General features: G+C 37.1%; 3 protein-coding genes and 1 pseudogene across 3 annotated transcripts; 2 read left to right on the top strand and 2 right to left on the bottom strand.

Annotated features, from left to right (window-relative positions):
- Nucleotides 1–24,146: 24,146 nt before the first annotated feature.
- Nucleotides 24,147–24,518, bottom strand: LOC131875231 (uncharacterized). The gene has a single exon (XM_059219299.1). The coding sequence runs from the start codon at nt 24,516–24,518 to the stop codon at nt 24,147–24,149; it is 372 nt and encodes a 123-aa protein (XP_059075282.1).
- A 16,632-nt stretch (nt 24,519–41,150) lies between these two features.
- Nucleotides 41,151–42,634, bottom strand: LOC131040318 (uncharacterized). The gene is made up of 3 exons (XM_057973210.2): nt 42,465–42,634; nt 41,628–42,345; nt 41,151–41,543 (listed from the first exon to the last, which is right to left on the bottom strand). Exons 1-3 carry the CDS (start codon nt 42,632–42,634, stop codon nt 41,151–41,153), a joined length of 1,281 nt encoding a protein of 426 aa, XP_057829193.2.
- A 1,607-nt stretch (nt 42,635–44,241) lies between these two features.
- On the top strand, nt 44,242–94,203 carry LOC131040305 (hypersensitive-induced response protein 4). The gene is made up of 5 exons (XM_057973192.2): nt 44,242–44,613; nt 92,155–92,275; nt 92,368–92,459; nt 93,137–93,233; nt 93,504–94,203. Exons 1-5 carry the CDS (start codon nt 44,425–44,427, stop codon nt 93,887–93,889), a joined length of 885 nt encoding a protein of 294 aa, XP_057829175.1. The 5' UTR covers nt 44,242–44,424; the 3' UTR covers nt 93,890–94,203.
- Nucleotides 57,826–62,086, top strand: LOC131040303 (photosystem I P700 chlorophyll a apoprotein A2-like; annotated as a pseudogene).
- Nucleotides 94,204–144,179: the final 49,976 nt, after the last annotated feature.

Genomic DNA, 144,179 nt, shown 5'->3' with positions numbered 1-144,179 from the left:
AAAGATATATTGAAATGAGGTTGAAGTTTTTAAATAAAAAAGAATTTAAGTGGTGACACACACATGAGGTCATAATTTATTTGAAAATTGCTTATTTTCTCAATATCTTAATTGAGCACATTGGTGTAGGAGAAATAAGAAGATTTTAGAAAAGAAATTTAAAATTTAAAATATTAAAGAATAAATATTATATTTAGCAAATATATGACATGGGAGTTACAAAATTATTCTATGACAAGAATAATTCTATTCATGGCATTTTTATGACAAAGGAGTTACAAAATGTATTTTTGGAGGAGAATTCAAATTCAAATTTTGAATGCATGGTCAAATGTAACCCCCACTATGACAACAATCATTTTTGCATGAAATTAATTTAGAAATTGTTTATTTTCTCAATATGCTATTTAGCACATGTTGTAGGAGGAAATGAGAAGGTTCTAGAAGAGAATTTCAAATTCAATTTTTGCATGTAACCCCCACTATGAAAATTAATCATTTTGCATGAAATTATTTGGGAAAAGAATATGGAAATCAATTAATTTCTTTTGTAGTGGGAAAATGACTCTCTTTTCTATATATTGAATTCTAAATTTTTGAAAAAGGGAGTTCATTGTTTTGTTTTGTTTTGTTTTTTATGATAAAGTAGTCTTGAAATTCTTATGAATTTATTTTCAATACCATGTTAGTTGTAGGAGAAATTTTGTAGATGTGTTGCAAGATTTTGGAGAAGATCATTACCAAGATTCAAGGAGGAATTGAAGGAGGTCAACAAGGTTCTTCATTCAAATCCAGGTTCCCCTCTTGCATATTAATTGTTTGTTTTTTCTTTTCAAAGAAAATCTTCTTCTCGCCTCTTTCAGAATTTTGCACATAAGAAAGTTTATATTTTATTTTTATTTTTTTAAAAGAAATCTCTTTTATCCATTTTAGATTTTTGCAAGGAAATCTTTTTTAGTTTTTGTTGATTAATTTAATCAAATACATGTAATAAATTGCTTTTCTATCCAAAAAAGAAAAGAAAAAATCTTCTTTTTTATTCTGCATGTAGGAAATAAATTGGTTAAATGATTTCTTTCAAAATATGCATATACAAATTCAAATATTGTTTAATCTTTTATCTTTTCCTCAATCAACTTTCTTTATTTTACAAAAAATCAGATTTTTTTTAGAATGGAATATATATATTAGAATAACTTGAACAAAAACAAATCTATTGCCAAAGTAATCTAAAATCAGAATAAAGAAAACAAAAATAGAAATATATTCATCTCTGTGTATGTTAGATAAATACCCATCTCTGTGGATTTTAGGAAAATATTCATGTCTGAGGATTTTAGGAAAACATTCATCTCTGTGCATTATAGAAAAAAAAAATCATCTATGTACTTTTTAGAAACATATTCATCTCTTTGGATTTTTAGAAAAAAAAATATTATTCCCTGTGCAAGTATGAAATCTAAAAAAAAGAAGAAGTAAATCTTGTCTTGATTAACAAATTAGTAAATTTCCCTTCAAATATATATTATATAAGCATATATATCAAATTTATTTAAAATCGTATTAAATTTATGTTCTAAATTTGTTTGTAGATTTAAGTTTATTTTTAAAAAAAATTAGTTTATTTATTTAAGATTACATAAATATAATTATTATATTATTAAAAGATTTTGAGTTAATTACCAATTATTTAAAAAAAACATATATATATTGAGTTAGGGATTGTTTTATTAAAATTGAATTATACTTTAGAGTTTGTAATTAAATTTTATGTGTTATTCAAATCATTGAAAAATTATATATATTCTAAGTTGTTTAGGTAATTGAAATTTATTTGTATCATTAAAATAAGTAGTTCAAATTTATTTTTATTTTATTTTTTTATCTTAATTTAAAATTAAAAAATATTGTAGAATATTGAAAGTTATTTTGAATGATTAAAATCAATAAGCTTATAGTTCTTTGAAATTTAATTATGCACTTGGTGATTAAAAAAATCATTTAGGATTAGTTTATAATTATAAATTTTAATAATTGAAAATAAATCAAATTTAGTGATGGATTTATTTATTGAGGTCTATTTAATGAAAAATGGTTTTATTTTTTGATATCTATATAAAAAGGATTAATGAGACCTATTTATAATCTAACCTTATTAAAATTAATGGAAATATGTTTAAAATATCATCTCTAAGTTTTAGGAATTAGATTCTTAAAATATAAAGGAAAATTTAAGCGAAAAGAGTCTAACCCATATTAATGGATACCTTATTGGAGTTTTATTATGGAGAATTAAGTTGCAAATTTGAACTCTTTTTAAATTCTAAAGAGTTAGTATCTCCTCAATGATGGGAAAAGAGTCGCTTGGGTTTTGAAAAGATAAATATTGCATAAGGCAAAAGGATCAATTAACACTTAAGAATTTCAATAGATAATCGAGCATTAAGAGATCTATCATCTTGAATTAATCCTTCTTAGGATGTAGATATAATAGTTAAATCTTCTTATTAAACAAATTAGTTTGACCGAGGAAAAACAAAGCAAAGGAAAATGTTATTGCACCAATGATACACTTATTCCATAGTTTTGGATCTTTTCATCAAATAATTAAATCCTAATAGTAAGTGGGTTCCCTCAAGACATTCAATACATTTCAAATATTTAAGTTCGTTAATTATTAGATTTCAAAACTATCTTTTGTATATTTCAATTAGTACAAGTATCAAAGGTTAAAGAAATTTACCTAGCAAGTAACTATGTTTAGATTCATAGTAACCCTTTTAGGTATTTCAACAATATGAGTTAATGTTAGACAAAGTTTTGCCTCAATTCAAAAAGTTGATTTTTTGATTTGTTTCTTTATTAGATTCCAAGATATGAGTATATAAGACATTGAGAATAGTCACTTCTTTTAATAGTTAAAAACATTTACCTTCTAGCTAAAAGAAACATAAGACTAGTAAAAAGGAAAAGTTACACTTAATAATACAAGTAATTAGTAAGGATAAATTTAATTAACGTTAAATTTAGAGGTAAATTGCATAGTTAAATATTCATATGGCAATAGTATTAATTAGGATGCAGAGTGAGTTTATTCAAAACCGAAATTGTTTTAGCAAATGAGTTTCAAGAAACCTATTTCGTGATCACTTGGAAAATTAAATAACAACTCTAATTGAGGGTAATTTAAGGCGCAAAAATTAGCTCCCTTTAAAGTATTTGAAATTGATAAAGTTATTATTTGTAGAATGTATCCAACGATAAAGTTAACGTTACTTCAAGTGGAAGGAGTAATTAGTTATCACTTTATAATCTTGCAAAGGTATTAGTTCAAAAGTAACTTGAAGTTTATTGATTAGAATTGTTTATTAGGAGACTTAGTATTATTTACTTGGTTAACTAGCAAGTGTTTACACTCTTGTCTAATCTCTTTTTCAAACAATTAGTAACTAAGAACAATGTGGTTAATTTGAAGCTTATTGTTGAATAGTTGTTTCCTTTTCCCTTCAACAAGTGAGTATTAATTCATTTCCAAAGTATAATTCTTTGATAATTTGAATTCTATTTCAAGCAATTTAATACCTTTCAAGTATTAGGATTCAAATTTAAAGTAGTATTATCATTTGTAGATGAAATTTGTATTACTTCATATGGAAGAATTAGTTGGGATTATTATTAAGTACTTTTCACTTCAAACAAGTAGGTGTTAAAATTCATTTCCAAATTCTTGCTATTCAATCATTTAATTTTCTTTCAAGCAAACCAGTACTAGGATTCATACTTATTGTGTAATGGTTTGTCCAAAATAATTATATCTTGCAAGTAATTCAAATCATTTTCATAAGTTATCTTTGAAAGTATCATGGTTTCCAAGCAATTAGTAATTTCATGTATTTAGTTCAAGTTTTAAAATTTTTAATTATCATAACTTTCCTTCAGAGAAAATACTTTTCCAAGTAGTCGCTTTGTTTATGTTCCTTTCAATTAAGTAAAATTCATACTTCAGTTTTTAAATTCAAGCGATAATTCCTTGTATATAATAGTTCTTTTTCATAATTGTATTGGTATATTGCTTCATTTAAGATTCATGAATTCAAAGTTAAATTCCTAGTTAGATAACTAAACAAGAGGAGTTGAAACCAAAAATTAGCGGTGTTCGGTATCTATGGTGCCTCTAGGTCACACTTACGGGTAATGTCATCGTGTTGAACTACTGTACTTAACACCTAATAAAGCTGCAATAATGGCGTCTATGGCACCATCCCTCTAAATCGCCAGGGAGAAATAAGGGTCATTTGGAAGTTAAAATCCAAGGGGCGGGTAATCCCCCTTGGATCGATAATCTAAAAAGATTAATTTTTAAATGAATTTACATCCGATCAGTTGAACTTTAGATAACCCCATTAGGGTTTGGATGTTTGTGAAGATCTTGGAAATTTATTTTATCTTGATGCAATTCAACGGATGATAACGGATTAAGGGTGACATATTTAATAGAAAATAGGACTTAGTTGTTTTAGGACATAAGCAAAAGGCCACCTTAAGCCTTTTTGCTATAGAGCTACCATCATGGGTAGCAACCGTAGAGAAACTATCTAGGACATTGACCCTAGAAAGGGTTGCGTACCCACCAAATAGTTTACATTAAACCATGGTTAGAAACCAGAACTACATACTTTACGCCTTGATCCCGTGCCGAAATGGGTATGTAGGCAGTCTAGGGACAGAGTTGTCCCTTGTACTCAGGTGTTCGGGGATGGGGATTAGGATTTGGTTTTGGGTGATTAGTTGGTTCTTGAAGTTCCTTGGTCTTTTAATCAAATGGTGCAAACAATAATTGAAATGTTAAAATTAATTCAATGCATACTCAGAAGGAATCCTGTATGGATTCGCTTGACTTCCCGAGGCTTTAGGTCGAGTTCCGAGGCGGAACTCAATCTTGTTTATGTAATTATTTTTATACTCCTAAGGACGATGACCTCGGTGCACTCCTAGTAGGGGAGTGTAGTATTTAGAGAGTGGATCGGGACCTAGATGGTCCTGATGAGTCTAAAGTCTCTAGCCAGGGCATATCCTATTCTTATGAATAAATGCCTACCCCATTTGGGTAGATGCCTATCCCGGATTGGATAGATGAAACCTCTTGTCTCGTATGGACAGATGCCTAACTTGTATGGTTAGATGCCTAACCCGTATGGTTAGATGCCTAGTCTCGTATGGATAGATGCCTAACTCATATGGTTAGATGCCCATCTCGGTTGGATGGATGCCTATCTCATTTGGATAGATGTGCCTATATGTGATTGAATAAAAAATAAATAAGAATAAGTAAGAATAAGAAATCAATATTTTTATATATTAAAAAAAAATCAGTTGAGTTTTTGGATTAATAGTAAGTGGGTTATTACACGCTTAAAGACTTCCTTTGTACTTGGCCAACCTCGGCTAAACCATCCAAATGGAGCATTCTATGGGTAGTGAGTCCACCTATGTTGATTTGGCATATTTGGAAGGAGAGAAACCATTGAATTTTTAATGAAGAGGATTTGGAAGTTGATGTTCTCATTTCAAAAATCAAATTTGCCATTGAAGAAGTGATTAAAGTTAAAACTCTCGGTCGAACTTTCAAATCGTACTCAAAATGGGATATGGCAATGGAAAATATCTAGTTACTGCCAATGCATAGTGAATATAAATTCTTTGACACAAAATCTTGTAGGAGAAATATTAAGTGGAATCCTCCTCCTGAGTTTTTGAAGATGAATTTCAATGGGGCTTGCAGAGGGAATCCGGGTGTGTCCGGATTTGGAGCAATCATCAAAGATGAATTTGGCGAAATGTTGGGGGCAAAATTTGGTCCGATGGGAGTATCGACTAACAACATTGCCGAAGTTACTGCTCTTGAGGCAGGCCTTGAATGGTGTGTAGAGAAGGGGGCTCAGAAGGTATTGATTAAAGGAGACTCTCAGGTTATTCTCAATGGTATTGCTAATCAACAATTTTCGGACTAGAAACTAAATTGTTGGATTCTGAGGATTCAACATCTAATCGGTCACATGTCTGACTGTTCTTTTACTCATTCATATCGAGAAGGTAATTTGGCTGCAGACTACTTGGCCAATATGGGAATTAGCAGTTCATGTCCCAAGCAGTTGTCTGAGACAGATGAAATTCCAGACGCTCTGGTGTAGATTTTGAATCGGGAGAAATTATCAATCCCTAGGATAGGGATTGGATAGACTTAATACCTGGTCTTGCGTGTTCGGGATAAAAGCTGAGCTCGAGGGTCTTTCATGTGGTGAGAAATGACAAGTACACTATGACAATCACCTATTCTTGCTTAGACTGCAGAAGAAGATTTGTCTAGATTTTTTTGGGCATAAATCTCGATTCCGCCTCCAGACAAGCTATTCTATGAAGAATGGAGGATAGAAGGGTTGTATCTGAAGTTGTATTTTGCAAAGACTGGTCTGGTTTTGTCGAAGTTTTTTTTGTTTTGAATCATGGTGCATCATTTTGGTTTGAGCTGCATGTGTCGAGAGGAGACTTTGGTAGTGCAGTGCAATCAATTATTTGACATCGATGTAGATGGACATGCAACAATTGTGGCGATTATCATAGAGGTGCTCAGTGGAGATAGACATTGGTGTGATGGATTCATCTACGAGACCATCCTCTGCATGTTAGTGGATACTCTCCCTTCCAAGGAGGCATGTATAGAGAAAATGGATGGGTTTGTCTGGGAAGTTGATGCCAATGTTGTTGGCAATGCAGTCATGGAACTGGAGGACAAGTGGGTGAGCATTTTGGGTCCGTTTTTTAACCCCGCGTGCTTCCTTTCTGATGTAGAAGTTTCAGACACCAATGATGAGGCACAAGTTGATGCGAGGGATTTGAGGAAGAAGCAGGAAAACTTCATGGGCAACGCTTGGGACGCATTTCGAGCAGGGGCCTCCTCAGGAGAATTGGGACCATTCTGAAGGATGATGCAAGGGGAGATGGGATGACTGTCTGCTAACAATATCAAAAAGGTGGCTACTTTGGGTGACCAAATTGCTACAATTCTAAGGCTTGTGTAGTGACATAAGTTGTGATGGATAGTTTTTTTGGTTTTGTTTTTGTTTTTACAGTTTGGGTCATATCCTTTTGTGGACCGGTGCATATGTAATCCATCTTTTATCAATATAGGGCACTATCCCCATTCTAGATAGCACTTTTATATACATATATATGTATATGTATATGTATATGTATATGTATATGTATATGTATATGTATATGTATATGTATATGTATATGTATATGTACATGTATTTATATTTATATACATATGTATGTATATGTATATGTATATATATACATACATATACATTATCTATAAAGCTACTTCCTTCCTTCCCGCACATATTCTATACGTAACATGCCCAAGCAGGGTGGGGCGGATTATAGCGGGTCCCTATATATGTATATACATATATATGTATATGTATATGTATATGTATACATATACCTATATGTATGTATATACATATATGTATGTATATACATATAGGTATATGTATACATATACATATACATACATATATGTATGTATATACATATAGGTATATGTATACATATACATATACATATACATATACATACATATATGTATGTATATACATATAGGTATATGTATACATATACATATACATACACACACACACACACACACACACACACACACACACACACACACACACACACATACACATACACATATATACACATACACATACACATACACATACACATACATACATATATATAATGTATACATATATATGTATATATGTGTGTGTGTGTGTATATGTGTGTGTATGTGTATGTGTATGTGTATGTGTATGTGTATGTGTATGTGTATGTGTATGTGTATGTGTATGCGTATGCGTATGTGTATGTGTATGTGTATGTGTATGCAGATACACACATATGTACATATATACATATATACATGTACACACACACACATATATCTGTGTGTGTGTGTGTGTCACAACCCTCTCACTTAGAATATTAAAAAAAAATATTTGATTAATTTTGGATAAGGTTGGAATTGATCAATTATTTATTTGTAATAAATTAAAAATTAACTAATAAATAAAAAAACTCAAAATTAATAAATGCATTAAATTAAATAATAAACTTGATTAAATATAACAATGACTAATACATATAAAACTAATTGTACTAAGAAACCATATATATAAATTATCTTACAACTTCAAAATCTATAAATTAGGAAGATATTGTATGCATTGGAGACACTTTTTCGAGAAGATGTTATTGAAATTTCATTTTATGAATTAATTATAGTTTAGAAGAAGTTTGTGAGAGTTTTGTTAGAGATCTTTGATGAAATATGAGCTGAATATAGTTGTTACTTTGGAAGGAGATTGCTATTAGAATTGCAAAAGAGAAGGAATTTGGAAGTAGGAGCTTGTTCAACAAAGAACGATTTGATATTTTGTGGATCCAATTCTTGGGTATCTTTGAGGAGGGAATGGTATGGAGAAAGGGTCTACATATTTTCAGGTACATAGAAAGATAAGGCTTCTTTACTTTACATCTTATGATATCCCTCTCATTTTAAACCTAATCAATTAAAGAAGGAAAAAATGAGATCCTAAATTCAAGTGAGCAAGCAATCTGTCTTTCATCAAGTATTGGAGCAGAAGTGAAGTCAAATTTCAGACATTGAAGATAACATCCATGATCTATTTTTTATGAAGACAACATACATGAAACCCTAATTCCTTTGTGAAGGTCAAACAAAACTTCATTGAGGTATATCATTACGGTTTCAATCATTTTTAGTCTTTCCCTCAAAAGGAAAGTATTTTCCTATAGTCTTTTATTACATTTATCAATTCAATTTGATGGTTAATTTCAAAATCAGGATTTGACCTAAGACAAATCCCTATTCCCAACAATTTTCCCTTTCTCTCTATGTGCAAGAACAGGTATAGAGTTGTGCTCGGGAAAATCTACAGATTTCACAGTGATGAATAGGTTTAGTTTTTTATGACAAAAAATTTAGAGGACCATGGCAAATTGATACTACCTGGTCCCGGAAAATCAAGTCAAACTTCTAAGAGCAACTTCTAGACAACTTATATTGCCCAAATCTAGGTCGGTGGCTCCATGTGACATCTGTAGCTTATTATTTCTGTATCATAGAAATTAGGAATCATCAAAGCAAGTAGATCAAAACATTAAACATGATAGCTCAATCATAAGAAAACTCATTGAAATGAACCTAATTCTAAAGCACATTCAATAGAGGTATGGAAACAAAGCATTCAAGAGTAAAATTATGCAAACCAGATGTAGAGTTGAATACTTCTTCCATGCGGCTCCATTGTTGTTCTTTCCTCTTCAATAGTTTTGTGGATCTCACCTACAAGTGCTCACACAATTGAAAGCAAAAAGGCTCAAGAGTACTAGAAACGAAGGTTCGGTAAATTGATAGAAAATTCAGACTTCAAGATTCGAAGGGTTATTAGGGATTAAGGGGTCAAGGGCTTTGATTGAAGAAAATCATCCAATTTATAGAGAAATTGGAGAAAAGGACAAATTAGCATGAAAGAGATTTGAATAGAAATTCAAATCAATAATAGCATATCTATGACAAATTGCTATGCAAAGAGGCTTATGACAATTTTATGACAGATTTTATGACAAATTGCTATGTCAAGACAAATTCTATGACAAATTTCTATGTCAAGACAAGTTCTATGACAAATTGCTATGTCAAGAGTATGACACATGAAGCACACAAATAGGGAGAACTAGAGACAAGATAATTAGGTGGAAATTGCAATTAGGAAATTAGAAAATAGGTGGAATTTAAGAATTAATGAAAATAGGAAATTAGAAATTAGTGAATTAATCAATAATTTTTCATTTATTAATTAATTCACTCACAAAGAGGAATAATTAGCCAATTAAATGAATATTTAATTGTAATGAGAAAACTTAGGATTAATAAATAATTTAGTAATCCTAAAGGAAGAAATGGCAAATTAGGTTAAATGAATAAATCATAAAACCCTAGAAGACGAATTAGAAGTGCGAGGATGAAAATTAGGTCTATAATTGACTTGATCATGATTTGATTTGATAAATGACCAATGCAACAAAATGATTTGATTGATAGATGCGCCAATTGACGAGGAACAATGACAAATTGATCCAAATTGACATAATTGAGACAGATAACGATCGATGACAAATCGGTTGAAAAATGACAAAATTGACAAAATAGATTGCAAGATGACAAGATTAGACATGACCACGGTCGATGACAAATCGATCGCAAGATGACAAGATTGAAGGATTGATGATAAATCGACAAGATTGATAAACCGATCGCCAACTGATAAGATTGAAAATAGGACAAAACCCTAATTAGGATTGACGATGTCCAAAATGATAAGATTGATGATAAAATTGATAAGATTGACAGAAGGACAACGATCGCAAGATTGACAGGATTGATAAGAGGACAAAACCCTAATTAGGATTGATGATGTCCAAATTGATGCAAAATTAGCACGCACATTGATGCAATAAGATAAAATCAATCAAAATCATGACTAGATTATGTTGTCGACAAGACCAAATTTGAGGACGAGGTGACTGAAGAACTGTAGAAGAATGACTCGATGTTCGCAAATGATAAAAACCAAGTGCGTAACATAGGAGAAATGTTAATGTGACGCAAAAACCTAAAATGAGGCAATGCGCAAATGTTAAAGTATGACCTCGCAAGCGTTGACCATTTTTGGGTGTCTACATTTTGCCCCTCTTTGAGACAATGCGATTCTGAGCGTTGTTTCAAAGAACAATAACTAAATGCCCCAGACAACGATAATGACATATGCATGCCCCCTCGAGGAATTGGCCGGAAACATGCAGAAAAGAGGCCAATTGATCGAAAAAAAAATGATAGGGTCGAACGGACTGACAATCGGATATCGGATGCAGGACAGACAAGCAATTTAATGTGCACAAGACCGCGACCAACATAAGATGGAGAAGACACACGTCCATTTATGCAATGACAAAGAGCTATAAATGGGACCAAGAGGGGGAAAATGACTCATTTGCACTAGCTAAAGAGGAGGATTTGTTGCTCTGGACAAGGACACCTGCACATAGATGGCGAACATTCCAACGGCGGATCACCTTGGAGAACGGGTACGCACATTCAGACGATCGGAAGACACAGGAGCAGCGATATGTATCTCAAAACCCATGTTTTTGAGTTCATGAATTTTGATGGCTTACGGGACATTGCGGGACCCACAGGGGACACCAAAATGGTCATCTGCGCTTGTGTCATCTAAACCTGCGCTTGTGTAAGAAGTTCTGTGCTTGTGTAGGAATACACAAGCGCAATTCACCTGACACAAGCGCAATTTATCTTACACAAGCGCAAGAGTTGAAAAATGACTCACTTTTGATTGGAAATGGCATGCAAATGACCTGACAGGGGGGGGAAGGGTAGGATAGGCCAATGTAGATGAAAAACACCCCGATTTGGACATGAAAATGAGGAAATGCAACCCGTAAGAGCAAACCCTAAAACTGACAAAATGATGCCCCGATTGTGATGCAGAGTCGACAATATCCATTGATTGCACGGGAGAATCGACCGGACTGTTTCATGCGACGACATAGACTCAGGAGCACAGAGAGAGACACATTAGCTGGACTGGGATTGGCGAGGAGAGACTGTACTGGAGGACACTATATGAGGGTGCAGTTCCACCGGAGTGGAGAGCACCTTCATATCGGGCACGATCGAGGACAGAGAGCAGGTCACGCTCTCGGAGGACATTGAGCAGCATAGGAGTGGGTGGACCGATGAGACCACCGCAGCCAGGACCAGGACCAGGTACATCATCTGCGAGACATGGCAGGGATGAGGAGGACAGAGGGAGCACCCAGTGACAGAGGCACGTGCTCCATATGACAGACAGTGGACATCATGTAGTTTGCCATTATGTAGTCAGCCTGCGGGTCATACTTAGGACAGACAGTCTGATTTTGTACTCCGATATTATTATGATATGTGATATGATATGCATCGATATGATGGATGCAATATGTTATGACTGATGTAGTGATTTTGCTATGTATGGATGACTTATGTACTGGTTTATGAACATGTATGGATGCATTTTTATGTATTTTTTGATGCATTTATAAAATGAAATGGATAAAATGCTTAATGTAATATGTGATGGAATGCAAATGTACTAACCAGATGGATGTAGGATGCAATATGGTTTTGGATATCGGAGCACTAGACCGAACTGACTAGCTGACCGGACGGAAGAAATGTTAGTAAGAAATGATATAGAGGACAGTGAAAGATGACAAAAAAAATTTGCTTTCAGTAATGCACTTTGTAGGTGAGAACCTTTATTTTTATTTAGCAAAATGGATGCGTAGCATCATGGCATTGAAGGCCAGAGCTGAAATGCAACCCGATTTGCAAAAGACAGACACATCATAGACAAACGACAATCACAATCAAAAAAGAAAAGGATCATGAGCCATCCCGGTTACTCTAAATCACTCAGTGACATCATCGAGCAACATAGGGACATGATCGAAGCCAAAGATAAATCAATAAAAAGAGAAGACTCACAAATTCAAGCCAATCAAACAAACATCTTGATCTTCATTGTCAAAAGTTGAACACGCTGATAGGACGATCATGCTGTCTGGTTTCAGGACATGCGGTACCCCGTCTAAGACAGGACACAGTCTGGTTTCGAGTATACCACACCCTGTATAAGACCCATGATAATAGGAACAAGGACAAATGATTTTGATGCTGATATTCGATTGAGATGACAGTTTTGATCAATTTGAACGTTTGATTTGAGTTGAAAAAGTTCATCTGTTAATGCGTGATTTCAGTTAAAGCACAATGTTTGATTGCAAATTGTTGGACGTATACGCAGTGAGCTGTCGATGCAAAAAGGGAATACTTTATTGCAAAATGTTTGTTTTTGGGAGTTTTATACTTTTTTTTATCTTTTTTCAGGACATTATTCAATTTTTTTTGGAATTTTTTTTAAGGACATTATTTGATTTTTTTTGGAATTTTTTTTCAGGACATTATTTGATTTTTTTTGGAATTTTTTCAGGACATTATTTGATTTTTTTTTTGGAATTTTTTCAGGACATTATTTGATTTTTTTGGAATTTTTTCAGGACATTTTTCAATTTTTTGGAATTTTTTCAGGACATTATTTGATTTTTATGAATTTTGCCCCCAGTGTCTAGCAAGGCAAGGAATATGACAAGTGAATAAATAGGCTTGCTGAAATGTTGGTGGATAGAGGGAAGACAAAGGCCTTTTATTATGGAGACAACGCAGATGCAATTTCCAAGAGCTATTGCGTGATGGGACAAGAGACTAGATATGACAATGTAAGGCAGGAACATGGCATGAGGGACATGTCAAGAGGTTTTTGAAACCATGTTTAAATTTTGCGTCCTTATGTCAGATCAAGATCAAGGAATGAAAAAGAGTGTATGGATAGTGACAAGATATGGATAGGATAAGCAAGACCAAGAATGGATAAGGGACATGGACTGAAGGTTGGGATAGGATACGGGATAGTGGCAGAAAGTTGCAATAAGACAGGGAATATGGATGAAAGGTGTAATAAGCAAATGGATAAATGACCAAAAGCTATGATGGACTAAAAGCTGCAAACAAGATGTGTGATGCTCATGATTATTCTCAGCCTTGTCAAGATCAAAGGTGGAAAGAGGAAACTGGACATAAGGGATGATAGGACAATGGAGGAATATGACATGGTATGATAGGATAATGAAGGGCCATAGGATATGAAGGAAGAGATCTGCCCCCAAGTGTGGTGTGCAAGAAGTTCATAAATTACGCATGACGCCTATTTGCCAGGTTTTCATCACAGTACTTGCCCAAGGCGCCTGTTTGCCAGGTTTTCACCAGTGGACGAATTATTTTTCTTTATTATTTTTTTTTTTCTTTTCACTTTTTTTTTACTTTTTTCTTACTTTTTTTTTTTTTGTATTTTTGACTTTTTCAGAAGAAGATGGACACATGATAGGGGATGGAATAAGGACTCAAGCGTCTTTCTGTTTGGATAGTAGCCTTGAAAAAAAATAGACCATGACCTTTAAAAGTATGCTCAAAGATGTTGGTAGGATAAGGACATGGAAAATGACATGAAACTAAGGCCAGGATTTATGCAAAGGATTGGACCAAAGGGATCGAAGGATGGAAAATATGTATGGGATAATGGATAGGGTGTTGGAAGAATTGGGCTTCAGTGGACGAAAATGTTGGCAATATCGACATTGGCACACACCTTGACGGGTGGTGAATTGATGGAGGAAAGACGTATTTTGGATATTGAGATTTGTATGGAGGAATAGCTTGGGATTTTGGGACATAAGGGCCCAAAATAGATGAAGAAGGTGATGGAGGAATAGACTTGGATGATTTGGATGGAGGAATAGCAATTTTGGATGCCAAGTTGGATGTTTCTTTTTGTGCTTCAAGGAGCTTCTTGGGGATCCACATGGTTTTTGATTTTTCATGCTTTTGTGGTTCCTTGGAGTGCATTGCTTGCACAAGGGATTTAGGAACCCATATATATTTTGAATTTTCTTTATTTTGCTCAGTGGGCCTTTGTGGCCTTTTGGATATTTCTTTTTCTTTATAGATCATATTGCTCTTTGTTTTGACATGTCGATTATATTGGACATGTTGATCTTTGAATACATGTAGATTGCTAGACTTATGATGCTTATACTTGGCATTCAAATTGCTTGGAGGGGAAAAGGAATGCATGGATGGATATGAATGATATGGAGGCATGTGGGATGGATGGAAGGTTCTCCAAGATGTGTGCCTTTGCTGATGTTGCATAGGAGATGGAGGGATATAGGGACCTAGAATGGATGGAAGCGATGATGGGGAAGGTGGACATTTGGATTTTGACTTTGAAGGGATACCAATGCCTTGAGTGTGAGCTCTGTAGCCATTACCATTAAGATCTTCTTTAACATGAAGGGATTCTTGCTTATGGAGATCTACCCCTTTGCCTTTATCAATATCTTGACTTGTAGGAGACTCTTTTCTTTGGGAAGAAGACGCGAGTTCATTATGAGGTGGATATGATATGAGAGAAACAATGAGATCTTGAAGTGGATCGGATTGCACCAAAGTGGAAGAACCCATTGTTAATGTCAGGGGTTCATGAACATCTTGCACTGCCACGTTAGAATCATGAGGGGGATTAGGATCATGACGGGGACTAGGAGTGTGTAGTGGACATGGCTCAATGACAGGCTCTTCAAGAGATGGAATGGGAGAAATAATGGGATCGTCACAAGAAATGCAATCTTGGAGTGGATATGCGGGATTAGGACGTGGAGATGGAGGGACAAGTGGATCTTGTGGAGGATCTGAAGGAATGATTTGATCTTGACAAGGAGGAAGATCATTGGAATCTTCTTTAAAGGTGCTTTGCTCTTGACTTTCAATGGGATCATCGGAAAGGATGGAAGGGATATTTGGAATGTCAATGGGATTTGAAAGGACATTTTGTTCTTGGAATGGAAGGGGATTGTTTGGGATTGGATGAACTAGAATATCTTGATCTTGCTCGGGGAGTGGAATGTCAATAGGACTTTGGATAGGATGTACAAGAATAGGGGAATCATTATGAGTGTCTGGGGAAATGGGATCTTGGTCAACAATTGGATGGGGTGATAAGGTTTCAGGATCTTGATCTTGATTTGCTTTAGGACTCATTTCTTCGTGCTCTAAATTATCCTCTTGACATGAGGTTGGACTTTGGATATGCATGGAGGATTTTGACAAGGAATCAATGCTTTGGCATGAAGGGGATGCACTTTGAACATTTGCGATGGATTCTGGCAAGGAATCAATGCTTGAACATGAGGAAGAGGGACTTCGAATGGGGTCCTCTAAAACAGGTAATGGCAATAAAGTGCATGGTGGCATTGGGTCTTGTATTTCTGAAACATGACAAGGATGTGCATCATGAATTGGATTATCTTGGCAATCAATTATGGATAGCTCTTGGGTAATTGCATCCTTGGGTGTATTGTTTGATAAAGACAATATGGAAGATCCTTGCGGAACTTCTGGAGGTGTAGGGATAGATGCCACTGGAGAGTCAATTTTCTTGCGGGGGGATGAGGCATTGCTAGACATAAGTGTATTATCTTTATCTTCCTCAAAAGACTCACTTAGTCGTTTCCTTAAGAGCATTGCAATAAGGCCACCCTTCTTTTTAGGTTTTGACATGATTGGACTTGGAATTTGAACTTGTTTTTGATTTGATGTCATGTTTTGATATTGGACTTGATGTTGATCAGATTGGTTTGACATGTTTGAAACTTGGGTTGGTGTGTGTTGCAACCTTTGTTTTTGAATGTTTTGTGGCAGTTGTTGACATTGATATGTTGATTGAACTTGAACTTGTTTTTGATTTGATGTCATTTTCTGATATTGAACTAGATGTTGATCGTTTTGGTTTGACATGTTCAAAATTCGGCTTGGTGCATGTTGCAAGTTTTGTTTTTGAATTGGTGATTGTGGTTGTTGACATTGATATTCCACCATTGGTTGAACCATTTGTTGACATTGTATAGTTGGTTGGACATATTGTTGAAATTGAACCATTGGTTGTGTTGGTTGCATATGTTGAACAATTGGTTGTGTCATTGGTTGTGATGGTTGAAAATATGATTGATAGTAAACACCTTGTTCTTGTTGTGGAGGCACATAATGTTGAAATTGATGTTGTCTCCTTTTTTGTAATTGTTTCATCATCTCTATTTGCGAGAGGAGAGCCGGTATGTCTGATCGTTCAAGAAGAGATCTTACATCAATTGGCTCAAAATTTGGATTTTGACCTGGAAATTTTCGAAACATTTTGGACATTTGAGATCTTATCTTCTCACTGTTTATCACTTTTTGCTCTAATATCTCCTTTTCTTGAGCTAGTTTCTCCTCTAGTTTTTGTATTTGAAGACTTGTTTCATCATAAAGAGTTTGATCAATATAGCCTTGTTGTTGGGATGGATATAATTGTGATTGCCTTGGATTAAAATTTGATTGCATTGTCGGTTGATATGTCAAACTTTGTTGCATCATTGGTGCTTGGAACCTTGTTTCAATAGACATGTCACTATGCAAATGCAATATTTTTGGAATTTTTCAAGGATAATATATGATATGCAACTAAATGCAAACTAAATAAATGAAAATGCAACCTATGTTTTTGGTTGTTTTTGAAGATTTTGACAAACTTTTGAATGCAAATCTAAGAGAGACCCTTAGGAAATTGAAATGATGTCTAGACCTCAAAGGACAAAAGGACTTAATTGACAAAGGACAAAATGACAATGTCTCCCCTATATGCTTGGATACTAAGCTAGGTTTGACGAAATGATGTTTGATGATAAAAGGACAAAAGGTTTGATGAGGTCTAGACTTCTTAACAATGACTTAGGGTTTATCAAAGATTTGGATTGCTCAAGTATGACAAGACCTAGCTTTGACACTATATGAAAAGGGATAATTGCTATGATATGATAATGACTTAAGCTTAATGAAGAGACTTAGGGTATGCAATGTATGACAATGGTATGACCTTAATGCAAGAGGACATATGCAAATGGATGACTTTTATTGATATGCAAAAGAGTATAACTTAGATGAAACCTAACCTTGATACTTGACAATGACTTGGCTAAATGCAAACTAGGATGAACCTAAATGTAAGTGACATAAGAGTTGAGACAAGTTTTTGAACAATGTTGGATAACCATGTTGGAAGATGTGCTTTGAACCTTGTTGAATGTTTGTTGGATGAATGTCTCTTGTATTTGATCTTGTGTTATATCAATGTGTTTGTTCTTGAAATGGTATTCAACTTTTGACAATCAAAGAATACAAGATGTTACAACTTAGACTCAAGGCAATCATGCTCATTTCCACATTCCTTAGGGTAGGCAAAGACATTAGGTACTTGAGAGGTAGACTCATTATGGGATTCAAGGAGAATACATAGATGCTTGACCCCACGGGCTCCCCTCCACGGCACTCACTTCTCAGGGCAGCCAAGCATCAGTCCCCATGGAATCTCCCCATGGCGAACTTAGTATCTCTTCCAAGTATCCGAATTTTGTCCTTCTCAAGCAACTAGAAGGGTTTTTGGCCTCTAAAAACAAGGTATGTAGTAAGGATTTCTGTTAAGCATTACTCCTTGATGTCATGCAAGCATGATTGAGACATTAAGCCCATCAAGATACCAAACAAATGTAGTCGCGCAAGCGCGATTTAGACCAAGAGGCCCTACTTAGATGTTGATATGAGAAAGAGTTCAAGGGTCATCACTTCCCAAGTAACTGCAATTCCCACGTAACACTTCCTTCAAAGCTTTCGCTCATCAGGTATTTGTTTATAGTGAGTTAGAATGCCCAGGAATTCTAGCCGTACTCACTTTGGGTCGTTCCCTTCTCACGATTTATCACTTGCTTGCTAAAGCAAAGTGGTCGGGAAGGCAGGCCCTCTAATGGAGATAAACAATCAACAACACAAGTATGGTACCGAAGATCTGGATTTCTGATCACCCTAAGAAGGATGAGAGCATACTCTCCTACTCCAATGTCATACTTAACAATCAAAGCAAACAAATGTTCATTCCCACCTACTTATAAATCACTAAGTGCCTAATTAAAAATCTCAAACACACAATTTGGTTGTTTCTCCAAGGCAACCTGCAAAAACACATGTCAGAAGTTTGATTTGTTGTCTTTGACCATCGAATTTGCATAACACATGTTAGTAGTTTGATTTGTAGTCTTTGCCATGCGTATGCCAAGATCCTGCACAAATAATTAGTACCAAAATCCAAAGCATAGAAAATAGAAAGCAAAAACACCAAAAATTATTTGCATGAATGCATGATTAATTTGCCAAGCTAAATTAATCTAGATGAAGGTTGCATGATTTTGTTTTTTTTCAAAATTTTGACCATTTACAGCAGCATAATTAAAAACGTCATAACTTTCTCAATATTTATCCAAATTACAAACTGTAAAATGATCTGGAAAGATAACAACGTGATCTAATAAACCCAGAAATCGTTTATTTTAATTCTGCACGCATTTTTTTACGTTTTCAATTTATTATGACTGTTTTTTTCTTCGGAGAAAAATCTGCAATTTCTCCACAAAAAAATCTGCAACTTCACAAAACATTCAAAAAGATATTAGATCCAAGCATGTTCACGTCAGGTTCACCAGTTAATGTAGCGTAGAAATTAGGAATCATCAAAGCAAGTAGATCAAAACATTAAACATGATAGCTCAATCATAAGAAAACTCATTGAAATGAACCTAATTCTAAAGCACATTCAATAGAGGTATGGAAACAAAGCATTCAAGAGTAAAATTATGCAAACCAGATGTAGAGTTGAATACTTCTTCCATGCGGCTCCATTGTTGTTCTTTCCTCTTCAATAGTTTTGTGGATCTCACCTACAAGTGCTCACACAATTGAAAGCAAAAAGGCTCAAGAGTACTAGAAACGAAGGTTCGGTAAATTGATAGAAAATTCAGACTTCAAGATTCAAAGGGTTATTAGGGATTAAGGGGTCAAGGGCTTTGATTGAAGAAAATCATCCAATTTATAGAGAAATTGGAGAAAAGGACAAATTAGCATGAAAGAGATTTGAATAGAAATTCAAATCAATAATAGCATATCTATGACAAATTGCTATGCAAAGAGGCTTATGACAATTTTATGACAGATTTTATGACAAATTGCTATGTCAAGACAAATTCTATGACAAATTTCTATGTCAAGACAAGTTCTATGACAAATTGCTATGTCAAGAGTATGACACATGAAGCACACAAATAGGGAGAACTAGAGACAAGATAATTAGGTGGAAATTGCAATTAGGAAATTAGAAAATAGGTGGAATTTAAGAATTAATGAAAATAGGAAATTAGAAATTAGTGAATTAATCAATAATTTTTCATTTATTAATTAATTCACTCACAAAGAGGAATAATTAGCCAATTAAATGAATATTTAATTGTAATGAGAAAACTTAGGATTAATAAATAATTTAGTAATCCTAAAGGAAGAAATGGCAAATTAGGTTAAATGAATAAATCATAAAACCCTAGAAGATGAATTAGAAGTGCGAGGATGAAAATTAGGTCTATAATTGACTTGATCATGATTTGATTTGATAAATGACCAATGCAACAAAATGATTTGATTGATAGATGCGCCAATTGACGAGGAACAATGACAAATTGATCCAAATTGACATAATTGAGACAGATAACGATCGATGACAAATCGGTTGAAAAATGACAAAATTGACAAAATAGATTGCAAGATGACAAGATTAGACATGACCACGGTCGATGACAAATCGATCGCAAGATGACAAGATTGAAGGATTGATGATAAATCGACAAGATTGATAAACCGATCGCCAACTGATAAGATTGAAAATAGGACAAAACCCTAATTAGGATTGACGATGTCCAAAATGATAAGATTGATGATAAAATTGATAAGATTGACAGAAGGACAACGATCGCAAGATTGACAGGATTGATAAGAGGACAAAACCCTAATTAGGATTGATGATGTCCAAATTGATGCAAAATTAGCACGCACATTGATGCAATAAGATAAAATCGATCAAAATCATGACTAGATTATGTTGTCGACAAGACCAAATTTGAGGACGAGGTGACTGAAGAACTGTAGAAGAATGACTCGATGTTCACAAATGATAAAAACCAAGTGCGTAACATAGGAGAAATGTTAATGTGACGCAAAAACCTAAAATGAGGCAATGCGCAAATGTTAAAGTATGACCTCGCAAGCGTTGACCATTTTTGGGTGTCTACAATTTCTATTAGAATACTTCAATTATCACCTATTCTGCCCTAACTGTCAAACAATCAAATCAATTCAACATAGGAAAGAGAAAGGCCCTACCTAACAGAGCCTAGAATTTGATCAGAAACTCAGTCTTCTAAGGCTAGATCTATTAGATTCCTTCTTCGTCTAAATAAAATGGTTAATTAGGTCATTTAGTGGTTTTATTATCTTAATTTACCCCATTACAGTGACCTTGCTTAGTTGTCCCTAGTTAAGCATAAGCCTATTTATGCATCACACTCTAGAGCATTGAGCTTATGACAATTTTTTGCAGTGGTGATAACATTAGACAGATGGGAATTTCAAACAGACGGGAATTTCACAGAGAAATTCTACAGGGAGGAATTTAAAAAAAAAAAAAAAAATTTAAAACAAGAGCAATCAAAATTTACAATTAAGATCATATCTTGAAAATTATTCTAGAAAACTAATTTTACCCTAGAAATTGATATTCGAAAAACTATAACCTAAATTTCTTTTTCCCAATTTTATTTTAAACAGAACAATCAAGACTTAACCAAAAGCAAGCCATGGATTGAAAACTTTTCCAGATAAGTCATTAACCCCCCCCCCCCCCACCCCACCCCCCCCCCCCCAAATTTAATAATCTAAAAATCTGTAACCCCAAATAAACAATAAACAACAAGTTGATTTCCTTCAATTAGGAATGAATTCTACAAGCAATAAAATAAATAAATCAAGAAATCCTACCTCTATACGCTAATTGGAAAATCCAAGAGGTAGAAGCACAATCCTTCCAGCAAGGACTCTTGTTAGATATTATACGTTCATTTTATCTTTACCTTGTGTCATCATGATACTCATTGCATTTGTATGGTTTAATTCTTATACAAAAAAAAATATTCTCATTTTTGTTGTTAGTTTTGTTTATGTCCTCTGGGCCTCATAGCGGGGGTGTTACATTTTATTCTTTACATTGTATAATTTTAGGAGTTTGCAACCAAAACTTGTGCTAAATACATTGGAATGGAAATTTATAGAACATTCATGGTGTAACTTGTTGGCAAAATTCCTTTAAGTATATACTGCATGCTCTACGAACTTTAAGCAACACACAAGTACAATTACATTTATTATTTTACTTTGTTCATATCTTTTATACTACTTTTTTATGTATTGCATATAGCTTTGTTTAATCCCTTACCAATAGATTACCTTTTGTGTAAAGGACACAAGTGACAATGAGTTGGCCTTTAGCCTCTAATCTTGCTCTCACATTGGACACATTCTAGAAGATATATGTGCATTTTAGTTTATTTTATATACAAATCTTCGTTTGTACATTACCTAAATGTCTGTCACTGCCACAACAAGTTGCAAAGTTTGTATAACTTTAAATCCAATTAACAATTAGTTGTCCATTGCTCCTTATTGAACCTTCACTTCAACAAAGCTAATCCTCTTGTCTTATCAATACATTACCTTATGTTCCAAAGAAACAAAGTGACAAACAGGTACCCTTCAACTTCTAGACTTCTTCTATTCATTTGATTCTACAATAGAAAGGTGTGTTTGCTACCTTCTCTATGCACAAACATGCTTGTCTTGCATTTTGTAAATATGATACACTACTGCAACAAGCTACAATATTTTCATAATATTTTAATCTTCTTATTGACATTTTTGTTTACTATTGTGTCATCACTACAACTGATCCTCTTCTCTTATCAATACAATTCCTTCTCTACCAAGAAAGAAAGTGACAATTAGGTGCCCTTCAACTTGTAGTCTTGCTCTTCCATGGACCTGGTTCAACAACATAACTTGGTAAATTTTCCCTCTCATAACTACCAGTTCAAACTTAATTCATTTTATCTACTTTGTTCGCTACATTTTGATTTACCATGCACTAATTCGAAATAATTTTCTCCCTGCCACTACAAGTCTCCCATTGTTGCAAAGGTCCACTACAAAGAACAACTCCACCATGTCGCTTCTACAATAGACATTCATATTTTACAAAATACTTCTTACATTTTTTATTGTTTGTAATCTTGTAATCTTCATCTTTCATTGACCTCATTCTATAATATACAGGTCCATTTTGCACTACCCATCAACTTGTACTCTTGCTCTTTCATTGGTTTGGTTCTACAACATACAAGTCTTTTCGTTCCCTTCTTTATACACAAATCTTCTCTTTCACATTTTGTAAATTTAATACACTGCAGCATCAAGCTACAAAGTTTTTACAATATTTTAATCTTTTTGATGAGATTATTGTTTACTCTTTTGTAGCCAGTGCAACTGATCCTCTTCTCTTTTCAATATATTCCCTTATGTGACAAACAAACAAAGTGACATTGACAATTTCAATATTCCACTAGTCCACACCAACCATCATCCCTCTCATGTTACTGTTAGGGTAATTGGGTATTTACTTGATTAATTAAACAATATTTGTTTAATTCTTTAAGTTCCCTATTATCTTTTTACACTTAAGCTAACATTAGGTGCACAATAATTATTTCTTTTATTAATTATTATGTGCAAGCCTAGGTTTTCCCTTTTAGGGTTTCTTGACCTATTAGAGGTTATTTTACTTTTCTTTGTATCATTATGACACTACACATTTTTTGTGAATATTGAGCTCTCCTCTTTTGAGCATATTTTCCTGTGTTTTTTGTTCTGCAGATTGTTCTTGCTTCATTGCTTCTCCTTGTGACAGATTGTTTTAGCTTGCAGAAGATCTTTAGGCTCCTTAGGTGTTGTGTTTCTCAACTCCAACATGGTATCAGAGCGAAGATCTACAGCCATTCGTTCCTGTTTTTGAGATTTTTTGCATTGGAAGCAGATCTGGGGTTTCAGGCAATTTTTTGTGTGCTTAGGGATAGGCCTTTTTTTCTGAGCATTTTGGGCCTAAACGGACCTCACCATCGTGCTCAGAAGGCCCAGAAACCCCTATAGTCATATAAAATTTGTCCATTTTTTGACGGCTCTGATGCGCAAATCGAGAAAAAATTTCAAAAAATAAAATAAATTTTTTTTGCCTTTTTACGGCATGAAGGCAGATTTTTGATTTTTTTTTAAAATCACAAAAATAAAAAATCCCATTAAAAATAAATTAAAAAAAGAGGGCACGAAAATGCTTTTGGGGTCTCTCGCACGATACCGGACCTGACAGTCTGGCTGCCATACGGCTTGCCGGACCTATCAGTCCGACCCCTACGGCCCTCGCCAGCCACTCTGGCCCTCGCCGACTGCCCTCTGCGGCCCCTTGTAGCCATCGCCGCAGTGCCGGCCTTCTTGCCCTCGTCGCCAACCACCGCCCGGCCCGACCCCCGCCGCCGCTCTCCCCGTCGACAACCGCCACCGCCGCATCGGCATTCCTACCCCCGCCGCGTCGGCCTTCCTGCCCCCGCCCCCAGCCACCGCCTAGCCCGCCCCCTGCCGCCGCTGCTCCTCCCACCAGCTCCACTCCACCCGGGATCACCATCTCCACCCGACCCGACCACCACCACTACCGCCCTCCGACCACCTCCTCCTGCCTTCTCCACTCTCTAGTCTTTTTTGAGAAGGGGTTGGTTTTTTGGGTCTATCTTGCACATCTAGAGTCGGATTTTGGCAAATAAATAGGCGTCAAAAAGCTGGTTCCGAGATGGACGTCATGAAGTTGGATTTTTTTCTCGCATCTGTTGTTTGACTATACTTTTTTCCAGTCAAAGTCGGGCTTCTTTTCTGCACTTTTGGGGCTGTAGAATGGGCAAATGGACTCCGTTTTTCAAAAACGAATAAGTGTTGGAAAGCTCTCAACATGCTCTATTTAGATTTGTGATCTTTTTTCAAAATTTTCATCAGGTACATGATATCAGTTTGAAGTTTTTTTGCTTATGCACTACTTCCTTCTCATCAGTATGTACTAGGGTTTGGGTTTATCTATTGTGGGGGGGTGTTTTTTCTTGCTTTCTATCATTTCTATCAGAAATCACAAACACCAAAACTCTCAAAACAAACAAACCCTTCTGCATCTTCTGTCTAGTCTGAAAGATCACATAATTAAAAAAAACCAACAAGCAGGTGCAGGTGCAGGTACAGAGTTTTCTTCTCATGGTCGATCCGTCAGTTGAGTTGTTGACTTCACACAACTATCACACCTGGAAGCCCCACACCATAAGGCTCCTCAGGGCACGAGGGTTGTGGTCTTGTTTGGATGAGGTTCATCCAGTATTGCAGCATCCTTATGAGCTTCTTCAACACAGGAACAAGATGGATGAGGCTATGGGTTTGCTCTCCTTGCATGTCTCTGACAGTCTTCTATTTCACCTTGATGAGTTGCTCACTCCTCGAGCTATGTGGTTGAAGTTTGAGTCTCTCTTCGGGAGGGTCAATGAGATTCAAGCATTGCAGATTGAGGCAGAGTTGGTTTCTTTGTCACTTGATTCCTTTCCCACCATTGAGGATTTCTTGAACAAGTTCAAGACTACCCGATCTGTTCTTCAGGGATGTGGCAAGATCAAGACAGACAGAAAGTGCATTCATTTGATTCTTTCAAAGCTTCGGGGTCATTTTCAGTTTTTTGCCTCTGCTTTCTACTCCACCATGGATGGCTTGGGTGCTCATTTCACCATGCCTACCTTTGATGTCTTTTGTGAGTGTTTATGTCGTGAGCAGTCTCATCTTTCTCAGCTGGCTATGCCTTTAGGATCCAAGAACAAAGCATTGGCTGCTCAATCCTCTGAGGAGAAACAAAAGCAGAAACCGTAGCCGAAGAAGCCTTCTGCAGGTAGTGAGAATCCCTCCAAGCCTGCTCACAAGTTTGAATCTAAAGCACCATTTCCTCCCAAGCATGGGAAATCTTCACAGTCTGGTGAGTCTTCCTCCAAGACTAAGAAGAAATCAGGAGATACTTGCAGTTTTTGTGGTAAGGAAGGACATCTCGTTTCTCAATGTTGGAAACGTTTAGAGGCATTAGAGGAAGCCATGTAGCAGCATCACATCTCCTCACCTCAGGTATCTTCTCCTTCCACAGGGAAAGGTCATGCTCTCACTGCTCGAGCTTTGACCTATGGGTCCACATGGATACTTGATTCTGGTTCTTCTCACCATATGACTCACGCTCAACAATTGGTTACTTCCCTTGCCTCTTGTGGTACTTCACAGATTGCAGTGGGTGACTCAGTTCAGCTTTTCGTCTTGGGTTTTAGGTTCTGTCTCATTGGATGGGGGTACTCTGTAGGATGTTTTGGTTGTTCCCAACATCTCGATGAACAAACTGTCCATTTATTAGATTTTCCACTCTGGCTCTGGTAAGACAGTTGAGTTCTTACCACATGATGTGGTTATTCGGGACCTCCATGACTTTGATTTGGTTGTGGCTACTGGGAGTGTGGATACTGCATCTCGTTTGTACAGATTTGATGGATTTGAGCCCTTTATGGGTGTTGGTTTGTTTCTTCTGGCACATGCAGATTCAGTGAGTAAGCTTTGGCATGAGCGCTTGGGCCATGTCAATTACAGATATCTTCAGCAGATGAGTACACAGGCACTTATTATTGGGCTCCCACAGATTTCCTGCTTTTAGTAGCTATTCTAGGCTTTAGCTTCTCCCTAAGTCTAGCTTAAGGAGGGGTGTTAGAGTAATTGGGTATTTACTTTATTAATTAAACAATATTTGTTTAATTCTTTAAGTTCCCTATTATCTTTTTACACTTAAGCTAACATTAGGTGCACAATAATTAATTCTTTTATTAATTATTATGTGCAAGCCTAGGTTTTCCCTTTTAGGGTTTTTTGACCTATTAGAAGTTATTTTTCTTTTCTTTGTATCATTATGACACTACACATTTTTTGTGAATATTGAGCTCTCCTCTTTTGAGCATATTTTCCTGTGTTTTTTGTTCTGCAGATTGTTCTTGCTTCATTGCTTCTCCTTGTGACAGATTGTTTTAGCTTGAAAAAGATCTTTAGGCTCCTATGGTGTTGTGTTTCTCAACTCCAACAGTTACGTGAGCAGTTTCCTATTCTCCCCAATTAAATATCTAAAATTTCAAGTATTTGAATACTTATGTCTAGTTTTTCATTGTTTTTATATACATCTCTAAAAATTTACTTTCACTTTGGCATTATTTTGCCATAAAATCACTTTCACATATTCTAATCTTTTCTTTTTTCCCTTTTGTCGTCTGCAGATGCTATTTTGTGTATCTCTCATACACTCAACATTCAGTGGTCTTAACAAAATCTATTGATCTTGCATTTGTTGGAAATAACACTTACTTCAACTCAACTACAATACAAACCATGTTTTTGATTTGCCATTGACACATCTATGTTCAAATGTATTTAACTCACCTTGATGTAATGTCCAAACTAGAAGCATGTAAATTATATGTGTATTACATATGAGCATTGATTTTATGGAATTTCCAAATAAAATCTCTATACATTTCTTTGTATTTGCATATCTCCTTACTTCTATATTCTTACATTTCATTGTCGAATTTAACCATTTCTCTTCCACAATAAGAAATCCATTGATCCAACAAATTCCTATCTGCACAACATTGCATGAAAAATCTCGTACGATTGCTAGTAATATATAATGTTATAGTAAATAATATACTATATAATACATAATATAATTTATACAGTAATAATAATATATTTTTTTTAAAAGAAAGACTACAACTTTAATAAAATTGATGCTACACCTAAAACATCACTTGTGGAAATCTACTCGAAGATATGAAGTAGTAACCATCCTAGAGAACAAACTCTATGTTTTAGAAACTTCTGCTTTTATCGGTGAAGCTTTACTTTATGCCTTGGCAAAGTTAACCTAGTCTTCAAATAGCTTATCTTCAGTCTTAACTTGCTTGTTGGAAGTTGAAGATTGTTGCGAATATGCAGTTTTGTATGCATCATTGTAAGTTCCATCATGAATGGAAATGTTTTGTGTCCTTGATATCAAGTGATCATGTGTTGATTCACTGTAACCATGCATAAACTGGCTAGAACCCAAAGCTTGATGGTTCTAAGAAAATTGTTGCCTCTGATTATGCTTTATTGTAGGAGGGAGAATAATTGTTCTAACATTGCTATCATATATGGGAGCTCCTTGTTGACTATTTACACCTTGTGATGTAATTCGTGATTGTTCCACTTCCCAAGGAGTAAGAGTGATGCAGCCATGGCCCGATGGGTCCTCAAAGAGAACAAACATATCATGCAACAATATTAACACAATGGAAGCAACAACAAAACATAGATAAATTGCAGAATCAGACATTTGCATCATCATATTATCATCATAGAATATCCGATAATCAACCGGTTACCTGCAAGCAAACATGCCCAGATTACAATTCATTTGGACCTCCAGGAGGAAACCGGATTACAATTCCCAAAGACTAGATCTCCTAAACTTCCCCACTACCTCCTAAAGATCACAAATATATATATATATATATATATATATATATATATATATATAGGAATCACCGATATAGACAATAAACTTAGAACTGCTCCGGAACCAGGAAATAGTCACTTCGAAAGAAACAACTCTTCAAAAAAGAATCCATATGAGTTGAGAATCTGGAATGATGCACAATGAAAAGCTTAGAAACCGAAAATTTGATCAGTAATAAAAAATAACCATCTACCGGAACACACCGAATAAAAAAACACAAAAAAACTACTACTGAAACTGAACAAGAACAAAACTAAGGAACTATTTTTTTGGTTGATGCCAGATTTCTCATAGACCGGGGATGCTCCTGCATCAAAGAGGAAGGCTTCCAGGATCCTTTTGTGTTGATGCTTTCAATTGTGGCTGATATAAGAGAGTTGACTGTTGTGGACTAAGAGACTCCTTGCTAGATTTGACCATTGCAAACTGGTCTAGCTTAGGCTGGGGTCCCATGGAGGGAGGCTTCCTAAAAAATAGAGTGCATGCTACAAAGATTTTTTAGAAATTTGTTAAAGCGAGTGGTCCCATGAAATTTGTAGCACAGTTTTGATTAAAAACTTAAGCTCCTAAATTCAAGGAAGTTGGTGGTCCCATTGGCAGCAGTGAAAAATGAAATATTTTTTTTCTATTTTGCTTCTAAAATTTTTGGTGGGACTCATCTCAACTCTTTTTTGATTGCCAAGTGGCAAATAAAATTCCTAAGCTGGTGGGGCAATTTCTAGCCCCACCCCATTTTGACCCCCTCAAAAATGGAGGCCTAAAAAGTAGGAGCTTCTATTTTTTAGGAGGAGATTCCAAATAATCCTATAGCCTGAAAAAAAATCTCCATGGGACCACCTCTTCCTTGAAAATAAAGCTTAAGCCCCCCCATGGGACCCTTGCCTTAAACAACACACACTAAGCATTGATTGCGCTTAGGTGGCTGGTGGGCCCTCTTCAACCATCCCATTTTTCGTTCACCATCTCTATTTCTATTGGCTTTCAAGCTCATGCAATTTTATTTATTTTTTGAATGGTTTTATCCTGTCACCCATATTATGTTCTGTAGCGTCCTAAAATTGCGACACTTGCAATTTCAACTGCATTTCGGTCTTCACGATGGCGACGCAACACGCAACCTGAATGGAGACCCTGAAACTTGCTCACGACACTGAAAACTGCATTTTCTTGCACCCTGGCCTGAACCTCCTTTGCACCCTGCTGTCCCGGGAGGTGGGACCAGAGCGCCCAGCGCCCTGGTCCCTGGGTCCTATTTTGGGCCCGGTCTCCTAAGGGTCTCGGGTCTTTTTGTTTGCAATTTGGAAATTAACTTTCCTGGTCGGCCTAAGGTCGGGAAAATCAGTCTATCAGCCCTAAATGACAAGTATATAAACTACATTTTCTCTCTCATTTGGCATATAATAAGGACATATGTATACAAGCGTGGAAACTATACTCAAACATTCAAGCATTCAAGCATTCAAGCATTCAAGCATTCCTTCTAAGTCTCCATTCAAGGCCAAGTGTTGCATTCAAGTCAAGGATTCAACCATTGAAGAGGAGATCACATACTACATGCTACATACAACATACAACATACAACAACATACAACATCTATACCTTCGCACATAAGGATACAAACATCCTTAGAACAAGGTATTAGTACTTGTTTTACATACATTTACATTTACAGCCCTTGCTCATTTCTTGGTTAATTCCAAAACCGGGGTTTGACCTAAAGGCAAACCCCTAATCCCTAACCCCCCAATCATCTTCGCTTTTCTGTGTGTAGGTTGCAGGTACGCGGCTGAAATTGAAGATCTGGAATCCTTGTGCAGAGACGAACAGATCCCCCTTCATTTTGCGGATTTTTCGGAGGACCGTGGCGCTCGGGCGCCATCGTCCCGACAACTTTTGCTCAAATTTGCAGGACAGCGCCGTATCGACATTTTACTGCTAATTCCAGGTCCGCAGCTTCATCCTATATCCCTATCTCAGTTTATAAGCGAATCTTTGTCACTTTCTATGCATTCCTAGCTCAATTCTTCTATGCACATTCTTTACAAAAGAGGGTAGCCTTGCTTTCTTAACCCTTGAAACACATTTAGCATCCAATCTTGCATTGTGTGGGATTGGATCTTGTGGGTTTCAACCCCTCTTTTGAATGTAAAGTCTCTCCCCTAAGTGAAAACCATCAACCCTAGTGAATCTCCCTTCTCTCTCCTTGGAGTTGGAAGAGGGGAGGGCAACTAGGGTTCGATCGCGATTTTCCACTTTACATGTTCATACGCGACAACCAACTCTGCATACCAAACAATTTTCATGCGTACTCCCACCCTATGCCAAAAATGACAGTTTTGGAACAGAGTATTGACGTTCCTCAGGAAATGCTCTGGCAGACATGTATGCAAAATATGGAAGAATAGACAACGCATCTGAATTGTTTGTAGGGTATGCACAGAAACCCAATCTCCTTGAATGTTACAATATCAAGATATGCACATATACCATCTGTTGAAAAAGATTCAAAAACCTTCAAGAGAATCTAATCAATTGCAATCTTTTATAGTATCTTCCCTGCATGTGTCAAAATGGGAGCTTTGGAACAGGGTATGGTCATCCACTATAGGTGGAAGGTAAGGAATTTTGTGGGATATCGTAGTTGCAACTGCTTTGTTAAACATGTATGCAAAATGCCTAAAAAAATGTGGTCTCATGAATTCCATGCTTGCAGTATTTATGTAAAAGGGATTTGTTCAAAAGGCTTTAGAAAATTTCAACCAAATGCAATCAGTATATCTAGAGTCAGACTCTGTACCCTTAATGGATAGAGAAGTTTTTCATATGTATAACACTTAATGGAAGGCAAATTTTTGTCAGATATTATCATTGGAAATTCTAATAGGCAGATATGGAAAATGTGGAGGCCACCATAAACAAGGCATGTAAACTGTTTGACAAAATGCCTAAAAAAATGTGGTCTTAAAGAATGCAATGTTGTGGGAGGGAGGCTTCCTAAAAAATAGAGTGCATGCTACAAAGATTTTTTAGAAATTTGTTAAAGCGAGTGGTCCCATGAAATTTGTAGCACAGTTTTGATTAAAAACTTAAGCTCCTAAATTCAAGGAAGCTGGTGGTCCCATTGGCAGCAGTGAAAAATGAAATAATTTTTTTCTATTTTGCTTCTAAAATTTTTGGTGGGACTCATCTCAACTCTTTTTTGATTGCCAAGTGGCAAATAAAATTCCTAAGCTGGTGGGGCAATTTCTAGCCCCACCCCATTTTGACCCCCTCAAAAATGGAGGCCTAAAAAGTAGGAGCTTCTATTTTTTAGGAGGAGATTCCAAATAATCCTATAGCCTGAAAAAAAATCTCCATGGGACCACCTCTTCCTTGAAAATAAAGCTTAAGCCCCCCCATGGGACCCTTGCCTTAAACAACACACACTAAGCATTGATTGCGCTTAGGTGGCTGGTGGGCCCTCTTCAACCATCCCATTTTTCGTTCACCATCTCTATTTCTATTGGCTTTCAAGCTCATGCAATTTTATTTATTTTTTGAATGGTTTTATCCTGTCACCCATATTATGTTCATACGTGACAACCAACTCTGCATACCAAACAATTTTCATGCGTACTCCCACCCTGTGCCAAAAATGACAGTTTTGGAACAGAGTATTGACGTTCCTCAGGAAATGCTCTGGCAGACATGTATGCAAAATATGGAAGAATAGACAACGCATCTGAATTGTTTGTAGGGTATGCACAGAAACCCGGTCTCCTTGAATGTTACAATATCAAGATATGCACATATACCATCTGTTGAAAAAGATTCAAAAACCTTCAAGAGAATCTAATCAATTGCAATCTTTTATAGTATCTTCCCTGCATGTGTCAAAATGGGAGCTTTGGAACAGGGTATGGTCATCCACTATAGGTGGAAGGTAAGGAATTTTGTGGGATATCGTAGTTGCAACTGCTTTGTTAAACATGTATGCAAAATGCCTAAAAAAATGTGGTCTCATGAATTCCATGCTTGCAGTATTTATGTAAAAGGGATTTGTTCAAAAGGCTTTAGAAAATTTCAACCAAATGCAATCAGTATATCTAGAGTCAGAATCAGTATATCTAGAGTCAAACTCTATACCCTTAATGGATAGAGAAGTTTTTCATATGTATAACACTTAATGGAAGGCAAATTTTTGTCAGATATTATCATTGGAAATTCTAATAGGCAGATATGGAAAATGTGGAGGCCACCATAAACAAGGCATGTAAACTGTTTGACAAAATGCCTAAAAAAATGTGGTCTTAAAGAATGCAATGTTGTGGGATATGCACAAAATGAATTTTTCAAGGATGCTCTCAAAATATATTTGAATCAGTGAAGCACTTTGGAAGATATTATGAAACTAAACTTTGTGTTAAACGTGCATGCAACCAAGCAGGTTTAGTGAATGCGAGTTGTACATATTTTAATCACATGGGTAACCTTCAGTACATTACAATGTATGTGCTTGAAGTACTTGCTTGTGTTGACTATCTCGAGGATCAAGAAGATGTTAGTTAAACTTGAGGTGGATGTGTGGATCTATTTTCTTGTTGTCTACAAATCACATATGAATATAAGCTTAGGAGCATTTCAACAATGCTATTTTTTTATTTGGATCTTAAAAAATATTTGACTAATTTTCTTGATTCCTTGCATTACCATCTCTAGTTTTAGATGAATGACTCTAATGTACTTCTCATTTTTTTTAGTTTGACTTTGTTTCTTGTGGAGCCCCTCATTGACATTTGATAAAAAACATTGTTTTTTCCCCTATAGTTATGTGATATTTGTCTTACCCCTTTCTAGGTGATGTTGGGGTCTATATTAGGAAGTGCAAACATATCTAAGGCAAGTGCTTCCTTTCTTAATAGAACTGGATGTTTTGGCTACTATCTATAACCAATCTAAGAAATCCTTCAATAGACCTTGTTAGGATTCCCAAAGATACTGAGAGGGGGGGGGGGGGGAGGGGGCTGAATCAGTATCTAACCGGTTATATAAATTACTTGATTTAAAACATGTAAAATATATCAATACAGTATACCGGTAAACTAGAAATAATGCAACAAACAAAGATAACAACAACCACATGAAAAGCACACCATAACACAGTAGTTTAATGAGGAAACCCGGTGTGGGAAAAACCTCGGTGGGATTTGTGACCCATAATATTCGCTTACTGGCCAACAAGTGAATATTACTCTTACAATAGGGGTCTGCACATGGAAGACCAAGTGCCTAGAGCTCACTGCTCAAATACAAAGTAAGAAGTCACACTGACTTACAAAATGGATTATACAAATCCAATGTCTTGTACTGCTTCAAATTAGCATCTTCTATGCCAGATCCAGTACCGGTTTTAGCTCTGCTTCATACATAAACCCTTAACCTATAATTCGCATATTAGGTCTACCTTATTTCACCTATCACACTATTACAAAATGTTTTACAATGATCTCATACATATACGGGTCATATTACAACTTGCCATATCGGCTTACAATGATTTTATAATTAATTACAAAATACATTATAAACAAAATTCCTGTCGGCCAGGGTGTCGGTATCCTTCCTTTGTCTGCTGGTGTCCTGTGTGCCAATATAGAGTCTGTCGCTGCCAGTGCCGGTATATTGTCTTGTCGGTATCATATGATTGCAAGGTTGCCATCAAGGACAAAACCTTCAATCACCTACAATATCTCATTGGAGTGTGCATTTGCCAACAAACCTTCTTATCAAAAAATATTCTTGTTGTGGTGTTTTATCTTTCATTATACTTGTCACATGCCTAAATATATTAACCTATAGAAATTTATAAGTGTTAGAGGTGATTGTGTCTATTTGTAGCCTTTATTGGGCTTATAGGTTTCCTCTTGCCAATATTCTTTCCCTCCATTCCTTGAAACCAAACATTTACAGGTTTTTTAAGACCTTTGATTATTTTATTCATTTAGACTCATTGCTTATGTACTTTAGCATGGATTTTCCTTTGGCACTAGGATTTATGTCTTTGTTTATTTATGTATCTATTAAGCTAAAAGACTAATCCACGAGCCTCAATTATTCTCCATTTACAATTTCCATGATTTCTCTCCTTCAACATTGAGTATTCACCATCCTTAATTCCTAATTTGAGGATTCACTTTTCCTTTAAGTCTTAAAAACTTGGGTTTGTTTGTTTACCCTACTCATTTTTCTCAACCCACTTCCCATCTCCATTACTTTTTGTGGAACCCTTCTTGTAGGATTACTCATACCATCATACCCAAAAGGTATAAAGTATGTAGTAAAACTAATCTTTAAACCTTGAAAGTCTTCCACCTTATTTCCCTTGCTATTTTTTCTTCTAGCAGTAGATACACCACATTAATAATCCCTAACCCATTCCCATTCACCTAATGTATGAATAAAAAAATAAACAAAATATGGAAGATGACAAAAACTAAGGAGGAATCAATAGAATATTATGAACAACGATTCAAAGGTGTGGTTAGAAAGATATAAGATACCTTGACATAAAAGAAATTAATTGATTGTTTTATTTTAGGGTTAACCTCTCACATTATAGTAGAAATAGATGAGAAGATTTTCTCTTGATATATAAGGATCTAGTACACTTGATTTCCACAATAGAATCATAGTCAAAGATAAGTGAGAATGATTTAGTAGGAAAGGTTGAAATTGATCATTTTAATTAGAGTTCAAAAATGTAATGTTGAAGTGATAAATTATAATGAAAGGCGAGAAAGATGAGACTTCTCCCCTACCTAGAGGAAGTACAAGTTTTGGTTTAAAACTTACATTAGGGAAGAATATCTAAGGAATGAATGTTTGATAATCAAAGGCATGAAGAGGGCTACCACACTAAGAGAACTTGAGAAATTACCTAGAAACATAGCAAGTATATATTGTAAGGTATAAAGTGGGACAAAGATGACACAAATAGGTGTCCAATGTTACTTCATGAAGAAGAAGAATACGTGATTGGTTGAAAATATGATTTTTAATAATGAGTTATAAATAACGTGTGTGCTATAATTCTATGACAAAACTAAAAATTATTTTTATAATAAAAAAAGAAAGATACTACATTTTAACTAGTTGAAAAGATTTTGTTTAATAATAACTAGTTAACAAAACTCATTGCATATATACTTGTTAGTACTAATAATGATATTAAAACAACCTGTAGAAAAAAATGAAGAAACTACACAAAGCTAAGAAGCAAACAAGCACTAATACAAGAAATTAAGAAAAAAAAAGAGATGGAAATGAAAAAAATTTATGCTAAATACAAAGATTTAAAATGAAAGATAAAATATACACGCATTTGCATGAATTTGTATATACACATATATACTTATAATTTATTATGCATTTGTTATTTATTGTGCATGATTACTTAAAATGAGTCTCTAAATAACAAAAACAATTCATTTATCTTTGTGATTTGGTGTAGGTTTTGTTTATATCAATTTTTTTATTTTTAAAATTGCATGAATGAAGTTATTTAAAATCAAATTTAAGAAAATTTATTTCAAATTTTTTAAAAATCAAATCACATAGTATGTGGCATGATTGCAAAATCAAGATTTTTTGGCACACATGGGTACAATATCCCACATGTATCTAGGCCCTATTGGATACTGATGGTGAACTATGACAACATATAGACTAGTGATATGAGGTTTCCACAATTCATAGATTTGTTATGTTGTTTTTGGGCTCGATTGTGTGACGATTTTTTGCATCAATGTTTCAAATTACACTACGTGATCCATCATCAAGATGAAGAATGCTAGAAGAGAAGAAATGAATGTTGTTGCAGACTCAAAGACTAAAAAGAGGAGAGTGGAGGGGGGAGAGGGTGACACAAGAAACTAGGAACATAAAACATAATTAACAATATAAAATAAAAATAGCAATGCAATAAAACTCCAAAATATACTAAATGAAATTAAATGAATAAAACAAAAGAAAATACTAAAACACCTAGGACGAGAAAATATTAAAGAGGACAAAACAAACAAATGCACAAGAAGAATCTAAATAACAAGAGAACTTTGCGATGCCATTTCAGATAGGAAGGCAAACATTCATAGAATAAGAATCTTAAGTGTATATATGAATACACATATAATTAGAATTTATATAAATATATGTATATGCATATATGCATATATGCCCATATGCATTATATATACATATATAAAATCTAAATGATAATATTATGTATAAAAACATAAGTACTAAATCTTTTTTTTTTTTATCAATAACATATAGCAATATATTGCTTTGAAAGAGAAGAATTACATTCGAGGGGCAGAAAGACAATCTGCGAGTCCGAGGGGTCACGCCCCTACTACAAAAAAACCCAAGCATCTACCTACTAGGACCCATAGTCACAAAAAAGGGTCGCCTACGAGTATAAAAAGGACCACACCACTAACCCCAGCTAGCCCAGCCTAACTACGAAACCATCCCAAAGCTTCCTCTCTTGAGAAATTGGGAATACCCCTGCTGGAACCAGCCACCTGCTGCTCACTCTCACCACCTAGCACCGTTCCAGGCCTTCCTCCACACAATGACCCACGCTCCACCACCTTCTTTGGTTTCTTTGGGAGCTGATGCCGAACCAGAGGCCTCCCATTCTCGTCCAGGGGGGCCTCTGACCGAATGGGAGTCACCTTCCCACGGATGTTGAAACGCTCAGTCGGCCCCAACTGGCGAACAAAGTTCACAATCTCCACCCAGCCATTTCTTGCATCCTCCACCTGCGCAGCAACTGGCCAAGAAGCAGACCAAACTACAAAAGGCTGCAATTCCCCAACATCCACCCCAATCCTCTTGCTTGGGCCCTCCGCCATCCTCAAGCCCACACCAATGTCAGAACGGGCCACCACATCCTGCAAGCCTCTTGACCATTTGGGTCGTAAAACCAGTGAAGAGATCCGCTGCACTTCCTCCTTCGACTTCCCCACCTGCAAGGCCAAAGCAGTAAACAAAGACGAGATGTCAAGATTTGTTATGGGTCGCCAGTCCTGAGAAAGAAATTCCTCTCCCAACAAGAGCCGAATTTCCCTCCAGAAGACATCTCCGTTCACTCTGAAAACGTTCGAAAGCCTGGTGCTCGAAATCAGCCCTCGAAAAGCAGGCAGTTGTCCGTCCGACTCTAGCGAAAATTTTGCCTCCATTCTATCTCTCCGCTACACAGAAAACAACCCTGAGCACTCTGTCAAAAACTAAGCTTTCCCACAAAATGCCAGGAATCAACACACAAGAGACTTAAAGGCCGCCTCCATCTCTTGTCATGAAAGCTTCACACGCTTCACATTAATCCCAACATCATCGCCAGTCACTCCCTCCGCACACCTCCATCATCAACCAACACTTCGAGGCCACTTGCAACAAGATTGAAGAACACGCACCACGAGGGACTTAAATTCCCATAGTGCTAAGGTTGCGAGTGGTCACAACAATTCGAACTTGGGTTCACTTTTCCAAAGCCATCAACTCAAGTCTTGCTCAAGAAGACTACAATCTCTAAAGTCCTCAAACACGCTAAACAAATTTTCCAAGGAACCATTTGCTCCCACATTAGAAAGTTTGTTAGCTTCCAAATTAGCCTCCCTCAGGACATGGGTAATTTTAAAATCTTCAAAATTGTTTAGCAGCAATTGCATCCTACGCACTTGCTTATCTAGAAACCATGCTTCCAATCGCCCTCATGCAATCCCATTCACCACTACTTGAGAATCACCTTCTAAATGAAGTTTCTTGACTCCCAACTTCCCAGCCATAAGTATAGCTTCCACCGTAGCTTGACATTCGGCAACATTGTTCGATCCATCCACTAATCGCTTGGCCGCAATGGCTAGAATGTTACCATGATCATCTCGATCAATCACCCCAGCACCTGAGGGCCCTAGATTGCCCCTCGATGCTCCGTCAAAATTAATCTTAATCCACCCCTTCTCAGGTGGAGTCCACTCCGGGGTTGGATTGCCCTTACTCTGAAGATTAGCCCTCAGTAGCCCATTAACAGGCTTGAATTTGACAAGAGGCCAATTCAACAAAAATTTAGCATCCACTTGTGAGAAAGGAGGCTTGGCTAGATTCACATTAGAGGCAGCATTCGTAACCAATTCCGAGATGGCCCTCTCCAGTCTAGTCAAAAACCACTCACAATTTTTCACTCTACCATCAAACACTCTCCGGTTTCGCTCCTTCCAAAGTTCCCATAACACGGTAGAGGGCAAGATCTTCCAAATAGCAGCAAAGATGGGATTTTTACCCAAACTCGGCCAAGATTCTAGCCATTCACACAATTTCCTGGCCATGGGGCCCATCCAATTCAATCTCTGCAACCCGAAAAGCCACGCCTTCTGAGAAAATTCGCAATTTAGCAAAAGATGATCCACATCCTCCTCAGCCTTTTCACATAGAACACAGCAAAAAGGACCTGCAAACCCCATTTTCTTCAGGCGATCTCCAGAAAGAATCCGCTTATTGCCAGCCAGCCACGCAAAGGCTCTAGCTTTCGGAAGGCACACATTGTTCCAACAAATCTTAGATTCCCATTCCTTCGTCTTGGCATCTCTTTCCAAAAGAGTGATTCCCACTTTCATCGAGTAACAACCATTCTTTGACCCGCACCAAATAATTTCATCCTCCTCCTTTGAGAACGAAACCTCATGGTTACCCATGATCTTGCGTGGATACCTTTCCTCCGCTTCCCCCAAATTTAAATCCTGAGGGTCTTTCCAGTTCCTTCTCTGCCCCGATAGGGGCATATCATTTGACAAAAAATCGCACACCTTAGAGCCCCAAACCTGTCCAGTCTTTAAAACTATCTGCTGAAGAGCTTGGGATTCTAGAGATGGATGTCCATCCCAGGAATCCTGCCAAAAGTTCGCCTTACGCCCATCACTAATACGCCAAGAAATGTGATTTGTTATCAGGCTTCTACAACTCACCAAAAAATTCCACAAAGCTGACCCTCTTGGGGGATCTCTCACTGTTAGGATCCTTACCTTATCCCTGCTATCCAAATACTTAGCTTGTAAAATTCTGACCCATCTCTGTTCCAGTTTACTATACATTTGCCAAACCAACTTAGCCCCCATGGCCTCATTAATAATCTTCCAATCACAGAGTCCCGCCCCTCCCCCACCTTTGGGTTTACAAACTCTATCCCAAGCCATGAGAGGAACTTTATCCTGATCCTGACTACCATTCCACAAAAACTTCCTCATCTTCTGTTGCATATTCTTGATGATAGAGGCTGGTAGTTTGAAGCAAGCCATTGGGAAAATAGGCATAGTCGAAACAACTGTCTTCAGCATTAGGATGCGCCCAGCCAAAGAAAGCCACTTACTCTTCCATCCCTCCATCTTAGCTTTACAGCCATCAAGCAACCCTTTCCACATTTCTGACTTTCCTGCTCTAGCAAAGAATGACATGCCAAGGAACTTACCAGGTAGTTGACCAATCTTTATCCTGAACACTCTAGCAATAGCTCTCTGTGACCAACCTTCCGTATGAAAGAAAAAAACCTCTGATTTGAGCCAATTTATCTCCTGACCAGTCGCCCCCGTGAATCTGTCCAAGACTTTCTTCGTGACCGAGGCCTCACGCATAGAAGCAACACCGAACAGACAGGTGTTGTTCGCAAACTGAGAACGAGTTGTGGGGACAACCCCTTGAGCAATCTCAATACCCTTCCACAACCCTTGATCTCTCTTACCAGCAATCGATCGTCCAAGAACTTCAGCCATCAAAATGAAGAGAAAGGGGGATATTGGATCCCCTTGCCGAATACCCCTAGACGTTGAAAAGAAGCCATGAGGGCTGCCATTAACTAAAACCGAAGTTGAGAATTGCATAATCATACTGGAAATCCACTTAATCCAGGACTTACCAAAACCAAATCTTTCCAACACAGCCACAAGAAAAGACCTATCCACCCTATCATAGGCTTTCCGGATATCAAGCTTTAAAATCATTCTCCTTTGTCTACCCTTCATCGCCGTATGAATAGCTTCATGGGCCACAATCACCCCATCCACAATATTCCTTCCAGGGGTAAAACCACTTTGCTCATAGGAGATCAACTTATCAAGAATTAACTTAAGCCTATTGGCAAAAACTTTTGAAATGATTTTGTAGATGGTGTTGCACAATGAAATAGGACGAAACTCCTCCATCCCAGTCGGCTTGGCCTTTTTAGGAATGAGCGCCACCATCGTACAGTTGAATTCCTTCAAAACAAAGCCTTTGGATCTAAACTCTTCAACCACTGCAAGTAGCTCCTCTCCAAGCACCTCCCAGAAGGATTGGAAAAAGAACGCTTGAAACCCATCTGGGCCTGGTGCCTTCTCCCCACCCAACCCAAACACCGCGGCTTTAACTTCCTTCATTGAAACAGGCTCTTCCAGCATGGAGTTGTCCTCCCTGGAAACTAAAGGAGGGATCAGCTCCAGAAGCTCCACCTGAACCCCCAACTGGGTTATCCCATTCATCTTCCACAAATTTTCAAAGAAACTCACAGCCTCTTTACCTATACTATCTGGGTCTTCAATAACCGAACCATCCTCAAGCCTCAAAGAAAGAATTATGTTAAGACTTCACCTCGCTTTCACTGAACTATGAAAGAATTTCGTATTTCTGTCACCCTCTTTCAGCCAATTAACACACGACTTCTGTTTCCAATAGATCTCCTCTCTTTGCAAAACTTCTCCGTACCTACTAAGAAGGTCTTTCCCCGTCAAGAAATCCACTTCATCCATTCCATCTGCCATGACTTTAGCATTCAAGGCCCCCAGATCACCTTCAAGTCTTCTCTTCTCATAAAAAATATTACCAAACACCTCCCTATTCCAAGATTTTAATTTCTGCTTCACATAGCTAAGCTTTTTGAAAAATTGATAGGCCAGAAACCCTTCCACCACTGGGGCTTCCTTCCACCACCCCACTACTAGCTCTTTAAAACTCGGTTCCCTAAACCACATCTTTTCCATCTTGAAGGGACATCAAATTGGGATAACATCATTCTACACAACCAAGGAGACCGGAAAATGGTCTGACCCTAAGATGGCAAGTACCTCAGCCTCAAAAACAACAGGGGCAACACTCCAATCTCCTGCAAGGAAGAATCTATCCAATTTCTCAGCAATATTGGAAAAACCTCTACGCCTATTAGTCCAAGTGAGATCCCCTCCTTTAGCAACCACTTCTAGAAGAGCGTTGTCGTTAACAAAGGATTGGAAATCCAAATGAGACCGGCTTAATCTCCTCACCCCTCCACGCTTCTCAAAGGAAAAGAGAGTGGCATTGAAATCTCCAACCATGATGGCTAAAAGGAGCCTCACTTCCTCAAGGCGCCTGGAGACATCGTCCCATAATTTACTCTTCTCTATAGCCAAAGTCGGCCCATAGACATTAACAAGAAAGCAAGAGAAATTTATAGTCTTCGAAATCACCTTAACCATCTGCCAATACTTAGAGCTTGACACAACTTCCACATGAACAACCAATGGATTCCACATAATGCCCAAACCACCTGACGTCCCATCTGAATCCACAAAGTGACCCGACCATTTCTGCCTAACCCCAAAAATGCAAGCAGCAGCATCACGACCCAACTTAGTTTCCTGAATACAAATAACTTCCGGCTTGGCCTGGTCAAAACCTCTTTTGACCAGACGACGCTTGTCAGGGGCATTGCAGCCCCTGACATTCCAGGTTAGGAACTTCATTGCTGCCCAGGAGAGAATAAGTCTCTCCCGGATCTCAGAAGCCTTGTCTGGCCCTTCATGTTGCCTGCTTCCTCAAGCAATCTCTATCTATTCTTTCTTCCTCTCAAATTTCCTTTAGACTTAGGGGGATTTAAATTAGATTGTTTGATGGTCCTAACTTCTGTCTCCCCTACTTCTACCGACAGTCCCAGAGAATCGTCACTTAAACCTTCCTCCTCCTCAGACTCCAACTCTCCTGTAACTCCATTACCCTTGCTCAGGGACATGTGAATGTCCTTGTATTTGATTATATTTCCTTCTGCATTCTCACTAGGGTCCTCAACCGCTACCAGTGACTTAGCACTTTCACCCATCTCCTGGTACTTCAACCCATCCGCCGAGGTGTTGTAGAATCTATGCTGAGATGGATACCCTCCCCCTATATCGCTTTCCTTTTCAACAGGCCCAACACCTCCAACCGCTTCCCTTCAATTCGAGAATCACCATCCCAACCACTGCCCTTACACACTTGATCCTCTTTCTCTTCTCCCAAACTACATCCTTGCCTGTGAGAGAACTCAACAACTTGTTCAGGCAATCCGCCCGACACCAGCACAACGGACTTATCTCCATCTAACGCAGAGGCCTGATGCAGCTTCTCCTGACCTGGGTTAGAGTCAGAAAGTTCTTCCACCCCTACTTGCATATCTGAGCAAAGGCGAATGACCTCATCACTTGCCGCCTCCGATACAAAACTCGGATTGATATTTCCCAAGCTCTGATCTGCAACTGCACCAACTAATAGCTTTTCCTCCAAAGCACAATCTGCCTTTCCTTTACCCTTTTGACCCGACAAACAATCTCGATCCTCATGGCCCCATTCTTTACAAATCTTGCATTTGACTATGATTTCTTCGATTTCTATATCTTGTCTCCATACTCCTTCTGGAGACCTCATTTCAACAACCTTTGGTATCCCAAGATGCGGCTTCCACATAACACAGATCCATGCATACACGCATGAACTGAGCTTATCAACCGCTTCATCTGACTCGATAAATCTCCCTATTTTCTCCCCTACACTCTTAAAGATTTCCTCCTTCCAATACTCATGAGGGAGATTGTACAATCTTATCCACATAGGGATTTCCTCAATAGTACCTTGTCTTGGGTCGAAATTAGGGGTCCAATCCCTTATATAAAAACCAACTCCCGACATCAAAAATGGCCCCGACTCCATCAGAGCAGTCTTATCCTCAGCCGAACCAGCAATGATAAGAAAAAACCCATTAGTAAGAGTTTTTATCTCAAAGTGGTTACCCCATTCTTCATTGACCCAGTTTCTCACTCTGGGAAAAGCTGGCCATTCGCCTCCCCATTTCATGAAGAAGGCTCTTTCGCACAGAAAAAGTACCGATTCCTTCTAGGCCTCCGATTCAATGCAGATACTTACCGACCTGTTCTCATTCGTTGTCGGTATCCCACCCAGAGAGGGGTCTTTTAGGGGGCGCTGGAGTTTCTTCTTTATCCTTTCCTCCGACTGCTGTTTGGTCCATTTCGGGAAGTTCAGATACCTTGAATGGCCCCATTTGGCTTTATCGTGCTCAAAAGGAAATCGATTGGTCCCCCTACTGCGAGCCTCCCTCCGACTCCTTCCCGACTCTTGCCAATGCCACTGGTTTGAACGCGGAGGATACCATGGCGGCCAATACACCCTCTGTCCAAAGTCCGAATCCCATCCCTGCAATCGAGCCGCACCTCTGCCTGAAAACCCTAGTGTCCTCTTGCGCTCCTCCATTACATAAGTACTAAATCTTATACATAAAAGCATACAAACTTTTTCTAAATATCTCTAGATAGATACATAAAACATATGCTTGAATTTTATTGATTCATACACAAGGGATCCAACAACTAGTCGTATCCCATTACCAACCAATACCTATATAAATTAAGTCTCGTCACCTTTGCGAATCGTATTTTACAAAATATCTAGATTGCAAATATCTCTGCAGCTTCCACGACTAGTCGTTAAGCCAAGCTGTACGCGGCAACGCCATAATTCAGCCGTTGTTTTGCCATTAAAACAAAGAATACCAAACTTAAGAAAGCCATTTTAAAGGTGAGCTCAGAATTTTGAAGGTGGAAGAGCTGAATTTCAGGAATGGGGAGTTTTCTGTGTTGGAGGTGTATAGGTCAGTCGACTGTGGGAATTATTGAGAAGTGGGGTCGGTTTCTGAAACTTGCAGAGCCAGGCCTGCACTTTGTCAATCCCTGTGTGGGAGAATGGATCGCTGGCACTTTGTCTACTCGCCTTCAATCCCTCGACGTCCGTGTTGAGACCAAAACAAAGGTACGAATTGCCTTTTCATTTACTGGTTTAGTTTAAGTGGATTGGGTTTTGATTTTGTTCAATAGGGCTTTACTTTGAATGAATGAGGCCAGTGTACTACTGCTTTTGAATTGGGCATCGGCATGTTCAAATTGGTCCACGTTGCTTGAATTGCATTTCACCATTTTATCGTGTATGTGATTTCCGCCGTTCAATATTATTAGGGGTTTCTCTTTCTTTTCTCGATTAGCCAATTAGCAGTTTAATTTAAACGATTTGGGCTTTGTATTGTTGAATTTAGCTTTACCTTGAGTAAATGAGGTCACAGGTATTACCGTGTTTGAATTGGACTTCTCCATCCTCAAATTGGTCTCTCGTTCCTTGAATTGGGTTTCACTATTTTATGTATATAGTTTTTCTGCTGTTCAATGTCATTAGGGGTCTCTCTTTCTTTTCTCGATCAACTACTAGAGTATTTAATTTTCGAATCATTCTTTCAGTAATCCATCTATCATGGATTCATGAGTAGCATATATAAGGACCCATCTGAAAATCTTGAATGGGTCATCTTGCGTTCGATTTTGAAGACCATCCCCTTAGGGTAAATTAGTGGGATTGGAAAGTAGCAAATGAACCACCCTATGTCATAAATTCTCGTGGCCAAGCTTAGACCCGGTTAACAATATTTCCTGAGGTCCACCCATCTAGAGTACTTTCTTTGCTCCGATGCACTTAACTCATCAACGGAGACAAAGGGTGGGATTTAAATTTTTAATTTTATGACCATCTATGGCCATCAAGCAATTTTTGAGTGATGACTGTTTTAAAAAAAAATTGATGGTTATATTTTGAAGCTATAAGTTATAGGAAAGAGGGAAGTCAAAAAATTGCAATTTAGGCAATGAAGAGTGTGATGGAGATGCCATTGTAAATCGGGGAATGTCAGTAAAAGACTTAGGGTTCGTGATATATATAAATATAGCCAGCAGAAAAATTTCCAATCATGATGGGAGAGGGTCTTGTCATTTATATTGGACTAAACTGGCCACTTTTTTTTTTCTTTTAAAAGGATATCTTCTACATATTAAAGCATGCTTGGCTTAATATCCTTTTGCAAAACCCTAACATTATTGTACCTTGAGTTATTTCATTCTTATTTAATCGATTGGATTTACTTTGATTAATAGGAAGGAGGTGGTCATGTGAGCTTGGAATTTTTAGCTGATGATAGAAGTTTTAATGTCTTTGCATCAAATTCATAACGAGTTTACAAAGGTCTTATGAGTTCTATCAAATTATTGGAGGTATAAGTTAAAGGAAATAGGGCAATCAAAAAATTACAAGTTAGGCAATGGGGACTGTGATGGGGACACCTTTACAAATCAGGGAATGTGAGTAAAAGACTAGGGTGAGGGTACGATATATATAAATATAGCCAGCAGAGGAAGTTCCAATTGCGACAAGAAGGGTCTTGTCCTTTATATTGGACTTTCCTGGTCGCTATTGTACTTAAAAATTGGTTTCTTCTACATATTAAAGCACACTTAGCTTAATAAGTTAATATCCTTTCTGCAAAGCCTTAACGCCATTGTACCTTGGGGTATATCATACTTATTTTCTGGATTGGATTTACTTGGATTGATTGGAAGGAGGTGTCCACTTGAAATTTTATTGTCTTTGGATCAAATTTATGACGAGCAGTACAAAGTTCTCATGTTTTTTTTATCAAACTATTGGATGCCGTTGTAAATTCTTTTGTTCCTTTTTCTTCCAATACCAAATTGTCTTACTTTTCATTAATAAATTTATCCACCACATCGTAAGTCACTTTTACGCTCCAGAAAGTTCATGGAAGTTGAGGGAAAATTGAAAGCCTTCTTGGGTGTTTATTTTCGATTCAACATATTATTGTTTGCACAATAAATAATCAGAAACTTGCAATTAGGTCTTCTTAGGACTCTTATTCTATGGAAGTTAAGCCATCTGAAATGGCTTCACAAAGTTCTCTTTTATGTGACTAGCCTTTAGTAGTGATTGCACAAAGGAGGGCAAAGAACATGGACTTTTGTTTCAATGGTTGTAATTTTGATGCCAGATGATTGTTGCAAGTCAATAATAGAATATAGGAACTGGAAACACAACTGTAGAAATAATCAAACTATTTTGGGTAAAATTACTTTCACAGACTTGTAGGACAAAGACAAATCACAAAACAACAGTGAAGTGAAAGCTACAAGAAAATAACAGAATCATCTAAAACATATAAATTAACCAAAAAATAGATTACATTAATTTAAATAAAGAAAATACAAAGAGAAAGAGATGCAAAACCACTCATAAGAAGAGCATGTGTGTGTTTTTGTCCTATGTGCACCTAGAACTAAGAGCAACAATGTAAATGATACTAACAAATTAAGTATATCTATTACTATTCTTGTATTTATAAAAAAAGAGTTAGGAGATGTAAAATCCAAGAGTGCCAAAGAGACACTACAATATATAATAACAAAGAAAGGAAAGGAAAAAACACAACAAAACCCTGAAATGTCAACCGCTCCATGTGATGTTCCTGAACAGAATTATGCCAAATATTGATCAAATTTCTTCATCTCATTAATTTAATTTCGATTAGAAAATAGAAACCCTAGCTACTAGGAAACTCATAATTTTGCAATTAAAAACCCTAGGTGGCAGAAAATAGCATAAATACTCTTAAAAAATGAAAATAAAAATTATTTCCAGAAATATGATGCAACAGTAACAATGATCAATCTGAATTTTTTTTTTACAAATTTTTTACTCACAAGTGATTTGGAGGGCCAGGTATGGCGGGGTCTGTTAGCTGTACGGCCACTCCATAGAATTGCAGAAATGTTGTTTGCCAATGGTATGAGACTGGAGTTCAATTTTTGACTTTTCCCTGAATATTTCTTGCCAAGCCACAGATCCAAATGGTTCTGATCATACAGCCACCCAGCTAGGTGTAAGATCTGTAGATGAATTAGAGCAGCGCTGGAGGTCTGACAATGTTGTCAATATGTTAAATTTCTACCTTCAGATGTGGCACTGATTCTTGGATGTGATTTGCTGTCATTCAGTTGTTGTTTCTGCCCATTGGATAAACCTTAGGTGCCAATACCTCAGATTCGAAACCATGCAGTCAATGATGGTGGCTAGCTACCAATTTGAGTGCAACCTTAGGATCTGCCTATTATTGCTTTGGAATGACCTCCTATGGTGATTGGATTTATGTTGATATGATCAGCTCCAAACATCTATTTGCTTGACCTTAAAATGATGACAAATTCTCCAATTTAGTCCATCATGCAATCCTTGAAATGGAATTTCTAATGCAAGAGGCAAGGGTTTTTATCCTAATTTCTCAAAGTAGTGGAGCCAAGAGGGGTTTATTTCTCCTGATTGTAAAGTTGCGGCCAAGGATTTTATCCTTGAACGCAAGATTGAATTTCAAGCTTCAAATGCATAATGCCAAAGATGAAATGTGATAATCAAATGTTTGTATGCACCTCCTTGATATGCCTTTTCAAATTGGGCCCTTGGATCTAAGTTTCCTTCCAAATATTCAAACATACTTGTGTTATAATTGGAGGTGGCAGGGTCGGGTCTGGGCTATGGTAATGCCGAGAGAAGAACCAAAGGCACTCAACCTACTCTATTATTATGTAAGATTTGGCTATGGAGGTAGCCCCCAAGATTATGAGGCCTAATGGAAAGCAAAATGAAATGAGAAGATCGATATGGAAAGAATAAATTGTATTCCTATCAAAGAATGCAAATAGGATAATAATGTACAATGCATGAGAGGCCCTTGGTTATATAGATCAAGTTGCAATATGGGATAGCATAAGGTTTTGACAATTGTCTTAATCTTATGATATGGGACATAAAGTGATAAATATCCTATGTGTGCCCCAAGTAAATTTAACTAGACAAGTGTGAATAAGACCTACAAAGTAAAGTAGTTAGGTAACATCCTTGTTCACAACAACACCTATGATGACAAGATTTGTGTAGAGAATCTTGATCAATGGGTTTCACCAATTTTATTCAAGCCTTCACAAAATGCTTCTAAATCAGCAATTTTTTTTGCAAGGTTGAAATTTTTGGGACATGCTCTTACATGTACGAGAATTATGCACACTCTTTGGAAATTAGGAAAGTTTCATCAAACTCCAATTGGGAGGATTTTAAAGGGTTGCTTCGTAAGCAAGTCTACTGTATTTGTTACAAATGAGGGTGATGTAATGGCATTACTTGAAGCAATAGGCAAGTTCAAAATATCCAAGTTTCTACAAGTGAATTTGGGAAGATATTCATTTTTTTGAATATGGAGATTACATCCAGGTATTGAACATAAACATTTACTTGAGAGAAGAAATTATGGCAAAAATACTTTGGAGAATGAGGAAGTGGCTAGTTTAGCATGCCACTTTTGGTTGCACTAGCTCCTTGCCATTTGTGTGCTTTCTCATTAAAGAAAAGACCCAAGTAATGGTTGTAGATAAATTTGGTAATTTGTTTAGTATCTTCAACTACACTTTTGATCCATCTAATCTTCCTAGTGCTCTCTAGCATCAAATCCATACAATGGTTGGCCAAGGAGTCTGTCATGTTCCCGCCATAACACCAGCAGATTGTTACAAATCACACTTATTGATTAGATCCTTGAATATAACAATTAGCAAACATGGATACTGGTTGACCATTTTTACCCTAGATACTAGTCGGTTACACTTATACTAAACCCAAGCAACAAGCAAAAATGAGATTAGAGCCAACTCAAGAATGTATTCCCTAGAAGCCGAATCAGAAATCATTCCTCCTGAACGTATCATGATTAGTGTTAGATGGCCAATGGAGTATTTACCTAAGAGCCGACTGAGTTAGTGTATTTTGCTAGGGCCGACCTTCATTTTGGAGCACCCAAAGTGCAAGGGTTTGGAAATAATAAATTATATAATCAAACCTGATTCATAGCCGACATGTCTAGAAAGGTTGTAACCTTTGATGAAGAGGTGTTAGTTGAAAGGTATAAATAGGAGGTGTTTTTGGATCATTCTGGGATTCATTCAAGGCATATTATTCTTATTCCAATAGCAGATCTACATCAGGAAGAGAATCAATAATCAAATTAATTGATCTGAAAAAGACAAAATAAATATTTAAATCATCCTATTAATTATTAGTTAAAAGCAAAAGAAATTATAATCCTAAACAAATCATTAATAAACCAGCCATGTCTTGAAGGGACAGCGATCGGCAAGGAAGAGACATGTATTTGGGAAGCAAGGGGTCTCTTTCAAAAGAGATGACTCTATGCCTCCACTTAGAGGCTATATCAGATCAATTTGCAAAGGAGAAGGAAGGAACAACAGACCAGAAAGGTATTCAACCGATCCTAACTGACTATCTGGTTTGAGTGTCTTAACTGACTGATTTCATAATGACTAGGGAAGAGTCAGCAGACTATGATTAGTGCTTGGTACGAGGCATAATGCCAAGAATTTTTATTGGGCTGGTTTGTTATCTTGTCTCCACCTGATAAGTGGTAGGAATGATAATTAGTTAACATATTGTGGTTGATATATATATTTATATGTTGCTGTCATTGCCACTATGATATTTAGGCATAATAGGTTATATATATAAGACTCTTCAATACTTTAACCAATGAACCATTCCATTATGGAGATGAGAAGGGACATATGAGGGATGCAAGTAGCTAGGATCCATTCAGGTAGAGGCACACCAAGTGGGGCTTAGAGGTCGAATGGCGAGTCTCATTCCGTGCTCTTGGGCTTGATGGAATGGCTTGAGGTGCCTTGTATGATCTCCCAAGGGGCTCCATAATGAGGATAGGGTGTTAGGAAAAGTATTATTGGAATACAAAATAAGGGATGCAAGTATCACCTAAGTTCCATTCAAGTAGAGCCACCTTGAGTGGGGCCAAGAGGCTGATTGGCTGGTGTCATTCCGTGATCTTAGGCTTGATGGAAAGGAATAAGCTTGAGGCACCGTCCATGATTTTCCAATGAACTCCATTAATGAAATTAGTTAATGTTCCTAACCCTAGTAGGAAATATCTATGCTTTTGAGAGACAATGTTTCTAGTGGGAAAGATTTATTTTATGGATTATGCTTCAATGATGACCTAACATAATTGCAGGATCTCAACCAGGATCTATCTTGTTCCACAATTGGTAAATGATATTGTTAACTCTATTCTATTTCTTGTTTTACTTTTACCGCTTATTTGTGTTGAACTTGACATTGCTGATTTTAAAATAGAAAAAAAATATAGCAGTAAGGTTCTGAAAAAGAAATCAGTAGGGTTCAAAAAAAAAATTAGTAAGGTTTTGAAAAAAAATGAGTAGACAAAGTGACAAACATTTGTAAGATAAAATAGAATGCAAATACAATAGAAAAATGTTAGGAAATGATGGGGTGTGGAAAAATGGACAGCATTACCCCTAGGGTTTCAACTTTTTTAATTTTCAAATAAAAAAAATAAAAAAATATATAGATATGTACTGGTTTGAATCTTTGAAGGTGCCTTAAAATTTCCTTGAAATCCCTTTTGTTAATGTGTTTTTGTCACGTGGATGCTGAGGACGTCTTTTGCTAGGTAAAATCAGACCAAAAAGTCAAGAACATGAATTAAAATGTTGAGATCATGTGGATTTTGTCATAACCTGCTGCCAAGTGAGTCTGAACAGAAAACTCACGTGTTTGTGTGTGAAACTCGACTGGATATAAGCAAAAACTTGTCAAGTACTCAGGCTGATTTTGAGTTGACTTGATGTAGTGAGCTCAAAAACTTATGAGTGGTGGCAAGTTAGCTGAATAGTGTAAGAATTTTCAATCTATTCTATATACATTGTATGGGCATTGTATCATTTGTAAAAGATTGAGAGATAGTGGCATTATGAGCTTTGTTCACTCTTATTGGAGTTTTCTCTCCTATTTAAGGTTAGTGTAGCAATAATCCACATGTTTCAGTTGTGTTACGTCTCATTGCATCTTTCTTTGCTCTATCATGCCCTTTTATGGATGCTAAATCTGATTGAACTAGAGATGTTGTAGGATTAACTATATATAGTGATGAAGAGTGAAGACTATTATTTAAGGTTGTTATGAAGTTTGCTCAAGTGATATGTGTTTTTGAAGAATACATGAGAGGACTATCTTTCCCATTTATGGATCAATGGTGTTTGTTAGAGACATTCAAACCTCTACAATTCCAAATTAGAACCCTCATGGCAATTTGGTTGAATGGTTGACTGACCCCCTATAGAAGGCCTCCAAGGAATGTTGTTCACCAACTCAATAGCTGCTTGTTTGGTTTTTCTGCCATATTGACCTACCAAATTTGTGTTTGGAAGGGTATGCATAACTTGGGAATTAAGAATATTGGTACTACTTCTTTTTCTTTGTGTTTTGCAGTACACCTGTCATCTTTCCCATAATTCCACTCCGGAGAGGAAGATTAATTCCGTTGTAGCTCCTCTCTTTCTTCTCCCATTTGCAGATCTTCTGAAGCTTTGTCAATAGAAAAGTCTTGTTGCGTAGGAATATTCTTAAGGGCTTCCCTTCCAACAGCACTGTCTTGTCTCAATAAACTTTCCCTTTGGGAGTTTGTTGATGTGTTTTCTACGCACATGCGAACACAGAATAAAATACCTAAAGGTACCTTATCCTCTCTTGAGTAAAGTTTTCGAATGCTGAAGATATCGCGAAAAGGATCAATCGGAGAAACTTCAAGGTTCTTGTATGTAGGGTCTCTACGTGTGGATAAGCTCTGTGTGGTATGATGCGATTTTGCTGGAATCACAAGGGGACTTACACTTGATGACTGAACGTCTGATTTGCTTTGAATATTGCTGGAACACAGGTTTTTACTAGCTTTGATTTGAAAAAAGGAAAAAAAGATGAGGGTGAGGAAAGGATCTAATTCTTGATACTAAGAATGTAGGAGCAATGAATGATCTTTGATGAAATTCTAACTAAGTCTTGTTTTGACATCACAGGACCATCTCCACAAGGTTAGTGCAATCTTCGAAGGAAAGCTTTATGATGTTCAAATCATCACTGCAGGCATAGACACCATCAGGCTGATGCATATCAATGAAGAAGCGACAATTGAAGTTAAGCTTAAGCTGAATGATTCCAGTTGACTACACAAGGCAAGTTTGCAATCAACAAACTGCTAGTAGTATGTATATACGAATTTCACCATCAATCAAGCACATTTCTTCCACTCATCTAATAACATGAAATCAAATATGAGAAGTATAGAGACCATGCAAATTGTTGAATCGACCCATGAATTTCACCATTTCTTCAATGAAGTTTTACAAGTCTTTTACAACAACACCTTGGCAACAATCTTTGCCTTCTCTCTCTACTCTACTCTAATTGCTATTCTATCAACTGACTAATTCACTATTCTAACTATTCTCTATTCACTAACTCCTCTCTAATTGCTTCCAACTGCCTTTACAAAATGAAGAGCCGGGCTTGTATAGTGCCCACAATACAATTCGATGGCTAAGATCAATTTGAGATCAATGGCCAAGATTCAATAATGAAAACCCTAATTAGGGTTTGTTACAACCATTACATAGCATTTAATGCTTGACCAATGATAAAATTACATCTTGAGGACATATGTCTTCTTTGGAAAATTTGACCAATGGATAGCTGGGGTAGGTACATTGAAGTTTGTGCCACCTCCCATGAGTTAGGTACATTGAATCTGGACACGCTGAGGTGGACCTATCCGACTGGAGGAGTGATGACTGGGATGCCACCTCGTCTGACACTTGGTTGATGCCAATTTGATGTTGCTGAGAAGCTAGCTTTAATTAACTCTTCTGAAACTATCTGCTTCTTCAACGAACCCTTGCTCTAACTTCTTTTGTCTTTGATGTGCAGGATGATTGATGTACCTCGCCTTGAAATGCTGGATCGGAAGAAGTTATTCCTGGTGATGCTTGACCGAAGAAGGCCGTCCTTGTCGATGCTAGACTGGAGGAGGTCTCCCTTGTCCTTGCTTGATCTTCTTTGATGATACTGAGCTGGAGGAGATCATCTTTGTCCTGGACTGGATCTTCTTTGATGAGAGCTTGCCGACTTGTAGATATTCCAGCCTTAGGAGTCGCCATCTTGATACCTACACAACATTTCAAAATTAGTTCTCAAGCATTATATCTTGAAGTGTAGAAATCTAGACTTAAAAGGAAGATTTAAGATTTTAATTAGGAAACTTCAAGATAAATCTAGAGTTATCATTTCCTAATTAACCATGCAATACTTAGATTTTTCCAAAACAAATGTCCAAAAATCAAACCTTGAACAATGATGTTAAGATGATTTCGCCATACCTCCTCTTGAGTATTAAACTCTAAGGAATGATGTAAAAAAAATGGATTTTGCTAGGCAAAATGTAGATCAAAGTTCTCCCTTGGATAAATCCACCTCCTTTAGCCTTCACAAGAATCAACTCCACTTCCTTCTAGTCTCCAACACTTGAAATAAATTCGCTCCAAGCAAACCAGATTTCGCACCTCCAATTAGCTCTTCAAATTCGCTCTTAAGGCAATGATTGAATGATTTCAATTGTGAAAAAACACCTCCAATATATAGAGCGCTCACCCCTTTGCTCCCTCTAGGCCGACTTGGCAAAAAGAGGTTAAAAAATAAATAAAATTCCAAAAAAGGGGGGCCGACTTGGCAAAATAAATGAAAATAAGGCCTTAAGTGCTTTATATTTAATTTTAATTTAATAAAAATTAATTTTAAATGCCTCCAAGATAGAAGTTCAATTTTTAAGGCTTAAAATTAATTTAATAAATGCCAAAATGTCTTTTATTTATTGCCAATTTAATTTTAATTTTTTCAAATGCCTCAAAATTAGCAATTTTGGCGATCTAATGCAATTTGGAGAGTATTAATTTTTAAAACAAGGCTTAATGAAACTTCCTGAGGATTTCGCCCTGGACCCTCTCTGAGGGTCAGGAGCGATTTTTCATTTCTTGCTCAAATTTAGCACTTTTCTACCTCCAAAATTTCTTCAAGACATTTCAACTAGGTCCTTTCACTGAATTGCAAACTTAGCTCAATCCAATTTTGGAGAAAAGTCGTGATTTTGAAGTTTCTCGCTGTGGGCCCTCTCTGAGGGTCCGTAGCGATTTTTGCAATTTAGGCTTGATTCTTCATCATTTTTCATTAAAACTTCATTCATCATTTGGCAATGCCTTCCCTTAATCCACTCCAACCAAATTCGCTTTGTTGTTGCAAGGTAAAACGAGGATTTTCAACAATATCGCTATGGGCCCTCTCTGAGGGTCCGGAGCGATTTTTCGCTGTGGGCCTTCACTGAGGGTCAGGAGCGATTTTTCATTTTCTGACCAAAATCATCAAGTTTTAAATGCAAAATAATATTCATCCTGCTCTTGGAGGTCTTTTCTCCTTGTCCAAACCTTGCCTTAGCACCATTTTGAAGAAAACATACATTTTCTGAAAATCTCGCTGTGGGCCCTCTCTGAGGGTCCGGAGCGATTTTTTGGTTCTAGGCAAATTCCTTCATCTTTTAATCTTCAAATCACCTCCAAGGCATAACACATCACGTTCTCCTCCTGTCCAAGCAAGATTTTATCTCAATTCTTCAAACCAAGGAGAGAAAACTGGAAAATCGCTATGGGCCCTCTCTGAGGGTTCGTAGCGATTTTTGTAATTGCCTTCAAAATATTGATTCTCAACGATTTCTTTTCACTTCAAGGCTTTTCAAACATCGTTTCTAACCCATGCCTAACCTTAGCTTTCCTCAAACTTGGATGAAAACTTCCCATTTTAGGTTTCTCGCTGTGGGCCCTCTCTGAGGGTCCGGAGCGATTTCTCGCTGTGGGCCTTCAGTGAGGGTCAAGAGCTTTTCATTTTGGGTTGATTTCCCCTTGGTTTGGTATTGCTACTGCACATGACTTTGAGAGTCATGATGATATTACCGAAGAGCGTCTTTATCAAAAGTTTTTTGCTTCTCACTTTGGTCAGTTAGCTATAATCTTTCTGTGGACCTCTGGTAATTTGTTCCACGTAGCTTAGCAAGGCAATTTCGAAGCATGGGTCCGCAACTCCTTACATGTAAGACCTATTGCTCATGCAATTTGGGATCCTCATTTTGGTCAACCGGCCGTAGAAGCCTTTACCCGAGGAGGTGCCCCCGGTCCGGTCAATATTGCTTATTCCGGTGTTTATCAGTGGTGGTATACAATTGGCTTACGCACTAATGAAGATCTTTATACTAGAGCTCTTTTCTTGCTATTTCTTTCTGCTCTCTTTTTAACAGCGGGTTGGTTGCATCTACGACCTCAATGGAAACCAAGTGTTTCATGGTTTAAAAATGCCGAATCTCGTCTCAATCATCATTTGTTAGGGCTTTTCGGAGTCAGTTCTTTGGCTTGGACGGGGCATTTAGTTCATGTCGCTATTCCTGAATCAAGAGAACACATAAGATGGGATAATTTTTTAGATGTATTACCGCATCCCGAAGGGTTGGAACCACTTTTTACAGGTCAGTGGAATCTTTATGCTCAAAATCCTGATTCCAGTAGTCATTTATTTGGTACTACTAAAGGGGCGGGAACTGCTATTCTAACTCTTCTCGGGGGATTTCACCCACAAACACAAAGTTTGTGGCTAACTGATATCGCGCATCATCATTTAGCTATTGCATTTGTGTTTTTCATTGCTGGCCATATGTATAGAACCAACTAATCGCGCTTGAACAATGGAAAGAGCTACCGGCTTATCCCTCTATCGAACTAAATTAGCCAAAGGTGTGCGTTCATGAGCCCATGCAAAAGTTTCAATCAGTTCTTGCCAATATCCACGCCAAGAAATAAGAAACATAAATCCAGTAGCCCAAACAAGATGCCTAAATAAGAACATCCACGCCCATACAGATAAACTGTTCATACCAAAAGGATTGTATCCATTAATTAGTTGTGAAGAATTTAACCAAAGATAATCTCTTAACCATCCCATTAAATAAGTGGAAGACTCATTAAATTGAGCTACATTTCCCTGCCATAAGGTAATATGCTTCCAATGCCAATAGAAAGTAACCCATCCAATGGTATTCAACATCCAGAAAACTGCTAAATAAAAAGCATCCCAGGCCGAAATATCGCAAGTACCGCCCCCGTCCCGGACCATCGCAAGGAAAACTATAACCAAAATCTTTCTTATCAGGCATTAGCTTAGAACCGCGCGCATCTAAAGCACCTTTTACTAAAATCAATGTAGTTGTATGCAAACCTAGAGCAATAGCATGATGAAACAAAAAGTCTCCGAGACCAATTGTTAAGAACAGTGAATTTTTATTATCGTTAATAGCACTCAACCAACCGGGTAACCATAAGCTTTTGCCAGCATTGAATGCTGGATCATTTGCTGAAGATAAGAGTACATCAAAACCATATAAGGTCTTACCATGAGCAGATTGTATCCATTGAGCAAATATGGGTTCAATCAAGATTTGCTTTTCTGGAGTACCAAAAGCGAGCATAACATCGTTATGAACATAAAGTCCCAAGGTATGAAAACCTAGGAATAAACTAACCCAACTCAAATGAGAGATTATGGCTTCCTTATTCTCCAACATTCTCGCCAATACATTATCCTTATTCTGTTCTGGATTATAATCTCTAATGAGAAATATAGCTCCATGAGCAAATGCCCCTGTCATAATGAATCCGGCAATGTATTGATGATGAGTATACAATGCAGCTTGGGTAGTAAAATCTTGTGCTATGAATGCATAGGCAGGTAAAGAATACATGTGTTGAGCTACCAAGGAAGTAACAACTTCCAAAGAAGCTAGAGCAAGACCTAATTGAAAGTGAAGAGAATTATTGATTGTGTTGTAAAGACCCTTATGCCCGCATCCTAATAAGCCTTTCGGAGGAACATGTGCTTCTAAAATATCTTTTATACTGTGTCCAATCCCAAAGTTGGTACTATACATATGGCCAGCAATGAAAAACACAAATGCAATAGCTAAATGATGTTTGGGGTAGTATAAGTGATCAGGGAGTGGTAACTCATATTACAGGAGGAAACTTTGCACAAAGTTCCATTACAATTAATGGGTGGCTTCATGACTTTCTATGAGCACAAGCTTCTCAAGTAATCCAATCTTACGGTTCTTCATTATCTGCCTATGGCCTTTTATTCTTAGGTGCTCATTTCGTTTGGGCCTTTAGTTTAATGTTCCTATTTAGTGGCCGTGGATATTGGCAAGAACTTATTGAATCTATTGTTTGGGCTCATAATAAATTAAAAGTTGCTCCTGCTATCCAGCCAAGAGCCTTGAGTATTGTCCAAGGACGTGCTGTAGGAGTAGCTCATTACCTTTTGGGTGGAATCGTCACAACATGGGCGTTCTTCCTAGCAAGAATTATTGCAGTAGGATAATGACTAGGAGGATTTGAAAAGCATTATGGCATCAAGATTTCCAAAGTTCAGCCAAGGCTTGGCCTAGGACCCAACTACTCGTCGTATTTGGTTTGGTATTGCTACTGCACATGACTTTGAGAGTCATGATGATATTACCGAAGAGTGTCTTTATCAAAAGATTTTTGCTTCTCACTTTGGTCAGTTAGCTATAATCTTTCTGTGGACCTCTGGTAATTTGTTCCACGTAGCTTGGCAAGGCAATTTCGAAGCATGGGTCCGCGACCCCTTACATGTAAGACCAATTGCTCATGCAATTTGGGATCCTCATTTTGGTCAACCGGTCGTAGAAGCCTTTACCCGAGGAGGTGACCCCGGTCCGGTCAATATTGCTTATTCCGGTGTTTATCAGTGGTGGTATACAATTGGCTTACGCACTAATGAAGATCTTTATACTGGAGCTCTTTTCTTGCTATTTCTTTCTGCTCTCTTTTTAACAGCGGGTTGGTTGCATCTACAACCTCAATGGAAACCAAGTGTTTCATGGTTTAAAAATGCCGAATCTCGTCTCAATCATCATTTGTCAGGGCTTTTCGGAGTCAGTTCTTTGGCTTGGACGGGGCATTTAGTTCCATGTCGCTATTCCTGAATCAAGAGGAGAACACATAAGATGGGATAATTTTTTAGATGTATTACCGCATCCCGAAGGGTTGGAACCACTTTTTACAGGTCAGTGGAATCTTTATGCTCAAAATCCTAATTCCAGTAGTCATTTATTTGGTACTACTAAAGGGGCGGGAACTGCTATTCTAACTCTTCTCGGGGGATTTCACCCACAAACACAAAGTTTGTGGCTAACTGATATCGCGCATCATCATTTAGCTATTGCATTTGTGTTTTTCATTGCTGGCCATATGTATAGAACCAACTTTGGGATTGGACACAGTATAAAAGATATTTTAGAAGCACATGTTCCTCCGAAAGGCTTATTAGGATGCGGGCATAAGGGTCTTTACAACACAATCAATAATTCTCTTCACTTTCAATTAGGTCTTGCTCTAGCTTCTTTGGGAGTTGTTACTTCCTTGGTAGCTCAACACATGTATTCTTTACCTGCCTATGCATTCATAGCACAAGATTTTACTACCCAAGCTGCATTGTATACTCATCATCAATACATTGTCGGATTCATTATGACAGGGGCATTTGCTCATGGAGCTATATTTCTCATTAGAGATTATAATCCAGAACAGAATAAGGATAATGTATTGGCGAGAATGTTGGAGAATAAGGAAGCCATAATCTCTCATTTGAGTTGGGTTAGTTTATTCCTAGGTTTTCATACCTTGGGACTTTATGTTCATAACGATGTTATGCTCGCTTTTGGTACTCCAGAAAAGCAAATCTTGATTGAACCCATATTTGCTCAATGGATACAATCTGCTCATGGTAAGACCTTATATGGTTTTGATGTACTCTTATCTTCAGCAAATGATCTAGCATTCAATGCTGGCAAAAGCTTATGGTTACTCGGTTGGTTGAGTGCTATTAACGATAATAAAAATTCACTGTTCTTAACAATTGGTCTCGGAGACTTTTTGGTTCATCATGCTATTGCTCTAGGTTTGCATACAACTACATTGATTTTAGTAAAAGGTGCTTTAGATGCGCGCGGTTCTAAGCTAATGCCTGATAAGAAAGATTTTGGTTATAGTTTTCCTTGCTATGGTCCAGGACAGGGCGGTACTTGCGATATTTTGGCCTGGGATGCTTTTTATTTAGCAGTTTTCTGGATGTTGAATACCATTGGATGGGTTACTTTCTATTGGCATTGGAAGCATATTACCTTATGGCAGGGAAATGTAGCTCAATTTAATGAGTCTTCCACTTATTTAATGGGATGGTTAAGAGATTATCTTTGGTTAAATTCTTCACAACTAATTAATGGATACAATCCTTTTGGTATGAACAGTTTATCTGTATGGGCGTGGATGTTCTTATTTGGGCATCTTGTTTGGTTATGAAGCACCTTATTAGAAGATTCATAAATCAATTTGGAATGACATATACATCACATATATTAGATCAAATGAAGATTTGAGGTTTCCAGCAAGCTACTGACGCAGCTATTTCATTAGGAATTGATGATCTTTTAACAACACCATCTAAAGCATGGCTTATCCAAGATGCGCAACAATGAGGGTTTGCTTCAGAAAGACATCATGATTATGGGAATGTACATGCAGTAGAAAAATTACGTCAATTGATTGAGGTATGGCATGCTACCAGTGAATATTTGAGACGAGAAATGAATCCGAATTTTAGGATGACTGATCCTCTTAATCCAGTACATATGATGTCCTTTTCAGGAGCTAGAGGAAGTACATCCCAGGTTCACCAATTAGTAGGTATAAGAGGATTAATGTCAGATCCTCGAGGAAAAATTGTTGATCTACCCATTCAAGGGAATTTCCGCGAAGGACTTTCTTTAACGGAATATATTATTTCATGTTACAATGCTCGTAAAGGAGTTGTGGATACTTCTATACGAACAGCAGATGTTGGATACCTCACACGTAGACTTGTTGAAGTAGTACAACACCTCGTTGTACGTAAAGTAGATTGTGGTACTATCCAAGGTCTTTTTGTAAATCTCATTCAAGATCGAGAAACAATCAAAAATAAATTTGTTCTACAAACACTAATTGGTCGTGTATTAGCAGACGATGTATATATACACGGGAGATGTATTGCCACGTGCAATGAAGATATTGGAATTAAACTTGCCAATCAATTATATTATTTCCAAGTACAACCAATATATATACAAACCCCTTTTACTTGCAAAAGTATATATTGGATTTGTCAATTATGTTATGGTCGGAATACTACTCATAGCAACTTAATCGAATTAGGAGAAGCAGTCGACATTATTGTAGGCCAATCAATTGGAGAACCGGGAACTCAACTAACACTAAGGACTTTTCATACTGGTGGAGTATTCACGGGTGATATTGCAGAACATGTACGAGCCCCGTTCATCGGAAAAATTGAATTCAATGAAAATTTGGTTTATCCTACCCGTACCCGTCATGGGCATCCTGCTTATATATGTCATAATAGTTTAGACGTGACTATCGATAATCAATATGAAGTACAATACTTAACGATTCCGCCAGAAAGTTTGCTATTCATTCAGAATAATCAACTCGTCGAATCGGAACAAGTAATTGCCGAGGTTCGTGCTAAAAGATCCCCCTTTAAAGAAAAAGTAAAGAAACATATATATTCTGACTTGACAGGAGAAATGCACCGTAGTATCCCTATGTCTAATTTTATATTAGAGACAACTCATTTATGGGTATTATCGGGAAGTATATATGAATCCGTTGTAGTACCTTTTTCTTCAGATCAAGATCAAGTGGATATTCCAAAACTTCTTCTTGACAAACATAAATCACTTTCAAATTATTCGGTGGATCAAGTGAAACACGAATTAGTTGACTCAAACTGTTTTGAAAAAGGAAAAAAAATCTTGAATTATTTCGAAACTGATCGAACCATACCTAACGAACATAAAGACTCTATCTATTCCGCCATTCTTTTTGAAAATACCCATATGAGTGTAAAAAAGGAAAAAAATAAACTCATCGTACCATTATGGTGTGATAAACAATGGGGAAAGCGAAGAATTCCTTGTAAACAATGGGGAAAGCGAAGAATTCCTTGTCCTGATTTCATTTTTAGAATACCCAGAGGACAAGGTATTTTACTAAATAAAAAGCACATTTTTGCTTTTTTGAATGACCCCCGTTCAAAAATGATAAAATATGGGAATATTCTCGGAGGTTATTCAATTGAAAAAAAAAGGAATTCTCTTGAAAATCAATTAGATGGAGGGCCCAGATTAAAAATAAAAAAGACTTATGCTTCTCTTATTTCAGTAGGAACAAATGAGATCATTATCAATATGATTCAAATTAGCTTGCTGAAATACCCTTTTTTCAATATCGCAAAAAGGGAAAATATAGCAAGTTCTCCATTTTTGTTTCATAACAAATTAGGTCACACTAATTTGAATGATCAAAGTAAATTACTGAGCAAGGGAACTATTCGTTCATTACCTAATGAGAATAAAAAAGATGAATCTTTTACTATTCTTTCTCCTTCTGATTTTTTGCAAATCGTTTTGTTTCATGATTTAATAAAGCGTTGAGAATATTAGTAGCATACAACAATACTCTTGTTAATATCCTTAAGGTTGCACTAGGATCGAAATTCATAAAATATTTTAATTTAGATTCAAAAGAAACTATTAAGATACTACAAGATATTATTGATACAGGGTTGAAAACAGCTCAATTTGCACTATTTGAAATACGTCAAAAAATAAAAAATGAATTCTATAGGTTTGCGCTTTTAAATAAAGCATTTGAAAATAAGCAAATTTCTAGCTTGCTTGCTCAAAATTTGGAAGATAGGAGGGATGACGAGTCTGAAATCATTTCTATAGAATTTGATAGAATGGCGTTTAGACTTCAAAAATTCCTCATTTTAGAATCACTATTGAAATTAAATACACAATTAGCCGATGTAAAAGTGTTGATCCTCCAAATTATATTCAACGGATAGACCATGCCTTCCTCCATCCCCTCCAATCATGAAATCACTTTGATCCTGCAAGAATAATGCATATTTGAAAATCTCGCTGTGGAACCTCACTGAGGGTCCGTAGCGATTTTTGCTACCTGGACCAAAATGCTTCACTTTTCCTCTAAAAATCACTTTGCCAAGGAAGATATCATCTTGTTCTTTGTTATGAATAAAAATTCATGCCCAAGAATTGTCCAAAAATGTGCACACAAAGAAAATCGTTGTGGGCCCTCTGTGAGGGTCCGTAGCGATTTTTCCTTTCTTGGGCAAAACTCCTTCAATTCATCATTTTTGATCAAGTCCGGATACTTCATTATGTTCATTCTATCCTTCATCATGCTCTTGACCTCTCAAATCGACCAAATAAAGCTTGCAATGACCCTTATAAGATTTCTCGTTGTGGGCCCTCTCTGAGGGTCCGTAGCGATTTTTCTGTTTTCAACAAGGTCCTTCATCATTTCTAGCCAAAACTTCTTTAGGTGGGTGGAGAAAGTCATTCATTTCCCTTTCATGCTCAAAACTTAGTCCTTTTCCATTGCAAAATGAAGTAAATCAAAATCTCGCTGTGGGCCCTCTCTGAGGGTCAGGAGCGATTTTTCGCTGTGGGCCTTCTCTGAGGATCAGGAGCGAAATTTGACTTTTTGAACTCTCTGTCAGGATAATTTTATGGAATATAACATTTAAGTATACTTTATGTTATATTCCATATATACTTTCAGGATGTTTGAGAGTGGTTTCAGACCTCCAGGAGCCATATTGCAAAATCTAATTTTTGGAGGTTTTTCGGTTTCCAGACTTAGTCAAATTTCAAGATCAGGACATTCCAGACTTAACCAAATTTCAGGACATTCCAGACTTCATCACTCACCAACTTGACCTAACTCAAGCAGAACCTGCTATCCAGGTGATCCCCTTGGCGACACTCAAAATGCAAAGGCTAACAGACAAAACCCTAAAAGACCTAGAAAACAAACCCTAGAAAGCAAAAAGCAGGGGTCCCCATTTGCAATGGGGCGATGTGTGAAAACGTCACAACAGAGTTCACCTCCTTATTTCTAGCCGGTTCATTGTCAACAGGAATTGCATTAGAAAGTGAAGGGAAGTGCTCTAAATATTTGTCTTGACCTCTAAAGTATGTTCCTCCACAAAAGATGCTTATTTTTCTTAACCAACCAAATTTCAATTTCCTTACCCTGAGTTTTAGACACCTTCTTAGGTTGCTAGAACTTAGAAATGTTGACGTGCTTTTCTAAATGATGCAGCCAATCCATCTCTTTGCCATAGTTTCTGGCCAAATGACCAATTCATCGACAATGGAAACATTTAAAGGGCAAGCATTCAAAATCTAACTTACGTTGCTAGAACTTAGAAATGTGAAGTGCTTTTCTAAATGATTGATCTTAAACAGAGGATAGGCTTTCATCAATGAATTTTTTACCTCACATGACTAACTTATTCAGAAAATGATTATGCCAATGGGAGTTACAATTAAAAAATTGATCACACAACTTTATTAAAGTATTAAGTTATTATTATTAACTACAGATTGCAAATTTCAAATTGCAAGGTGCCAATCATTTCCTCCCTACTCAAGGTGAAAGCTCTTTGGGATTTTTGATGTGGGATTAAAGGTGATACAGGAGCTTTATGTAGCTTGTGTAAAGGAAGCTTCATTTTCTGCCAGCCAGGTATGTTGTTGATTTGATTTTGTATGGAGGCCCACTTTTTGGTGTCAAGAAGTGTTTCATTTAGAAGTGGAGATGGGAAAGTTGATCCAGATCTGTGGCATTGTAGTGTTTTTCTATATTACTGGGTACTTCCCTGGAGATCTTTTACTATTATAATAAAAAGTAAAACATAATTAAAAGACAATGCTGGTTTTGGTGCATTCAGCACGATAAAACTAAAGATAAAGAAGATAGAAAGGCACAATTATAAACATAAGATATAAACACACAATTAACTAAAGTGCTTCTAATTCTACTGCATCAGGTTCTTATGAATCATTTGTTGATTTGAATGCCCTTGATGAAGAGAAATGTTTAATAACTTGCTCATTTGGTTGTTGAGTAACAACAAGGATGAAAATATCAGCTAAAAATCGGCCAGATCGCGATTTATCATGAGGCAAATGGCCGGCCAATTTAATCGGCGTTAAAATCGCAAGGTTTTGGCAAAAAAAATTGGGATTGTTTTCGATAAAATCGGGATTAAAAAATTAAAAACCGTGTTATTCTGAAGCATTTAAAATCGCCTTTTTAGGGCTTCGACTTTATCGACGGTTTCAGTTCTGAATCATTTAAAATACGGCAGCAGACGGACATTCCTAACCATTTGAAATAATACTGGAGAGTTTTCTAAGCACTCTGCAATGATTCACGTCAAGAGATTGAATCAAAACATTCACTCAACATAACTTGGAAACTATACATTAAGCAATAGTTTTTTATTATTAATTTATGAGACTTATATTGTTTCGAAATATACATTACTATGCATTACTTTGAAACAATACATTACTTGGAAACTATGCATTACTTTGAAACAATACATAGAGCGATAGTTTATTATTATTATTAATTTATGATTATTAGAATTAAATTTTATTATTTTAATATTTAATACAATTATATTTAAAGTTAAATACTTCTAATTTATTAGTCTAATATTATTTGTCTAAAATATTAATGTAAATTTTAATATTTTTAATCAATAAATATAATATCATATATATTTAAATTTTAATATAATTTAATTTATAAATTATGTACTCAATTTTATTAAATATATGGTATATTTTATGTATGTGGTATAAAATATTTTAATTTTATACTAATTTTATATGTTTTTATTTGAACAAATTTAAATCTATTAAATCAATTTTAAACTATTTTGATTATTTTGTGAATATAATATTAATATTTAAAAAAATTAAATTTAAGAAATTATATATTTTCAAATGTTCGATAATTTTGCCGATTTATTCCCGATTTTTCCCCGATTCCCGATTTTTTTAAAAATTTTGGCCAAAAGATTTATTGCCGATTAAGATATTTACATCTTTGGTTGAGTTGGCTATGACCATTGGCTATTTTGGCAGTTTTCCCATTTTGAACAGATAGAATAAGCCTTTGTGCTTGTATGATTGGTGGCCACATGCAATCAGAGTTCAATGTACTGTTTAATACTAAATTACAGGAGGTGTTGTCTGGTCTTACAATTTCTAATCTTTGTATTGGGCTTCGATGACAACTTTACCATTCAAAGCACTTGCACATTCATAGTGATCAGTCTGCCATTAGAGATGATGATACTGATAATGGACTTAGTCAATAATTGGGTATGATATGAATGTTTGGGTTTTTTATCTTAATTCTGTAAGTGTTATAGTTTGTGATTGGGTTTTATTGTCTATCAAAGAAACAAATTTATATCCTTGGTAATTGCTAGTCTACATTGCAGTCTCTTTGTTGCGTGGTTTTTGAAATTCCGGTATTAACTCAGGTTTTTTGTTTCTACAAAGCTTTGAATTCTAATTTTATGCATTTTGAATTTTGAATTATGGTCAATGGCCCAAGATTCCATTCTAGTGGCTTTGAACAGAGGAATTCCCTATAAAACAATCTCTCATTGTTAACGCAAAGCGTGATTAATTTAAGCCCCTATTGGAAAAAATTGTAAAAGGGTCTTGTTTAAGTCCATTTGCATCTATATATACTATTCAAACATCCAGATGAAGTCCGAAAGTATTTTACAATGCATTTATCTCTAAAACAATCTATTTCCTTTTAGGTTGATCTTATTACTGGACTAAGGGCTCTTAGTGAGTCTTTAAGTACAAAGAGAGATAAATTAGGAATTTTGACCGATATTGAGGAATAAATCATTTGGGGCTTTATCTTTGTGGTTTTATAGATTTCTCTGCACCATCAACAATTAGCTTTATTCTAGTTTCCTTAGATTGTATAAAACCTTTTTATCAGCCCAAATAATTGGTCAACTTTTTATGCTTCAATTTGGGCATGTTTTGAAAGAATGCTACTAAGACTTTTTAGGAGATTCATACATTATCTTGATATTATGGAAGCAATCATTTGTTGTGCATTTCTTAGGATTTCATGAACTTTATCATGAATGATGCTGGAAAGCATGTTCAATTTTTGAAGTTCTCTTGGGTGTTGAATTATTTATGTTTTATTTTTGTTTTGATGATTTAGTCAGTAAAAGAAGAAATTATATGAAAATCTAATTAAAATATATAGGATCATATAGGAAATGTTAAAATAATCTTTTCATTGAAACACAGAGATAAAGCTGTTTCTTTCTCAGTTTCTTAGTGTTGTGATGTTTTCACACATCGTCCCATTGCAAATGGGGACCCCCTACTTTTTAGGTCGTCTTGGTCTTTTGGCTTTGGTTTGTTGGGTCTTTTCATGGCAGTCTCGTCAACTTCATCGGTTTGCAAGTGCTTGGGGGTCAATTTGATCAAGTTTGCAAGTTGTTTGAGTAAATTTGGCCAAGTCTGGAACTTGTTTTGTCCGTTTTAGGGTTTTGCTCTTTAGACTTGGATTTGAGGCCTTTCCTTTAGGGTTTTTGAAAATCCGAGCATTGCATTGGAATCAGAGCTCCCCAAGGAACTCGCCAGTGAAATTTGAGCAAAAGTTTCTATTTTTTAGGGATTTTACTGCCTTCCAGATTGTCTTTATTTTGCCAAAAATCAAACTTACTATTTTTAGCAGTTTTATTTTTAGTAAGTTTCTATTTTTAGTGTCGTCTTGTCATACTTTTGCCCTAATCTCAACATTTTGAAATACTTACTATTTATAGTAAGTCTATTCTTGTTGGCAAGATCATCAACAGGCAGGGGCCTCGGCACTGAAGACTGAGCATTTCTAAATCCGGAAAGTTTGAAAAAGCAGGCTTTAGAGAGAAAAATGGCTAGGTGTGGAAATCGTTCTAAAAGTGGAAAGGTTGGAAATCGTTCTAAAAGTGGAAAGGTTGGAAATCGTTCTAAAAGTGGAAAGGTGTTGAAAATCCTCCGAAGGCAAGAAAAACCACTTCATTCCCAAGATGGCTTCCCGATGTGGAAAGTGCAAAAAATGGCTAAGTCTGGATAAAAAACCAAGCAAGAACCCCTCACCAGAAGAATACATCCAAATGCAAGTGGGTGCCAAAATGAGGCCATGGCGAATTTTCCAGCACAAGGTCAGATTGGTGCTCAAGAGGAGTGATGGGCGCTAGAATGGGGTGGTGGAGGAATTTTCCTCCACCCCCAAAATTCCTTGACCATAGTGTTTTAGCGCCCAAGAGTTAGGTAGAGCGCTCAAGCAAGGGTGTGGAGGAATTTTCCTCCACACTACTTTTTCCTCCATGCCAAAATTCTGCCTAGATAGGAAGCTGGGCGCCAAAACAGGGGTGTCAAGGAAAAGTCAATGAAGTCAACATTCCTTCACTGCATGGAATTTGCACCCAGGCATCATGACAGAGGGGGTGATGGAATTTTCTCTAAGGCATGCAAATCCTCCACAAGGTGTGTTTGGTGCCCAAGTTGGAAGATGAGCGCTAGGTAGGGGGTATGCAGGAAAAGTCAATGATTATCAAAATTCCTCCAAGACATCAAGTTCACGCCCAGGTCAAGGAAAGAAAGTTGAATCCCAAGGCATCATGGAAGGGTCAAACAACTTATCAAAGTTGACTTGGATAACGTTTTGAGAAAGCACCATCTCGATCAACTTTGAGTATGTTGGCAATGAAATTTACATACTTCACTTGCCTTGCAAAGTCAATTGTTTTAAAAAATATTGCCCTTTAGGGCACACTACATGACCTTAATTAAGGGCTCGTTTTTGCAATTTTTCCATATGTCAAAAACAATGGACACTTATTTCAGCCCAGGAATTCTTGATTGGCTGTACTGATGTCTTTTCAAAAAAAATCCTTTACCAATAAGGGTGTGTGCACCTTTTCATATATAAGACCGATATAGTTTGCGAGTGTTGGATTAATTATTGTCACTATTTCTCACCAACATGGTGAACTCGTGAGGTTGAAAGAAAGCCCATTGGCATAAATGCAACACACACTATGCTCAACTACAATATTTCTCACCTTAATATTAAATGCCTGTTCTAATGGATTTACTTTATGAGACATTTTTCCTGGGAAGATGGTGTCGTGATGAAAGGATGTGTGGCACCCACTACTAGAGAAGTGGAAGATGGTCTTGTGGGTGGTTTGTGTGAACCTTTTTTGGCCAAAGGATGGGATCTTGATTAGGATCTCTTAGTTGCATTTTATTCTTCTTGTTGCTCTCTAATACAAGCAAAAACTTGCTCCTTTGGCTATACATTTGTTGGCCCAACACAAACTTTGATTCCTTGGCGAACAATTACATTTAGGTGAGATTTCACTCTATTAAACAAGTTTTTATTCTTGTTATGTCACTAACTATAATGCCATATCCTTGCCTTCAGCAAGCTGCTTAGTCATCATGACATGTAACCAAAGTTGTATGATCATAGATATAGATACAAATACGGATACGATATTAGATACGGATACGGCCATTTTTTAAGACTCCCAATATGGATACAGCTAGATATGACATTCATAAAAAACACACAAATATATTTAACACAAAATTAGAGGAGATCTTTATTACATCAGAAGTAGTATAGACACAATTGCTACATAAATAATTATAAGTTGATTTAACAATTGACAATATGCAAAAATAGTAGATTTGCATTGGAAGATAACTCAAAAAAATGAGTTGCTGAAATAGAAAAATATTTCATTTGTCTTTCTCATTTTGTGTAGGCTTTGTTTATAACATTTTTTTTATTGCACAAATGAAGTTTTTAAAAATTAAATTTAGGAAGATTTACGTCAATTTTGGAAAAAAATCAAATCACATAGTATTTGACGTGTATCTGTGCCATATCAGATACGGGGATACGTGTGTCAAGGGAGGGACAAAGGAGTCTTTGTGTACTTTGTATGTAACCAAATAGGTTATGCTTGGTCAAATTTGGCAGACTTGTTCATCATTTGGTCCATTGGTCCATTGAACTAAACTAACAACCATTATAAATTATACCTACATGTTTTAAAATCAACAAATATCAAGAAAATTGAAAAAATGTATCCTTCGGCAAAAATAAAAAATAACAATGAAGAAAACAATTATGTAAATCAAAGCTATGTTAATAAAATGAATATTAATATAAAAAACAACAATAAAATGTGTTTAGAAAACAAAGGAAGCTTGGAAATCAATTTTCAAAAGTCACATAAATTTAAAAAAAACTTACCATGAATGATGTTTTAGTGTTTTAATTTGCACCTTTTAGTGTAACACAAAACAAAATAAGTGTATAGTAGAACTACTCATTGAATTAGAAGGGAAAATTCTTAGCAAAAAATAGAAACCTAAAATCTTAATTTGAACAATATGTACTTGCTACTTATTATTTGTATAGTGTGTTGTTGATGTGTTTTTTATGACATCTCAAACACAAAATAAAATGCTAAGTATTTTATCCTCTCTTGAACAAGGAAACTTCAAATGCTAAACTTTTTGATCAAAAAAGGTGACCCCAAGGTTTACAATGTGAATGATTGATTTTAGATGGTGGATACACTCAATGGATATGATGTGATATTGCTGGTAACACAAAGGGACTTATGCTTAGCTAGAATGTGGAAACTAATTGATTCAAACTCGAACAAAAGACAAAAGGTAAAGGATTTAGGGAAATCTTATCTAACACCTAACAATGCAAGAAATGATTGCTGACTTGATGAAACCAAACCAAGCTTTGCTTCACCATTAGGAAACAACTACACAAAGATGGTGCAATCTCCTAAGGGTATGCAAATGATTTTCATATGACATTCACATAACACCATGAACAATGAGCATAGAGCAATTGAAGTTAAGCTTTCAATATTAGTTTTAGACTAACCATGCACTACAATTTGCAATCAACAAATTCCAAATGGTATGAACATATAAGTTTCACCATTAATCAACAATAAGATCTTCCATTCAACCAATTAATTACATACAAACAAATCTAAAACTTGAGAAGTAGAAACCTTGCAACATGTTGAAACAACTCACTAAAATCCACCATATCTTCAATGAAAATCATATATTTAATGTATAGTATGAAAATGGAATTTGGGTAGAACACAAGACCAAGATCCATTTTAATACCAACATTGGAATATGAAATCACCTAAAGGAGTGATTGTATTTGACTAACTCTTGTAAAAGAGAGTCGGGTGATATTTCTAGGGTTTCTATTCCTTTGTTGCTATGGAAAGTGAATGAACCATATGGTGATATGTTGAAATGATGCAAAACTATGGCTAAGATATGAATAAAGTAAACACTTAAGTTGCTATAAATGATTGACAAATAATAAAAAATGCTATAATAGACATAAAATTGGGTAGGGAATCTGAATGTGCACTGACTAAAATCTGATGTTGATCTAGTAGGACTTGGGCACCAGAATGCCTTGGTCTTCTGATGCTGAGTTGTCAGAAAATCTGGAACCTGAGATTGTTTGAAATTCACCCCAAAAAATTGGTGCAAAATCTTGCGCTTTGGTCCTTGAAAAGCAAGTCCAAATTCAGGGAACATGCTTGTATTGGGCTCCTGATGTTGCCCAATGTCTTTGAGCTCCGTCAGGTACCTATAGTTTTATAGAAGAAGAAAGAAAGGGGGTTGTGGATAGGGGTTTGGCCTAGGTCAAACCTCGGGTTTGAAATTTACCCTAATTGAAATAGAAATTGAATTGGAAAGCTTGCCTTTTGAGGGCAAGGCTAGATCTAAAATTGAAATGTTTGAATGTAGATGATTATACCTTCAATAGGTATGCAATGTTCTTAGGATAAGTCCTCCATGTGTTGATGCAATAACATGATGAATCACATAAAATCCATCATGAAATCATAGACAAAACATAAATTGAAGATGCCTTGATGTAGTTTGCTGCCCCTTGAATTAGGTCCGCTCTTAAGAAAGAAGAATTGCTCTTGAATTGATGATAATGCTAGCATAAGATGTAATGTTGAAAATGAATTGAGAGGGATGCCTTATATAGGGATTTCATAATTAAAATCATTTTTAGCTAGTCTTAGATTTGATATATTTTTGCATGGAGCGGGTTTTGAATTATATAAGATTGCCAAATTATTTTCTCAAAATTCGGGGAAAAGAGTGCTGGACCATGGTGGTAGGTCGCCCCTGATCCTAGCAATATTTTTCCGGCTTTTGGGGAATGCAAGATAACAGGGTTCTAGTACCGATTCCAGTTCGGTGGCTCAAACCATAATGTATAGATATGTGAAATGTGTCTTGAAAGTTGAAATTGGGGTAGGATAAAGGATAAATCAGGATATAATGATAAAGGGCACACCTAGAATCAAGGGCCCAAATAAGAGTTTGATGATGTAATAAAGTGAAATAAAATCCATAATATTAATTAATTACAATAAAGGTCCTATAATGCATAGAGGAAAGGGAAATACTAAAAGAGGTGCTAGGAGAGTCTGAAATTGGACACACTAATAATAATAAAGGTGTACAACTTATGACGCTACATTTAGCCCCTACTTTAGCGGAGTATGATCTTAAGGTCATACTCTTGGTGAAGTAGAAAAGAAGAGATAGAGCACTTGAGAGCAAGACAAACTAGGGATAGGATAATGTTGAGGGGTGATCAATCCCCCAAGCATAGGATCCGATCAATCCATGCAAGTAACCTTCAAGTATACACAAAAGCAAACAATGTTAGTACTAAAACACAAAGTTCCAAGTCAACTAGTTGAAGAGAACTCGATAATCAAAATGTCTCAACCGTTAATATCATTCTCGACATGTTATTGCAAGAGCACAAGTGGACTTATAGAAAGAACAAGGACATACACCAATTGGAAGTACAATAAATCATGATCCAACACTAGAAAAGTGTGTTATGCTATGAATTCATGGGAGAGAAAGAAGGAACATGGATTCCAAATGTTATGCTATGTGATCCACATAGGAAGCAAGAGTTGAAATAGTCTAGCAAGTTGTGTTATGCTAGTTCCACTCATTTGGCTAAGATTGTTGTCTGGTTTCAAGAAATTAAGCATCTTGTGCAAGACTTTGGTCTGGTTTCAGGCATGCAACAACTTGTATAAGACACAATTAAAAAAAATGATGTGTTTGGTTTTGGAAACATCTCGTCTAAGAGTTAGGTCTGGTTTTGAGCATGTACACTCCATATAAGACATACAAAAGGATTGCGTCTGGTTTTGGGAATGAAGCATCTCGTATAAGAGTTAGGTCTGGTTTCGAGAATGTACACCTCGTATAAGACATGCAATAAGGACAACCAATCAAGGCATTATACAAGGAAATCCACAACTTGAATCGAATATATGGTACAAGGAGGGCTTGATGTATGACCTCCTTAAGATTTTAACAGAATAGTATGTTGATGTCTTAAGGAAGATAGAAACAAGGGTACACACTGTTAAAGAGTAGGAACAATTGTTGGTTTGTGGACTTTGTATTTATTAGGATTATTAGAAGGAGATAATAACTTGAAGACTTTGAGCTTCATATTGCTATTCCAAGAAAAGATTATGAAAACTTGTAACAGGTTATCAAGGTAGATTTGTGCTTTACTTTGTTATTTTGGTACATACCTTGGGTTACATAAGTTATTTGTAAAAGGTTGATAGGATTATAGTGACTACTTGAGCTTGTTTTCCTGTCTTGGAGAAGCAACGGGGGACTTTGTGCCTTCATGGAAACTTTGCTTCTTTACTTATTTGTATTTGATCATTCCTACATTTTGGGTTAATTTGAAACATTGGAAGTGTAAGAATTATTGCTGCTCTATTTTGAAAAAGAGAGAATAACATCTATTTTGAAAAAGAGAATAGGATGATGTACCACCCAAGTTTAGATTAGAAGTTAGAAGTTGTATTTTAAATAGAGTAGTAAGTGAAAGGGGGAGCCTTCCCTAAGAAAGTAGGAGAGATTTAATCTCACACATTGTGCTTGAAGCAACAATTTTGTAGACTTCTTTCCTGAAGAAAGAGGAGAGAATAACATCTATTTTGAAAAAGAGAATAGGATGATGTACCACCCAAGTTTAGATTAGAAGTTAGAAGTTGTATTTTAAATAGAGTAGTAAGTGAAAGGGGGAGCTTCCCTAAGAAAGTAGGAGAGATTTAATCTCACACATTGTGCTTGAAGCTACAATTTTGTAAACTTCTTGTGTTTGCAAAATTTTCAACCAACACACACCTTCATCACCAACGAGATATCTTTTAGGCAACAATGTACATAACTCCAAGCTAAAGAGACATGACTCTTATAAGCAAGGAAAAGATAGTTATAAAAGAGATAGCTTGCAACAAGTGTAAAGGGATCCTTTTGACGGATATATGGAGGAAGAGATCATTATCCAAAGATATCCACCTTCGAAAAATAGAGGGGGTCTTTGATAAAGATAACGTCTTTGAAAAGGAGAAGGAAAATAAGAATACACACCTCCAATGTTTAGGAAAAAGTGGATTCTTAGTGAAGGATTGCACACTTTCACTAAGGAGAGATTGTTCATGAAAGATGTATCATTTCAGACAAAGAATAGGTTCTAACCAAGGAACACACATGTACTCACATGGAGGATAATTCTATGCAAGAAATGACATCAAATTATGAAAGATGCTTTGGAAAAAAAGAGAGAATGAAATATTATTCTTGCCCCCCAAGCATGGAGATAAGGACACCAAAGAGAGATCATTTCTAAAAGACGCACTCTTCTAAAATAAGGAAAAGATCCTCTCTAGAGATTCATTTTCCTACAAGATGGATGAGATCCTCAATAGAGAATGTCCACAATATAGAAGGGTTCATTATAAAAGATTCAACTCAATAATTGAAAAGGATTTGATGAATGATTATAGACTTCCAACATTGAGGAAGAGGTCCCAATTAAGGATATGTACTTATAAGGCAAGGATAAGATCCTCATCAGGGATGCTTGTTCCAATAAGAGGGAGAAATCCTCAGTAGGGATATACGTCTCCACAATCAATAAGAGATCCTTATAGAAGACACTAATTCACAAAGGGAATGTTTAATCTTAAGGAGAGATGCTTGGAAATCGTTCTTGGCCCCCAACATAGAGACAAGAAAAGATACAAAATAGGCTATTATGTTGCTACCAAAGTATTGGTTATTATGCACATGAAATTGTACCACCATGAATGACAATGAGATCCCAATAGGTAAGCTAACAATGTCACATAGTGAGGAGCAACATAATAGCCACTAATGTTATTTAATTATGTGATAGATTGGACAAAGAAGTTGAATACGACATGTTAAATGCTCTACAATTAATGAAAGTAAAAACATACATAAGATGATAAGCATTGAAATCTCTTGATGAACAAAATAGTCTCTAGGAGAAGAATAGGCATCTAAGTCATGTTCCTCTTGCACACAAACTTCTTCATGCATAAAGGAAACCTTAGGAGAGGGACAAGTATAATTCAAGCCTCATAAATGGGATTGTCAATCCTATTAACCTCTTGGGAAGCTTCATAAAGGGGCTTGTCAATCACCACAATTTCCTTATGAGTGGGATGAGTATTGAGAGATGTAGAGGGTGATCTAATTGAGATGAAGTCATCGAGGGCTTCATTGAACATATCACAGTCGTCACTACTAAATATGACATTCACATTGAGAGATGGTTTCATAGATGCTTTGGTGGGCTTTGAAGGATTATATCCAAGTTCGAATGAGGTTTCACATATGTTATTTTCTAAAAGAACTCTAATCCCTTGTTTACTTCTACCACAACCATTGCCATAATATCCACTATCAGCTAAAATGTGGAAACCCGCACCATAAAGGGATGCCATATTAGAAAGAGATGGTGGGGCCTCATAGGTCTCAATGTCATAATTATATCAACTAGAAGAAGATTTTGAAGAATTGTTTGAATGAGAAGCAACCACAAAATTGTTACTAAGTTGTTTAGACAAGGTTGATTTCTTCTTAGGTTCCACCATATCATCATCCTTTTTAGTTGTAGGCTCTATTGGGGACTTTATATTCTCCTATAAAGGTAAGTGTAAAATCTAAGGACCCCCAATCGTCTTCAAAGAGTACCTGTTTGGATGAAGAAGTATCTTCAGAGGGAGATGGTGTTTCATCTTGAGTAGTAGAAGAATTAGAAGAATATGAAGAAGATTTAGAATCAGATGAAGTTTGAAAACAAGATTGTAAATTAGTATCAGCGTGCCAGGTATACATCTTATTGCTATAAATGAATTTGACTTGACGATGAAGAGTAGAAGGGACAACTTGCATACTATGAATCCAGGGTTGTCCTAAGAAAAGATTGTAAGTAAGACTATCAGGCATGACTTGGATAGGTGTAGGTAAAATGACAAGTCGTATCTTAATAGGCAAGGTCATAGTACCTAAGGATGCTCTAGCAACATTGTCAAAGCCATAAATAGAAAGAATTCAGGTTGAATAAGAAAGTGTCCACATTAATCTTATGCAACAAATCAATGCTATAAACATTAAGGCCGGATCCGTTGTCCACTAAGGTTCGTCTTATAGCATTACCATTAATAAGGACAACTATCATAAAAGGATCATATTGATTTTGAATCTCCTTAGGAGGTAACTCATCTTGAGAGAACACAATTTGAGCTTTAGGTGCTTTCATAGAATTGATCAAAGAAGTCATATTATTAGGTGTCATCATAGGTGGAACATCTAAGTTCTTTAAAGCATCTTGTAACATTCCATGATAGGTGAGTGAGGTTTGAATCAACTTCCAAATAGATATCTTGGTAGGAGTAGCTCGAAGTTGTTCAATAAGATCATATTCCTTTCCAAGATGTTGAGAAAGACGAGGTGCTCGAGGAAACATTGGTTGAGAAATAGGAAGAGAAGTTGGGATAACCGAAGGAGGATTAGTTTGCCTATTGTTTCTTGTGTTATATGCGTGAGCAACCACATTGTAACTTTCTTGAGTAATTTGTTTTGCATATTCATAAGGACTTTTAGTGGCATAATCTTTTTAGATAGTGATGACTGGTTTATTGGGAGTGCAAAAAGTATCATGCTTATAGCCACCTTTAGCTACAATAACTGGTTTATTAAGAGGTTGAGAGGTTTGAGGAGTACTACCACCCTTAACAGTAATCACATGCTTGTTAGGAGTTTCATAACCATTCACATGTATCATATTGATCAAAGATGGTTTGGGAATATGTGAGGAAGATCTAGTAGAGCTAAAATCATCAAGTGCTTCATAAAGAGGATTATCAACCTTAAACACTTCATGAATATGATTGTCTTCGGATTGAATGAAAGGGAAATCCTCATAAGAGGGGATTGCTAGTGATATTGAACCCTTGTAGACTAAGAGCATTCTCTTGTTCCAAAGTATCCTTACAAGGGTGATACATTTTAGGAGAAAGATCAACATTATTCCTAGAAGGGAGACTATTGAAAGAAGTGTTGATAGTCCCTTCTTGCACCAAAATGTCATCATGGATAGGATCAATTTTGGAAGAGGGACTAGCACTAGTCATTAATGCTTCATCCCTAGAGAGAAGGTTATTGAAATGGAAAGAAGATGTAGTGTCACTAGGAAGGATAGCCAGTATATCATCCTCTAGCACCAAATGATCCACATGGGGGAGGTGCACTCCAGGAGAAGGATCGACATCACTCTTCAAAGCTTCATCCTTGAGAGGGAGATCTTTAAAAGAAATATTAACAATCTCTTCTTGAAGTAGGATGTTCTCATGGGTAGGGCCAATTTTGGGAGAGGAACGATCACTATTTATTAATATTTCAACTTTAGAAGGGAGAGCATTAATAAATTGTAAAAGTGTAATTGAAAATTTGAAATCATCCTCTTGCCTCAAAATGTCCTTGGTAGGATCTTTAGGAGAGGGTGAAGGGTCATGAGAAGGTCTAAGAAACTATCACAATGCAAAGACAAGTTGACTGAAGGCCAACGTTTCATCCTAAAATTGATGGCGTGGAAGATTTGAAAATGTTTTTCTTTTTTTTTTTACAATGTAATGAAAGAAACAATTCAAAGAAAGAAAGAAAATTGAATATCTAAGCAATGAATCAAGTATGTGATTAACTAAGTGCAAGCATATGAACTAACCGATGCAATTAATGAAAGTGCATAAGCTATATGTTTTAGAAATGATTGAAAATATGTTTAAGTGCATGCAAATTAGATCTGAAAATGAAAATGAAAATTAATGTATAAGATATGTTGGGTTCACCAAAATGTATAGTATGAAAATGGAACTAGGTAGGACATAAGACCAAGATCCACTTTAATACCAACATTGGATTACGAAATCACCTAGAGGAGTGATCATATTTGACTAACTCTTGTAAAAGAGAGTCAAGTGATACTTCTAGGGTTTCTATTCCTTCCCTGCTATGGAAAGTGAATGAACTATGGAGATATGTTGAAATGATACAAACTATGGCTAAGATATGAAGAAAGTAAACACTTGAGTTGCTGTAAATGACTGACAGATAATATAAATGTTGTAATAGACACAAAATTGGGTAGGGAATCTGACTGTGCACTTGTTACTAAAATATGATGCTGATTTGGCAGGACTTGGGCACCAAAATGCCGCCTTCTTTTGAGGCTGAGCTGTTGTCAAAAATTCTAGAACTTGAGTGTCTGAAATCCACCCCTAAAAACTGGTGCAAGAACTTGAGGACCAGTGTGCCCTAACACCTTGGTCTTGGGATAGGGGCGCCTTAGCGGCGTGGTCCCTAAAAAGAAGGTCCAAATTTAGGGAACAAGCCTGTATTGGGTTCTTGATGTTGTCTGAGGTCTTCCAGCTCTGTCGGGTATGTGTAGCTGCACACAAGAAACCCTGTATTATTTTAAACCTTTTTAAAAACAAGAAATCACATAAAATATAGAGAGCAATCATCACGAAGTAAACACCAAATTTCATGTGGAAAACCCTTTTGGGTAAAAAACCACGACACGTCAATAGCTTTCAATTATCAAATGAGCACCAACTTTGATTGCGTAGGTGAGCACCAACTCATTGAGAGCAACAACTCTCCTCGAAGCATCAACTTCGTTCAGCTTTTTATTGTAGATATCAAATCAAAATCAACAGTAGTAGTTGCACAAATTAATCTTTATGCCATGCACTTTAAATATTTCTAGCTTGAATCAAGTTATATTTGCATGACATTACTTATCTCATCTCAAAACAAAGCAAAGACTGTAATTTGACAGTTCCAAAAGAAGTACAGCAAAGCCCAACACTCACGACATTAAGCAAAGGTTCATATTCACTTGTTTGACAGCCATCCAAACTGAAATTGCTCCTTCAGGAATCAGTAAAATCACCAAAATGAAACGCAAGATATCATCGATTACAAAGATGCACAATGAATACAAGTGGTTCCCGATCAATTTCTCCAAATCTCACGACATACTTATTGTTGAGTGTATTTCATTTTCAGCAGATTCCAAAGAAAGCACCCAACTCAAAAATAAAATGTTTTGTTATGTTCCAGTCGCTGTTGAAGCTGTGAAAATGCTGCACACAAAAATCCACCACACCGGAGCAAATTGAGTACCATGCTAGAACAAAACTCAGCGAGCAACATCTGACTTAGCTTTGTTAAAAATAGCCCCTTAAGTTGCTTTGTCATCAAGAGGTTGTTACGATAAGAAAAAATAATACTTTAAAGCTGTCCATGACTCAAAAGGGGAGTCCACGATTCAGGTACCCATGAGAAAAAACACAGCAAACAAAAATAAATTACGATGCCTTTTCTTGAAGCCTACTAACTCCATATATTAACCGGGGTGCTATGAAAAGAAACTCATATTGTATTTCTTCCAAGCTGCTGTCCACAAAAAAGAATCTCTGTCCAAAACAGAAAAAATAGGTTACAAGCACCTGAACCACTTTTTCAAAAACAGGCTAAAGCTGCCCCATACACAAACAATAATTGCTGAAGCCGTTACTTTTCAATACACCAATAGGTTTCATAAAAAAACTCCCATTATATAGCTGATTACAAAAGAACCTGAAACCGTTAATGAGCAGTCTCAACTCTCATATGAAACAAAGATATCCATCGCACAAAAAAGACATTTTTAGGAACACTCAAAAATATATGTTTTTCCTACCAAACTCTGCCACCATACTTAAAATGAGAAGTTGAATTTTAATAAAAACTCTTGATGACATGTCAATTAGTCTAACTTGGCACACGTTAGTAGGTGGAGAGACAACAAGACAACATAAGTAGACACCTAGGTAGCTCAACCAGATAGGCAAGTAGCTCAAACAAGTAGGCAAGTAGCTCAAGTAGGTGGGCAAGTAGCTCAAGCAAGTAGGCATGTTGCTCAACCAGGTAGGTAAGTAGCTCAAGTAGACAACTAGGTAGCTCATTTCAATTTTCTAATACTTTGAGTAATCCTCCAAAAAATGTACAACTTTAAATGTCATCCTTTGACATCAATGACAAAATATGCAAAAAAATCCCCCTTTGTCATTGATGGCAACTCCATCGACAAGTAGCCTGAAATCGATACTTCTTTGAAACAATGTTGTTCCCCCCGAAACAATGCTGCTCCCCTTGAAATACTACTCCCCTTTTGACATCAATGACTGATTTCAATCTGCAAAACTGAAATGGGGCATAAAATGTGACAATAAACACTCCCCCTGAGTTAGAACAACACTGTAATTGCAAGAGATTCAATAACCATAAAAGAAAGAATTCTTAAACCTGGTCATATTTGCTTGCCTTGAAATGGGAGGCCTTTTGAAAGCATTATTTTTGACTTTTGAAGGTGAGTCCTTTGTGCTGTTATCATTGTTCTTATGTTGTTCTTCTTTTGTTGACTTGGAACATTGACTTTCTTCAAGGCCAACTCCACTTTTATTAGTAGAATGTTTTGGGGAGTCTATAATCTTGTCCAAAGACATGAAACTTTTCTGATCTATTTTCTCATGATTCAATTGTGTCAAAAGATTTGCCCAACTTCCTAAGAGAAACAACTTCAGCTTCAAGTCTCTCACATTTTTCTTCTTTAAGCTTGAGCTGACTTTTAATTTCTTCTTCAGTTTTCTTTGCTTCTTCAATTTGAATCTTCAAATCAATCATCATTTTCTCTGCATCCTCTAAGGATTGAGATGTCTTGTTCTTTTCTTCATTCTCTTCTTGTAGTAGCAACTTCAAGTTCTGATTTTTCGTTTTAAGCCTCTTAATTTCACTTAGAGCACTTATTAGCTCTTGTTCAAGATCCCCTTCCCCTTGCATCAAAATAATCTTCATCTTCTTGATTTTTAGTGGTATTTCTTCTAGAGCCATGAATAAAATCTCATCCTTTAAGGACTCCTCATTACTATCATTTGATGAACAACTTTCTTCCTTCGAATAGAGACTCTTTTTTGAAATTCCGAGTCTTCTTTTCCTTTCCCTTGTATTTCTTTTTGTTGAACTTAGACTTCTTTTCGTAACAATTGTCCTCACTTTTCTCATATGGACATTTGGCTGCAAAATGTCCTACCTTGCCATAGTTGAAACACTTGAAAGACAGCTTGCCTTTATATTTACTAGAACCCTTTTTCAACTTTGTTACGAAGTGTGCCTCTTCAAAATTAGATTCTCCATTAGAACTATCACTTGACACACGTTCCTTATCTTTACTTTTTATCGAGGCTTTAAACACTGTCTCCCTTTTGGATGAAGAATTGAAATTTGTCCTCATCTCATAGGCTATTAAAATGCCATGAAGCTTGTCAATAGCCATCTTGTCAAGATCAGCCATCTCTTCAATTGCTGAAACTTTTGCATCAAATCTCAAAGGTGATGATCTTAAGAGAGTTTACAATTTCATCAACTCACAAAAAATAAGCAGCAACGCTCTCTTCTTCTTGCATCTTGAGACTTTCAAACTACATCCTATGAGTCTTTAAGTTTGGCCTTTTTAACTTTGTCATCTGCTTCATATATATTTTGGAGATTCTCCCACATGCCATGAGCTGTATCACAATGCATAACATTCACAAATTCGGTCTTAGATTAATTACATAAGATTGCATTCATGGCTTTTGCATTGTATTCAAACTCCTTTCCATTAGCATCTGTTGGAGGAGCTGAATGAATTGTGTAACCAGACACCACACTATTCCAAACATCAAAACCAAGAGACATAAGATAATATCGCATTTGCACACTCCAAAATGCATAGTTGGAGCCATCAAATAAAGGTGCTCTATTCATAGCAAGACCTTCAAGAGTACTCGTGTGCTATAAGGATCAACCTCCAAGATTTTAAGCTCTATTGTAGAAGGTATCTGGCTTTGATACCATTTGAAGAGCACACAAAAAATACTGAGAGGGGGAAGGGAGGGGGGTGGGTGTGAATCATTATTTTAAACCTTCTTAAAAACAAGAAATCACATAAAATGTATAGAGAGCAATTATCAAGAAACAAACACCAACTTTGATTGCATAGTTGAGCATCAACTCATTGAGAGCACCAACTCTCCTTGAAGCATCAACTTCGTTCGACTTTTTATTATAGATATCAAATCAAATCAACAGTAGCAGTTGCACAAATTAAAAGTGTTCCATGGGGACGCGTCCCCCCCATTTTTGGGCCCCCTGTCAGAAACGTCTTGGGGACGGGGGGACAGGGGTGCGACGTCCCTCGCTGTCCCGCCACTGCCACCCAAGCGCCGCCGGGACGAGGAGACGTCTCCGCGTCTCCCAGGGAGACATGGAGACGTGGAGACGTCTAGGTGTCTCCTTGGGAGACGTCTGGGCGTCTCCCCGTCTCTCGAGAGGGAGATGTGGAGACGTCTAGGTGTCTCCTTAGGAGACGTCTGGGCGTCTCCCCGTCTCTCGAGAGACGCCGGGGAGACGCCCAGGCGTCTCTCGAGGGACAGGGGGGCGTCTTCCGCGTTCCCACGTCAAAGCTAATTAAAAAAAGCAGTTTTTAAAAAACATGTGACTTTTGGGGGGGTTAAGGGGTAACCCTAATTGGACGTGGGCCAATAGAAAAATAACACCGGGCGCAATGGGTGATGCCCCTTGACCCCAACTTGGGGGCGCTGCCCCCAAACCCCCGTTGAAAAATAAAGGGGGAAACTGCGCCAATAGAAATAGGGAAAATTTAACCTCCGAGTCTGATTAGGCTCCATATAACAACACAATTAGCATTGAAGAAATCTTGGTATTTAGATTTAGTATTTCAAATTTCCTATAGTCTCATTTGAAATGTAATTCTTATACTGTAATACTGTCGTACATCTTTTCAAAACTAGTTTTTCAAGTACTATATGTATATGTATAACTATATCAGCACCACCACCCCGCCACCCGCCCGCCGCCGTCCCCAAACTTAGGCCCTTGGTCCCCCCGTCCCGGAAACGCGTCTCCCCGTCCCCCCTGTCCCCAACGCCCGTGGAACAGTGCAAATTAATCTGTATGCCACACACTTCAAATATTTCGAGCTTGAATCAGGTTATATTTGTATGACAATACTTAGCTGATCTCAAAACAAAGCAAAGACTGTAATTTGACAGTTCCAAAAAAAATACAGCAAAGCCCAACACTCATGACATTAAGCAAAGGTCCATATTCACTTGTTTGACAGCCATCCAAACTGAAATTGCTCCTTCAGAATTCAATAAAATGACCAAAATGAAACCTAGGATATCATCAATTACAAAGATGCACAAGGAATACAAGTGGCTCCTGATCAATTTCTCCAAATCTCATGATATACTTATCGCTGAGCATATTTCATTTTCTGCAGCTTCCCAAAAAAGCACTCAATTAAAAAATAAAATGTTCTGTTATGTTCCAGTTGCTGCTAAATCTGTAAAAATGCTGCACACAAAAAACCACCACACCGGAGAAAATTGAATACCATGCTAGAACAAAACGCAGCAAGCAACAACTGACTCAGCTTTGCTAAAAATAGCTCCTTAAGTCTCTCTGTCATTAGGAGTTTGTTACTATAAGAAAAAATAATACTTCAAAGAAGCTATCCACGACTCAAAAGGGAGTCCATGATTCAGGCACTCTGTGAAAAAAAACTCAGCAAGCAAAAATAAATTATGATAGGAGTTTGTTATGATAAGAAAAAATAATACTTCAAAGAAGCTGTCCACGACTCAAAAGGGAGTCCATGATTCAGGCACTCATGAAAAAAACAAACTCAGTAAGCAAAAATAAATTATGATGCCTTTTTATGAAGCCTACTGACTCCATATATTAATCGGGGTGCTATGAAAAGAAACTCATATTGTATTTCTTCCAAGCAGCTGTCTTAAAAAAGGAATCTCTGTCCAAAACAGAAAAAAAACGTTACAATCACCTGAACTGCTTTTTCAAAAACAGGCTAAAGCCGCCCCATAGTTGCTGAAGCCATTACTGTTCAATACACTGATAGATTTCATAAAAAAGGCTCATAATATAGCTGATTACACAAGAACCTGGAACTGTTAATGAGCTGCCTCAACTCATACAAAAAGAAATCCATCACACAAAAAAGAATTTGTTATTAACACTCATAAATATATACGTTTCATACCAAACTCCACCACTATACTTAAAATGAGAAGTCGACTTTTAATAAAAACTTTTGATGACATGTGAATTAGTCTAGCTTTGCACACATCAGCAGGTGAAGTAGACAACAAGACAGCATAAGTAGACACCTAGGTAGCTCAACCAGATAGGCAAGTAGCTCAAGCAGGTAGGCAAGTAGCTCAAGCAGACAATCAGGCAGCTCATTTCAGTTTTCTAATACTTTGAGTAACCTTAAATACCATCCTTTGACACCAACTACAAAGAGGCCCCCTCAAGGCCCAGGACTACGTCCCTACCGATCTTGGGCTCACCATTGTTTACGATGGGTTTACTCGCCTTTCCCTACACACTCAACCTATCCACTCTTAGGATTTAGTAAATGAATTAAAGTCTAGGCCATTAAAATAATAGTCTTTCGTGTACTATGAATGCATATGAATTGAGTTATGACTGTCATATATATTGCAGTCTATATTAATATTACTACTAAATTCTGCATAAGAACATTATCAGGTTTCATATATTAAGCACATCCCCATGCATACCACCAAGAACAAGGATGTTACTGCCTGTAATTAAATAACAGTTCTGATATGATCTGATTGATGGTGATGATATTGGATGCTTTTGATTCCTTTCCTTTATATCTCTCCATGCGAGGGAGAGGTCACACCTCTTCATCATGTATGCCCTTTGGCAAGAGACACACCCTTTCACCATTAGCACCCTTTGAAAGAGTGCAACTCTTCATTATTTCTGCTCTTTGAAAGGGACGACCTTTCACAATCAGATCTGCACTTCCTAAGTCAAATCAGTTTTGCACTTCTGATTCCCAAATTATCCCCCCTCAAATCAATAATAAATTTTATTACCAAGGGGGATGACCCCACAACACAGCGGTTAGCTGTGAGCCTCCTACATGAGAGGTCTTGGGTTCGAGTCTACTTGACTGGTTCTTAGCTCCAGGGAAAAGCTAAAATTACCGCTTCGGCTGTGACAAAAAAAAATAATTTTTTTTTATTACCAAGAGTATCTGCCTTTTAATTTTACACATGATATGCTAATCGAATCAAAACTAAAATGCTAAGTAATAACTATACAAACTTATGAATGTTCAATTGATAACTAAGAAAATGATGTTAATGGATACCAACTTGATCTCTATAAAAGCGTAATTTAAATTATCAAGATGATATTAACTTGATCAGGAATGATACCTTAAGAGTAGCAATATCAAATTGTAGACTATCAAAAGATAACCAGGACTATAACAACATTTGGTTATAGTATGCAAACCTTGTGGAAATCCATCCCATACAAGTGACAATCATGCAGTAATTACATGAAACAAATTTGAAACTGTAGCATGTGGTGGTAATAGTCAGCAACTTGATAACTAAGCTATCCAACAAATAATTACCAATACAAACCAATCAATGAACGCTTTGACTATAAATTTATAATCCAATACTATGAATATTACTGGATACTTATTTAAACAGGTTGAATACCAAACTGTCAACTTAAGAAACTTACAAAGACAATTTTAGCTATTGATTAATAAAGATTATATTTTCAAATATACCTTTTAGGTTAAATAAATTTCAAATCCTTGATTATAAATTTTTTAGACCCTTAAAATGAAAATGACTCATTAAAAGAAATCAAGGAAAAATCAAGGCAACTACCAACTTATCATTTAGAATCTTAGATACCATACCTTTCTCAAATAAATATCAACTTATCAACTACTTTGTACACTGAGAATCTAAAATGACTATTGATTATCAATCACCAGGCAATGCTAACTAGATAACTAATGAATTCTAATAAATATCACATTGATAACTATTATATCATGTTTTACTTTTGATCAAATGATCAAGATGATTGAAATCTCTCTCCTTTTTTTCCCCTTTTATTTCTAAATTGAAATAAGGAACCCTTTTAAGTCCTCTTTAAATCATTTAAACCATATGACCAAATGCCTTAAAAGGATATTCAAGTGAGGGAATAGACATTACTCTACAAGGAAGAATCATAATAAATATATTTATCTTCATGTATTCCACTGAAAAGCATAATCCAAAAGATAGTGTGTGGATAAGCTTGTGGGCTGTATAACGGATTGGCTTATAGTGATGAAAGCATAAACAATGCACTTGACAAATTCCCTTGAGGAAATGAGTTTTATAGAGTGAATGATTGCAAGATATGAACAAAATGGATTTGTTGAAAAGGCTTAGAAATATCATTGCGACACAACTAGGTAGAAAATTAACAAACACAACTTCTGCCATTGCCTGTGCCAAAATAGAAACTTTAGAATAGGGTATGAACATCTACCAAAGCATACAAGGTAGAGTAATTATTAAACCACATGATTATAGATGCCCTAATAGACAAGTAAGCAAAATGTTAACATATTGCTTTCAATTTTCAATTGAACAAGGTCCCACAAAGAAAATTATTGTAAATGAAAAATAAATTGAATGAATGATTCAATAATCGGATAATCTATTCAACAATATACAAGCGTATATAAAGAGATTACAAGGACGATGTTCTAAATTAAGAACAAGTCGTTTAAAGTGAACTACTAAAAAGCTAAACGCTAAATAAAGCTTAAAAGCTAATTAACTAAAAAGAAAAAGCTAAATGCTAAATAAAGCTTAAAAGCTAATTAACTAAAAAGCTAAATGACCATTAAACAAGGAACTAAATATAGGTGACTAAAATATAATTAAATATTCTAGTACCCTCCCTTAATGGTCATTCTATCTACTAACTACCCTACAGAAGACACTGTAGGTGTTTTGATCACAAATGAAAAGAACACTCTGCTGCGGTGGACACCCTCCCTGGATCTGAAAAGTGTTAATGACCAAGAATACCAGAATCCATCCAACCTGACGTTGGGTAACCAAATTGAAACCTGAAACCATGATTTTGAGGAAAAATCAGCGAACCCTCCAAAACTGAAGATACAAATCATTATTTTTGTGGAAAAAAATGGTAAAAACCCTTGAAACAATTTTTGTGGAAAAAATCAAACAAAACCCTGAAACTTCACATGGCAAGTTCCCAAACACCACGTGGTAAGACACCAAACATCACGCTGTAAAACATCAGACATCATGCAGGAAAACACCAGACAACATCACGTGGTAAAATACTAGACATCACATGGTAAAACCCTGATTTTTGAGAAAAAAAATCAAGCAAAACCCTCCCATGATTTTTTATGGCAAAAAATCAGAAAACCCACGCAAGCTTTGCAGATGACAGATAATAATTTTTAAGGAAATAATTCTAAACCCTGCGAACAATTTTTGAGGAAAAAAAATGTGAAAACCCTGGGACCTGTAGGACGAGGTTTGGCCTAAATCAATTTGATCAAGGCAACGATATTCAAATATTGTGAACATGAACTGTTTCCAGGTGTTGTGGCAGTTGTTGAACTTTTGACTGTGTTCCAACATGATGTTGGTCAAAGATGCCATCACGAAAATGGAAGTTGAACGAGGTCAACCTAGTGAAAGCATGAGACAGAAGAATCTGATTCAAAAATCAGAATAGAAGTAGCTGTAGAAAAAATTGAAACCTTGGAGAAGAATTTTGGCACGAATTCCAAGGCGCAAATTTCAACGTTTGGAAGAAACTCAGAAATTAAAAAATTTCTGCAACTTAAAACGACATAAATGGTGCGCAGAAAACACCAAAATTCTCGACGTCCACAGAATTAGCAGAAATTGTGTACTGTTTTTAAATTCCGAGGCAAATTCGTTGACAAAAAATTTGAGGCATGGAAAACGAGGCACCCAAAAAAATCTGAGACCAACCCAGAAAAGCTCTCGAAAAACCCACCAAGAATTTGAAAACAAAAATGCAAATCCGAAGGCTCAAAAATCGAGGCACGGAAAACTATGCACCTAGAAAAATCTGACGACGACCCAGTTGAGGTCTTAAAAAACCCACCAAGAATCTGCAACCAGAATAAAATTTCGACTTGAACTGAATTGCAGAAACCCTAGTCGAAAATTGCAGAAACCCTAGGAAAATTTTCAATCTGCAAAAGAAAAAACCTCCAGGTTGCAAGCCCAAAAATCTCCAGAACCTTAAAAAAAATGAATGGCTGCCCAGCACAAAGAAATTTGCCCACAAACCAGAAACCCTAGAAACCCTCAAAAAGCCTTCAAAAAGCAAAATCGTTTTTTAATTAAAAAACAATAAAAAAAAATCTGGAAAATATTCTAGAAATAAGGCCATTTAAAGAATCCCATTGACTTGCTCTGATACCATGAAAAACAAATTGAATGAATGATTCAATAATCGGATAATTTATTCAACAATATACAAGCATATATAAAGAGATTACAAGGATGACGTTTTAAATTAAGAACAAGTTGTTTAAAATGAACTACTAAAAAGATAAACGCTAAATAAAGCTTAAAAGCTAATTAACTAAAAAGAAAAAGCTAAATGCTAAATAAAGCTTAAAAGCTAAGTAACTAAAGAGCTAAATGACCATTAAACAAGGAACTAAATATAGGTGACTAAAATATAATTAAATATTCTAATAGGACATTCACAAAATGGATTTCTTTAAAAGGTTCTTAAAATGTGTTAGCAATTAAAAAAAGTAGTCAAAGCACTTAAGCTCTCAACCCCTTAATATGTCATCTATAGCAACATGATCAATGCCTACAGGGCTTACAAGCTCATAATGGCATATACCAGATATTCAATCTCAACATATCAGAATTGACAAGCACTTTAAATTTCCTCTAGATTTCAACGAAGATCCTTTAGATCTATTAGTGTGTATGCTCATTTTACTACATAATGACTGGGAAATGTGAACCATTTGCATCCTTTCGAACAGGAACAATATTCTTGTGCAGAGTACAGGTGATGCTAAAACAAATAAATCTTATAAAAAAATAAAAAATCTAAAATAACGAGAGAGACTTCCATCAAAGTATAATCAAAAGAATATTTATCAAATGTTGTAGATGTGAATGCCTTGGTAGACATGCATGCAAATTATTGAAGCATAAACAAGGTATATGTATTATGAACTGGTTGGTAGAATGCCTCAAAGGAATGTCATGCATGCAAAATACAAGAGCATTAACAAGATACAAGAATCATTTGATAGAATGCCTCGTGCATAAAATACAAAAATATCACCTAGAGCGATAATTGTTGTTAAAAGACTCGGAGATAAATTATCCCAAGGAATGTGAGGGCTGAAGGATAAGCAGAAAAATGGATTTATTGAGAAGGCTTAGGAACTTTCAAAACAATGCAACTTTGGCCACCATCCTCCCTACCTATGCGATATAGAGGAAAGTTTTGGTAGTCATGCAAGAAAAATGTGGAAGTATTTGTAAGGTGCCAAAACTTGTTTGATTGAAAGCCTACGAGAATGGAGTTTCCAAGCTTTTTAAAATTTGATAGAATTGACAGAATGCAAGAAATGAAGACAACAGGTTTCAAGAATAACAGTTTCATGGAATGGAGACTTCAGGATATGCACAAGACGGATCTGTTAAAAAGAGTGTAGAAAATTTCATGCAAATGCAGAATGACATGTGCAATTTAAGCTGCGACTCTTTGCATAGACCTCCCTGCTGCATTGTATGGGAGTTTTCAAAATATACTAGTCATGTGAACTGTTTGACAAAATACCTCGAAGAAATGGGGTCTCATGGTTTGCAATAATAGTAGGGTATGTGCAAAATGGTTTCATTGAAGTGGTTTAGAAATCTTCAAGCATCAGTAAGAAGTGAATAATTTTACCCCATAGCCTTGCTGTTGTCCTTCCACCTGTGCTGAAAATGGAAGCTTTGAACCAGGGAATGGAAGCGTAATGGATTGAATATCTATTAGATGTTGTAGTTGCACCTACTCTGGTAGACATGTATGCAAAATAAGAGAGAACAGACAAGATATGCAGACTCCTAGAATGCCGTGATTCCATGATATAAACAAAATGGATTTATTTTGTCATGGCAAAGATTTTAAAAGATGGGTACATCAAATAAAGAAAAATGAATGCATGCCGAGATTCGTAGCTAAGAATTACCAGAATTTAACTAATAAAAAGCAATGCCAAGTTGTCTATATAAGGTGTAGCGGTACAACCCATCACTGGAGAGAAGAACATGATATCTATCTTTATATAATGCAAGATACAACCAAAGGAAACAAATTGTTACAACCCCTATAGGCTAATTGCCCAACTTACCAAGAAATACATTAAATCGAAAATGAAAGGAAACCATCATTGAGCATATAAGGTAATTAATAATTCTTAGACAAGGCATCAAGGCATGAATAAAGATTGACAAAATGACCTTGAAGAATAGCAGGTTATACCCAAAAAGAAATCATTGAAGGAGCCAACGAAACTTTTCAAGAAAAGGATCTGAGGATGAAAAACTTGACTGCACAAATTTTACGAGCACCCGCCCATTGTTTAAATAAAATAATTGTTTGCTGCTAACTGACTACAACTTGAATCTCGATGTATAACAATAAGTATGATTTCTGATACTTCATATAATGAAAGGAAAACATACACAAAGATCATGATCTGCTCTACAGAAAGTTCAAATAGGTAAAGAATCAATTGAAAACTTATTTATTGCAACCACAAAAAATTTAAAATGGCTGTATAAAGTAAAACTATTTCTTCTTGCCAAGGTTAACTAGAATTACCTGTGAATAAGTGCTTTTAATTTCCTTTTTTTTTTCTATTTACCGCAAAGGCTACTCTACTCTCCTTCCTTTCTGCCTAAAACTATGTTGCCAGATTCTTTTCTCAGGATATTGGACTATGCATGGCAAAATGCATGGTATTGACAAGGCATTATCCCCTCCAAAGGAATTCCAGTTCGAATCTCAGAAATTGCTCGATGAGTTCTCCTTCCTTCCTTATCAATTTAAAGGGCTGAATGACTGAGGAGTCCCTCTCATTGCACCGTATGCAATTCTTTGTTTAACTATTCTAAGTAGAGTTAAGTGGCAGTCAACCTCATACACTCCACATCTCCCTTGATTGTCTATATGACTTCACTTTTTTGCTGTTACTTTTGCTTGTCACCCCCTTAACTTCCTCCATGATTCTGCTTCATGTATTTTACTGAAGTGTTTACAGCTAGCTATTCATAAGGTGAAAAATTCATGTTTGCTTATTTTCCTTTATGAATTTTACTTCCTTGACATAACTAGAGTGTTCCAAGGTGAGATTGGAGATATAAATAAAAAGATCATTTGTTTTGTAACTTTTTTTATATATTTATTCTAATTATCTTATATTTACTTAAGTTTATCTTTTACATGAGTTATTTATTAAAAATAATAATATCATTCCATTATGTACTAGTTAAATTAATTTCTCTTTAAATTAGTAAATTCTCTGCCTTAGTTAATCATTATCATTAAATTTCCTAGCTGAAAGACTTAGGTTTGATTTCTGCCAAAGAAGAGGGTGGTGCCTTCCAAATTCTTCAATAATGTTAAATGTTGGTTTCTGTTTAATGATTCCTTCTCAAAGTTAGCTTGCTTTAACAGTGAACTTATTGTCAAGACATTCCTTAATAAATTTTAAGGCAACAAATTGTTTAAGTTTCAATTGTCAATTGTTACATAGATCCAGTGAATTTACATCATATGCTATAGTAAATGTGCAATCTATGGCATTGTTACAAATTCTCTAGACACATTCTTATTCAGTGGCAATGTGGAATTGCTTGCAGGACAATGTCTTTGTGCAATTATTTTGCTCCATCCAGTTCCGTGTTGTGAAACAGAATGCTGATGATGCATTTTATGAGCTACAAAATCCTCAAGAACAAATCCAAGCTTATGTTTTTGATGGTATTCCTTTTTAATTTTCCAGCTTCTCTGTTCTGACAGGTTTGCCTTGTAAATCAAGTCAGTGAAGCAATTTTTCATGAATAATATTGCAGTAGTGCGAGCGAATGTTCCAAGGATGGCCCTAGATGAATTATTTGAGCAAAAAGGTGATGTTGCACAAGCTGTGTTGGAAGAACTTGAAAAGGTAATGTGTAATTATTTCTCATTTTCTTTATAGGTTCTTGATGATACCTCATTGTTCATGGATGCTATCATATTCTTGTGAAACCTAGGTACGAATATTGATTTTAAATAATACTTTACATACAATATTGATATCCCCATATGTAAAGTTGCTTTATCCCCATATGTAAAGTTGCTTAAAGCTTTAAATAGCCTTGACAATCTTATACTCACCCCCAAATTTCCCTGCTTATCTCTTCAAGGATGAAAATACAAATACAGCATTTGGATGATGGATATACATTATATTATTATAAAATTAAAGCAGGCAGTTGTTTGAAACAGTACTTTTGATGGGGTTCTACTAATGTTCAGATTTTGTTCTGTGGGAAGTTTTGGTCTGTCTCATTTTCTTAATGGAATTGCCTTGTGAGACCATCTCTGATTTATTATAACTTAATGGTTTCTTGTATTTCTTAAGAGAATATCTCGAGGGAAGTTAAAAACTAATTTGATTAAGTCCCATTAAATAGCTGCCAACCTAAGGATATTGTTGTTTAAAATATGTAATGAAATCCAAGCAAGATCAACGTTTTGTATGAAAGAATTTTTATGCCTTTATTAATATATTAATACGTTATGAAAGGCCTTATGGTTTTGAAGAGAGCCTGATGTGTGGGGTGCTAATTTCACAATTAGGCAATGGGATCATATGGCTATAACATTGAGCAGTTTCTGGTGGTTGATATTATTCCAGATCCTTCTGTGCGAAGGGCAATGAATGAGATCAATGCAGGTACGAATGGCTTCACCCTGGCTTATCTTTTGCAAGCATTTACATGCCCAAAATTTGAGGTTATTAAAAGGAACAACATATATGGTTGAAATAGAATGCTATGTTAGAAAGGTTTTCAACAACTTATGATACACTAATCTTGTGCTTATTGAGCATTCAAACTGGCCATTTGTTTGAGTTCTATGTTCAATTTTTAATTTCTAAATTCTCATTCATCATGGTCAAAGTTTACACCTGAGCTCTACGATTTAAAGTGATCTGTTTTTGCAGCCCAACGGATGCAGCTTGCAAGTGTGTATAAAGGTGAAGCAGACAAGATACTGCAAGTCAAAAAGGCAGAAGGTGAAGCTGAGGCAAAATATCTTGCTGGTGTTGGTGTTGCACGACAGCGACAAGCAATAACAGATGGGCTACGAGAAAATGTTTTAGAATTTTCTCATAAGGTGCCTGGTACTTCTACCAAGGATGTTATGGACTTAGTGATGATGACTCAATACTTTGACACCATGAAAGATGTTGGGGCATCATCCAAGAATTCGACAATTTTCATTCCTCATGGTCCAGGCCATGTCAGAGACATAAGTGACCAAATACGAAATGGAGTTATGGAAGCATCATCTTCTTCTCAGGGCATGGGACCACCACCTGCTTTTTAGAACTTAATTCCAAACAAATTTTGGTGGGATTTGGTGATAAACTAACAATTACAGAATATGTAAAGCATGTCAAAAGTGCTGATATTGCCTTTCTATTTTATGTGAGTATTGACATTTACTGGTAATGAAAATTAATAAATTCACCAGTATTTCACTGTAAATTTTGTCGGGATTTGGTGTTAAAACTGATAATTACAGCACATGTAAAGCATGTTGAAAGTGCTGATATTGCCTTTTTATTTTATGTGAAAGTATGTGTGTATTGACATTTACTGTTAGTGAAGATTAATAAATTCACCTGTATTTCACTGTAATTATACTTGAGTTCCCAATGTGTCAACTGGGAAGTCATTTTAGAATAAAATGTTTACTAGTGCTGATTTTACAAGTAATATTGTGGCCTAATTTATGATTTATATTGTCTTGTCAGTGTTTCTTGAAATCTGCGAGGTATCGGCAGGGTAGCTTGATTTCTGCAGAAAAGCCAATTTGATTACAGTAGCAAAAAGGATTTAGATAGAATGACAACTTTTGTTGGCTTGCTATAACATATTTGTTGTGACAGCCACATTAACACAACGGTGTGCTCAACAACATTTGAAACCTCACGATCCTAGTGAGGCAATCAATCTGCCCTTATCTGCAATCAATTAGGTATGCTATAACCTGAAGGTAGCTGGCTACACTAAATTTTTTGTTTGTTGTACAAACACAGTTACGGACAACTCTTAAATAGTTTCCATCACAATATGCATCAACTGGGGCAATAGACCAACAATTAATTTAGCATAAAGTTTTGAGAAGTTCTTTTGAGTAACCCACCGAAAGATATTTTTTATGTATTAAGAGGTGTGACGTGGTTATAGTGTTATTTTGTAAAAATTGAGACATTGGTCTACCAAAGCTTACCGACATAATTAGGTCAGTATGTTTGAAACATCCCTCGAGTGTTAAGCATGTAGGTAGAAGCCTTTTATTATATCTATTTGTAAAAGAAAAGTACTTTTTCCTTGAAACCATTTAACTACTATTAATAAATACTCGATTAACCTAAATAGCTGAGTTGGGTAAATATCAGAATAATAAATGTTAATTTAGGAAAAGTAAATGTTAAGGGTTTACTGAACTTTTGGAACTATGATGGGGAATAAACTATTTGATTTTGTACAGAATTTAGTTGCTTATATACACAAAAATATTCGTGCTCAATTTTGTGCGGTGCAGATCTGTTTTGTAACCTGCAACCTGCAATACGATCAATTTCATGCAACAGAACCACTTGGTTCTCTCCAATCTCTGTTGTTCATTGGAGCTTTAAGGATTGACAATATTTAGAAATACATTGGTAAGATTGTTGAATGGTGAGGGTCAGGTTTCTCCTTGGTCAACCCCTTTGAATGTCTGGCTTTATCGTCCTGGCGAGGGTAGACAACAAGCAAGCATGCAAGTGATATAGGGTGCAAATTTTGATGCACGTTTTGTTCTTTTTAGTTCATGAAGTCTAAATGTTCATATCAAGCGTTCTTTGATGCTCTAGGATTTGGAATGATAAGTAGATTCAATTTAATGCTCAAATGAATGTCTTTAAATATCAAGACTAATTTGTCACACAAACATGTACTCGCCTGGCTTCCAATAACTATGATGAAAGGGCAAGGGTTGAGATTTCGATTTTAAAAATAAATGAATTTCATGTCAGACGTGTTACGTGTAATCACTCTCATGTGTTGCAGAAATGACCTAAGATAGGGAAATACAAATTTCAAGACATTTTGGGCTAATAACAGTGTGAATATGTGGGGATTGGTGCATACAAGTTAGAGATAAGGTCAAATGAATGAGAATGTGTGAAAGTGAGTAAATGGAGGACAAGGATGAGAGGAGCCTAAGTTAATACAAGGGCATGCCACATGTTGCAATGTATTTATATTAAGACCCTATTAAAATAGGTTAAAACATGGGTATGCAAAAATTTCATCAATAAACCATAATATCCGCTTGATTGTTTATAGTGTTGTTAATAGTGATGGTAAGGTCACTATGAGATAGAGTTAGAAGCACGGGCTCTTTTTTTTTGGGGGGGGGGTCTCCATGCGAGTTAAGATGTGTAACAACTTTCATAGGGATAGAAATTGGTGGGAATTTGCTTTAGATATTTACCATTTTAAGGTAGAAAACATTTTTTTTTGGTAAGGAATCTCTTGTATAAGAAAAACTTCTTAATGTTAAGCTTTTTGATACTGCATTATATGAATTTTGCATTGAAAACTGTTGATGGACGTAGTGATGGGAGAGGCTAATGAAACCACATTATTAAATCTTGAATATGTTCCCTTTCCTACCATTGGACAGTGTCAACTTTTCAAACAGCTACAGTGTAGGTTAACTCTGAAGATCCTTTGTAGTTAAATATATTAGTGACATTCCTTTAGGTTGGTAGTTCGAAAGATTATTTAAATTTATTATGTCAAAGGAGGAGTTCTTTATCTGAGCCCATATGACTAACTTTTGTAATCCATGGTACATATTTATGTAAAACATACAAGACAATCACAGCATTCGGAACCATTGAATCATGTTTCGCTATCTTTTGAGCTGTCAAATTTTAACTTTTTTAATACCTTCCCCATTTTTGGTTGCCAAATGCAGTTGTACGTTGTCTTTTGCAGGCTGCAATAAAATTCTATCAATTTTTATTTTTTTAAATCGAAATAATGCAAAGAAAAATTACATTAAATTGACAGTCCAGAAATTGTCAAGGAGAGTACAAGGAAGACTAAATCATACAGCTGTAGGAGCAGCGGAAAAAAAACTATAGCAGTAGCATAAAATAAGGCTACAATCAGCATAAGGGAAATAAAAACCAGCTGAACAAGCGGACCATAACCAGGGAACAAATGAAGTAAAGAACAGAGCAACAGCAATGAAGGAAACCAGCCCAACATTGCATTAAAATTATAGCTGCTAAAGTCATCATACAGTAGCAAAAAACAGTAGCCAGCTGAGACATAAATTTAGTAGGAAAGGCCTTAAACTTTGAGCTATGTAGTAGGAAAGGCCTTAAACTTTGAGCTATACATAGCTTCCTCTTTCTGAACAAGCGGACCATAACCAGGGAACAAATGAAGTAAAGAACAGAGCAACAGCAATGAAGGAAACCAGCCCAACATTGCATTAAATTACAGCTGCCAAAGTCATCATACAGTAGCAAAAAACAGTAGCCAGCTGAGACATTAATTTAGTAGGAAAGGCCTTAAACTTTGAGCTATACATAGCTTCCTCTCTCTGAGCAGCTGGTTCACTTGGCATTTGATATTTAGAATTTGAGAAATCACTTTAAAATAATTTTTGGAATCCACCTCTAGATGAGAGAAAAGACAATAAAAATGAGAAAAACTTTAGAAGTGCAAATTCCTGGTGATCATTATGATTATTAAAAACTACTTGGCATCTATTTTTCCATAAATAGAATAAAATGGCATGTCGAACTCCTTCAACAATAACACTATTATGAAGCCTGACCCCAAGCAAGGCTTTTTTCCAGTTGAATTTATGTTAAAAAATGGTTCACAAGTCATGAAAAACAGAATTCCAAAGTTTCTTGACGAACTGGCAATCCCAAAAAACATGCTTCATATCTTCAGGTATTTGGCAAAAGGGGCAATTAAAGGGTTGGACCATAATACACCTCAACCTACTCCCAATTGGTAGTTTGCAATGTAGTATCTTCCAAGCCATTAATTGGGCTTCAACATTGATTTTTGATTTCCATATTTGAGCTGAAAGTTTTACCCAAAATCTTTCACTAAATTTGCAATTCCATTTAATGTTTAGACGAGATGTCAAAGACAAATCAGGAAGTAACTGCTGATATATCTTTTTATGAAAATAGAAAAGAAAAGATGAGTTGATAACCATAGCCAATCTTTGAAGAAATGTCATTGAATAGGAGTACATAGTTTCATAGACAATTCCAGTGGCATCAATGATTGCAGAAAGATCACAAATGGTTTGAATATGTTGCTCAGATTAAAATTGAGACTTAACAGTGTACCAAAAGGTCCCCAACTTTATTGATCCCTTTCTTATGCAAGAAAAAAGATTGTTTTAGAAAACTTAAAGCCAGGGGTTGCCCATGGTACAAGATATGCTTATTCCACCAAAAGGACGAAGTGGAAAAGCTGAACCCATGCTGAAGTGAGGCATCTGTCCACCTTAAAAGTTGACCAGTACATTGCCAAGCCTTCCAAATTGATTGGAAAGCAAAAGAAGCTTTAATGGAAAAAAAGGTGCAAAAAGGATTTTATCTAACCAATCCACTCCCTGCCATTTGCCTTTAACCGAGGCAAGATTAGTTTTATTTCGTATAAAGATTTTCCCATGTTCGTCTCCTTTTATAGCTCTAATAATCCATTTAGTTTATAAACAAATCCCTTGTGTTTTTGGGTTAATTAACCCAAGCTCTCCTTTGCATTTAGGCTGAGTGAATCCAAGAAGTAGCAATAAATCCATTGTTGCCATCCTATTTGGTCCAAAAAAACTTTTGAATAATTTTGACTATGTCCTTGTAACATTTGTCGATCCCACAAGATGGCTTCTAAAGGGAACTCCCAAGTTAGGGGGTTTTGTTTTTGACAACTCTTCGCTTGGCTCTCTTTGTCTTTGTCCCATTGGTGTTACATTGTATTTGTTTTCTATGGGGCTGTTTTGTTGTTGTGTTCGGTTTGGGCTTAATGTCTTGTTAAGTCGAAACTTATCTTCTTTTGCAAAGGGTTTTGGGTCCCTTCAAAACCTGTTTTTGCTTTAATCTAAAACATTTGTTGAAAGACATCCAACATGAAGAGTAATAAACATGAGTGACAAGAAAAAATTTATTAGCTACTTGGATTTTCCCTGGTAGAGGAAAATTTTTATTCCCCCAGTTAAAAAGTCTAGATTTGTCTCTATTAAGGTACTAGCTCCACATATTAGAGAGAGAAACCCAAAGACCAAAGGGTATCCGTAGATAGCTCACAATTTTTCCATGTTTAATCTGTTTCCATTCGTAAGGTATCCATTGAGGAATGGGCTCATCTTGTATCATCAAGAATTCAGTCTTATCATGAGCAAGCTTGGATCCAGAAGCAGCATAATAAAACTTCAAAATATCCATTGTGTTAGAGATGTCCTTTTCAGAGTTATGCAAAAATAGTAAACTGTCATCAACATAATGAGAATTAATAACAACAACATTTTGAGGGATGGATACTCTTGAAATGAGCTTCAATTTGTTGACACTTTGTAGCATATAACCCAAAGCATCAGTTGTAATAACATATAAATATGGAGCTAAAGGGCATCCTTGACAAATAGATCTTTGTAAAGGGAAGGGATCAATCATTATATTGTTAATAATAATTTGTGCATTGACATCTTAAAACAACATTTGAATATGAGCTCAAATTTTAGGACCAAACCCCAACCACCAAAGCATGCTAAGGATAAAATTCCATTGAATTTTGTCATATGCCTTGTCAAAATCAAGTTTGATAAGAATAACATTTTGATTAGTTTGTTCGGCCCATTCACATGTTTCCCAAGTCAACATCATATTGTCATGAATATATCTTCCACCAATAAAGCCTATTCGTTCAATTCGAATGATTCCTTGCACCACATGTTTTATCCTAATAGCTAGGGCCTTTGCTATGCTTTTGGGAGAGGTATTGAGAAGCGTTATAGGATGCCAACCTGTTGACGTGTATTTTGTACACTATCAAACACAGAATAAAATACCCAAGGGTACCTTATCCTCTCTTGAATAAAGCCTCTGATTGCTGAAGATGTCGCGAAAAAGGATCAATCAGGATGACTCCAAGGTTCTTCGATGTAGGGTCTCTACGTGTGGATAAGCACCAGTGGTCGTTGTGAATGCTGTTTCATCAAGGGGCCTTACGTTTCCGAACTTACGTTTCCGAATTGTAGGAACAAAATTTCCTAAAACTAACAAGTTCTCAAAAAGATCAAAAGATAGGGTTTGCAAGAGATGAATTCTAATCTAATCCTAAGAATGACTCAATGTAGGCTAGACTTGGTAAGATTCTACCAATTTTAGTATTGCCAAGGAATTACAACTTTACTGGAATTGATGCAATCTTCTAAGGTGATTAGTGATTTTTCGAATCATCAAGAATTATAGACACTACCATGAAGGTACATATCAATAGTTCAATAATGATCGAAGGTTCAAGCAATCTATATATCTCCAGTTGACCACACAAGGCGTCCTTACAATTAGTAAGAAGCTGGTGGTTTGGAACGTGAATCTCACCAAAGATCAAGCTCAACACTTGGTCCTTCAAACTTAAATACTACTTCGACTGAGAATGATTCAAGAAAGTAAACAACCATGAAGATAGCCACAAGAATTGCAATAAAACACCATAACTTCAATATTTTATTGATCTCAAAGCCAAAATAGACAACAATTGCTTGAAATTCCTTCTTCAATGCTCAATCTTGCTACAAAATAACTTTCTTCTCTCTAATATCTAAAATCTGATTTCTAATGACAAAATGAAAATGAGTGAGGGTATATATAGCATCCTCAATTACAATGAACGACCCAGATCAAAAGAAGATCAACGGCTGAGATTTTGACACCTAAACCCTAATTAGGGTTTGTTACAAAAAGTTCCCTTTTTAGTTGAACAATATTAAATGCATAGCCAAATATTTAATTGGCACAAAAATCTAGGAAACATAGACCAATGATAATTAAGGTGCCACATCATCTACAACAACCTCTCTTCTAGAACCTTATTTCCTTTCCAATGTTCCTTCTTAGCATATGCAATGAATCTGGACACAATTCCTTCAATCTCAGCAATAGGAATCTCGGGAAGATTCCTCATTCGTTCCTCCAAGTGGATAACCTGATCAAAGGCCTTGAGAAGAGCCGCATCCCATCCAGGTTCGAGTTCTTTGATCTTCTCAATCAGGAGCATAGTAGCGAACATTAGATCCCGTTGTTCATCCGTGATGACATTCTCATCTTTGCAAAAGATGACCTTGACTCTTTCTTCCAACTCTTGAAGGTCCACATCTGTCTCAACTTCGATCCTTCTGCCAAGAATGGTACATAACACCTCAAACACCTTGTCCTGAATTGGATGGATGACGCCCTCAACTTGATTGCATTTGGTGCTGATGTCCTCGAAAAGAACCTCCTTCATCTGAAGTAGAGTTGACCACTGAAGTAAATTATGAGCTCCTCCATCCATTATTTTTTCTTGTGCTAGGATCTTCCTTGGTGTTTGCCTGATCACTTGCAGAACAGGAATGATAACATCTCTAGTGTGAGCGAAAGCGGTTACTGTTATCATTAGGTTGTGGACGATCTCAAGGACCTGGATAGCTCGGTGGATTGTCTGCATCATTCTTGTTGCAAATTCAACTGCTATTGTGTGGGATTTGTCAATCCAAGAGCTCATAAGCTGAACCAAGCTCTTGACTCTCTCTGCCTCGCCAATTGATTCAAGGGGAAGTGCTTGCATAGGAGACACTGCCGAATCTTGACATCCCAAGGGCTGATTGAGATGGCTAAAGTAGCCTCTCCAAGCACCTCTCTCTCTCTCAAGCTTTCTATTCTTTTCCATTTCTTCCTTAAGCTTGTCTTTAAGTACTTCAAATGAATCAGTTGCCTCATCCAGTGCCTGCTCAGTAGTGAGTGGACCAAGCTCAAATGTTTCTACATCATACTCTTTTGCGAGAATTTCACCTTCATACTTGTCCACTGCTGGTGTAGCTATCTGCAATTTCCTGGACCCTGTCTCATCTCTAATCATCTTGGACATCTTGGTGGCCTTCTTCTTCTCCGTTACTTCCTGAGAATTTCCTACAAGGCTCTCTAAGTCAATTACATTATCTTCATCCTCAATCACAATTGTCCTTGTCAGTCTCTCCTTCAACCAATCTGGAATGGCGGATCTCGTCTCTCTAACTTGTATTTCTTTAGGCAATGGTTCGTCTTCTCGGAGAGGAGATGTCACTTCATCATCATTCTTGTCTTCATGTAGCTCATTGGCTTGGGGAGATCGACTTGACGAATGCTGAGGTGCCTTCCCTTTTTCAGGTTTATCATTCTGTACTATTGACTACATAGATTCATCAACCTCGGGCATCGTCATCTCTTGTCCTTCAACTTGACTTGTCCTTTTCTCATGTCGAGATGATGTACCTGATGAGCGATCTCGATTAGCCTCTTGCTTCTTCTTGGAGGGTTCCCTTTTCTCAGGTCTTTCTTTCCTCTTCGCGCCTCTAGGATGAGAATTGTCTTCACTTGTGCTTGCTCCTCCTTCTTCTGGTCTTTCCTCCAAAGTAAAAGTCATTGGTATGTTCTGCTCTCTTAACTTTTGATGTTGTACATCCACCCATCTGCGAGTACATGACAAAACTGGAGCCATCAAAGCTCTCAAGTCTGTAATCTCAGGCTCGTTCCAATCTATCTTCACTGCCTTGTCTTCTCTGTCATAGGATGACTGGAGATGCCTGCCACTATCTTGAGCTTGATCGACCACTCTGTAAACTTTGCATTTCCTGATGAAATCTAAAGGTAACCTGGAATGCATTTTTCGTTTCACTTCTAAATCACTTGAGAGATTCATCCAAAAGTCTTCTACCTGAAATTCGTGCTTGTACTTCCTACCACATGTCTCTTCCATATACCCATAAGGATCAAAATTCTCCCTTAAGGCAAAGAATGTGAATGAATATGAGGCCAACTCCCTCTCTGCATCATCCAAGGCTAGAGCATTAGGACATACCTCAACTGAATTCCCCAATATGATGGGCACGGGAACTCCATTTCTATGCCTGTGTCTGAATGCCTTCGCATAGTCTACCAACTGCCTAGTCACCTCAAGTAGCACTATCTTGTCTGTCGAATACCTCGGCAACATGTAGGGAGGTGAAGGACACCCATGAACTCTAATATAAGTAAACTTTTGAAATTGGATGAACCAAGCACCATACCTCTTTATAAGTTCTTGTGCATCTTGAGATAGTCGGTTGTGAATCCCGCCTTACAATATCCTAGTGATGTTCATCGTGAAGGTATCATTGACTAACTTGTAGTCACTTCCTGGTGGATGATGCAAATGAACATAAGAGTCACAAACTCTCACCTCTCCGGGTCCTCTTCTGATCACTCCTCTGTGAGGTAGTCCTGCATATTCAAAACTCCTGATCAAGGCATATATGACGTATGAGCTCATGTGAAATGACTTGGTAGGCTTTAGTCTTCTTAACTGCACATCTAAGCAATGGCTAATAATTCTAGCCCAATGAATCGTTCCTTTTCCTTGAACTATCACTTGGATGAAGTAGAACATCCACTTCTCAAAATAGAAGGCCTGAGGAGCCCCCGTAACTCGATTGAGCAAAGTTATCAAATCTCTGTACTCCTCCTGGAAGTCGATCCTATGTGGTGTGTTGGGAATCTTGCTCAGGTGAGGACGACTTTTGAGTAACCAATTCTTAGTGATGATGCTCAAGCAAGTGTCTGGATCATCTTCATACATCGACCTGGCTCCTTCTAGGCTTTTGTAAATCATATCTTTATGCTCTGGAAGATGGAGAGCTTCACTTATAGCCTCCTTTGAAAGGTAAGCCAAAGTGTTCCCTTCCTTGGATACGATTGATCTTGATTGTGGGTCATAATGGCGAGCACACTCGATCATCAGCTCATGGCACTGGACTGCTGGAGGGAAACCAACCGCCTTGATGATGCCACTTTCAATTATTCTCTTTGCGACAGGTGATGGCTTGCCAATGTAAGGGACCTCTCGAAACTTTTTCACACTGAAGTTTCCCAAGTTGGTATCTCCAATGTTGCTCCACTTGGACACGATCTTGGTCTCCAATTCTTCATTCCTTTGATCTTCCTTCATGAGAGTTGGACGACTAGTGGATGCTCCTGCCTTTGGGGTCGCCATCTTGACACCTACACAACATTTTACAATGAGTAAAATATTTAAGAGAGTAGCAATGAAGATTCAAAAGGAAGACAAAAGATATTAATTAGGAAACTTCATGATAAATCTTGAGTTATCATTTCCTAATTAACTACGCCATTGTCAAAAACTTAAAGTTCAAAATTCAAAATTTCAACATTGGGACTAGGATGATCTCGCCATACCTCCACTTGAGAATTAATTCTAAAAAAATGATGCAAAAATAAGGTGAATTTTGGCTAGGTAAAATGTAGATCAAAGTCCTCCTTTTAGCAAAATGCGCCTCCTTTAGTCTTCACAAGCATCAACTCCACCACCTTAAGCCTCCAACACTTAGGATAATTCGCTCCAAATAGACTAGCTTTCGCACCTTCTTCTTGATCTCCAACTCGCACTTGAAGTAATGAATGAATGATTTTAAAATTGCTCAAAACACCCCTATTATATAGGGCATTCACCATTTCATCTCCCCATAGGCCGACTTGGCAAAATAGGCCAAAAAAATAAATAAAATTGCAAAAAACAAGAGGCCGACTTAATAAAATAGATAAAAATAATACCTCAAGCGTTCTATTTTCAATTTTAATTTAATAAAAATTAATTTTAAATGCCTTAATAATAAAAAAATCGATTTTTTGAGGCTCAAAATTAATTTATTAAATGCCATGCGCCCTTTATTAAATGCCAATTTAATTAATTTTTTTAAATATTTTGAAGTTGGCAATTTTGGCATATAATGCGATTTGGAGGATATCAACGTTGGGATATGGCAAAAAATAATGAATGCCAATGACTTCGCTCTGGTCCCTTGGAGAGGGACAAGAGCACTTTTCTCAATCCAGGCCTTGCATTCCTCATTTTCACGTTCAAAACTTCATCTAGGCATTTTAAAATAGCATTTTTGATTGGAGTCTTGAGTTTAATTCACTTGATCTTTAGAAGGAACGTGACTTAGGACATTTTCGCCCTGGACCCTGGGTGAGGGACAGGAGCACTTTTTCACTTTTGTCCTCAATCCTTCATCTTTCATTTGTCGATTCTCGTTGTGGAGTAAGCAATGATCTCTTTCACTTGTTCCATGCATGCTTAACTCGTTTTTGCAAGGCAAAATAAGCTCTCCCAAGATTTTCGCCCTGGTCCTCCAGTGAAGGACAGGAGTGCTTTTTCATTTTTAGGTTAGGATTCTTAAATTTTGAAGTCAAATCTTTGTTCACCATGCTTTAGAAGATCCTTCCCATCTCGCACAACCTTGCCTTAGCATAATCTCGGAGGGAAATTGTTGATTTTATAAAAATCGCCCTGGTCCTTCAGTGAGGGACAGGAGCACTTTTGAGTCCTTGTGCAAATTCTTGATCACATTAATCTTCAAATTACCCTCAAGGTGTAGAACATCATTCCCCACTCCTTCTTGAGTCCTGGAAACAAAAATAGCATTTCAAAATGTAAGGCAAATGGGCATATTTGGAAATTTCGCCCTGGTCCCTTGGAGAGGGACAGGAGCACTTTTGCCAATTGTCGTCAAAATTTGCAACTCTTGCATCTCAATTCCACCTCGAAGCATTTTAAACATCATTTCAAACTTGCGCCTTGGCCTAGGTTTGTCCAAAATTGGAGAGGAGAGCAAGATAACATGTTTTTCGCCCTGGTCCCTTGGAGAGGGACAGGAGCACTTTTGCAATTTCAAGCTTATCCATCCTTTGCTAGCTTTCCAAATTATCTTCAATGGGCTAATCATGTCTTCTTCCATTCATTTCAATCACAAACTTGCCCTGGCCTTGCAAGAAATTTACACTTTTTGGAAAATCGCTCTGGACCCTTGGAGAGGGTCAGGAGCACTTTTTTACATCTTGGTGTATTTCTTTGTCCTTTAAACCCTCAATTGCGTCTAAGGTATAAAACATCATTCGTCCTTCCCATCCAAGTCCAGTTTTGCCATAAAATCTTAAACAAAGAGGAGAATCTTGTAAAAAGCGCCATGGTCCTTCAGTGAGGGACAGGAGCACTTTTTGTCACTTTGGTTGATTTACTCCTTTGTGGACCACTTAAATTATATTCAATGGATAAATCATGTTTCCCTTGACCTCTTCAAATCATAAAATTGTCTTGATCCTGCAAGAACAGTGCAAATTTAAAAATCAAGCTCCGGTCCTTCAGTGAAGGACAGGAGCACTTTTTGCCCTCTAAGCCAAATTGTCTCACTTTTCATCTCGAAATTCCTTTGCTAGGGAAGATTTCATCTTACTTCACGCTATGAATAAAAGTTAATGTCCAATAAAGGTCTAAAATTGTGCATATAAAGAAAATCGCTCTGGTCCTTCAGTGAGGGACAGGAGCACTTTTGACCCTCTAGGCAAAAACTTCATCATTTCTTTGTTTTTAACCAAGTCTGGATGTTCTATCACGTTCATTTTTCTATCCACCATGCCTTTGATGTTTCAATTTGACCAAGCAAGGCCAGGAATGACTCAAATAAGTCTCTTCGCCCTGGTCCTTCAGAGAGGGACATGAGCACTTTTCCACATTATCCATCAAAATTCATTATTTTCATGCCTTCAAAATCTTCAAAAACACCAAGTCACGTCCAATTCTCTTTCCTGGAGACCCTGCACAAAACAAAATAGAAAAGTCAGTGACAAATATGCATAAAATAACATTTTCGCCCTGGTCCCTTGGAGAGGGACAGGAGCACTTTTGTCCTTTCTGGCTAATCCATTCAAAATTTAAGTCTCCAAACATTTCACAAGGCAGAGTTAGGTCATCATCAAGGTCAGGAATCAGCTAGCAAGCCCTTGCAAAATAAGAAATTGCACTTAGAATGAAATTCGCCCTGGTCCTCTAGTGAAGGACAGGAGCATTTTCTCTGTTTCAGGCATCATCTTGCCTCCGAAATTTGATCAAAATTTACCTAGGCAAGAATACACAATTTCATCTTCAAAATGCTAACACTTAGACAAAATTTGAATTTTCCCTCAAAAAACCCTGACTAGACCTAACCCGAGACCCATTTGACTTTCCTGACAGACTTACCTTATCGACTCAATCTCAATCCTCGAGAGGACGCTTAATAACTTTCAAAATTTGACTGGACTCAGCTTGAATAATCATCAGAGGAAACCCTTAAGGTTTAGCCCTAGCCCAGGTAGACCACTCACTCACTCAAAACCCTAAAAGCAGAGAGAAGAACAGGCAAAACAAAAGCGAAAAGAGGGGTTCCCCATTTAAATGGGGCGATGTGTGAAATGGTCACAACACAACCCGATATAGAATCCTCCTTTTTTCCTTTGGGGAGAAGCTTGATTATACCCCCATTAATAATTGGGCCTAAGGATCCCTTTTTAAAGGCCTCTAGATAAACACAGTAAAAATCTTCCTTGATGTGATGTCACATGGCTTGATAGAATTCAGCCCATCACTACGTGGACTTCTATAGGGGGGCATAGAGAAAAACACATTTTCCAACTCCTCCAAAGAGAGAGTTCTATCTATTTATCTGCTATAATCAACATCTATTTAGTTAGGAATATAAGCTCTAACCATATCCTCAAGGGCATTTTGTATATTCTACCATTATCTGTGAAAAGATCTTCATAAAATTGTTTAAATAAATTACAAATTTCAACAGAATCAAAATGAAGAGAACCAAATTCATTTTTTATAGCTGCAATTCTTTCTTTCTTGTGTTTATAAATGAGATAATAAAAAATATTTAGTGCCTTTATTTCCTTCTTTTATCCGGTGAAGCCTGGATCTAATTTTAGCCCCCCAAGCTCTATAATTATCAATTTTACATAGTTGAACTTCAGTAGCAGCAATAGAAGCTTGCAGATTAATGTTACTGAGATCAACATTGAGAAGTTTTCTGGCATGAGCAAGTTTCCCTTGGAGTGATTTTTCCTTGCATTTTCATTGCCAGGCCATTTTTTTCCCAAATGAACAAAATAAATTAGTGCATTTAGTAATGGCCACACACCACCAATCAATCCAATAATCTCCTTCATCGGGTTTAGGAAGACAATTCCAAATCCCTTCAAGGGCAACAAAGCAAACATGATTTTTTAAGTAGGATACATTAAGCTTAAATGGGAGAGAAGTGCCAACATTTATGTTTTGTGAAAGACAAATATTGCAAATAATTGGTTAATGATCCAAGAGGGTAGAAGAAAGATCCACATGAACATACAACCGGAGTCCTTAATCAATAAAAGATATATTTGTTTGTAAGTATTCTTACTTTATTTACTTATCACAATTGAAAAAGTAAGGAGATAAAACATTAATTTAAAATTTGTCATTGTATAATAATAAATAAAAGAAAACACCAAAGATTGATTTATCCGTTATTATTAAAACAAAGCTTGAAATTATAATTATATTTATTGTTTTTGATTAAGGAACAAATAGGTTTTGAAGGGACCCAGAACCCTTTTTACGAAATGTTGTTTAAAAAGATAGACATATTAGAGCCAACAACCAAAATACAACAAAAAACTAGAAACCAGAGATCAAATTATAGAAACCTAAGTCAAATTCTTGAGTGCCTTCGCTACCTCTGCTTCCAACTGAGTCATGTTGAGAGAAGTCTTTTTCAGATCCTTTCCCAACCATGGTATTGATGCTTTCCGCCAAGCTCTTAACCACTTTATGGTTGTAGGTCACAAGGGATATGAGGTTGTCATTGACTTTTTGGAACTTGTTTTCCAACTGTTTCAATTTATCGTCACAATCCTTCTTGAATTTCTCTTCCAATTTTATAATCTTGTTATCACTTCCTTGAGATCATTGAGAGTGTTAACAGTCTTTTGCATGGACTCAACAATAGATTTCCTTTGTTCAACACTCCACTGTTCAACACTATTGTTGTCCTTACTACTAACAACACAAATCTTTATATTGATATTTTTGATTTCTTGAAGAGCCATTTTTGCATTCTGAAGTTGTCAACTGTAGAATCACGGGTGCATGACATGATAAAACAACCCAAAATCAAAATTAGTTACTGACAGAAGAATTTCAACAATAATTATATTTGTTGTTATATGCAATAAAAATATATATTTAATTATATTTATTTTACATATATTATACACTATATCATATTTTCCTTTAGTGAGACTCCCATATGAGGAGATTATGGAAAGCACAAAAGCAAATGACATAATAATCTATGCCCATCACTTGCCCTCATTTTAATAAAATGAGGTTGTATATATTTGTTCATGAGTAAGTATCACTTTGAAACTATAAGGAGATAAAGATTACTTTAAAATTTGTTATTATATAATAATAAATAAAAGAAAACATCAATCATCGATTTATCCATTATTATTAAAAAAAAGCTTGGAATTAAAATTATATTTATGGTTATATGTAATCGAAATATATATTTAAATATATTTGATATTTAATTATATTTATTTTACATATATTATACACCATAATTATATTTATTACATATTTTATGCAATATAAATTATATGTATATGTATATGTATGTATGTATGTATTTTAAATTAATATAAGAAAATTTAATAGTTTTTTTGAGAAAAATATAATATTACATTATATTTAGTTTAATATTCAAATAAAATCTTATAATTATTGTGTGAAGATAATGTAATCTGTAAGTAATTTAAATTTAAATTGATAAATAAAATCATAAAATCTAAAATTTTAAAATATTAAGTAAAATTTAAAAAATAAAAACACATTTATATTTGAAGTACAAATACATAATATGATACATATATAAAGCATTCAAATGAGTCATTTGAGACTCTATGGCTTATACCGAATTTGCACCAATTTTTATGGTATACTTTCCTGTCATCATTTGTCCAATAGAAGGGTTGGATTTAGCTAAAGGAAGCAATAAAACAAACAACTACCTAGATGTGTAAAAGCATCATTGTGGGAAGATCAACAAATAGTGTCTTGTGTGGCTTTGATTTCCCCAAATCTTTCAATCAAATGAATAATCCTATGTACTAGAAAGTGGGGCATATATAGAGAGAGAGGAAGAGAAGTCACAAAGATAGAGTAGGTGAGATGGAAATGTGTGTGTGAGAGAGAGAGAGAGAGAGAGAGAGAGAGAGAGAGAGAGAGAGAGAGAGAGAGAGAGAGAGAGAGAGAGAGAGAGAGAGAAGCATGTAAGTTGGGTCAGTTAGATACAACCTATATATTAATATCAAACTCAATTTGTACGACATAAAGACCAAAGATCCTTTTTTGCATTTCTTATTCTTACATCATTGTTAACATGTCTTAATTTTGTGTTGATTATGCATACATGTGTCTCTTTGATTATCCAACCAATTTGTAAGTAACATCAATTAGTCATAAAATCATATATCTATTTATAAATGAATTAATCCTGATTACATGATTCATACAAAAAACCTAAATGAGCAACACCAAATAAATAATTTATATAATATAAACTATACATATAATAATTATAGATTTTATTATGTAAAAAATATATAATATATATAATTGAATACATATATAATATATGCAACTTAAACGACACAATATATAATTGTAATATAGTTTTAATAATCCAAGGAAGATGAATATCACCTACTCCTTCATTTACACATTCTTTCAAAGACGTATTTCCAACATTAATCAAACACCCCACACCAAACTAATCAAGCATATTTTTTAATGAAAAAAAACAACATAAGTCATGATTTCCTTTCTTTAACATGCACCCGTTCTCATTGCATCTATAAAACATATGATCATCTCCCAATACTTCTATAGTAGTGCGAATCATTATCAGCACTTGTCATACGTGCTAGCTTAGGAGCTTTTTATGAAAAAGAAAAAAAAAGTACTATTTTTTTTTTTCAAAAATCCCTTGCATCGTGCCAAGAGAAAAATGTATCGGTTTTTTTGTGTCTGCATAATCCTCCACGACCTTTATTATTTTTCATAAAACAAAAGGATTCTATATTTTTAGCTGGCTCGAAAACTCGAAGAGTTTATTTGTTTTGCCATCTTACAAAATGACTTTGCCAAATGTACCAGAATACTCGTGTCATGAATCAACAAAAAAAATTTGAAACATTTAAGTGCCAAATGCATAAAATGCGAAAATGATAGTTGGAAAAGAATAAATAATTCCAATGTAGAAAAACCTTACACAAGATACAAACAACTCTACTCATACGATTTCATAAGCCAATGCAAAAGGAATAATAAATACAACCAAAGACGTGGCACATGATCTGACTTGGCACAAGTTAGCAAACAAGTAAGCAACTCAAGCTAATAGGCAACTAATCAGACCACACACACATGCTGCTTAACTAGATAGGAAGGTCGCTTAAGCACACTGACATGCAACTGAAGTAGACACCCAAGTAGCTTAAGTGACAAGTAACCAGATCAAGCAAGTAGGAAACCAGCTCAAGCAATCAAGAAACTAGCTCAAGCAAGCAACCAACCAACTCAAGCAAATTCAAACCTCTTATTTGAAACTCATCAACTAATCCTTGACATAATGACAAAAAATGCAACAATCTCCCTGATGCCCTCCTAAATGACACAATGTTAGTTCTTGATCAAACAACACAAAACACACAAGACGTTAGAGTTAGTCAATCAAAAACTAAAACATATGAAGGCATTCCAAGAGAGACACTAAAAACATGCTAATGAATCTAACTAAAGAAGTAAGACAATGAGATATCTCCAACTATCTCTTAACATGATATTAGCTCCTTCTCCCTTGTTCCTCTCCTCTCCAAGTTCCAAAATAGTGTAGCTCTCAGCAGCTTTTTGCACTATGGATGCTTATGGAGGATTGAGATTTGTAGAATAGCTCCAAACATGAAATGAAAAGCTATTTTTAATGCTAAAATGATTGATTTTACCAAAAAGACAAGATTTAGTTATGCTATGCTAAATGCTCTCTAAAATGGCTATAGTCTAAATGCTTACAAGTTTTCAGGATCTGGATTATGAAGGAATGGACTCTATTTATAGGAAAAATGGAGCAATGGATGGCCAGGATTGAAGGGTTTAATCAAGGGTCAAGCTTGAAAGTTGGGGATCCATGTGCACAATTGGCACCAATGAAATGATGACAAATGTCCACATAGGGTTGGGTTGAAAGAAGAGGTTGGAGGCATTAAAGGCCTGAGAAGACCTCATGGTTATCTAAAGGCTAAGGGTCAAGCCTAAGTTAGGTTTACCCACTGAATTAGGAGTTAATCCAAGGATAAACCTTTGTGCAAATGATTAAGAGATAATCATGGTCAAAGCATTAATGACCTGATGAGACCCTTGGGTTGAGTAGAGGTTGAGTCAAAACAAATGTTTTAACCATGTGGGAGGGTTTGAGTTAACCATTAATGGTTATTGGAGACTTTGGGGATTAAGTGGTTGAAAGTTGGAAGCCTTTAATGGTTTTCAAAGACTTTGGGGTTTTTGGTGGTTGAAGGTTAAAAACCTTCAATGGTTATCCAAGACTTTGGGTCATTTGAGAAGTGACTCCATTTTGCTTAGGAATGTGACAATAATTAGGGGATGGATTAAGTTAATTAGCAAGGGGTTAGAAGAATCTAGAAGGGGATTAGATTTTGCAAGTGGATTTGGTGGGTGAGGGAAAATAGGATTTTATTTAAAATAAAAATTCATTTATTTCAATAAATGTGTGCAAGTTGCATTTGTAAGAAAATACAAGTGGGGTGGGGGTAATGATTTAAATAAATGTTTTATTTAATTTATTTAAAAGAGGAAAAGGGGATTTAATTAAATAAATAGATTTTATTTAATTAATTGATGGAATTTGATTTAATGAATTAATTAAAATAAATTGAATAATTTATTTAATTAATAGAAGAATGTTTGGGGATGAATTAATTAAATATTAATTTAATTAACTGATGGCTAGTGGATTTTTAATCAAATAAATACGAAATATTCATTTAATTAAAATGGACAGATTTATGTGACTACATTTGCCCCTCTTTGAGACGGTGCAGTTTATCGCATCGTTTCAAAGAAAGAAAAACTGGTGTGAAGAAATGCCCCCTAAAATGTAAATTTAATGGGTGGTATGCCCCCTCGAGAGATGGGCCGAAAAATTTCAAAAAATCGGGCGATCTCTCGAAAAAGAATGAAAATTGGCAGGGTGATAGAAGAGAAGAAGTTAGGTATACTGGTGGAAAATAGAAGAAATTGGGGGAAACATGGAGAAATGGGGGGCTCGGGAAGTTCACGGGGGCCACGGCGATGAGCGGGGCGAAGTTACGGTGACAGCGGGGGGTATAAATGGGGTGAAAATAGGATCATTTGTGACCGCGACCAGTTTGAAAACTTGAGCTCTGACAGTGACATTTGGAGGAGCAAGGAGGAGCTACGATGCCGTTTCCGATCACCGAGCACCGATTTGAGCGAGTGCGACGATTCCAGCGCCCAGCCGACTATGGACCAGCGGTACGCAAATTCGAAAACTTTCTTTTCATGCATTTTTAATATGTTTTTAGCTGAGTCCAAGTCAAGTCGGAGCAAGAGCGCTGGAACTATGTTTTTAGCGCTTTTGCTCCATGAAGTAGCGCTATTGTGCCGAAATAGCGCTTTTGTAAGCTAGTTTGAGCGCTTTTGCTATTAATTAGCGCTTTTGTAAGCAAGTTTTAGCGCTTTTGCCAAATTAGCGCTATCGTAGGGTTAATTGAGCGCTATTGATGGGTAATAGCGCTATTGTATAGCGTTTTTAGCGCTTTTGGTGTTGTAGCGCTATTGTAGAAAGGTTTGAGCGCTATTGATGTGATTGTAGCGCTATTGTGTATAACTAGCGCTATTGTAGATAAAATAGCGCTTTTGCCTTAGGATAACGAGATGCCCCAATTTCGGACAAAATAAATCTCCGGATGACTAACGATTGATGGATGGCGAGATGACGGTGACTTTAGAGGACGTGTGGCGTATCCTTCGGATTCCGATTCGGGGGCAGCTGGTGACATATGATCGATCTTGGGGGACAGTGTCTTGCCAGAGGATATTTGATGAGGATGTATATATTGATGATGGCTCGATAGCATGGGAGGATATAGCGGCACTATATGAGCCCCTTCCAGCAGTATTGTCAGGGATCGTTGGAGGACTTCTGTGTCCAGACAAGCGGTCACATGGATTGGCGGTCGGGTGGGGACAGGTTATAGAGATGATGGTGACAGAGGGGACCCGATATGCCTGGGGGCCGTGCGTGTTAGCGCACATGTATCAGGAGTTACACGAGGTAGTGTACAGAGGGCGGGGGTCTCTAGCAGTGGGCATGACGCTGCTGCATGTGTGGGCATGGGAGCACTTACCAGTGACTCGACCAGTGAGTCTGAGATTCCGAGTCATGGACCAGCCCTATATGTTTATGTATAGTGGTATGATGAGCCAGCCCCACTTGGGGAAGCTAGAGTGGTGGCGGCGGGCATTAGATGATTTGGATGCAGTGATCTGGCGGCCATACTTGGAGTGTGAGCCATGGGAGGATGATGCGGAGGCACTACCGTATTGCTTCATGACCCGATTCCTCATTGGGAGGACCTCGTATCATGTAGAGAGACAGGTGCCGGGACGGGTGATGAGGCAGTTTGGACGGCAGCAGGGACTGCCGAGTGGATCAGGGGAGTATGCACGAGTGATCCGAGAGCGGTATGCATGGGGTCCAGTGCTACCGTATGATCAGGCACTGGCAGAGTTCCGGACACTGCAGGCGAGGCCATGGGACTTACGACCGAGGGTCGTGGATGCAGGTGTGACAGCAGAGTATACATAGTATCGGGGGGCGCACCCGATCCTACGGATATCAGACCCGACCGAGCCGATACCAGCTTTTGAGGATGAGAGGGGACGGGGCCGAGGACGGAGAGCAGGAGGTCGAGGAGGAGGAGGAGGAGATGGAGGAGGAGGAGGAGGAGGAGGTGGGGGTGGAGGAGGTGGAGGAGGTTTGGGGATGCCGAGACAGCGGAGAGGGAGAGGTGGATTACCTCTTCAGATATCACAGGGTCCTTTGATGCAGGGAGGAGTGCAGCTGAGTGGGAGGGGGATGGAGAGGGAGATCCCGATGGATACAGGTGTAGGGGAGGGTGGTGCAGGTGAGGGACCTAGTGACACAGGTGTGGCAGCTATGGACATGGGGGAGGGAGCTACTGGGGATCTGCGGGAGCATATGATAGGTTATTTGCAGACCCGGGTGGAGAGATTAGAGGCGGAGGTAGCAGCTAGGGATGTGCAGCTATTTGCATGTGAGTCAGAGCTGACAGTGGTGCTGCGGGAGAGAGATACTGCGGTGGAGAGATTGGCGGAGCTGCAGGAGAGAGTGCGGACTGGTGCACAGGGGCCTTCAGGAGAGGTTATGAGGGAGATACGGCGAGCTCAGGCGGAGATAGAGTACTGGCGGGGGTTATATGAGCAGGTGGTACCGATCAGCCAGCGAGCTCTCAGTTACTCACAGATGTGGCAGGCCAGATCCGAGCGATCACAGAGGATGCAGAGCAGTGGGGGAGTGATGGGTCCTCTACGGTAGGAGAGATCAGGGGATGCAGGAGGGAGTGGGGGTTCGATGAGGCCTCCACGGAGAGATGGATCAGGTGGTGCAGGTACCAGTGGTGGAGTAGGTAGGGGTGGTGGTGGTACAGCATCTGGCCAGAGTGGCATTTGAGAGAGCATTTTTGCATATATGTATTGTATCATTGTCTATTTTTGGACTGTATCTTGGATGGCTCTTTGGTAGCCGATTTTGTAGACTTCATTGTACTCTGATATATGAGATGATATATATGAGGAGATCCCATATTGTGATGAGAGGCATTTGATTATGTATGGACGTTTATGCATGATGATGATTTTATTGTTTAGATGGATATGTGTACATGTATGCATGTGATGAGATGTTTCTTTTATGCGTGTTTTTATGATGATGTATGATGTTGGATACTGACATATGAATGCAGGTTTATATATGTAGGATGTGTTTTTGATTTTTGATGTAATGCTTTATGTATGGAATGCCATGATGATATATGCTTATGCTGGATTTTATGAACAAGATTTTGATGGTGTTTCCTATTGCGATGCAATGATAAGATGATTTATGTGATGATGTCAATGCAATGGTTTTGAATGAATGATGTATATGTATACATATGCATCTAGATGTGTTTTTAGATAAATGTAATATGGATAAACAAAATGTTTAAGTGCAAATGTTTATATGATGATATGAATGTTGATGGATAAACAAATGTAAAGGACAAATGTTTATAAAATGATATTAAAATGAATGTAGATAGATAAACAAATGTAAAGTACAAGTGTTTATATGATGATTTTTAAAATGAATGTTTGATGGATAAACAAATGGAAAGTACAAATGTTTATATGATGATATTAAAATGAATGCAGATGGATAAACAAATGTAAAGTAAAAATGTTTGATGTGTTTTGTAAAGGAATGGATACGTAAAAATGAAACAATGTTGTGTAAACAAATTTGTGTTTTATGATTCTAAATACGTTTTAAATATGTTGGTAATGACAAATGATAATATGATAACTAATGGGGATAATAACTGCACCTTAATGTGATGATAATAAATGTAATGTGAAATGAATCCTAAAAAGAGCATTATAAGATACTGTAGTAATGAATGAATGCATCTTTTTACTATAAAGAAATGAATGCAAATAATAAATGATGAAAAGTTTAATAAAATGATAATGGATAATTGATATGAAATGAATGCTTATTAAATGATGTAATACAACCAAAGACAATTTGATCCCATGAATGAATCTAATTATTTATGATTGATGAAAATGATTTTTAAATGAAAAGTAATGTCAATAATGAACTATATGCAATGTTTTTGAAAAATGACATGAATGGACGTAATGCAAGATGCACCTAAATGCAAGGATGATATGATCATGAGGAATGCAAGGTTTTTAAGACTTTGCATGATGCATTGATGATGTATCAGAGTACTCGGTCGTGATTGTATCCAAGACCAGTTTTTATTAGTCATTTTTGCATGTAAAAGCCTACATATGAATGAATGAGTGGATGGGTGATATGCAACGGAATGCAAGATATAAACAGATGAGGTGAAATGACGATCCATAGTGCTCTATTTTCATCATTGAGCTTTAAAATGTTGGAAGAGAATACAAGCATCTTGACACAATAATTCAAGATGACCTGAGTATTTCATTCATGGATTTTAATATAGCAAGTTAATACAAACGACTTGATATAAGGGTCAAGTCGACCAGAGTATTGCTTGCGGAACAGACAAGGATTATCTCCTTTCGTGCATGACTTGGATCGTCCTCCTTGATCTTAGGCTGACCAGATCCTGAGACAAGTGCATACCGTACTAAGAAATAAAACCTTTATCCAATTTGGAGGAAGAGGAACCAAAGGAAGAGCATTGTACCTGCAAACAAACAGTATATACATAAAGAATAAAGAATATGGATCCTTGGTAATGGTTCATGCTCATATGGTCGAGATATACGCTATAGTCAGCAGGTCGTAGTGATCTATAATTTGCATTTTTGCATAAGATCACGTAGCTTAGTGAACTTCCCATGTAGACACCATTAGTACATGCCCCAGAACTTCATCGGAAGTAATGCGCAAATGATACAAAACAATGCTGAAAGATCCCGATACAGATAAACAAATGAATTACTCACGAATCAACCAAGCATTTGATAGCTTAACATAATTTTCTTGTCAAAGAAAACGTCATCTTGTCTTTGTTTTGGTAAGGAAGGATGCATCCTTGTTTAAAGACAGGTTTGGATTTGTTAATGTCGATTGTGTTGGTTTGATTGATAAATGGTCATTGTGTGAGTAGTTTGTCAATGTTTATTTTGTATCTGATCGGATAAATATGTACAAGGTGTTGCCATGTTTTTGTGTGATTTTTGATGGGTTTTCCGATGTTTTTTGGATTTTGTGAAACAATTTTGAATGTTTTTGTATTTTTGAGAGTCATTTTTGAATGTTTTTGGATTTTTGCGAGACATTTTTGAATGTTTTTGCCAAGGAATCACCAGTAATGTAGAATCCACTTCCATCATCTATATTGTAAGGGCATTGCCCCCAATTTTTAGACCTGACCATGAAAAGGTGGGATGCTAGACGCATGGAGTACTTTCTTAATTGTAGATCAAATAACAAGCCATGGTTGGGATGGATGGATGTATGTGTGCATGAATGTGATCGCAGCGAGCTTGAAAGATACTGGAGCCATTGCCTTTACGAGTGGCGCCTGTTTGCCAGGTTTTCACCATCGCACTTACCCAAGGTGCCACCGGAGTGGTTGTTCACTGTTTGGATGCATGATTTTTCTTTACTTTTTTTTTTGAATGTTTTTGTATTTTCTTCAGGACATTTTTCTGAATGTTTTTGGTATTTTCTTCAGGATATTTTCTGAATGTTTTTGGTATTTTTCTGATATGTAGGGGAGCCTGATGCTCTATACAGCTTAGGTATAAAACCGTTTGAGGTGCATGCTATTGATTGGATCGGCAAGAGGTTCTCCTTCTGATGTAGCCAACTGATATGCCCTGGACCCAAATACAGCAGTGACAACATATGGACCCAGCCAGTTTGATTCAAACTTGCCTTGATGTTCTCTGTTTGGTTGGTTGCGAGGATTCTCTCGAAGAACAAGATCACCTACCTCAAATGTACGAGATCTAACTCGGTGATTGTAGCTTCTACTCATGCGTTGCTGATAGGCTTTGAGGTGATTGTATGCAGCTTGTCGCTTCTCATCAAGTAACTCTAAGTCCTGAAGGCGTGAGACTCTGTATGCTTCATCATCAATGAGATTATGCAAGGAAACCCGTAAGGATGGTATCTCGACCTCAATAGGCAAGATAGCTTCTGCACCATAGACCAATGAATAAGGAGTTGCACCTGTAGGGGTTCGAATGCTAGTTCGATATGCCCATAGCGCTGGATTCAATTGAACATGCCAATCACGACCGACATCATTGACTGTCTTCTTTAGGATCCTCAATATGTTTTTATTGGATGCTTCGGCCTGACCATTACCTTGTGGGTAATAGGGAGTGGAAAAGCGGTGTTGGATATGAAATTTCTCACAAAGTTCACGGACATCCTGATTTTTAAAAGGAAGACCGTTATCTGTGACGATGGACATGGGTACACCATACCGGCAGATGATGTAGTTGAGGATGAATGAGGCGATCTGCTTGCCGGTGACTTGGGTAAGTGGAACAGCTTCGATCCACTTTGTGAAATATTCAGTGGCGGTAATAATGAATTTGTGGCCATTGGATGAAGATGGATGAATCTTACCCACAAGGTCAAGGCCCCATTGATAGAAAGGCCATGGTGTTGTGATTGGTTGCAGTTCTTGAGCTGGTGCATGTATCAGGTCACCGTGAACTTGACATTTCTTGCATTTTCTGACAAAGTAGTAGGAATCCTTTTCCATAGATGGCCAATAGTATCCAGCTCGCATGATCTTCTTGGCTAGTGATGGACCACTTGAGTGAGTCCTGCAAATTCCTTCATGTACCTCTTCCAAAACCTTTGTTATCTCATCTTGTTCCAGACATCGAAGGAGAGTACCATCAAGACTACGTCGGTATAGGGTTTCGGCAATAATGGTATATCGAGCAGTTTGGCGAATGAAGGTTTTTCGTTGGTTATTTGATTGGTTAGGAGGAAGGGTGTGATCATGGAGATAGGTGTAGAACTCACCGTACCATGGGGATTCAGAACCAACAAGGCAACATATCATTTCAGATTCAGGGATATCATAAGCGGGGATCCAAAGCTGTTCTACCAAGAACTCGTAGCGTGTTGAATTCTGTGGAAGATCTAGTAGAGATGCGATGGTAGCCATGGCATCAGCAGCTCGATTCTGATCTCTTGGTATCTGCTCAAAAGTGATAGTAGTGAATGATGTCTTTAGACTGTCCACCATTTGTTTGTATGGCATGAGTTTATCATCCTTGGTCTGATACTCATCTGTTGCTTGTCGAATGACCAGTTGGGAGTCGCCATATACTTGTAGTTCTTTTAGTTTCCATTGTATGGCGAGCCTGAGTCCTGTGATCAAAGCCTCATACTCGGCTATGTTGTTTGTGCATGGAAATGTGAGCCTGTAAGACTTCGGGATGCTATCACCCTGAGGTGTGATAAATAGAATGCCTACCCCCGAGCCGTGCCTAGTGTATGAACCATCAAAATATAGTTTCCATGGTTGTGCTGTTGTGATCATGAATATCTCTTCATCTGGAAAATTGGAAATAAGAGGATGATCGCCTGTGAGTGGTGCATCGGCCAACTGATTTGCAATAACCTGACCTTTGATAGCTTTACGGTCCACATACTCAATATCAAATTCACTTAGAATCATCACCCATTTGGCCAAACGACCTGTCAATGCTGCTTTGCTGAGTAAATACTTGAGTGGATCAATCTTTGCGATGAGTTGTACCTTGTGTGTCAACAGATAGTGCCTCAATTTAGTGGCTGCTAAGATTACTGCTAGGCAAGCTCGCTCGATAGGTGTGTAACTGAGTTCATAGCCAACCAGTGTGCGAGAGATGTAGTAAACAACACACTCTTTGCCTTCTGCATTATGTTGTGCCAGTAGTACACCCAATGCTGTACTTGTCGCTGAGATATAAAGTAACAACGGTCTACTTGGATCTGGTGGCATCAACAATGGTGGATTCATGAGATAGTCTTTAAGCGTCTGAAATGCTTGTTGGCATTTGGCATCCCACTGAAAGCGGATGTTCTTGTGTAGCAGGTGTGTGAATGGGTGACACTTATCAACCAATTGTGCAATGAATCTTCGGATGGATTGAAGCCGTCCTTGTAGTGTCCTTAGCTGACTGATATTCCGTGGTGGTGGCATGTCCATGATTGCTTTTACCTTTGCTGGGTCGACCTCAATGCCTTTGCTTGAGACAATGTATCCTAGAAGCTTCCCGGAGGTTACTCCAAAGACACATTTTTTTGGGTTGAGTCGAACATGGTATTGTTCCAGTCTATCAAAGATTCTATCTAAGATGTGGAGATGTCCTTCTCTGGTGAGTGATTTTGCTAGTAAGTCATCCACATAATCTTCCATCATGGTATGCATCATGTCATGGAAGATGGTGGTCATTGCTCTTTGATAGGTCGCTCCTGCATTCTTTAGACCGAAAGGCATTACATTCCAGCAATATGTGCCCCATGGACATGTGAAGGCTGTCTTATGTTGATCTTCGGGTGCGATCTTTATCTGATTGTAGCCGGAAAAGCCATCCATGAGTGAAAGCATCGCATGTCCTGTTGTTAGATCCACTATGATGTCGATATTTGGAAGGGGGAAGTCATCCTTAGGACATGCCTTATTCAGGTCTCTGAAGTCTGTACAAATGCGGATGCCCCCTTTTGGTTTGCCGACAGGCACAATATTGGAGATCCATTCTGCATAATCAATTGGTCTAATGAAACCAACATCTAGGAGTTTCTTGAGTTCTATTTTGACTAGCACTGCAATCTGGGGATGCATCTTACGAAGCTTCTACTTGACAGGTTTGGCTCCTTCTGCTACGGTGAGGTGATGCATGACTAAATCAGGATCAAGCCAAGGCATGTCTGCATATGACCATGCGAAGTTGATCTGACGCTTCTGGAAGAACTCTATGAATTGAGGCTGTTCCTCTGGAGTGAGAAGAGATGCCAGATGTATGATATGAGGATTTTCAGGAGTCCCCACATTGTATTCATTGGTTTCCTTGATGAGAATTGTGGATCATTCCTGTTGTGTACTAGCAGGGAGAATGGCAAGCCCTTCATCCTCAGGCGCCTCAGAGAGGTTTTCACCGTTGGATACGCTCTTTCTTTTTACTGTTGTCGGATCAAATAGTGCCACAGTGTGGTTTTCACTAGAAGATCCATGTTTTATTGTTATATTTTTGCAGCTGAAGGGTTTGGCATCCGCCCCGAAGTATGCTGCGCTATTAAGTTCAATGGCGAATCCAGCTTTGTGATCCCCGCTTGGTAGATTATCCCGTAATTCCAAAAAGTCAATGATAGCCTCATCGTTTTGGAAGAGGTCAAGACATGGGGGATTTGGTTGGTTCCATTCAATGAGTTCAGGGTGGATAATGGGCATTACTTCATCGATTAAGTTAAGTGCGGGAGATGTATCAGTGAGGGTTAAGACAGTGTGGTGAAGGTCGTTGATGGTACTCTCCCTGTCAGAAGCAGGCGTAGGATAAAACGTAGGGTCTGTGGAAGATGTTTCCAGCTCAGGTACCCAAGTGGTCTTTATCTGTGCTTCTCCGTAAACAAGAATGTCTTTGCGTGGCGGAGGTGGTGATGTGTCTTCCTCATCTGAAGTTTTAAGCTGTACAGAATCAAATTCCCACTCATGTGAGTCGGTCTCTGAATCACTTTCCAACATCCGATTGCTATACCATACTGGGATGTCTTTGGAGTTAAACACGACAGGTGTGATTGGTTTATGTATCTTTGTAGTGATCGGTGCTGCAGGAATCGTGATGGGGTTTAATGGATTTGTCACTGGAAGTATCGGCAGTGTTGATTTAGTGACTTCTGTTGGAATGGCTGGTGCCATAGATGCTGCTGCGGGTTCCAATATAGTTGCTGCTACAAATGGTGTTGCTGATAGGATTACTGGTTCGTTTGGTGGGATGATTGGTATTGTAGATGGTTGTGGTGGGGTTGTGAGCCTCGATGGGGCAGTGGGGATAGTGTTTGATGGTGCTTTGATTATGAAAGGTGTCCTCTTTGCAGTAGGTGGGCAAAATGGTTTGCTAGGTTTTCCTTTGAATCTGAGTTTAGGAAGGATCTCTTTTTCAAAGCCTAGGCCAGTATTACCTTTGGGCTTGAACTCTGGCAGCAACGGTTCATGTCGTCCTTGTTTGCAGGATCCCAAAGCACTCTGACCATCATACCCCATTCTTTGCATAATGAGGAGGCCTTTACCATACTGTTCTGTAGGAAGTGTAACTTGCGGTTTGTCAGTGGTGATGGGATCTTTATAGATCCATTCCGCTAGGTCCTCATCTTGTGTCTCTTCCTCTTGACTCTTTCCAAGGATGAAAGGCGTCAAGGCACATGCAGGCGTGATTAGTGGTTGCTGGAGTAACTGCTGTGGTTTACCATGTGTTCTAGGAGAAGTGGGCATTTGTCCCACACAAAAGAGCTGACTCAAGTTGTATTCTCCAGGACCTTCCTCTGTGACTTTCATCTTAAGCTTTTCTTGCTTGGGTATAGGAGTGTTTGAACTGGCAAGAGAGGCGGGATTTACATATGATGTGGAGGAAATGGCTTCCCTATTATTAGGAACAGTAATCTCTGGTTGATGGCTGATATTATGGAAAAATGCAAAAGGATTTGCATCGCCCAGGATTGTGATCTCTGCACCATTATGTGGGAACTTGATACATTGATGGTAGGTAGATGGAACAGCTTGCATGGCATGTATCCAAGGTCTCCCTAATAATAGATTATATGGCAGAGGAAGGTCCAGAACCTGACAAATGATGTGCTTTACCACGGGGCCTACTCGGATTGGTAGTACCACAGCTCCTTTGGATGAACGCTCTGCATCATCATAGGCCTTGATGGTGATCTTCTTGCGAGGATCCACTGATTCTATTGCATATCCCAATGCTGTGACCAACTGTAGTGTACAAATGTTTAGGCCTGCTCCATTATCAATCAAGACTCGCTTGATCCTGTGTTGGTTGACAAAGCCTTCAATGTGTAGCGAAGCATTATGAGGTTGTTGGAAAGAAGAGTTGTCACTTTCAGAAAAAGTGAGACAAGGTGATGACTTTAGATTTCCAACCATGGCTTGAAATTGGTCCGTGTTCAGGTTTGCAGGGACTGACGCTTCTTGGAGTGCTTGATCCAAGATAGTTTTATGAGAGGGTGACAGACGCAAAAGCTCCAAAATGGATATAAGCGCAGGCGTTTTGTCTAATTGTTCCACAAGAATGTATTGCTTTGGGATGGAGGTGGTGCCTTGTGGAGCTGCCTTTATGGTAACTTTGCCGCGACGCGTAACAACATTGCAATTTGAGGTGGGATTTTTGAAGGGGATAGTTGCAATTTGTTCACTGACATCATACAGGTGATTGACAGTGTAATTATACGCAGCTTGCGTATAATCAGTGGTATCAGGACCTCGTCTGGACGTGGAAGGACCCCTTTGATCTTGTGATGGAAGTGGATTTTTGAACATCTGATGATCATTATTGGTTGTTTTTGGGTTATGCCCTTCAATTTCAATTTCTCCTCGGTCAATAAGATCCTGAATGAGATCTTTCAATCGATGACAATTACTTGTCTTGTGTCCTCTTCCTTGATGGAATTCACAATGTTCAGTATCTCTCCACCATGCTGGTTTGACTTGGGGCTCATAATTTGATAACTTAGGTAGAGTGATCAAATTCTGAGAAATAAGTTGTCGCATCACTGTTTCAATGGGTTCCCCTAAGGGAGTGTATGTGCGTTTTTGTTTTTGTGGACGAGGTCTTGGTTCATCATGAGATGTGATGCGACCTTGATTAAGAGGAACATTTGTGTTATTTTGAGGGGGAGGATTTTGTCCTACAAACCGAACCACAGGTTGTGCATTTTGGATAGTTCGAGCATCCACAACCCCATCGTTGATGATATTTTTGTTCTTGTTCCAGAAGTTTGGTTTATCACTATTGAAGCGCGGGCGAGGACCATCTTTGGGTTCATTAAAGATTTTGATGAGTCCTTTTTTGATGAGTGCCCTTTCACATTTTATACCTTTGGTGATCATATCGTTAAAAGAATCTGTATCTTTGACATCCAAGTGAAATTCCATTTCTTCGTTTAAGTTGGAAATGAAAATTTCCACTAGTTCTCGTTCAGGTAACTGAAGAGAACGTCTGCTAGACATTTGACGCCATCGTTGCAGGAATACTGAGAATAATTCACCTGGTTTTTGTTTGGTATTGCACAGATCAGCCATGGTGATGTCGCGTTCAATATTATAAGAGTAATGAGATAGGAACTTCTGGATGAGTTCCTCAAATGTTCTTATGCCACCTGGTAGTCGGGAAAACCATGATGTGGTTGTTCCTCCCAAGCTTTGGGGAAAAAGGCGCATTAAGTATGTGTCTTCATATGCGACTTCGAGACAAGCGGAATGAAATTCTCGGACATGATCACGGGGATCTCCCTTTCCTCTATATTTTTCGAATTTTGGTGTTTCGAACCCGCGTGGAAAGGGTGGCATATAAAGATTCCTATCAAACGGATAGGGACAAATGTCGTTAAGTGAGAATTGATTGGTCTTAACACCACTATGAAGTTGTTGGGCGAGATTCTCGACTTGTTGCCGTAACATCTCCATTTCATTAGGAGGAGGAGGTGGTGGGTTACCTCGAGGGATGTTATATCTGATGGGATCTCTACACCTTTCCTCCTCATGGCGACTTTGTCTTTCTGATGCTTGTCTTAATTGGGCAAGATCAAAGTCTGAGGGGAGTTTGGCTCCTTCTTGAGCGAGTTTTAAGAAGTGAGCATCTGCGTTGCTCCTTAGTATTTGATCAAATAATCTGTTAAAATGAGGATTATGCTGGACCCTTTCGATTGTTGAAGGAGTGGGTGTACCTGGGTTTTCATCATTCCCATTTCCTCCAAGTGCTTCTTGAAATTCATTGAGGTTGTCCTCTTCTTCCTCAATTTCTATTTCTCGTTGCCTTGATCGTGATCGGGTTTGAGCCATTTTGTTTGCAAGTTTATTTTTGAAGTTGATTGAAGATGATGAGTGGTGATGAAATGAAAGATTGATTGGTTGGTGATTTGTGTTGTATGGGGATCTCTAGCACTTTAAGGTAGATGTAACCGAAATTCCTTCTTTGAATTGCTTGTTTTGTTTTGATAAGATTTGATGTGATAAGGTGTAGAGAAATCTGAGATGTGTTACAGATTTTGACTACCTAGCAATGAGAGGATTCACTCATGAACTAGTTTTAACCTGCGTAGATGTGTCTCTTAGGATGAGCTTATCCTAGATGTAGAAACAATCTAAAAAGTGATGTGATGTGTTTGATTTCAAGCAATATCTAAAAAGGAATCTTGGGACAAGAACCTCTTAATGTTTTGAGAGTTGCGGGATGGATTGATGATGAAGTGATGATGTATGAGTGAGATGATGGATGAAAATGTTTTCAACTTCAATAAAAACTTTGTGTCACAAATGGGACAAACTCTATCTCTTCCCTTTCGGGCGTTGGTGGCACTTCTCGAGCTATGTTGTAGGTGATACAGATGTTTGGGAAGAAGTTGGAATTAATCTTTCCTCCTTGATTTTTGTGATAACTCAGAGCTCTATATTGCATAAAAGCTCTACGATTCAATGATTCTGAATCAAACTCGTTTGTTTTATCTTGAAGGTATAGACGCATGCGATGTAGAAAGACTCTATGGGAGACAAAGATTTGTCGATTGATATAGAAGAATTTCCTCCTTTTGATTAAAGCCTTTGAGCTCAATGGTCTTCTTTTCAAGGTAATATTCTGATGACACTTCTTCTTTCGCAAGATGTGAAGAATGGTCATAAAATGTGATTCTTTGTTTGTTTGTACCTTGTTTTTGATGTTTTTGGTTGTGTTGACAGATGTTGGATGAATACTTTGTTTTTGGGATTGATTTTCTGATTTTTCTTTGACAAGAAAACAAAGCAAGCACACAAACACAAGAATGTTGCCTCAAAAGGCACAAATGAGTATGGGTCTAGATCAACCCAATCCTTGGACTTGTTTTTGACCCTTCCTTTAGATTTATTTTAAGGTGTATTTCCAAAGCCTGAAGTCGGCTCAATTTGCACTAGGTCTGTAAAACGAACACACTTCAAACACTTTTTATCCCTATGGTCAAATGGCCAGTTGTGATAAATTTAGCCCACATCTTGATATTTCTTCGACTTTGGTACTACATACCTTATGAATCCCGCCATGGCAGGTAAGGATGTGATATACTAAGTCTTGCACGAGCATAACAAATAGATGATCCCTATAATGGGGGAGTCACCACTTTTATCAAGCCACAAGTGACCTTTCAAAAAGCTATGTTTCTACTCAAGGAAATATGTATGGTGAGTATCTTGGGAGCAAAACCTTCTATGCTCTTGCACTAAATTATACCTCAAATATCCTCAATCAATAGAACGGGTGGGCTACTACTTAAAGGTGTTTAGTCATGTTCGATGTTTTTGGACATAAGTTCATTCTGCAGTGACTCACTTAAGAGCCTTGTAATTGGTGGTGGGGCCCATTTGTCCTTTCGGCCAGTTACACTGTAGGAACAGCTATACCCAAGGCTACAGCTTTCGCTCTCACCTGATTTCTATAGCGGCTCGAAGGATTTACCGCTCGAGGTCGTTCCCAAGAGTATCGATCCCTTGGCAGGCCTCTCTTAAAAAGATAAAATGTGAGTGTTACTAACACTTTTCTCTTGCACCTAGGACCACGAGAGCCAAGGGAGAGGATAGTGTGTGTTAGAAGTAGGTCCACTCGACTGACTTTTGTGCACAAGCGTGCCAAACACGAAATTCACTTGTTCTTTTTAATCCAGCATTTGCAAATGTGATCTAACTATTTGGAGATGTTGCTCCAACAGCCATGGTGTTCTTTTTAACTTCAAAGGCAATGTGTTTTGTAATCTAGAATTTTGGAAATCCTGGTCAACTTAATGGAAAACACGTTTGCATGAAGTAAAAATCGCTTGCAAAAATCAAAACAAGTGGATTGTTCTTTTTACTTGCTCCAAATTGAAGTGTGGATTGTAAATTTTAGGTCCCAATTGATGCAATGAAATCAAATTTTGTGTTTGTTAATTTTAAGCACCAAAGAAAATGAGGCCTAACTAGAAAACAATGACAAACTGTTTTTGTGTTTTTGAGTTCTTTTTAAGCACTAAATGAAATTTTTTTTTGTGATTTTTGTTGTGTTGTTAACCTGCACAAAGAAAAGAAACAAGTTAATTAAATCAATGCTCAAAGGGGGGGCTTCCACAAGCCTAAATTTTGATTTTTTGGTTACAAGTCAATTTGGGCGACACTCTGTCGCAATAGCGCTATTCTGTGTTTTTGCAGAAGCGCTGATTCATACAATAGCGCTATTCTGCGTGAGCAGAAGCGCTAATTTAAACGGTAGCGCTGAAAGAAGAGAAAAATCCGAGAAGACAAAGGCGCTGGAAGTGTGTCAATAGCGCTGAAACTGTGACAATAGCGCTGGAATGTTGTCAATAGCGCTGAAACATTTTCAATAGCGCTATTTTAGGGTCAATAGCGCTAAAAGAAATTTTGCAATAGCGCTAAAACGCGTTCAATAGCGCCGAAGCGCGACCTGTGTGGCAATTTCAACAAGCAAAATGTTAATTTCAAAAAAAAATGATCAGAAGGTTGCGTTTTCGATTCACGTCGGGTTCACCAAATGATGCCCTCCTAAATGACACAATGTTAGTTCTTGATCAAACAACACAAAACACACAAGACGTTAGAGTTAGTCAATCAAAAACTAAAACATATGAAGGCATTCCAAGAGAGACACTAAAAACATGCTAATGAATCTAACTAAAGAAGTAAGACAATGAGATATCTCCAACTATCTCTTAACATGATATTAGCTCCTTCTCCCTTGTTCCTCTCCTCTCCAAGTTCCAAAATAGTGTAGCTCTCAGCAGATTTTTGCACTATGGATGCTTATTGAGGATTGAGATTTGTAGAATAGCTCCAAACATGAAATGAAAAGCTATTTTTAATGCTAAAATGATTGATTTTACCAAAAAGACAAGATTTAGTTATGCTATGCTAAATGCTCTCTAAAATGGCTATAGTCTAAATGCTTACAAGTTTTCAGGATCTGGATTATGAAGGAATGGGCTCTATTTATAGGAAAAATGGAGCAATGGATGGCCAGGATTGAAGGGTTTAATCAAGGGTCAAGCTTGAAAGTTGGGGATCCATGTGCACAATTGGCACCAATGAAATGATGACAAATGTCCACATAGGGTTGGGTTGAAAGAAGAGGTTGGAGGCATTAAAGGCCTGAGAAGACCTCATGGTTATCTAAAGGCTAAGGGTCAAGCCTAAGTTAGGTTTACCCACTGAATTAGGAGTTAATCCAAGGATAAACCTTTGTGCAAATGATTAAGAGATAATCATGGTCAAAGCATTAATGACCTGATGAGACCCTTGGGTTGAGTAGAGGTTGAGTCAAAACAAATGTTTTAACCATGTGGGAGGGTTTGAGTTAACCATTAATGGTTATTGGAGACTTTGGGGATTAAGTGGTTGAAAGTTGGAAGCCTTTAATGGTTTTCAAAGACTTTGGGGTTTTTGGTGGTTGAAGGTTAAAAACCTTCAATGGTTATCCAAGACTTTGGGTCATTTGAGAAGTGACTCCATTTTGCTTAGGAATGTGACAATAATTAGGGGATGGATTAAGTTAATTAGGAAGGGGTTAGAAGAATCTAGAAGGGGATTAGATTTTGCAAGTGGATTTGGTGGGTGAGGGAAAATAGGATTTTATTTAAAATAAAAATTCATTTATTTCAATAAATGTGTGCAAGTTGCATTTGTAAGAAAATACAAGTGGGGTGGGGGTAATGATTTAAATAAATGTTTTATTTAATTTATTTAAAAGAGGAAAAGGGGATTTAATTAAATAAATAGATTTTATTTAATTAATTGATGGAATTTGATTTAATGAATTAATTAAAATAAATTGAATAATTTATTTAATTAATAGAAGAATGTTTGGGGATGAATTAATTAAATATTAATTTAATTAACTGATGGCTAGTGGATTTTTAATCAAATAAATACGAAATATTCATTTAATTAAAATGGACAGATTTATGTGACTACACTCCCCCTTTGTCATTGATAGCAACATCATCAATAAACAAGCTGAAAGTTACTCCCCCTAACTTGTTTCTCCCCTTTTGACATCAATGACTAAAACATCTGTATAACTAAAATGTGGCTTATTGAGTATAACAAGGAAAAGCTCCCCCTGAGGCCAATATACAATTTAGTGATGGAGAAAGATCGCTCCCAACTTTTGTCTCAAAAATTCAATCGTCTCTCTTGGTAGAGGCTTGGTAAACAAATTTGCAATATGCTCTTTAGTAGACACATATTCCAATTCAACTTGTTGATTAGTAACCTGCTCTCTCAAAAAATGATACTTAATAGGAATATGTTTAATCCTAGAGTGCAGAATTGGATTCTTAGAAACTTTAATGGGACTCATATTGTCACAAAAGATAGAAATAGGATGATTGAATTTATGTCCCTTAATGTTTGCTTCATCCAAAGAACTTGTGTGCAAGATGACACTGTTGCGATATACTCCACTTTGGTTGTAGATAATGAAATAGAAGGTTGTTTTTAGTCAACCATGAAACAAGACAACCACCAAGAAAGAAAGCATCACCACTTGTGCTCTTGCTATCATTAACTGAACCACCCCAATCTACATCAGTATAAGATGCAAGTGTAAAATAATTTCCTTTAGGATACCAAAAACCATAGTCCATAGTACCCTTAAGATACTTGAAGATACTCTTAACTACGTGAACATGAGTATCCTTAGGAGTGGCCTGAAATTTGGTAACATAACCAACAACTTGCATAATGTCAGGTCTAGTAGTTGTAACATATAACAAACTTCTTACCATAGACCTATAAAAATTTTGATTAACATCTGGAGACTCATCATCTTTACCAAGTTTGCATCCTATTACCATAGGAGTACTTACAAGATTACAATCCTCCATTCTAAACCTTTTCAATGTCTCTCTAATGTACTTTGTTTGAGAGATAAAAATACCTTTATCATTGATGAATTTGTAAGCCAAGGAAGAAGGATAACTCACCCAACATGGGCATTTCAAATTCCTTCTTCATATTGGTAATGAAAAATTTACACATTTCTACACAATCACTCCCAAAAATCAGATCCTCAACATAAACTACTACAATTAGCATGTAAATACCTTCTTCTTTGACATATAGATTGTTGTTCGTTATTCCTCTTTTGAATCCTTGTTGTTGTAGATAACTGCCAAGCCTATCATACCAAGCACGTGGTGCTTGTTTAAGACCTTAAAGGGCCTTTGTAAGCTTGCAAACATAGTTCTAATTTTCTGATAACACAAATCTATCAAGCTGTTTGACATAAAATTCTTCATTCAAATTACCATTAAGAAAGGAAGATTTGACATCCATTTGAAAAACTTTATAATCTTTAAAAGGAGAAAATGCTAAGAGTATTCTAATTTCTTCTAAATGTGCAACAAGAGAAAAGGTTTCATCTAAGTCAATACCTTCTACCTGATTATACCCCTTGCACAGAAGCCTTGTCTTGTTTCTTACCACTTGCCCATCTTCATTTAGTTTGTTTTCGTAGACCCATTTTGTGCTTATCACATTTTTGTCTTTGGGTCTAGGAACAAGCTCCCATGTTTCACTTTTTTGAATTTGATCAAGCTCCACTTTCATGGCTGCCACCCAGTGTTTGTCTTCAATTGTCTCTTCAAAATTCTTAGGTTCAATCATGGAAAGAAAAAAAGATACCACCATCCCCATAATAATTTGCATTTCTTCATGTAGCTCTAAGTCTATCTTCTTGCAAAATCTGATCAAGAGGATGATTTTTTTGAACACATTTGGAAGGAGTCTTCAAATATGTTCTAATTGTGGTCTTGTTTTGATCATGAGAAGGTGTGTATCTGGTTGATATATTTGTTGTTTCGAACTGATTATCCACTACTTCACTATTACGATGTGTATTAGCTACTTCATTTTGACCATTTTTAGTAGTATTTTCAATATTATTACTTCCCAACTTGCATATCAGAAAAATGTTGTTGATCAACACTTTTAGCTTCATCATTTTTTAAACCATTTTCACAACCTTGCATCTTTTCACAAGTGTCAGAAATCTCATGAACTTTAACATTAGTGCTTTCAACAATCTTATGCAATCTTTTGTTAAAACATTAATAAGCTTTGGTTTTGGAAGAATATCCTACAAAGATACCTTCATCAGCTATAGGGTTGAACTTACCAAATTTTTCTTCATCCCTCTTAATATAACAAGGGCTACCAAAAAATTTAAAATACTTAACTGAAGCCACCTTACCATTCCATAGTTTATATGGTGTCTTTCTATGTTTAGCTCTAATCAACCCTCTATTCAGCATGTAGACAACAATATGAATTGCCTCTTTCCAAAATGATACTCTCATTTGGACTCATTCATCTTGCTACGAGCCATTTCTTGGACTGATCTATTCTTCCTCTCAACAACACCATTTTGTTGAGATGTTCTAGTAGCTGAATATTGTCTCTGTATTCCATGTTTTCACAAAAGCTTATGAAATCATTGAATGTAAACTCTCCTCCATTGTCTGAATGTAGGCTTTTTCTTTTCATACCCTTCTCATTTTCAACTAAGGATTTGAAAGCCTTGAACTTTTCAAGAGCTTCTAACTTCTCCTTAAAAAACGTAACCCAAGTCCTACGTGAATAATCATCAATCAAGAGCATAAATATTTCTCACCTTGCATACTAACAGTTCTTGTAGGACCACACAAATCAGTGTGTATCAGCTCAAGAGGCTTAGTTTTGGAATATTCCTTTGATTTGAAGCATCTTCTTGTTTGTTTTCCAAGTTAACACTCTTCACAAACAGTGTTAGAAGGCTTGGTAAGCTATGGCATATTTCTAATAGCTTCTTTTTTGATTTGATCGAGATTATCAAAATTCATGTGTCCCAATCTCTTGTACCATAACCAAGTTTCATCAAATTGACCGAAACAACATGTTCCACTCTTAACATCATCAAGAATATACAAATTGTTAGCTACCCTACTAGCAAAACTAAGTTATGTCCATGATCACATAAGTGACTTACACTCAACAAATTGTATTTCAGTCCTTCTACAAACAAGACATTTTCAAATTTTATATTGCCATCATCATTAGTGTTCCTTTAACTACCACCTTTGCTAATGAATTACCTCCAAACCTTACTTTGCCTCCATTAGATTTCTTGAGAGACACAGACTTACTCTCCTATCCAGTCATATGTTTGGAAGAACCACTATCAACATACCAAATGTCCTCATTTTGTGCAAGAAGGGTTGTTGACACAAATAAAGATTCTTCAAAGATTTGTTTGTCCTTTTTGAAAGGAAACTAGATAGCGGAATATAGCTTCCTACACTGAACTATCAGGAGAATAAATGCAAAAAATTTCTAAATCGTTTAACAATTATAGATTTAGATGCACATCTAAATAAACATTAACATATATTCATAACATAATAAACTCATAACACACATATACGTGGAAAACCCTTTCAGGAAAAAACCCACACTCCAAACACTCAACTCAATTGTATTAACCAACAACAACAATGGTTACAATACAATCTCAGAGCTATACTCTTCAGGAGTCTTCACACTATTAAAGGATTTGGGAATAATTCCGACAACATAACGATGTCTCTCAAAATCTTCAACCTCTCATACAAATTAAGCCAAGGCACCATATATTTATAGAGCTCAACACAAAGAGGAAGGCTCCCATGGTTTCCAAAACCAACTTCAAAGCCTAAGAGGTAAGTTGTGTCATAAATAATATAATCACCATTGTCATGACACATTGTAGATAGAAACTTAGCAAAGCACTAACTGTTGGCATTGTGTTGTCATTGATGTCAACCGATATGGGATGACCACCGGTAGTAGAGATGTCTGTGCAACACTTCTATGAAGAAGTACAAGATGAGATATCTTGCATATCACCTTGTGTTGTAGAACATCAGTAATGGTAAGGAAGACTACCTCAGGAGTCACCAGTGCAACAAGTTAGTGCCTAACTTGTGTGATGAGATAGAAAGGTGTTTGAGCAGTTGTTTGTGATGAAGAGGCAAAATATTACCTGAATCACATCAACACTAGAAGAGAAGAATGAACCAGTATGCTATGAGGTTGTAGAACAATAGGACTCCCACCAGATGAAGATGCAGTCATCATGGGAAGCAATGACTGACAATGAATGTGCTCACATCAGTTCACATGTGCCCGTTTGAATAGATGCTACTCAACAGGGAAATCAAATGAGCATACGACAAAAAGCAGATGGTGTTACTCCACCAAGTAAGTGGAGCTTATCTCCTATTATGCATTAAGTGCATTATAGTTTGGAGAGATAAGAGTGAAGAGATAAAGGCAAACACTTGAAGGATCACATCAGATCTACCGGTGAATTGAAGGAATGCCCTAAGTGCTTGAGATCAGGGTTATGCACTAAACCAAAAAGAGAAGGCATGATTGAGATGCTAGTACAGAAGAAGTGTGAAGTGTTTGTCACCTTGAGAAACTGGTAGAGGAAGGAACAACATTGATCAGGAAGAAAGGCAGAGTAGATGTAAACATAGGAATCTGACCTCATTGAAAGAAGATAGGAGTCTTGTGAAGGTTGATGACATGGTGTCATCAAGAGTGGTAACCAGTATATGAGTCCACCGGTTATATAAGCAAGGTGCAGTTCCAGAAGATTTCCCACTTGTGGGAATGAGCATACTTTGGATTTACTAGTCTGGAGATCGATTTGAGAGTTCCATCGACAGTTCAAGATGAGGGCAGATATGATAAGGTAACCAGTATAATGGTTGAGATCGGAAGGGTTAGTAAACCGATAGAAGGAACTGGTAGAGTGGTTGGTCGGTGATCCTACTTGGACCGACTTGAAGTGCCAAGCTGGCAGTTAGTCGATATGGATGCCACAAGGAGTCAACATGGAAAACCTGCGTTTGTATAAAGATGGAATGTACATTGACATGGTTGTTGCAGGGTTGGTCGGCTTTAATGAAAGGTCACACAAATCACATGACTTGCTGCAGAGCGATTGCAGGGGTTTAAGGCTCGAGGTCTAGAAGCCAACTACGAGTTAGCCTAGAGTAATTGAGAATATCGAGGTGACAGAGAAAGCAACACAACAAATCTTTCGTGATTGACCAAGGGATCAATTATTAGGGTAAAAAGCAAGTCGCTAGAGATGGAAGGCGTGATCCAAGAGATGCGAGTATGGCGGAGTTGTGCATTCAGATGTTAGAAAGATCAGATCGTGCAAGATCTGATTGGATTTTGTTTGCCTCGAGGATGGTGAGGAAACCCTGACTACCTATATTTTGAATTGGTTTTTGGAGAGAAAACCGGTTTATTAGTATGTGGCAGAAGAAGAAGATTTGGGTGCTGAAGAATAGAATATCGGGGGATTGAGAAGTTGAAGGTTTTTGCAAGAAAGAAGAACTTAGCCTAGTCCTCAATGAGCATTTGTGAAGAGAGTGAGAGAGAAGGAGAATCTGGTTGAAGCATTCAACTGGTTGGAGTGAAGAACTAGTAGTGTTTATACCAGTCAAGTAGAAGAGAATGAGGTTGCAGAGAAGGTAAATAGAGAACCGACAGAGAGTAGAGCAAGTGAAGAACAACAAGAAGAGTGAGTTGGTATAGAAGAGAGGATATCTCACCGATAGAGAAAAATATATGAAATGGTTGCAAGATTCACTTGTAACATGATAACCACTTATGTATTTGATGTTTACTTTGTGAACACTGAGTTGTAGCTCGGTGCAGGGGTTGTAGCTCCATGGGTTGGTGCTCCTTTAGGTTGTAGCCCATAAATCAGGTAGGGGTTGGTGCTCCTTGGGTTGGTGCCCTAAACTTTGTAACTTTGATTTACTGTGAGGTTGGATTGGAGCAGTAGACTCCAACAACATTGCTCACCGAGGTTTTTCCCATCTTGGGTTTTCTTCGTATATGATGGTGTTATGAGATGTCTTCTTGTGTGTGTGTGTGTGTATTTGAGTTAGTCTCATCACTAACCGGTAAGTCTGCATTGTGTTTGATTCATAAACCGGTATGCTCACAAAGAAGAGCTAAAGAGAAAAGTTTAGAGAACCATTGATTCACCCCCTCTCCCTCTCAGTGGTGCATTGTGTCTAACAATTGGTATCAGAGCGTAGGTTCCCAGTTAGAAGAGTGTTCTCCAACTTGGGTAGATTCCAGCCTAAGGACACGATGGTTTGTCCAGTATCAATCTCCGCTCATGTATTTGATGGTTCAAAATTTTCTGTTTGGAGCTACAGAATGAAAGTTTTTCTATCCTCCCTAGGGTTTGATGTATGGATGTCAGTAGTTGATGGTCTCCCTAGAAAGGTCAATCTTCCTACCAGATTTGTAGAAGAAAGAAAAAACCAGTGCAATGAAGAAGCCATGAAGGCTATTTTTAGTGGACTCATCGATGATGTCTCTTCATAGGTGGATAGGTGTAAAACAACAAAGAGCTTATGGGAAAGGTTGAAGAAGCTCTATGGAAATGAGCCCTCAACTGTAGAAATAGAAATTGAAGCAAATATGAGAAATACCTCTCATATTTATCTGGATGATGAACATAGATCTGCTAGAAGCCATAGCAGTGATGAAGAAGGAGATCAGCTCTTTGTGGCTCAAGAATCTGAAAGTGGCTGGGCAAACAGTTCCCCTCAACAAAATATGTTGAGCAGTGATGATGATGAAGTGGAAGACATGACAGATAGATATTTCCATCAAGATCCTTCTGATGATGAAGAAGCAACAAAATTTGACCTTGAAGGAGAACTTGTAAATACTCTTGAAGAACTCAATAGAGTTAAAAGGGAATATAAGATATTCAAGAATGCTGCTATTGTGGAGCAGAATCGGTTAGTCAAATGCCTTGAAGAATCTAAGAAATGCATCTTAGAGTTGAAGACTCAGGCATAAGACACCAAGAAATGCCGGTGTGAAGATCTATCCTCTCAACTAGAGATAAAAGACAAAAAACTTCAGTGGCTTCTTGAAGAAAACAAAGGCCAGACCTTTCCAGTTAGAAATGTTCCTCTAAAGAAGGTTGACCCGACCACAACCGGTGTGGACTTACAGACAAAAGTGAAGATCAATGCTACAAGAAGGCATCTTCATAGAGATCCCAGAGGTAAGGGGAAGATGGAAGAAGAAAACTCCACTAGAAGCAGGAAGAAGGGGAAGCAGCAAAGGAGATCCTCTATTAGCAGAGGACTAAAAAATGATACCACCCATAGGGGGAAGCATGCGTGGGAGAAGAAGAAGAGATTAGATGGAAGAGGTGCTTAGAATGGACAACCAAGGATCCATTCTCAAAAGGGTGAAGATGGGGATGCAAAACCGACAAGATCTCCTCATGCATGGCAAAGTAAATATGTAAGTCATATGTCATCATTTACCAGTTATTGTTTTACATGTAATGTTTATGGCCATAAGGAAAGGGAATGTAGAAAGAGATCTAGAAAGAATAATGTAGGATCTCATAGAAATCATGCTTATGGGAAGGATGTATCCAGAAGTAGATACATGCATGTTCCTTCTCCAGGTTATGCAAAGATTGTTTGTCATAACTACAATGGATCTAGCGAACCTACAGTTACATGGAGAGTGACAAAATGGTCATGCTTTGCAGATAAGAGAAGACAAAGCATATGGGAGGCAGCGATCTGTATGGAACCAAAGGAGAAATGTCCCTGCAGGAGTAAGAGGTTCACCGGTTTCAGTTTCTAGTCAAAGCAACATGACCAGGAGAAGATGGTCAAAATGGTATGTCAAGAGATTTACCAATCATAAGGTTGGTATAGATATTGTGTGCTACTATAGCACTACTTCCAGCTATAATGGAGAATCCGCAAGTGCAAGGATCAATCAGCAGGAGAAGAAGAATGAGTCCAAGCAGGTATGAAGGAAGAAGATCGTGGACCGACACTGTGCACTCATTGCACAGGTGATATCTCCTAAGGCCTAAAGGAGATGCATGATCTTAGGGGAAGTAATGCACATTAAAACAATCATTCACCTCCTCAGTGAATATGGCAACATGGAAAAACGTGTTGTTGCCGGTGTGAAAGAGGAAAATGCAAAGATAAGTATGTGTAGATGTTGCCTTGACTACTCACCTTTAGATCAGTGATGGATCACCACTGCATATGTCAAGAAGTAATGGCTAGCAATTGGTATCATGTGTTAACCGTTACATGCACGATGTTACCGGTATAACTACTAACAAGAACTTGCAAGTTATAGATGACAATGAAGTTGGAAGTTCATTGCATAACCCCGGTAGCATGGAATGAGGAGTTAGTGTCTTAGGTGGTATTGGAAAATACCTGAATGGCATATGATTGGCCCGGTTATAGATAATGCAGGCATGCATATTTTTGGGCTAACCGGTTTTGATTTCTGGCATGATGATAACATTGTCTAGCATTGTGTAGATCCAGAATCATGTCATAAGTTGTGGTGGATATAATGGAGTTGAAGGATCATCAGACGATTACATATGCATAGCTGAACTGGTATATGGAGGAAATTGGGGTCCCGATATTGTATGTGACCAGAGATGAGGACCTGAGATGTATGACTCAAGGGGATTTCAAGTGCTCATCATGAAGAGTTAGCTTGCGTGAACTTGCAATGATAATGACTACTCAAACTACAGGAGATGGAAATTGCAGAGGTGTTGCAGGTTGACCGACAGATGAGCAACATTCATTGACACATCAACAATTGGTATCAATCCTTCTGCAAAATGAGCTCAAATGGTTTCAAACTTGCATACTCAATCAGTGTCAGTTGATGGTTAAGTTCCCCATCTCAAGTGTTGTGACTTGAGAAGATGTAACAACCGGTGACAAGATAACAAGTCGTATCAAAGGAAGCGTTACATCTAATAAAGACAAAGGGGGAGAAAGAATAAATACATGGAGGAATGATATCCTGACGATGCCCTTTGTCATTATTATCAAAGGGGGAGAAGGATTATGTAGTATACCGGATACTACATGTGTTGACATCAATGCCAAAGGGGGAGATTGTTGTCATTGTTTTGTCATTGATGTCAACCAGTATGGGATGACCACCGGTAGTAGAGATGTATGTGCAACACTGCTATGAAGAAGTACAAGACAAGATATCTTGCATATCACCTTGTGTTGCAGAACATCGGTAATGGTAAGGAAGATGACCTCAGGAGTTACCAGTGCAACAAGTTAGTGCATGACTTGTGTGATGAGATAGAAAGGTGTTTGAGCGGTTGTTTGCGACGAAGAGGCAGAATATTACTTGAATCACATCAACACTAGAAGAGAAGAATGAACCGGTATGCTATGAGGTTGCAGAACAATAGAACTCCCACCGGATGAAGATGCAGTCATCATGGGAAGCAATGACTGACAATGAATGTGCTCACATCAGTTCACATGTGCTCGTTTGAAGAGATTCTTCTCAACAAGGAAATCAGATGGTGTTACTCCACCAAGCAAGTGAAGCTTATCTACTATTATGCATTAAGTGCATTATAGTTTGGAGAGATAAGAGTGATGAGGTAAAGGCAAGCACTTGAAGGATCACATCGGATCTACTGGTGAATTGAAGGAATTCTCTAAGTGCTTGAGATCAGGGTTATGCACTTAACCGAAAAGAGAAGGCATGATTGAGATGCCAATACAGAGGAAGTGTGAAGTGTTTGTCACCTTGACAAACCGGTAAAGGAAGGAACAACATTGATCAGGAAGAAAGGCCGAGTAGATGTAAACATAGGAATCTGACCTCACTGAAAGAAGATAGGAGTCTTGTGAAGGTTGATGACATGGTGTCATCAAGAGTGGTAACCGGTATATGAGTCCATTGGTTATATAAGCAAGGTGCAGTTGCAGAAGATTTACCACTTGTGGGAATGATCATACTTTGGATTTACCAGTCTAAAGACCGGTTTAAGAGTTCCATCGATAGTTCAAGATGAGGGCAAATATGATAAGGTAACTAGTAGAATGGTTGAGACCGGAAGGGTTAGCAAAATGATAGTAGTAAGGAACCGGTAGGGTGGTTGGTCGATGATCCTACTTGGACCGACTTGAAGTGCCAAGCTGGCAGTTAGTCGATATGGATGCCACAAGGAGTCAACATGGAAAACATGTGTTTGGATAAGGAATGTACATTGACAAGGTTGTTGCGGGGTTGGTCAACTTTAATGAAAGGTCACACAAATCATGAGACTTGCTGCAGAGAGATTGCAGGGGTTTGAGGCTCGAGGTCTAGAAGACAACTACGAGTCATCCTAGAGTGATTGAGAAGATCGAGGCGATAAAGAAAACAAGACAACAAATCTTTTGTGATTGACCAAGGGATCAACTATTAGGGTAAAAAGCAAGTTGCTAGAGATGGAAGACATGATCCAGAAGATGTGAGTATGGCGGAGTTGTGCATTCAGATGTCAGAAAGATTAGATCGTGCAAGATCTGATTGGATTTGGTTTGCCTCGAGGATGGTGGGGAAACCCTAACCACCTAGATTTTGAATTGGTTTTTGGAGAGAAAACCAGTTTATAAGTATGTAGCAGAAGAAGAAGAATTGGGTGCTGAAGAATAGAATATCGAGGGATTGAGAAGTTGAAGGTTTCTGCAAGAAAGAAGAAATTAGCCTAGTGCTCAACTAGCATCTATGAAGAGAGTGAGAGAGAGGGAGAATCTGGTTGAAGCATTCAACCAGTTGGAGTAAAGAACCAGTAGTGTTTATATTGGTCAAGCAGAAGAGAATGAGGCTGTAGAGAAGGTAAACAGAGAACCAACAGAGAGTAGAGCAGGTGAAGAACAACAAGAAGAGTGAGTTAGTGTAGCAGAGAGGATATCTCATCAACAAAGCAAAATATATGAAATGGTTGCAAGATTCACTTGTAACATGATAACCACTTATGTATTTGACATTTACTTTGTGAACACTGAGTTATAGCTCGGCATAGGGGTTGTAGCTCCTTGGGTTGGTGCCCTAAAGTCAGGGGTTGGTGCTCCTTTGGGTTATAGCCTATAAATTAGGTAGGGGTTGGTGCTCCTTGGGTTGGTACCCTAAAATTTGTAACTTTGATTTACTATGAGGTTGGATTGGAGCAGTAGACTCCAACAACATTGCTCACCTATGTTTTTCCTATCTTGGGTTTCCTCGTATATGCTGGTGTGATGAGATGTCTTCTTGTGTGTGTGTGTGTGTGTGTGAGTTAGTCTCATCACTAACCGATAAGTCTGAATTGTGTTTGATTCATAAACCGGTATGCTCACAAAGAAGAGCTAAAGGGAAAAGTTAAGGGAACCACTGATTCACCACCCCCCTCTCAGTGGTGCATTGTGTCTAACACTAACACCTATCTCACCCAACATGGTTATCTTTCCAAATGTAATGCAAGTTCAACATAGCAACTGCCATAACTAGAAATAGGCACTTTCCTTACCTCACACCACTTGTCAAAAGTAAACTCCACCATTAATATTTGCTACTCAAATACAACTCCAATCCATAATAGGAAACACAAGCCAAGACTCTTTAGTCAACATACGAAATTGCTAAATCAATTTCCACTCCAAACTGAAAAATATATGACAACACCTTCCCAAAATTGAGAGGCTTCCAAGTGGACTCCAATTTCCTAAAAAGGGATTATTCCATCTCATCATTTCCATATAGGATGCCACCTCACTAAGAGGACCCACAAAGTGAATGGAAACTTAGGAAATTAACAAATTAGAATAAATCGATTAAATTAAAAAACCAATGTTAGGACTCCAAGGTTGAGACACCTTATCCCAACATTCTCTAACTTGTCGAAGACCTGTCAAGGGTCTACAACATCAATTTCTTAGACCCTAAGGCCCATCGAATTGACACACTAGTTGAAATTCTCAGTGCTCATTGGCTTTGTCAATGCATCTGTGAGATTCGCCAAAGTATCATCCTTCTCCAACTTCAGCTTCATTCACTCTCTCTCACACACACACTCCTTGTTTCTCCCTCTCACTCTATATCTCTATCTCTCTATCTTCCCCTCTCTCTTTCTCTCACTATTTCCCTCTCTCTCTCACTCTTTCACTCTAGATCTCTCTTTCTTTATAGCTCTATCTCTCTATTTCTCTTCTCATCTCTCCCTCATACTCCTCTCTAACTCTCTACCTCTCTATTTTTGTATATCTCCCTTTATCTATATCTGTAATGTCCCCTTATGGGTTTAGGGATGCTTTAGCCATAATTAATCAATTTCAAGATACTTATGACTCAGACTGAATATATTAGGAGACAACTCCACCTTAACATGCATCAAATCAATGATATTTCGCAAATCAATCAATTAAATATTCATAAATAAATTATTCATCCATCAAACATCCCTAGCTCTTAATGTAAGTATCAAACCAATTGTAATGTCCCCTATTAGGAACATCTCCTTCCCCACTTCTTAAATACTGATAGTAATAACATGTTTTAGACTATACGTATACTAATTTCTTATGTATTATGAATATATATCTGAAATTAAGTATGACTGTCATACATATTGCAGTCCATATTAATATTACTATTTATTCTGCATAAGAACATTATCGGGCTTCATATATTAAGCATACTTATTAAACACATCCCCATGCATACCACCAAGAACAAAGATGTTACTGCCTGTAACTTAATAACAGTTCTGATCTGATTTGATCCATGGTGATCCCACTGGATGCTTTTAATTTCTTTCCTTTATATCTCTCAATGGGAGGGAGAGGTCACACCTCTTCATCATGTATGCCCTTTGACAAGAGACACACACTTTCACCATTAGCACCCTTTGAAAGAGTGCAACTCTTCATTATTTGTGCCCTTTGAAAGGGACACAACCATTCACAATTAGATCTGCACTTCTTATTTAAATCAGATCTGCACTTCTGATTCTCAAATTATTCCCCCCTCTCAAATGAGGTTCTCTTCTCCCTTTTATATCTCATTGTTGAGGGAGTCACAACCTTTCCTTTCATTTCTTTTGACTTTTCATTAACCTAATTAATTTTTAATTAATCATATTTAATTATTTTACTGTATATTTAAATTTAATTTTAAATATTTTAATTTTATTATTATCATTTATTATTGAATTTTATTTCAAAGTGGGGACATTACAATATCACTCTCTCTCGCCCTCTCTACTAAGCTTTCTTTGTTGAACACATAATAGGATTGAGAGGGGGGGATGAATCAATCTGGACCTTAAACAAATTTATCTTTAAAACTTCAAACTACAATTATCTTATTTCTACAATAATGAAACATGAAACCACAAAACACAATACATAAGCAAAAACCGGATTTACATGGAAAACCCTAAGCAAGGAAAAGCCACGGTGAGAATCAAAATCTCAATATGAATAATTGATTACAATGTTTTATGCTCAAGGCTAAGGTAGCTCATTACTCTTGATTTGCACTGGAAAGACTAAGGTGCACAAACTTAGGGAAATATACAATGGACTTGCATTATAGAGATGCACAATCCTAGGGCAAGATACAATGGACTTGCATTATTGAATATCACTACTCCAGGGAAAGATACACATCTACACAAGCTGCCAAAAGGATACATTGTCTTCTAACAAACAAAGGGGAAAGATGAATTGAAATGAACAAGATCTCCTAATCATGAAACTGCCCTTTGACCATTGTCTCAAGTGAACAATACCATGGTAAACACAACTCACACATTCACTATCTCTAAATTATGTCACAATGAAGGATATGAACATCAAAGCATATTACAAATTGAAATTTTCACTTCCACTTCTCCACATATGTTTGCACATTATTCACAATCAATCCATATGTTAGTTCACACATCTACACATCTTTATATACTAGCTTATTCATTGAGAGCCTCAACTAGGTTGACCACATATAATATATATATAAATTAATCAAGGTTGACCACCAATAGCAACTACACCAAATGTGGTCCATCCCAGGAAATAAAAGGGACCCAAATATATTACAACAATTCTTCCAAAGTTAATTCCAATGAACTGCACATAGTAATAGATCTTCCAAAGATGACATCAAATGCAATGTGTAGATAACCAATAAAGCACTTTAACCAACGAACCCATAAACATCACCCAATGCAAATTACTCTTGATGTGGATCTTCACACTTCACGATAAGACTCGTAGCAACACTCTAACTCAACCTTCAATGTATATCCGAACCGAAAGAGTATGATCCAAATAAGATAAACCCATTGAGTCATCCAAAGACCAATATAACTAACTATATTGAACAACAAAATAACATAGCTCCACTTGCCAGGAAAAA

Source organism: Cryptomeria japonica, chromosome 4 (genome assembly GCF_030272615.1).
Source record: "Cryptomeria japonica chromosome 4, Sugi_1.0, whole genome shotgun sequence".
Lineage (NCBI taxonomy): Eukaryota > Viridiplantae > Streptophyta > Pinopsida > Cupressales > Cupressaceae > Cryptomeria > Cryptomeria japonica.
Note: the sequence above shows the minus strand (reverse complement) of the source record. Positions and strands in the feature narration are given on the sequence as shown.

Coding starts and splice junctions, on each gene's coding strand:
- LOC131040305 (XM_057973192.2), top strand. CDS start 44,425: ATGGGGAGTTTTCTGTGTTGGAGGTGTATAGGTCAGTCGACTGTGGGA. Junction 92,276..92,367: donor CCAAGCTTATGTTTTTGATG/GTATTCCTTTTT, acceptor ATAATATTGCAG/TAGTGCGAGCGAATGTTCCA. Junction 93,234..93,503: donor AATGAATGAGATCAATGCAG/GTACGAATGGCT, acceptor CTGTTTTTGCAG/CCCAACGGATGCAGCTTGCA.
- LOC131040318 (XM_057973210.2), bottom strand. CDS start 42,634: ATGGGTGAAAGTGCTAAGTCACTGGTAGCGGTTGAGGACCCTAGTGAG. Junction 42,346..42,464: donor AGTGACGATTCTCTGGGACT/GTCGGTAGAAGT, acceptor TTGAGGAAGCAG/GCAACATGAAGGGCCAGACA. Junction 41,544..41,627: donor CTGTTGTTTTTGAGGCTGAG/GTACTTGCCATC, acceptor TGTCCCTTCAAG/ATGGAAAAGATGTGGTTTAG.
- LOC131875231 (XM_059219299.1), bottom strand. CDS start 24,518: ATGGTGATCCCGGGTGGAGTGGAGCTGGTGGGAGGAGCAGCGGCGGCA.